The sequence below is a fragment of the Melanerpes formicivorus genome, unplaced genomic scaffold, assembly GCF_026170545.1.
Source record: "Melanerpes formicivorus ecotype bairdi unplaced genomic scaffold, bMelFor1.0.p_v2 SCAF_5, whole genome shotgun sequence".
Classification (NCBI taxonomy): domain Eukaryota; kingdom Metazoa; phylum Chordata; class Aves; order Piciformes; family Picidae; genus Melanerpes; species Melanerpes formicivorus.
In genome coordinates, this window is record NW_027142357.1 from 26,462,054 (window position 1) to 26,590,141 (window position 128,088).

The 128,088-nt window shown below is 42.5% G+C and overlaps 2 protein-coding genes across 3 annotated transcripts in view; one reads left to right on the top strand and one right to left on the bottom strand.

The window, feature by feature from the left end:
* The window catches only part of MARCHF4 (membrane associated ring-CH-type finger 4), a 110,774-nt gene extending 82,762 nt beyond the window's left edge, over positions 1-28,012 (top strand). For both annotated transcript variants that reach the window (XM_068138914.1, XM_068138913.1), the window contains 2 exons: positions 4,874-5,066; positions 26,810-28,012. In XM_068138914.1, coding sequence (XP_067995015.1) covers positions 4,874-5,066; positions 26,810-27,171 — 555 coding nt within the window. In that variant the 3' untranslated portion in view covers positions 27,172-28,012. The remainder of the gene's footprint in view (positions 1-4,873; positions 5,067-26,809) is intronic.
* Positions 28,013-62,780: 34,768 nt separating this feature from the next.
* On the bottom strand, positions 62,781-120,486 carry XRCC5 (X-ray repair cross complementing 5). The gene is made up of 21 exons (XM_068138915.1): positions 120,423-120,486; positions 117,902-118,015; positions 117,189-117,372; positions 116,051-116,099; positions 113,901-114,023; positions 109,827-110,009; positions 105,381-105,495; positions 103,602-103,740; positions 101,940-102,052; positions 98,234-98,296; positions 97,459-97,596; positions 95,992-96,082; positions 94,727-94,860; positions 89,164-89,360; positions 84,987-85,080; positions 83,388-83,457; positions 73,060-73,169; positions 72,471-72,567; positions 70,235-70,302; positions 65,117-65,188; positions 62,781-64,328 (listed from the first exon to the last, which is right to left on the bottom strand). Exons 1-21 carry the CDS (start codon positions 120,432-120,434, stop codon positions 64,314-64,316), a joined length of 2,181 nt encoding a protein of 726 aa, XP_067995016.1. The 5' UTR covers positions 120,435-120,486; the 3' UTR covers positions 62,781-64,313.
* Positions 120,487-128,088: the final 7,602 nt, after the last annotated feature.

The window sequence follows — 128,088 nt, forward strand, 5'->3', positions numbered from 1 at the left end:
AGAAAAGAAAAGAAAAGAAAAGAAAAGAAAAGAAAAAAGAAAAGAAAAGAAAAGAAAAGAAAAGAGAAGAAAAGAAAAGAAAAGAAAAGAAAAGAAAAGAAAAGAAAAGAAAAGAAAAGAAAAGAAAAGAAAAGAAAAGAAAAGAAAAGAAAAGAAAAGAAAAGAAAAGAAAAGAAAAGAAAAGAAAAGAAAAGAAAAGAAAAGAAAAGAAAAGAAAAGAAAAGAAAAAAGAAAAGAAGGAAAGGAAAGGAAAGGAAATGGTCCACTCCAACCTTCAAGGAGAAACTTCTGCTTGGTTGTGATGCTGGGTCTGAAAATTAAATTGCTGACTAGCACAGCTGAGGATGTTAATGGTGCCTACTAAGGGGACGTGTCAGATACGGCAATAAAAATAAACTGAGCTGTCTGAGGCAGGCGTGATGGAGCTCTCAAAGGAGTGTAGGAAGGCTTTCCCAGCAAGCAAGTCTTCTTTGCAAGCTGCTGCAGTAAGACATAGGTATCTTCTGCAGGCAAATATCTGCCTTGGATCTGCTCATTGCTGGGGCTTGGGAACCTTTGGAGACTGCTGGTGTCAAAGAAAGGGAGATAGAGATCAGGCCTTAAATACTGTAGTAATGACATTATTAATGTGTGTTACATTAGCAGCGGGAGCTTTCACTCACAAGCCTCCGAGCAGAAGCGCTGAAGCAAACATGGAAATGGGCTTATCCCAAGTACAGCTCACAGGGTGTGAAACAGTGCAAGAAAACAAGAGGGACATGACTGGCAGGTACTGGTCCCAGCTTGGCCCCTGGCTAAGGTAATTACAAATGTCAGGCCTCATCTCCAAAGGAACCCTTTCTGAGGCATCTGGGCTGCAGAACTTTGGTATTTCGGGAAAATGGGGAAACTCTGAGAAGAAACCACTGCAAGAGAGTGTGGTGTTCTGTATGTGCACATCTGGGTGGTGTGCCAGAGAGCTCAGCCTAGAGGGATGGTAGCAGAGAGCAGACAGACAGCTCCTGAGTGAGTGAGGACATTCTTTCAGAATGGTCTGGAGGGACAGAGCCCTTTTTCCAGCACAAGTGGAAAGCCATCACAGAGAGCTGCTTATGCATGATCTGAAGCTATTGTAAGCCTGGAGCGCACAAAAGGGGCCTTTAAAGCTTTCTGGTACTGCCAAGTCCTTAGTGCTGCCCTGTTCGGCACTGGCAGAATGTCTGTAGAGTTTTCTACCTGCTTAAAGGTCACATTCCTGACTGACAGCCTGGGTGGTGGCAGTTGTTAAAGGTGCGCTTCAGTACAGCTCAGCGGTTATCTGGGACTCAACAGCCATTATCAAGTGAGGAAAGAAGGGCTCAGTTTTAGGTCTCCCCCTGCAAGGTGGGGTTGCTTGACACTGTAACCTTGCTAGAGCTTGAACATTTGAGCTGGAGATGTGGAGGGAGGGGGGGTGACATCTGCAGCCAGGCATTTACACCAGGAGCCTTGGGTGTTTTAGATGTGCTGCTGGTAAATGGAGTCTGCAGCACTGCTGAGACCTTTCTTTGTAACTCTACTGGTGACCCAAGGACAATAGGGTCACACACCAAATCCCTGGTCTGCTGGTCATAATGATGGTGGAGAGGGGTTAGGAAAGTCCTCTTAGAAAATTATCTTCTGAGGGCTGTTATGAAATCCGTGAGGCACACTCCTTTGCTTGAGGTGGGCTTCCAAGACTGTCAGTGCAGGAATGCATCAGGCCCAGCTCTTGCAGATGAAATTCATTAGCATGTTCCACCTCTGAACAGCTCTTTGGCCCTTCTGTCTGTGCTCTCACTGGATAACACACTTTATCCTCTGTTTCATCTCTTTTCTGCTCTTTGTGCAAACCTCATACCCCAAGATGTGTAGCAAAATTAAATTAAAAGATGAAAAAATAGTGGTTCCAGTTATTGGTGGCTCAGGCTACATGTGGGACACTAAATTGCAGTTCTTAGGGTTGCCAGAGAGGAAATACAACATTTATTACTTACTTTTTTTTTTCTTTTCTGGAAAATATTAAATTTTTCTGCAAGCTGGTTATTTTCCCCCGTGTTCAGCTATGACCCATTTACCTCCTTGCCAGAGGGTAATCACACCCCAGTGCCACCTCCTGAACAGAGTCAGGACTGCTGCTGTGTGTGTCACTGTCACTTAGTGGCAGATGCCAGGGGAGAATCTCCTACCCCCTGGCACAGCTGACAGACTCCAGCCTCTTCATTATCACTGCAGTGAAATTCCTGGCAGCTACTGCCAGCTGAACAGCATCAGGCAGTGTCCCTGCCTGTGTCCCAGCCTCTCTGTTCCCAACCAAAGGGAGCAGGGTCTGGAGCTTTCACCCAGGTGTAACTTCTGTAAGCCCTGAACCCTCTCCCCTTTGACAGTATATTTAGTGTTGTACCTAGACCTCCCTGCCTCTGCAAAGCAGTGGTGCTGGTGCTACGTGGCTTCTAATTGTAGAAAACAGCCCCTTCTCCGTTCTTTGTCTTTAATTGCTACCTTGGAACAACCTGTTGCCTCCACAGGCCTTGCAGTGTGCCAGACAGATGGTGAAGAGCCTGCCCATTACCTCCTCTTGAGAAAGAAATGATGCAGAATGATTTGGCTGGCACAGGCACACACGGGTCAGGGTGAGGGCCCTGCAGTAAAACCTGCAGGGCTGTGCACTGGGCTCCGCGCACTCACCTACCCTCTGTGTTTGCCAGAGTCACTGGAAGGGGAGATAAGGTCTGGGGAAAGCTGCAAGGGTGAAAGTGCAACCCCATGCACGTACCCAAACCCCCTGCCCACCACATGCCCAAATTTGGGGTCGATGGGTACTGGGTAGTGTTTGCTTTGTCTTACATCAGAAGAGGATTTACACAGCTGTGCATCTCCTGTGGACTCTACCACCCCTGCATCAGCCTTGCCACATTCCAACTGCCACCACCAACCTTCCAAACATAAGAGGAGGGATGTTCACTACCTCTGCTTCTTCATGGCACAGAGGCCATTTGTGTGGCCCAGTTTGGTGAGACATGGAGCAGGTTGGGCTATGGCAGAGTGAGAACAGGCTGTTGCAGAAGTCACTGAGTATCCCTAGTGCTCAAGGTCTGCCTTTGGCTGGGCCACCTGCTGGAGTGAATGGCAGGAAGGGGTCTAGGGTAGACTGAGCCCAGGGAGAAGATCTGAGGGAGCTGACCCCAGGCCTGCTTCAGCAGGGAACATGCTTGCTCTCTGCTCAGCAGCTTTATGGCTGTCTACTCTATGGCCAATCATAAAATGACCTGGTACCACTTTCCTCACTGATGCTGCACATCCCGGACATACGATTTGAGGGCTCACTACCCCTGCAGGGTGTAAGCCAAGAAGCAAGGCTGGCAGAGGCAGGCACTTCAGCTCACCTCTGAGCTAAGCCAGGCAATCTCCTTCCAGCTGCAACCCACAGACCTCAGCCTCAGGCTGATGCGCTTGTCTGTTCCTCTCCAAAGTCAGCCCTTGGCAGGGATCAGTCAGGGGTTTGCTCATTAGACTGATAACAATGCCATGCATGCCTATACCAACACAAGTCACTTGTTGTCTTTCTTGACCTTTGGTCAGGGTTCAAAGTCTTCTCTACCTCCCCAAAACCACTGATAACTCCTAGCTGTCCTGGGTATTAAAGAGGGGCCCAAAACCTGAATTGCCTTCTTGCCATGCAGAATGATGAGGCTTGATGGATGACCCTGCTATCTCAGGGTATGTTTTACAAACCTACAGGGTGCTGAGGCCTCACCAGAGATGACACTTCACAGGGACACTAAATTGGGCTGAATCCAAGCTAAATATTTTCAATTTCTCTGAATCCTCTATACCTGCAGGAGGTTGAAGTCCACCTTTATTTATTCTTCTGCCAATCCCACTGGGATTTCAAGGGCACGTATTTCACAGCTAAAGGTGGCCTATATACTTGGATGCCAGGAGACAATGTCTCTTCCCAGCCACCCAGCCTGGTGGTTTGGGTTTTTCTCTCTTTGATTTCTGATTTGCAGGAAGGGCTACAGACCATGTCCCCAAGTCTTGTTAAGGACAGCAGTTTCTCTTCTTGATTTTAACAGGGCAGTTCTCTTAGCAGTGTAAATCTGAGTGGGGAGGTTTTGTGCTGGATGACAGAAAGGAGTCCGGGTTTAGGATATTTATACTGTAGCTTATACAAAGCTGTTTGACACAGTGAATGGATTTGGGGGAGTCATTTCTATTTTTTCTGCTTCTGAGGAAGAAGCATTGACGTTTACCTTGGAACACAGCCTGGATGTGTCATCGTCTAAAAGCAGGATGTCCTGACCACAGCAACTTGTGTTGTTTGTAACAAGTTTTGTGGGATGTGCATCGTCACTGAGAGATCCTACCTAGTGCTGTGATCCTGTCAGATCTCAAAAAGTGGCACAGAGCCAGCTAATGGGAGGCCTCCAAAGGAAAGCTTGGCTCTCTGAGATACTTTGTCTCATGGTAGTAGGATGCCCTGGCCAAGGAAGCGGCTTAGCCTCTATTTGAAGTAGCAACTGCATGTCCTGGTTTGTGATGGCACCTACTGCCATGGAGGGTGTTACTTTTGGTGTCTTGCTCCCAGTCCTCCCTCTCTGAGGTCTTTGTGCTTTCCTGGTGAGATGCAGGATTCTTCTTCATTGCCTCTCCAGCAACGATGTCAGGAAACATGAGGCTATGCACGGTTGAACAACAGCCATGCTCCACCCCAGATGTTGACCAGGTAAAAGCATCTACGTTCATAGGTACTCTTTGAGGTCTCCAAAACCACCACAATGATGTAAAACAGCAATGTGCCCCAAGTAACTAACCTCTTCTCTTTTTCCTTCCTCTCTCCCTTGTCCCCTCTCCTTATTGCCTCCCCTTGCAGTGGCAGGCCATCTCTCTGACAGTCATTGAGAAGGTTCAGATAGCAGCAGCAATCCTGGGTTCCCTCTTCCTCATCGCCAGTATCTCGTGGCTCATCTGGTCGACCTTCAGTCCTTCAGCCAAATGGCAGCGCCAGGACCTGCTCTTCCAGATCTGCTATGGAATGTACGGCTTCATGGACATTGTCTGTATAGGTGGGTGATTGTATCTTATGGCTCTGCAGAGGTCACTTGCCCTCTCACCTGTGGAGAGGAGTGGGAGAGAGCATGGAGAGCCAGCTGGTATAGCTCAGCTCAAGTTGAACCTCCCTGGCTTTTCTTCCTCTTTGCTTTTGTGGCACCTTTTTCACAGTCCTATGCTCATCTGGGCAGCCACAGAGCGTTTCCTTGGCTGGGCTTGCAGAGGAACCTGCAGAAACCCCAGAGAGAGACAAACCTCTCTTCAGAGCAATAAGACGGAGAGGAGTGTGAGGCTTTTGAGAAACTCCATCCTTTCTGGTACTGCTAATTGTGGAATTGTCCCATGGTGGGGTATGGCAGAGTTGCTCCACATGCAACTCCTTGGCTCTCCATCCCAGTCTCTATGCTAGGCAGGGGTGGTTGCCCCTTCTTTGACCTACCCTTGTGCTGCAAGTCCCAACCAGCCCAAATCATGGCCCAGGCTAAGGTCCTTGTCAGGTTGCTGTTATAGAGCAGCTCTGAGGATAAAGCTTCCCCACACTGAACAAGCCCAGACAGTAAAGTGTATGCTGGCAGCCTGTCCTCAGCAGGGTCTCGCTAAGAGCTGTAGCCCCAGTGCAGGTCAGCAGGATGGGGGCAGAAGTACTCATCCACCATGCCATTGAAAGAGAGATGGTTACCAAAACTGTCCAGTGAACCCCAGCCATACCCAAACGTAGTTCTGAGCAGCATCCACCTAAGTACAGGCCACCAGACAATATCAGTTCAAGTGACCCTACCAAGAAGCAAAGAGGGTCCCAGTGACCTCTTCATGTCTGGGTCTTTCCATCATTAGTGTAAAGGCAGAAGGAGCCTCCCAGGAGCTCAGTGGGCTGAGGCAATCCTCTTGACTTAGTGGATGTGTTTGTGTAGATGGAGCTACTCCAAAGGAAAGGAGCACAGCCTTCAGTTTAGCCCTCAGGAGAAGCAGGACAGACTATATCACAGAGCAGCAGTTGGTAAAACTGGGGAACAGAAGTAAAACAAATCCAGCAGCAAAGACAGGGATCTGGACTGCATACCCTGATTCCATGCTCAAATGGCTCTTGGCTTCAGCATCCTTCCAGCACAGGACTTGGGCCTCCTGCTACTGTGCTGACAAGACAGGCACTTGGTCTGTAGAGATCATCCTGCTCCTTCATAAGATACTGGGGGAGCTACTACATTTCTTCAGCAACAAAGGGTGGGAAAGGAGGTGAGAGACAGGTGGCACGCAGATGTTGATACAATATCCACTGAGGACATCCTCTTGCTGGCAGAATTGAGAGTGAAAAAAAAATCATCCCTACGGTACATGTGGTATGAGTTTATGTTGCCTTGCTGGCAGAGGACAGAACTGGAGAACCCTGGCCTGGACAGATGTCAGTAACATGATTAACTGGCTTTGCTAAACCTTCAAGAGCTGAGGGTAACTGATTAGCTCATCTGTCAATGGCAGCTAAATCCTCCCACACAGCAGAGAACAAACCACACCAGCCATGAACTGAAGGGGAACTGGGCAGACAGATCCAGCTTTCAGGTTCTTTGTTTCTTTCTGAGTAATTTGTTTAAGGGCCTGGCCTCTATTCCTCTTTTCCACCTTCTGTGAGAGGGAAAAAGTCTCTTTGCATCTCCACTGATGACACCATTAAGCTTAATGTCCTTATGATTTTTTCCAGCCAAAGAACAAGCAGGAATACTTCAGAGTCATGGCTTAGTGCAGCCCATTGTCTCATGGTCCTCCCTGCACAGCTGGCAGTCTTGGTGTGCCAAGTGTGCTGGCTTTCCCACAAATTCAAAGGCGAGTGCAAGCATTACAGATGCAGTGAGTGAACATGTCTTTGTGTGGCTTCTCTTGCCCAGCACCTCAGAGACTACTCAGAGATGGTGCCAGTTGTGCTGTGTGGAGCATGTCTGCTTGTGCTACCAGGCAGCCCATCCATGCTTGACCAGGAGAGATGGTGTTCTGGACCACATGAGCTTTTGTATACATTTCTCTAGCAAAGGTCATATATGCCTGCAGCCAGCCACACTCCAGCATGCTTGTGTTGTGCATCAATACCCTTTGCAATCCCAGATGCTGCTCCTTCTAGGTCTGCCATGGAGGGAAAGGAGCTCTCACCAGTGCCAGCTGCTATGTGGTGTTCATTCTCCTCTCGGCCTCCTGCTCCACTTCTTTCTCTGCCCGGTTTGAGCGTAGTGGCAAACAAGGGCTTCACAGAAAGCTGTGACTCTGGTTGTCCATGCCCATGTTTCCAGCCCTGATGATTTCAGGGGGCTGCACTAGCACTAGCCAAAAGGCTGGTCTGTCCTGTGGAGAGACCAGGCCAGCTCAAGCCAGCAGAAGGAGCTGATCAAATGGAACTCTGCAACTGGTTTTAGCATTATAGCTTTGCTCTGCTGTGATGGATGCAGTGATGCCAGCTGCATAGAAGACTCACAGTGAGTTTCTCACTGTGGAATAGCTATTGTCCCTCTCTTTATCCTTCCCCCAAACCTTGCAGCCTCATACAGGGTCTTTGATCACACCTGGGCAAAGCTGGGTCCAGAGATTCAGAGTTCTGCTCCTGACTGACAACATGGCCCAAGGTTCTTGTTACTCCTTGCTGGGCTTTAACTCCACTTCTGTAAGTCCAGGATAAAACCTCTCGTGGATAATTGCAGTCACAACAGTTCTGGAAATGCCAGAGTGCTATCTGTGCATTTTGGTGTCTGTCCCTCTACAGCCCAGCCCTTTTCCCCTTTTGCTTCCCAGCCTGGGGGTGGGTAGAAAAGATTTAGGAACTAAGAAATGCTCAGCGATGGGGAAAGAGCAGGGCACTAAGTGCACTCAGTCCTACCACACTTGTTCTTTTCAGCTCCTTTTGGTAACAGGCTGGGCAGCCTTAGCTGTAGGTGCTACACTAATTGTATGAATTCTATTTGTTCCCCAGTTTGATCCCAAGTTTTGCTTTTACTGGCAGAGGAGCAGAGGTTTGAAAGACAAGGTATGAACTCAAAAGTGGATGCGCTGAAGCAGAGCTCCTCTGTAGTTTGTTTCAGTTCCCATTTGATTGTCCATGGATGTCTCATGTTCATTGAGTAACCATTTGTCCAGGAGGCCAGTTTACACAACCTGTCGCTGCACAGGCTCAACAGGACATTTCCTCTGGCACTGCAGAGTCTCAAAGCTGGAGAAGACACCAAACCTGCAGAGATCCTGACTACTGTCAAACAGGGAATACATGCCTAGTCAGCAACTGCCCAGATGTTTTGTGTGATCTCCTCTCTATTAAGTCATTACAGGATTTAGGTAGCAATTCCCCAAGACAATTTGCATGGCAATTTGCATGGGCAACCCCACAGCAGCACCAGTCTTTTTTCAGGTGGAGTCAAAGGTGAGGGCATGAGTGCTCACTTGCACATATAGCTCCCTAAGCACAAGTCATTTAGTTGTTGTTATCTTTGCTTGAGTGCTATTTGAGCTGAAATAGTCAGATCACCTTCAAGCTGAGCTCTCAAAATACAACTGTTAATTCAGAGAGTGGTGCATCAAAATCCAGAGGTCTTGGGTTTGACGTTCAGCCACACACAATCAGCCACTCATTCGCATTCACTCACTAGTTTTCCTTTGACTTTGCAATATCCTAGCATACTCCACCAAAACACAGTTGTAAGAAACAGACATTATTTGCTACCTCTTTGCCCACTGTAGAAACAAAACCATAACCAAAGTAAAATGGATTTGCTCCTCATGACCAGTAGGACAGATGGTATGGCCCCAGGTACCAGAAGCCATGTCCATCTGGGAAAGAAGCACAAGATGGTCTTTCAACATTATTCTCCCCCTTTCTCTCAGACATCCAGCAGGAGAGCAGGAAGCGCAGGAGAGAATTGCTTGGAATTTGTGGGAGTCTCCAGTACTGGGGTTTTTTTAAAGAACCTGTTAGAAAACATGTGTCAAGAATGGGTTGCAAAGAGATGATCCCAGTTTGTGAAGGAGGAACAGACTAAATGCTTCTTGATATCCAGCCAGCCTCAACGTCTTTGATTGTGATCTCTCCCTCTTTCATGTGTGCTATCTCTGGTCATGTCTGTAGGAGAGACACGAGAGTTGGATTAAACTGGAAACTGGTAATAGTGCCAGCTTAGGTGTTGCTCTGCTGTGAAGCCATCTACAACAAAGGCATTTGAGATGAGCAACGAGGAAGTGAAGGGAGAGTGAGATGGGGACTGTTCGTTTGATGAACTGCCCTCTCCGTGGGTCAATGAGAGGTAAATCCAGAGAGCTGGCATAGAGAGGGATTAGCAGAAATGTGGATATTGAACTGCAGAGATAAATGGAGTGAGCTTTCATAGGCCTGAGTTAGGGAGAGTAGCAGCTTAGAGTTAGGCTGTAAATCCTGAGAGATACCTGCCTGTTAATTAAGTGACAGTCCTTGGAGGGGGAAGGAGGGGTTTGCCTCTTTCTCTGTCAAGGTGCAATTAGGGAAAGTCAGTGTTTGTAGATTAAGGTGTCATTTGAGGTCAGGAGGACAGGAAACCAGCTCCTGTTAAACAAGGAGGAACTCTGCCAGATAATGAGAGCACGTCACATTCTAGGCTCAGGCATCACCAGATCAGCTCCAAGGGAGAAGCACATCTTAGGAACGCCATTACCAGGTTGCGTGTGCATGGCTGTCACTGTTCTGGTTTGTGTGTGCTGTCCTGCTCATGCTCACACAGAAGCATCCCTGGGGTTGGCACAATGCAGGGTTTATCCCCAGCAATGCAAAAGCAATCCGATCTGTCTCTCCTTGGATCACAGTCAGGTGATCCATGCTTTGTCCATGCCCACCCAGTCCTTGATCTCTGACTCACCCTGCCTTGGTGCTGACAACCACACTCTTTCGCAAGCACTAAATCCTCATGATCTTTGAAGCTTTCCTTGGCAGCCTGTCCCAGAGGGTATTTGCCTTCAAAACAGTAGCTGCACTGCAGTGCAATAGCACAAGAGACAGGCGAAGCAGGACCATTCATCCTGCCAACGATTTTTGTTGGCACACCATGGCGATCCATTACAGATCAGGAAGCGTGTGCCCACTGTTTTTAATCCTAGCTGCCAGCAAGAATAATCAAAAGCATCCAGTATGTCTGATGGCATCTCAGCACAACCGTAGGTAATAACCTAAGAAATCAATAGCCAATTAAAAATAATCCACAGCATTTGATCTTTCATAGTGCAATGGGAGCAGTAATTAATGGAGCTTCCTTGAGACAGTCACAATTCAAACTTCCTGCCAAGACTAATGTGGTTTTAAGTGAGCTTTGCTTCCTAGAGGAAATTCCAGGCTGAGGTAGTCTCAGGGTGGTTTCTAGCCAGGTCATTTGGGCCCTCAGCATTCAAAGGATTTAGGAGTCCCAATAAAATCAAGAGAAACTGAGAAATGAAGTATCTTCAGGGTATTCATTCGTATTGATCTCGTTCTCAAAAGGAAAGCAGATGTTTTGATTCACATTTTTGTAGTGTCTGAAGGTACAAAGAAGGAAGAATTGCTACAGCAGTAGGGAATCAATCCTGAGGAAGCACTAAACCCATGTCTTGGCTTGATTACATCCTAAAAACACAGCACAAGGTAAAGTAGTGCAGCAAATGTCTTCAGAGGAGAAACCTGAGACCAGCCCAGGCAGAAACCATTCATGGTTTAACATACCTGGAAGAGACTTATGAGAGTATGCAGAAGTCTTCCATGCTCTCCAGCTTAATGCAGTACTTACCATGCTGTTCATGCACTTCTTGCCCAGTTTGCCTGAAAACTGCAGCTACCAGGATGTAGCTACCAGGAGGAGTGAACAGAGCCATCTCCTATCATCAGAGCAGGCATCTGAGATAAAGTCAGGCAGCCAGTTCACTGTTTTTGCACTTTGAATCCTGGTTTATATATATTCAGCCACAGTGTGTGTGCTTGAAAGATCCCCAAGCAAATTGATTTATCAGATGTAAAGTGGGGTGTGGAGACAGAAACATTGCCCGCAGGGTATTTCATGGAACTCCCCATCCATCTGGGCAGGGACCACCCCTGAAGGCAGTCACTGAGGGCCCTGCACCTGGTCCAGCAGCACAAGAAGCAGCAATGCACAGCTGATCTGCCGACTAACTCCTTGGCCACTATCCAGGAATAGCGGATGCTTGGCAAAGCCAAGACATGCCACCTTTCCATTCCTGAAAGCCAGGACCTATTTTTATCTAATGCTGCATTGATTATTCAGTAAGAGAGCAGAGTGGGGCAGCCGGCGTGCGTGCATGCATGCTGCTGTCACCAGCAGGCATTTCTGCAGAGGCTCAGCGTGCACCTACTGAACTCCAGTGCGGCTCTGGCAGCTCTCCACAGAACAAGCACATCACTGCTGAACAAAGAGCCGTAGGGTTTGGAACTGGCTCTGAACCCCCACCCTCTTTGCAGGGAGGGAGCTTGGCTTCCAGCATGCAGACCAGCATCCAGCCTTTCACATGTGTCCTTTCAACACCACACCCATCTCCATGAAGTTTACCACTGTTTCTACAGTGCTCCAGAGATGTATTTTGTCAGGAATTAGCATATGGTGCTCTCTGCTCCAGTGGATCAGTGTGCTTAGCATTTAATGAGGGCAACATAATTAACATTTTCTGAGGAAGAGAATAAATCCTTTTGCCTTGTGAGCTGCATCTTGAGATTCTGGGGGTGATACATTATCATCAGGCTGATGCTTCCCTGCCGCTAAACCTCATGGTGGAATAAAGTGCCTGGTGTCCCTGGATTTAGCTCTCATCCATGTGCAGAGGCAGAAGCACTCACCTACCTGTCACAGCTTCTACACTATGGCAGGAGATTCCCCTGTAGGCAGCTGGTAGGAGCTCCCGCACCAGCTGCGCAAATTGTGCTATCTAGTAAAGGATGGGAAAAGTCCTTGGCTCTGTGCCAGGCTCTGTTTTTCCAACTGACTTCTGTAGGATCACTCCTCCTACTACACGCTCCATCCCCACAGACACACTGCTCCTGGAGGTGAGAGGTTGTTGTCCATGGCATGTTGCTGTGGCTTATAGCTAAAGAAGTCAACTTCATCGTCAAAGACAAGGCTGCAGGGGCATCATCCCCCATGCATAGTGGATGAGGCTGCTTGTGGTGTGTTCCCAACCAGAAGCAACAGTGAGAAGAGAGGCAGCAGGGAGGTTGGAGTAGATGATCTCTAAGGTCCCTTCCAACTTACGCCGTTCTGTGATTGTATGATTAACAGGAATCCAGGCAGAGGCAGCTTCTTAAAGTAGTGACTAATCAGTTCTTCTCCTGGAGGGATGGCTGCCTACCAACAGAGCCATCTTTCAGACCCAGATATAACAGTCTGTAAGCAAGAATACTGCAAGCAGGCCCATGGGCTAAGTTGCTGAACTTAAGTTGCTTAACTTATTCTGCCTTAAAATTACTTCCCAGGGCAGCACTTTTCTTCCTGAACCAAGACCCACTGATAGTGACCACAGCGCGGTTTCCTCTGCCCCATGGCACAGCTGTTTTCACAATACCCATACAACCATGCAGTGTTTAGCAGAAGTTGTTCAGTAAGATTAAATAACACCCAAGAATCCTGTGCCCAGTAGTCCAGCCAACACTTGACCTTCTGAGAAGAGGTCCAGCCAGCAAATAAACCCACAGCAATGATATTCAATCAGGGCCAGTGTGGAGAGGGCAGTCATCACTACCTGCTAAATGCAGAGAAGCCTGAAGAGCCAAAGGTCCAGGCTTTTACTATGCCAAGTGGGACAAATCACTCTGTTCAGCCATGGCCACGTGAGAGATCACTCTGTGTCCTACAAAGCTTTTCTCCAGACCTTTGCTACAGGCCTAGGCACTCACAGTTCCTTCCACTGCTTGTGTTCTCATCAGTTCAGCAATGATGGATCCCATATGAACTCTTACTGTCCCTTTAGCTTGCATCAGCATTCATTCAGATGGGTTTCATAGTCCCTAAAGGACTTCAGCTGCAGTGGAAGAAAATTGCATAGCCAGAGCAGGAAGACAAAAGTTTTGGCCTCCCAGAGATCCTAGCTAGTAACAGATGAGGAATGATGGATGCTTGTCTTCTTGACTCCTACTGCTTGCTTTAATTTTAAAGAGAGCCTCTGTGTGAGAGATAAGGACCTTTGCAGAGGAGAAGATGGGGTGGAGCAAGTGAGAGGGTGGAGCAGGTGAGAGGCTGCAGCACCCAAGGTGGAATGCTCCTGGAAATCTCACAGAAATCCCAGGGTCTGCAATGAAAGATTTTGCCATGGCTGTGGAGGCAGCCAAACACAGACTGCACCATGGTGTGTCCTGGGGACACATATCCTGACAAAAAGCTGACCAGAGATCACCATGAGTGCTTTCTGTGCCAAATCCATAGGATGTCTCCCTATATGCCAGAAGGGAAAGATGCCCACATCTTGTTCCAACAAGGAAGCAGAAGCAATCACAATGCACATGCTGACCTGCAACCTCAGAGGCACTCCCAGGTACATTAATTTAGCCTATGTGCCCAACGTTACCCTGGGAGACACTCTGCTAAGGGTGATCTTTACTCACCTTTATATTTCTCCTAACTGGTACCCATTTCTCCTTGTGGAAGAGCCTGAAGCAGTCTGGAGAGATCAGGCTCAGACAGGATCTGCATCCCCCAGAAACTGAAAAACTGTGAACTGTTCCTTTTTTTTTGTCTTACAGAATTTCATTTGCTAATAAAAGCAGAGAGGGAGGCACTAGTTCTACCTTCAATGAGCAAATGTCATGTTTTGATCATTATTGAACAAAGCATTTTGATTTAGCATTTAGAGATGACTGCTCATGCTGAGTATTTAAAATTCAGTGTCAGAACTGGTGTACAACAGTTTTAAAAATCCAAGTCCAAATGAAGCATTCTCACCTGTCTGAAATATCTGTTCTTCCAGGCTGGGGGACAGCGTGACTTTTTCAAGTCTCACTCCAGATTTCCAAGCCCTACACAAACAGTGCTGTTGCCTGGCTTTGCCTTTAAAGAAATGTCCCAGGAATGACTGAGAATGTTTTGGTCAAAAGTATCATTAGCTGTAGGATAGAAAGGTTCAGAACCTAGACCTGAAGGGCTGACTGCTGTGGTGCAAGTGTAGTAAATTGGAAGCCACGTGGCTTTTCTCCTCACCATGAGTATCCACCTCTGTGGACTTCTGTCAGAGAATGTCTGGAAACAGGGACCCAGAGACCAGGCTGTTCATTTGGCCAGTGCTCTGTTAAATATAATCTGAAATTATCTTCTTCTCCCTTTTAAAAACCTAGGAGTATCTGTCATGCACACTATGAGTGTCTTTGATCTCTCATGCACAGAGGTCTATCAAGATAAGAAGTGCAGCTCTCATGTCTGTTTAAAATATTTTTGGAGGGGGCAGAAATACCAGTGTAATCCTAGCTACAAACCAAAGAGGTGAAACTTTAAGAAAGCAAGGGGGTATATGGTTAATGCCTTCAAGCCCTACTCTGTTTATACTGTCACAGTGATGGGTAGATTCACAAGTGGGGAATGATGCTGGAGATGTATGATTCAAAAGCAAGCCTGTTCTGCTGGTGGAGCTACAGTCTTTATTTATTTGCTTTTTCCAGGAAGAGTCTCATTTATTGCTGCCTGCATAGCTAGAGACTGCCCTTTAATCCTCTGCTTTATCATGCACTGTGAATTAAATACCACAGCAATACAAGAGCCCTTAAGGGCACAACATCCATTTTGTTGTAGCTGTCCAAAGCCAGCTAAGTTTTACAGGGGGCGGGGGGGTGTGTGTGTGTGTGTGTGTGTGGTGTTTATGGTTATCTGTTGCCTGAGTGAGGATTTCTCTGGTTTTATTTTACCTATTTTTGCTGTTATTTCTTGTTTTGTTGGTTTTTTTTTCACCCCAAATTTGAGGCAGAGCATAAAAGGGCTGGGCAGGATAAAGTTGTAGTGGTTGGTTAGTGGTTGGTAGCTCCTATGTTTACAGCTGAAAATACTGTGGCACTTCCAGGGCAGTGGTGTAGCTGTGTGTGGCTTGCAGATTCAGCTCAGGAATTCCACCACAGGTGCCATCTCACAGACAGCTGATACAGTTTTCCTATGGCAAACAAACCACGTGAAAGGGCTGAGTGAAATGGAAATTCCTGTCCTATCAGCTTCGTAATTTTGCCAGTCCTTCCTTGCTTGAGGCCTTACCAGCTTAGTCTACAAGGCTCAGTCTGTGCTGCAGAGAAACAGGAGGGCGGGCAGAGGACATGAATGAGGATGGCTGCCCTGGGATAAAATGTAGCACCTCACAGAGGAGCTGGCATCTTCCTGGCAGCCATGAAAGCTCCCTCAGTGTTTCTACAGCATAGTGCCCTGAGATCCTATCTGCTCCCCAAGCCTAACAACAGGAAATTCTATTTGTCCTCTCAATTCACCCCACTGGATAAAATGTTACTCATTCCTCAGCTACAGATGCCATGTACGTGGAGTGGCCTGCTCCTGCTTCTGAGAGGAATCCCACAGTACCCTGTGCACAAAGGAATCACTGTGACATAATTGTGTTACATGAACTTACAACGTGCTGCAGTGTCACAACTAGGAAACAGTCTCTCACCGTATAGCTCAGCAGCGCCCTGTAGAATCAGAGTGCTGACTGCCAGTTGTCATGCCAAGCCCTCCCATCAGTAATAAAAGAGCTGCCTCTCTTGCCTGCCTCCCTACGCTCAGCCTCAGTGTGGCAGGAGGTGAGATCTGCTATGATCACTTGCCTAGTGGAACAGCAACTGTGAGGACCCTCTGAGATCCTGGTGTGCTGGATTCATCTCCCATCTAGCAGGGCTCTTGCTGTGTCTGGGGGTGGGTGTTAATGGCTGCAGAGAGCTTGGGGTATAGTGTAACCACCCGTCCAGATGGGACCTCCTGCTCCTGTTGCTCTGCCAGATGGAGCAGAGGAGGCAAGGAAGAAGGGTTCTCACTGCTTTTGTGGGGAGTCCTGGCCCACCTGAGGCTGAGGAAGCTTTAAGGCAGAGCCATCCTTGAACCCTGGCTTGCACAAGAGAAGACAAGCCATAATAAACACAAAGTTTGCTGGTTAACCAGCAGTTGAAGGCTTGGGGCCAGCCTGTTTGAGCTGTTAATGACCCAATGTGGAAGAGTCCAAAGACAACTGGGAGAGCTTTTCTGTGTATGCTGGTGAGAGGTCTGCCCAGGCCATGGAGGTCTCACCCTTTGAGGGCTGTGAACTGAGGAGGCCCAAGCATGGCATATACATTGCTGCGAGAGCTGCCTGCCAGTGGAGCCCTATTGAAGCAAATGCACTTAAAGGGTGATGGGCAGAAGGAGTACTTTGTCTTCCCCAGACCCATGGGCTTCACCATGACATGTGTCAACAGCACTCAGCAGGGTTCAGCCATGCAGCCATCCCAGGTCTGCCAAGCCAAAACAGTGTCCAGATTTGTACTTATTTAGTCTCTTCTTTAGATATTTTTATAAATAAATAAATAATTATGGAGAATGATTCATAAGAAAATGCCTGATTGTAATCAGCTAATTATTTTTCCATATGCAAAGCATCCCTTCAAGCTCTAATGGTTACAAATAGATTTTCAGTTCATGTTGTATTGTGATTTGATGCTGGACATTTCTCAGCTTGCACACCTCCTTGTGGAGTTCCAGGATTGTTCAGAAGAGACTTTTGCTAGATGCCTTATGGACTGGAAACATCCTGCTCACTGATCCACTGTCTTGGAACAACCAGAAATGGCTAAAAGACAGTAGCAGAGGTCTCAAGTTATCCGTTACCTGGACTTCTGTGTGCAAGATAGATTGTCCATTAAGCTCTTGAAACATTTTGGGGACAAAATGTACGTTTTGAAAAGCAGAGGTAGCAGTTATGAAGGAGGCTGTACTTCCTATTTCATTTTGTCTGAAGGCAAAGAATCCCTGAAAATCTGTATCTAGCAGTAGTTTGTATGAGAAGTGACTGTGCGATGAAAGCATTCCCGAGTTGAAGAAAAGTGTGATGTGAGGATAATGGACTCTAGAAATGCAGCAGCCTCGGGGGACCAGAGCAGGGAGTGTCTCTTGGGAAGGGAATCTGAAGGATAAAAGAGCTGTGAACAGCTCGAGGCTGCCAAAAGGAATGATACTAAAGGCGCAACAGCAAACTGTGCCTGTGCAGGGGAAGACTCAGAAGCGTGGGAAGAGAACACTGAGGCTGCATCAGAAGCTCTTTGAGGACCGAAATCAGAAGCTGCAATCACACAAGAGGCAGAAAGAAGAGGCTGAAAATAATGAAAATTCTCTAGAAATCAGACAGGCATGGGGAGCTGTCAGAGCTGAACTCCAGGATGACCATACAGAGATAATAAAAGGCCACAAGAAATGGGCCATAAGCATATTTACAGTAAGAAGCACAAGGCATGTCTAAGAGCCCAAATAACATTTGATACAAAAGGGCCAAAGAGTTAAATGTTGCCTTCATTTCAGTCCTCCAACCTTAACTAATTTTAATGAGGAGAAAGGAGCCCAGGGCAGAATCGGCAAAGAACAGACTCAAAAAGATTCAAACGAGTTATCTGTGTCCTTGTTAGCATGTCCTAATGAACTTCAGAGGAAGCTGCAGGAGCAGTCTCTGACCCATGAACATTTCATCATCAGGAACTTGGGGAGGATGCAGGAGGTGCCAGGCACCTCCTGGGGAAATGTAAGCAGATTGCCCAGCTTTGAATATAATCTCTGTCATTAAAGAAGGTAGGAACTGAGGATCAAGAAAATGAAGGGCAGATCAGCTTAACTGGGGCATAGAAAGATATAGAATAGAATAGAATAAACCAGGTTGGAAGAGACCTTCAAGATCATCACATCCAACCTATCACCCAACACCACCCAATCAACTAACCCATGTAACCAAGCACCCTGTCAAGTCTCCTCCTGAACATCTCCAGTGACGGCGACTCCACCACCTCCCCGGGCAGCCCATTCCAATGGGCAATCACTCTCTCCGTGTAAAACTTCCTCCTGACCTCCAGCCTGAACCTCCCCTGGTGCAGCCTGAGACTGTGTCCTCTTGTTCTGGTGCTGGCTGCCTGGGAGAAGAGACCAACCTCTGCCTGTTTACAGCCCCCCTTCAGGTAGTTGTAGAGAGCAATAAGGTCACCCCTGAGTCTCCTTCTCTCCAGGCTAAGCAGCCCCAGCTCCCTCAGTCTCTCCTCAGAGGGCTTGTGTTCCAAACCCCTCACCAACTTCGTTGCCCTTCTCTGGACTCGTTCCAGCAAGTCAACATCCTTCCTAAACTGAGGGGCCCAGAACTGGACACAGTACTGGAGGTGTGGCCTAACCAGTGCAGTGTACAGGGGCAGAATGACCTCCCTGCTCCTGCTGGCCATACTGTTCTTAATGCAGGCCAGGATGCCATTGGCCCTCTTGGCTGCCTGGGCACACTGCAGGCTCATGTTCATCCTACCATCAACCAGCACCCCCAGGTCCCTCTCTGCCTGGCTGCTCTCCAGCCACTCTGACCCCAGCCTGTAGCACTGCATGGGGTTGTTGTGGCCAATGTGCAGAACCCGGCACTTGGATGTGTTAAATCTCATGCCATTGGACTCTGCCCATCTGTCCAGCCTGTCGAGGTCTCTCTGCAAAGCCTCTCTACCCTCTAGCAGATCAACTCCTGTCCCCAGCTTGGTGTCATCAGCAAATTTACTGATGATAGACTCAATGCCCTCATCCAGATCATCAATAAAGATGTTAAAGAGGATGGGGCCCAGCACTGATCCCTGGGGGACTCCACTACTGACTGGCCGCCAGCTGGATGTGGCACCATTCACCACCACTCTCTGGGTTCGGCCATCCAGCCAGTTCCTAACCCAGCTCAGAGTGCTGCTGTCCAAGCCATGGGCTGACAGCTTGGCCAGGAGTTTGCTATGGGGAACGGTGTCAAAGGCCTTGCTGAGGTCCAGGTAAACTACATCCACAGGCCTCCCCACATCCACCAGGCGGGTCACCTGATCATAGAAGGAGATCAGGTTGGTCAGGCAGGACCTGCCCTTCCTAAATCCATGCTGGCTAGGCCTGATCCCTTGGCCATCCTCTAAGTGCTGTGTTAATGCACTCAGGATGACCTGTTCCATGATCTTGCCTGGCACTGAGGTCAGGCTGACAGGCCTGTAATTGCCTGGCTCATCCAACTGGCCCTTCTTATGGATGGGCACCACGTTGGCCAGCTTCCAGTCCTCTGGGACCTCGCCAGTGAGCCAGGACTGCTGAAAAATGATGGAGAGCGGCTTGGCCAGCTCCTCTGACAGCTCCCTCAGCACCCTAGGATGGATCCCATCTGGTCCCATGGACTTGTGGGGATCCAGGCAGCTGAGCAGATCACCAACTACCCCATTTTGGAACAGTGGAAAACTATGCTGCTCCCTGGCTCCTTCTGCCAGCTCTGAAGGCCAGCTGTCTGGAAGACATTCTGTCCTGCTAGTAAAAATTGAGGCAAAGAAGGTGTTAAGTATCTCTGCCTTTTCCTCATCCCTTATCACAACATTCCCCTCCGTGTCCACCAAGGAGTGGAGGTTGTCTCTGCCCTTCCTCTTGCTATTAATGTATTTATAGAAGGACTTTTTGTTGTCCTTCACAGCAGAGGCCAGACTAAGCTCCAATTGATGAGCATGGCACTATAACCATATCTATTTCAGGAGGGTAGTTATCCTGGTGGCTAAGGAGAAAGGAGTTTGATGTGCCATGACTTGGGCAGTGCTTTTGGTACTTTGCCTTATGCTTCTCCTAAACAAACTAGAGAGCCGTGGTCTAGATTAAATAGCTGTAACTCAGGGGTACCATGGAAAATCTGCTACCTCAGTGCCCTGGAAACACATTTCAAGTAGGGCTGTTTTGGGCTCTGCTCTCTTCAATATTTTTATGAATGGCTGAGATAATGAAACAGGAAGTGCTGTTATAAAATTCACAGATGACGCCAAACTTGGAAGGGCTGCAAATGCTGTGGAGGATCTGTTGATCATTTGAAATGATCTTGGCAAATTGAAGCAATCAACAAGGTGGAATTGAATAAAGAGATTTCTCCTTCCAAAAGAGAAATCAAAATCCCCAAACACAAACTGGACCAGGCAGTCATACCTTTGAAGCCAGCGATACTGTGACATACTGGTTTATTTCATCAGGGTATCAAAAGCAAAGTGAGGTGTGCAGTGCTGATTCTGCACCTCTCTGCTCTGGGGACTGCACTCTCCTGGATGGAAAAAGAGGGATGAAATGAAGATGCTCTGGAAATGATGAACGGGAGTGAGGAGAGGGAGAGCATTACCACATTCCCCACTGGGTCAACTCTGGTATTCAAATCTCCTTCCTCAAATGAGTCAAAGTGCAGAGTCCTAGTGGTGCCACAGCATAATTTTCAATTATGAATCTACATCTCCCCACTCCCTGGTTCAATCTCTTCCCGATTTCCTGCAGGAAAAGATGTCCCCCTGGGTCTCTTTTCCTGGTTTATCATCAGGGACTATCTTATGTCATGGATGAGGTATAAACCACAAATAACTGCACTGAGAAGCAGTATGGGTTGGAAGGGTTCAGAGGGAGCTTGGTGACTCATGTCCTGTGTACTGTGAGATACATGCAAAGTTGGTGTGAGACAGAGATTCACGGTTACTTCTAAAGTGCTTTTTGGAATGGAGTGATCTAATGGGGACTGTGAGAATTTGGGAAGTGGTGGGGCAGCCTAATAAGTGAATGCAGTGCAAAAGTCAGTACATTCTGCTGTACTACTCTAGAAACCTATGATTAGGGAACATAAATGAGCCAAAAGAGACTATCTGTGGCTAGGTATCACTCCTACAGTGTGCAGAGCTCATGAAGGAAACATCACTCTCCTGGCTTTGTTTGTACACCCTTCCTTGTACTTTTGGCCACTGCTACAGACAGGATTTTAAAAGAGACAGGCCCTTGTCTGAACCACTTTTCTGCACTTAGGTTGAGAAGGGGGCCTACAAGAAGGCTGGGGAGGGACTTCTCAGGATATCAGGTAGTGATAGGACTAGGGGGAATGGAATGAAGCTGGAGGTGGGGAGATTCAGGCTGGATTTGAAGAGGAAGTTCTTCACCATGAGAGTGGTGAAGCCCTGGAATGGGTTGTCCAGGGAGGTGGTTGGGGCACTGTCCCTGGAGGTGTTTAAGCCCAGGCTGGATGAGGCTCTGGCCAGCCTGATCTAGTGTGGGGTGTCCCTGCCCATGGCAGGGGGGTTGGAACTGGATGATCCTTGTGGTCCCTTCCAACCCTGAATGATACTATGATACTAGAAAAAAGCAGATGATGATGAAGTATATAGGATGGGATTAAGGCAAAGAGATAAGTGAGGGTTGAACTGCTGGAGCTTTGGAAACAAAAGTGAGGGAATTTGAGATTGTCACACCAAAAAAAAAAAAAAAGAAAAAAAAATCACAGAAAGGAAAGAAAGATTTGTGTGTGCAATGATGTCCGTGGATAGAAAGCCCAGCAGTGAAAGAGTTAGCTCCCAGAAGGCTTGGTTTACCTTGGCCTGAGCCACCGCTACTGTACATGCAAACATTAAACTTTGATCATAGCTGCCATAACCTTCCTCTGACACCCAGCAATGAAAGCAGCAGAAACAGGCTAAAGCATGGCAGCTGTCTGGCTGAGGTGAAAATGCATTTGGAAAGGAAACCAAAGGAGGGAATTGTTGCAGAAGGTGGAAACAAAACAAGCAGCTCAGGTGGCAGGACAGGCAGGGTTTTATGAGAAACAGGACAGAGTAAATGGCTGGAATGGACTGTGATTTGTTTCCTCCTGTAGATAATATGAGTGTCAGCACAAAGGTGATGTACCACTCACTGTCAGTGGAAGCCTTGTTTTGGAGGCATCTTTATTGGCAAACAGGAGAAACAGTTCCTTCCCCCCACATTTACTGTCTCTTTCAAGAAAACTCATGGCAAATGTGGGAATTAGAAGGAGATTAATTAGAGGATGAAAGTCCTGGTGAAAAGATCACTTAGTGGCAGAGGATGATAATGTGCAGAAGGTAACTGCTTGTAATTTCTGGGAAACTGCTGCTCCAAAGTTGCCTCAAACTGGAGGCTCAAAACCACTCTTTCCCCAGAGTCAGCAATTCTCAGCTGGCTCTCCCAAATGCTGTGGGCATGTGCTGATTGGGTAGGCAGCTGCACTAACACAACTCTTGTCTAGCTAACCTGTATTGATGTTTCTCACCTCTTCTTTTAAATCCAGTCTAGAACCAGGATCTGTGCTCTTTTGGGCTTGGTCATTTGCTTAAGAGCAGTGGTTAGGTGCTGGGTACTGTCTCATGTGTAATAAATTAAAGGAAGCATAAGAAACCACCATAAGGAATGTGTACAGCTTTGGTATAGCCTATTGCCAAGGCACTGTTGTGTTTGCCTGTGCTGCCAACCACAAAATAGCTTCTCAGCTCTGGGAAGTAATCCTTGCACACAGGGTAGTCACTAGTTCATTCTGCCTGGACTCTAAAGAGCTCTACAGGGCTGACCATGATCTGACCCTCTCTCTGCATGGATTCAATAATAAAGCCACAAGAGAAAGAGCAAAAAGGCTAATATATGGAGAGAGTGAGCATAATGAGAACAGATCAATATGGTTTCCTGCACTTACTGTTCCAGGTTCAGCCTGTGTTAATTCATGGCACTGCATTGGGGTAGCTCTACCTACCATGTTAGTTCATGTCTTGTGCCGCACAACCACATCAATGTGGCAAAGCAACCAGAGGCATTAGAGAGTTTGGGTTTTTTTTAGACTTTGCTGTCTGTCTCCAGCTCCAGATCCATCTGGGAAATCTTGTCATGACATAAGCCAGTGTAAGGTGAAATGTCTAAGAATATAAGAATGGCCAAGGCTTCCTCTGGCCACCTGCCTTGTTCCCCTTGATGGCCACAAACAAGCATAAGACTTAAATATGAACAAGACAAAAGTATATTGTAATTCCCCTGAATACTTCTTCCAGCATTCAACAACTTTCAGGTCAAAGAATTTCTTCTGATGCTGGTCCAGCCAGGTCTTTACGTGAGAAAACGGGAATGAGAACAGCACATCTTCAGTGCCCACTTTTCACAGGACTTTCATTTCACTAACAATACAAACAAGGAGTTTCATGGACCAGACAATCATCTGGACCCACATGTTCTGCATGATGCAGAGATTTTAATTCTGTAGAGGATGGTTTTCACAGAGGATCTGTTGAGAATAGATTCTATGAAGTAGCAGAGGGTGAGATAAACTTGTGAGGAGTAGAAAAGAACCTGGCCACTACCAGAATCCATCTGAGATTCTTGTGCGGACATTTCTGTGTTGAAAAGAGTTCAAACCAACCTGCTGTCTTCTCCACATACACAGGATTTGGCTTAGGGAATAATTGCACCTAGCTGGACACTTCTACTTGACTACAGCTCTTCTTGAAGGATTTCCCACTCAAGTCTGGCCTTTAATTGGAAAGTTTCACCTCTGTAAACAAGAATGATCCTCAGGAGAGGCGTGCTTCTGGAAGGGGATGCACAGAACTGAATATAGCAATTGCAATCATAATTTATCTCAGGCAGACAAAATTTGTTTTGATGGGAGCATTAAGCATCCTGGTGCTTGATATAAACTGATGGATTCTTGCTTACTCTTGGCATTTACTCTTGCAAATGAATCACTGCTACTTCTGCCTCCCTGCCCACCCCTCCACTTGGTTCCCTTTTAATTTTACAGCTTCCTGAACCTGACACTGGGAAATCGATAAGCAATTTAGAGCCCAGTAAATACAGATGAAAACAAGTTATTTTGTACTTTTATAAATATTTGGAAACCAAAATTATCTAAGAAAACAGGTGCTCAGTTGACTCAGCAACCCATCCATCAGCATCACACAGTTAATTGCATAAGATCATAAACATTTATAATTAGAAGGCAAACAAACAAGAATTTCGTAAACAGCCCTCTTGAATCAGGCTGCACATTAAATATTTGCGATAAGGTAATTAAGAATAGATTTACAATCCTGGCTTAGTGTTTAATACTTCAGAGAATAGATTTGATACTGTGGAGAATGTTCTACAGCCAAGGAGAAAACATTTGATTTCAGCTCCTTTATCTGAGGCTTAAAGCGGTCTCAGAGAAACATTGGCTCTGTCACTGATCAGAGTAGAATTTCATTCATTGCAGACCACATAGCTCATTTAAATATATGTCTAATGTCCCTTCTCATGGCCTGATCCACTTCAGGCCTGCTTCAAAGCTCTTCATCCTTGGCTGTATCTGCAGGCTTTCACTAAGTCCTGTTTTTTATGCTTGATTCCTTGATCGGAAGATGCCAGAATTCTCAATTGTGATCCAAAACAGGGAGGAAAAAAAACCAAACCATTTTTCCATTATGACATCACAGTGTTTGGTTATGAAAAGCTGGCATCACTACAGAATTACAGCTGCTCATAGTGGTCTATGAGAATCAGAGGGAAGAATTCTCACAGAATCATAGAATACATCTGGCTAGAAGAGACCTCAAAGATCATCCAGTTCACTGAAGGGTCAAAACTAAGCCATGTCCCTAAGCGCCAGGTCACATACTGTAGTGCCCAATACCATTCCTTGTCCCAAAGCAGCCATATCTGCATACTTGAACTATCCAGTGTAATTACTTCTGCAGCCAGTAAGCAAGCTCAGCACCCCATTACAATGAATATGAGAGTCCCCTTGAAGCTAATCTGTGATCAAGTCCTCAGGGCTTCTAGTTATGCTTAAAACTAGAGAGGGCAGAAGCTCAATCTGTACTGGAGCTGAGTGTTTAAACTCTGTAAAATCAGATGCATATCCTAAGAAACCAGGTGGCTGCATCCCATCAGTGAGTAATGGGGAGATCAACCCTGTAGGTAGGATGACCTTGAGATATTTAAAGGTTTGATATAGCACAGGTTTAACTCCAGTAATTATCTGCCATCAGAAACTAGAACAGTCTGAAAAAGGCGGGTGGAGGGTAAAGCTGTAGCATTTGATTAAGCAGGGACAGCCATAAACCTCTTCTATTGTATGGTGACCGTCATCTCTCCACACTGCTGTTTGAGGTGACCTCCTCATTTAGGCATAATACTGCTTCTTATTTCTTGTGGGCCTTTTGTTCTTTGCTCTTAAATTTATGTGCTTGTAACGGGCAGGCAAGAGAGTGGCTCTTCCTGGAAATGTTTCTGAAAATCTTGATCCTGGCCAAGAACAATGAGAAGCCATCCATGTGCTAACTCACCCAGTCCTACCTGCTGGTCTGGCATCAGCCACATGGATCATAAAGACCCTTTCCTAACACACAGACTGCTGCAAAACAAGGAGACTCAGAGCCCACTCACTCTGCATAAATACCAGTCCTAGCAGTGCTTTTTGGTTTTATTACAGCATGTCAGGTAAGGCAGTCTATGTGAGATGTTGCAGCTTCCTCCAGCCTCAGTGGAGAACAACAATATAGCATTGCAATCACTGCTGTACCTGGTGCTTTCAAAGGGTTTCACCAGACCTTGGCAGCCTGAATAATAACAGAGCTTAATAGTTGAGCACTGTCATAATCTATATAACTTTAAACATTATTTAACCCTTCAAACCTCTTGAAAGGGTGGAGAGGATGAGAGAGACCACTGGGAAGTCAGCTAAGAGCTGGGTGGAAGGAGCTGAGCTCCTCCCTGTCTTTGAAATGCAGAGGCCATTTCAAGTCATGTATCCTACAGCCCAGTGCCATCCCCTAGACATCAGCTGTGGTATGTGCAGATGCATAGCAGGACAGATGCGTTACTGCATGCTCAGCATACACACAGTGCAAGCTGATCTGCCCTCTCTTCCAAGTGTGTTGTTTCCCCACTTGGAAGCTAGCAACGATGTACCATGAGGTACCTGCTCTGCAGATGAGCAAAACTCTGCCTAGGATGACAAACCATTTACAGGTCTAGACAGACCCTTTTTTCCCTTGATTGCAGCCACTGGTCTCCATGGAAAAAAACTAGAAATGGGCAGATTCAGATTGGATTGGATGTTAGGAAGAAGTTCTTCACCATGAGGGTGGTGAGACACTGGAACAGGTTGCCCAGGGAGGTGGTAGAAGCCTCATCCTTGGAGGCTTTTAAGGCCAGGATGGATGTGACTCTGAGCAGCCTGATCTAGTGTGAGGTGTCTCTGCCTATGGCAGGGGGGCTGGAACTAGATGATCCTTGAGGTCCCTTCCAACCCTAACAATTCTATGATTCTATGTGCGTGTCTGCTCTGCTGGTGTGTGTGTGTGCGGAGAGCCTTGCCTGTGCACACACACACAAATGACGCTGGTGCAGCAGACGTCACCAGAGTGTCAGATGCAGTGACACCCCCTCCAAAGAAGGCACACCGTTAGCTGGGTGAATCATACCCATGCAGTACGTAAAACCAGCCAGGTCACTGATCAGCCCTCAGGCGTTCATTGGTAAACATACAGTGGTTTGCTGTCAGAGCATAACTCACCCTACTGCATTTATGATCTGTGTATCAATTGCTGAGATAAAGCTGTAATCCTTTTAATTTGGGGGAAAAGGGATCCAGCAGAGCAGGAGCACCGGTGCTCTGCTGATCAGTAATTAAAACCTGTGATTTATCCTTGAGTAAACACTGCCTGTGCAGAGCTGAGCTAACCAGCAAGCTGGAGGCGGGATGCTGGGGTAGGTTTATGGTTCTTCCTAGAGTTTTGTTTCTCTTTCATGTTTATTTGTGTCCCCCTCCCCTGCAGGTCTAATAATACATGAAGGGCCTTCGGTTTACCGGATTTTTAAACGGTGGCAGGCGGTCAATCAGCAGTGGAAAGTGCTGAACTATGACAAAACAAAGGACATGGAGGAACAAAAAACAGGGACCAGGACAAATCAGCGCCCATCCTCCCAAACCACACACTCGTCCTCCACTGGTGGTACAGCCACTAACTCCGCTCCAGCCGACAGCGGGGCACGGGCTGCCGGCCATGCCACAGGCACCCTCTCTGACCACCACTGTGCTTATACCATCCTGCATATACTCAGCCACCTGAGGCCTCACGAACAGAGTCGCCAGTCTAGTAGTAACAGAGAGCTCGTCATGAGGGTCACGACGGTCTGAGCCGAGGAATTCAGGAGGCCTTAACACAAAGAAGAGGAGACAAAGAACTCATAAAGCAGAGGAGCATGGTGTGCCTTTTTCTTTCTCTTTCCTTTTCTTTCCTTTTTTTTTTTTTTGGGTTTTTTTGGTTGTTTTTCCTTTCCTTCTCTCCTTTTCTTTTTTGGTAACTGCACAAGATATAAGAGGCGGCACCTGGCCAGCTGAGGAAAAAAAAAGCAGGTGGAGGGAGAGCTGCACACTCATGCTAAAGAGGTTAATGTTTTCCAGCCAGTTTAAAAGAAAAAAAAAAAAAAACAAGAAAGAAAGAAAAAAAAAAAAGAAAAAAAAAACACAAGAAAAACGTTAAAAAAAACAACCAACAACAACACAAATCACAAAAATACCAACAAAACAAGTGCAATACAGACTACAAACTGAGTAGGCAGAGTTGTGGGGAAGCAGAGGAACAGACGGTTTAGCATGTCTTACAAATCCTATTACCTGGAATAGGTAATGCTCTGTACACACCCCTGTACACACACGCACACAAACACACACACACACACACACAGAGTGTGAGATTTATAAAAACAAGGAATGGAATGAAATTTTGGGAGTATTTTGTTTTCCAGACTGTGATTAACCAGGGCTAGGAGTTGTTTTGTTTCATGAGTCACTCTGGAGCCTTGTTCGATTTACTGTAGGATACCTGAAGTGAAATGGCTGACGATTTTTCGGTATTGATTTACAGAAAGAGAGATTGAATCATCTCCCACTAAGAAACTCAAACAAAATCCAGGCATACCCAAATTTCACCAAAAATCCTGGTTTTTTTCATAATGTTCCTGACAAGGGGTTTGTGAGGGTGGAGTTTTGTGGGGGGGGAGCGGGAGGGGGGAGGGTGCTCCATGACCTTTATTTGACATATAGGCATTTTTGGCAAATTTTGTACAAGTGCCCCGCAGGTGTTTCAAGCACAAGTATTGGTGTGATTTATGCCTCCATAACTCCAAATCCAGCATCCAGATCTCACCAGTCACACAGACCATTTTCCATGCAGACATTCCAGGTTAATTTCATTCCATTTACCTCTCATCACAAGGAGCCAACCCATCGTGGTGGGTTTCTGCTTCCTTGCAGATTCAGACACTCATGCATTGGAGATGTACATTCCTTTTTTTTTCCCTTCAGTGTCTGTATCCCTGCTGCTCAGTTTGCAACAGTCTCACTCAGTCTTGTAGGCTGAGCCTTTCACATCCAGTATGTTAGTTTATTACAGAGTCTATTCCATTCAATCATTTAGGAGGGAGTTAGTCTGAAGAGGGAGCACAGTTGCTGATCGAATATGTAATACTTGTAATAAGTCTCCTTCTCTGGGATATATCCTCAAAGGTACCAGTTGCTCTTCAGGAACATTCTCTTTCAGTGCACAATGGCTGAATCATTTGTGGATATTAAAGGGACACTGTCAAGTACTTTTTAAATAGTTTTTAGGGTTTGGGCTTTTTTTACTCTCCATTGTTTGTAATATTCTCTTACAAGCTTGAAAATAAAATTTCTTTCCCTACCGATTTTGTCCTTTTCCATTTGGGCACGTATCGTTCTCTCCACTTAACCACCATCTTTTCACCACCCTCATCCTTCTGCTCCCCGTCTTTCTTCAGTGACAGGAGGAAATCCATGTTGCTGATCTGCTAACTGTCCTTGCTCTATGGAGGGTATGTCCCAGCTCTGCAGGGTTGAGCTATTTTTGCTAGTACAACTGCATAAAGGTAGAGTTAAGAGCAGGAACCCTAAAAATATGGAGATTAGCTAATTGAGGAGAAACAGCTCAGAAATCCCAAAACAATGAACCTGTAGTGATCCAGGCTGAACCCCATTCCCCCCGCAAACTGAGAGAAGGACTTCAGCCAAACTGCACCCATTTAGAAGCAGTGCTGAGCAACACTGCACAATGGCTGTGTCCAGCTGCCCTCTGTCATCCTACCAGCAACTCTTGCAGCTTCTATTGGAGACATTGCAAAGGAGCTCTCAACTTCTTTGGCAGCTAGGCCATCACAGGTCAGGCGTTACTGGACAAGAGGTGTCAAACTTCAACCCCTGGGTTTGAACAGCTGTTCTGCAGTGTTGAAGATGGAGGTTAGCATCTTAAGACAGGTTGTGTTTTTCACCTCAATTACTTGACAGTGTCCCTTTGAATATCAGAATGCAACAGAACAGGTACTTCCCTGGCAGAGAACAGGTGAGGTGAAATATCAGCCAGAAAAAAAAAAGAAAAGCTGATGTGAAACAGCATGGTGTGTCTGAGGCCACTGTACCTTTGTCTGACCAACCTTATTATCTACCAAAGAGTGCTTTTGGCAGAGGGGAGGGAAGGGATATTGGTGGGTGGGGGGATAGGGACACAGCAATTCCAATCATCTCTAAAAACAGCTGCCCCCAGAATGAAGGTGTTGTAATGAATGGTCTCTGGAAGAGCTGCTTCTGATCCACAGTAGCAAAAAAACAGGCCAAAGCAAGCAAACACAGCGGCCTCTCACCCCCCATGCCTGTTCTGGAAGCTGTCCTCATTCCAAGAGATGAGGAAATACGGTGGTTTTGGGAAGAGGAAAGCATACACAGATGAAGTGACTACTGTCAGACATGGTGGTGTTTCCCTCTCTGCCCTCTGCTTATTTAATATGAAGAGGTCAAATTCCTTTAATTTGGCTAGCAGCTAAAATTTCATGAGGTCAGAAGCACAACTGAAAGAGTGGTGTGATCTAGTACTCAGAGCACACAGGACTCTGCATACTCTCACTCCAGCTCTGCCACCGACTCTGTAGCCTTGGGCTGTTTGGCTCAGTCCCCCCTCCACACAAAAAGGGGGAATAACAATACGTACCTACCTCACAGGGGTGTTGTGAGAATCCACGTTGGTAAAGCTTGTTGAAGCGCTGAGTCTACCATCGGTAGTCACGAAGCGTGTGGTGGGGGTGAGCAGCGCTGCCCTTTTGCTGGTTACAGTCTGAACCACTCAGCGGGAGTCCCGTCAGCCCTCTCCTGCTTGGAGATCCTCCTTGATCTGAAGCAGAGGGTGTAATCCAAGTGCCCTCTCCTCCGTTGCATGACATTTTAAGCGGCTGTGAGGTGCAGGGTAGTGACAGACCTGAAGTCCTACTTGACCAGGGATTTGCTACAACGTTTTCTATATCTGTGGGGTTTTGTTGGTTTGGTTTTTCCATATATTGTGCTTAGAAATAAACTTTCCACTTAGGGCTGGCGGTTCGGGGTCTCTTCTGTTGCATGGCAATGTATACAAGTCTTACTGTCTGTCTTACTGTGCAAATGATCCCACAGCCCGATTCCAGAGATGGGTATGGTCTGAGCCTTTTCACAGTGGCGTTAGACTCTAAAGCCTGTCTAGACTGTTTAATATTTAAACAACACTATGAACTTGTCAATTGTATGTGTTCTGTGCAATACAAAGCATGTCATTAGCTGGCTTGATGGGAAGAGGGATTAAAGGAAGGTCAAAACTTGTTCAAAGAGCTTCGTGTATGTGCCAGCATGGAGCTGAAGGGCTGCCACCAGCAAAGCAAACTCGGGGAAGCCACTGGAAACTGTTTTCAGAACAGTTTACTCCAGGACAAGGTACTTCTGAGTGTATGAACTTCTAGGCTGCCAGCCTGAGAGAACAAGTGCAAATTTAGTGTGGAGAGTGGAGTTTTGGGTTCTCTTTTTGTTTCCTCCCCAAAGTATTGATGGCACAAACACTGACGAGGGTCTCTTGCTTCCATAGCACAGTTCTTTCGTCTCCCTTGTGCCATCCCCTTTGTGCTACTATGCAGGACTTTAATAGGTGCGAATGGAGACAGTACGCTCCCGAGACATGTAAAATATGTTGTGTGTCGGAGGCTTCTGGCAAACAGAAAAGATGGGGCAGAGAGAATGCATCTCTTTCCCCCACAGCTCTTCTCTAGACTTGTCTACTGGGTTCCTGGGGAGACATTCTCTGTACTTTTTCAAAGCAGTCAGATCAGCTTCCAGTGATGAACAAAGCTTGCAGAGTTTGGCAGCTCTTTCTCCCAGTGGAGAAAATTACAGGTCCTATCACTGTGGAGATCCCTGAATTCTTGGGCTTTATGATCCTCCAACACTCTTTGAGGGTGGTCAGCATGGAGGACTGTGTTCAGCCATGAGAAATAGTGTGTGTGTGTTCCTGCTCATTCTTGTGATTTCTGCTAGTCCTCTGATTTTCTATCCAGTTTGACAGGTCTTTCTGGTGATGCTCTTCTGGTTATGCTTCTCAGATGTGTTTTTGCTCTATGTCAGTTGCCAATGCTATTCTTGCCTACTGAAATATCAGTGCTGGCCTCCAACTTCCACAGCTCTTCCATTCTTGCCATCCAGTCTCTTGGTAAATACCTGCTGACAAGTTCAGATCCTCTTCCTCTGTGCCTGCAGTGGGCCAAGAACATGCACTAATCTAAGGCTCATCAGAGAACACAGGAACCATTAAGAGCCTACCAGTAGTCAGACTCTACCCCCATTATTCAGTTCTCTTTGATAGGTATACACTTTGCCAGCCTCAGTGCCTGCTGTCAACTGGTTGCCACATCACCCCCCCCCTACGCCCCCACCCCCACCCCCACCCCCACCCCCACCCCGCTAATGCTAGCAAAACTCAGACACCATCTGACACTTTGTTTCCAGTTTCAAATGTCTGCTTTTCAAGTAAATCAGGTGTGTTCCCTGTTGCAGTTTCCCAAGCAACATTCTGAAGAGGTCCATGTCTTACCATCATGGGCAACCCAAGGAAAGACTAAGTCAGCAACATAGGCTGGAGTCAAGAGAGGTGTTAGGTGTCCACTATGGTTTTACTTGGGAAAATAGGAAAATCCCACTCCTGTCTGCCTCGTCCCTGACTTTTTTCTCAAAGCCATTGTATCTGGCAGCAGAAAAACATCAGAGCTAGTACCTGCAGATGCAGGACAGTTCTGAAGACCATCCCCTGCCCACATGTGGTGGTCAGTCATTCAAGTATCTTATCTTGGTTTTCCTCAAGAGAAAAAAAATATATTATTTTGACTAAGCAAAGTACTGCTGCCCTTCAGTGTAGGAGGTGCCTGCATCATTAGCACTTCCAAACTGTGGGTCATCCACCAGGACTCCTGCACATCTTGTGAGAACAGATGGCCAGAGACCTATTCCTTCCTCTTACTACTATATGTCAATCAACCACTTGGAGGGAAATAATCAACAGTCCAATTGCCTTAGTGACTGCTGCCTGAGTATCCTAACATCCCCTCCACTGTCACCTCACTTGTGACTACTTCATCCTGAGATAACAGATGCCTCATCCCCTCTGCTGTCGCTTGAGTTCAGCCCTGAAGATCTTTTGAGCAGATAGACACAGATTTTCTCACAGAGTAGTTTTAGAGTTTTCTACATCCTTCATGTATCCAGACAGGCAAATTCATTTCATTGATAGACAATGACATATTTTAATCTTGAGAGGAGAAACAAGTGTAGGAGCTTATTGCATTGACCTCTTCTTCCTTGTTGAAAGATACAGAGCAAAAACATCAACTGGTTTCCATACAACAGCAATGAGCTGATGGCTCTAGAAATAACTCCCTGAGTAATGAAAGTCTGACATGTTGCAGTTACTGCAGACAGTCTTTGATCCTACATCTATCATGCTGGATACAATGAGAACAGAACTTGACACTTCTGTGTTGTTTACACAAACATCAAAAACTATCTTAGTTCATTATTCAAATTACCTCTAGGTCACTGGGTGAATGTCTTCTTTGATGAAAGAATGGTATTTTCTTATCCAGAATTGGAATTGTGAGATAAAGTCTATGTAGACATGCACACATATATTTATAGATGTTATCCTGAAAACATAAGGAAGAAATCAAAACAAAACAAAACAAAACACCCCAACCCCTCAAACAAACCTGAAAGAATAATCAACTGTATCGAGTAAGTCTTAACAGAAGCTAAGGAGATGCTCTGTGGCAAGTATGACTTCAGACAAAGAGAAGACAGAATCAGAAAATGCTTTTATGTGACCTCTGGCCTGTCTCTGATTTATGCTCATTATTGTATAATATTTAATTAATGAAGAAGGATGTGGAAAACAGATGCTCAGCTCCAGCAGTGGGAAACAGACTGAAGACCCCTCAAATTTACCTGAGCCATATTCAAACTAGCACAGCAATGCAAAAGCACAAACACCTGCCATCACAACTGTTTGAGAAGAGATGGATTGCTGAACAGGGACAAGGACTCAGAGAAATTCTTTTCCAAGTCACACTTGACAGTATTTTCCCCAGTTTCTTTACTTCCTATTATTAACCCTTCTATTTCCCAAGCATCTTAGGGAACAAACAAGCAAGTAAAAAAGCCTCAAAACTCAAAAGAAAATAAAAACAGGATTTAAAGAATTAAGGAACAGTAGAGAAGAGATACTAAGGGAAGATGGTACTTTATGTATTATGCATCAAGATGTACTTTTCCAAACACAAGCAGGACGTCACATTCAGTTCCCTGCTTGCTCAAAGAAAGTCGGTGTGATTGAGTCTGCTCATACCCAAGGAGCCTTTCTACTGCATGGCCTTCTACAGGGAACCACAGCTTCCCCCTGCATGGGATAACCAGCATCAGGCAGAGATATTTTACCTCCATTTACACCTCTCTATGGCAGGATGACCACTTGGTGTTAGGAGGTTGTTAGCGAGTGACTGTTGGGCAGTGGAAGCGTCTTATCCGTTTCTATAATGTTGTATATCAACAATCAGAGGAATTGCACATGTCCAGTGTGCCTCTGTAGGTGTCTGTCTTATTCTTACATGATTCAAGCTTGTGACAGAGCTACTCTGGTCTTTGTTCTTCACTACAGGACAGCTTTCCTTTAAAATCCATCCTGCCACACTTCTCTGGGAGTTTTCCCACTGCACATTACAGCAGTTCATTTTAGTCCTCTTTCTTAGAAGGACTGATATCTAACCTACCTGATCTTTCCCAGCTAGAGAGGCAAAAATTTATGTTCTCAGAACAGCTGATCTCAGTACTTATGTTCTTGTGAGAATAATCTCGTAAGAGAATAATCTCATATTCCTCCTCCCCTTTCACTCACTACTCCATAACCTTTGCTTTCCCTTGGAAAGGGGTTATTCATTGCTACCAAATGGTACAGCATTTCCCTGAGATGGGAGTGTGGACAGCCCTTCTACTCTTTGCTAACAGGCACACAAACCTTCCTCCCATCCCTCTAGACTGGTGCAGCCAGCAGAACCCTTTTTCATGGAATTTAGCTTCTTGATCCAGAAGAGCAAATGCTTTCAAGCATCTCCTTCACTGCTGTCAAGCTGTGGGATAATGGCATGGGGAATTTTTTTTTCTTAGCCTCAGGGTAAATAGAGAGGATGATGTATCTGAGCCAAGAACACAGTGAGGACAAAGTACGTGCATTTTAGTTGCTGGCAAAACTGAGTGAGGTCTGCCTGGATGACAGAGGAGCAAGAATCATTGTCAGATTTATACAGCAGAAAATTGAAATAGCCTTGTCCTCCATGTTTTTAGCTCACACACATCACCTCTCCATTATAAACAGACCCTCTGTAGGCAATGCAGGCCCAGGCTTGGGGAGGAAATTTTCCTCATTCCAAAAGCACAACCAGCCCATAGCTATGCATCAACCCCTTCAGGACTTTTGCCCTAGAGAGGCTGAGAATAAGAAAGGAGGCAGCTAGCCGGGATTGCAAGAACAATTCCCTGGATCTTCATGCCCTGGGGGCAGAGTGCCCAGCAGGTTAATTCTGCATCTCCTAACACAAGTTCCCTTTGAAATCAGAAGCAAGGACTATGGTCTGATCCTTGACTACTACTGGGTCTGGCCAGTACAGGAAGCTGTGTCTCAGCATGGATCCCCAAGGTCTGTTGGTAGAGTCCCAAGTTAGGCCTGGAAGAATTTACTGTGTTCACTGAGGGATGTGATGAGTCAAGGGTGTGTCTGTGCAGAAATACTCTCTTTGAAACTTCTGCAGTGATGTCTGTAGGGTTGGGAGGGGGGTTGGTTTTGTTCAGGTCAGGAAGCACAGGGAAGGGAAGGCTGCAATGTAAGAAACAGCCACAAGGGAGGGGTTGACTAAGAGGAATGACCATGTCAACTGTGTTACTGTCCCATCATTCTCCTGAACCCAGAATGGAAACTTCCAAGTGCTCTTCATGAGCTTACGTTTATTAGAAAACTATTCCTGGGTGTTCAAGGTTGTTTTCTAATGAAAATATACATAATAAAAAAAGCAAATGAATGACTCTTGTTAATCTTTTCATCTCCTCAACCTGTAACATACACACACACACAGAGTGAAACTTACCTCCTTCCTTCTCTGTTTACTGACATTCCTAGTCAATAAAATCTCTTTCTTTCTGGTCCCAGTCCACACAAAGTTTTCATCTTCTTCCTACACATCAGAGATCAAGACTGCACATAAGGGATTTGAACAAAATGCCATGGCTTAGCATGCACAGCACAGTGTGTTAGCACTTTGACTTGTCATTGGTTTATGGCATTAAACAACAAAAAATTTACCAAACATCACTGTAAAGTTCATGTGTAGTGCCTTCCCTATGTGCAGGAAAGGGAAACCAGGGCAAGTACAGGCAAACACTGAAATACGCTACTAGTCTCATACTACCCACTCTGGTGTGCCAGGTCCTTCCCCAAAAAAACACAGCATAGTGTTTGACAATAGACATCTTCCATCTAAGTAGTACTGGAGTCAGGCCTCACTCCAGTGCTTTATTATCTACAAATTGCTGGGTAGACTTCAGGACACAAGGAATGGTCAGAGAAAGTATGCACAGAGAAAGCGAGGATGATGGAAGCAATCGTCAATGTCATGGTAGGAAGGGGTCGGTAAACAGCTAGGCTAGATCCACGGCTCTTCTCCTGAATGCTGAGCACAGGACAACAAGCTGTATCCCAGGACATCTTTTGAGGCTACCTGCTGTTTCTGTAGTGCCCACTGAATGCACAGGGCGTCCCTTCTAAAGGTACCCAGAAGCCCAGTGCAACCAGCTGCACAGCCTTCCTGTCTCAGGAGGAAAGCAGGGGCAGTGTTTCACCAACCAAACATAGTGTTCATCAAAGATCACCACAAGAAGTCCTAAGAACTGTTCTTCTGCCAGTGTGACAGAACTTTCCCATGCTTCCATGCTTGAATGTGTGAAGATCCTGCCCCAAAGAGACAGAAAGAATCTCTTCTTCACCCTTCCACTGGAAACCAGGTAAGTCCTTTCCTTCTCTCTCTCTTTTTTAACCTTTCTCTTTGTTGTTTTGTTTGTTTGGGTTTTGTGGGTTAGTTTTGATTGGTTGGTTTGAGTTTTGTTTGGTTTAGTTTTTAATACAGGTCCATTCCAATAAGTCTGTTGAAATACACAGAGAGACAGAAAAGGAGAAGGGAACAAATGGAAAAAGAAATGGGCAGGACAGGAAGCTGTTAAGGAACAGATGTACTAATCAGAAAGGGAGGACAAAAAACCCAAGGGGATAGGATACTACAGTGGGAGCAAGAGTTGGGGGAAGAAGATAGGGAGCAGGGATAGGACTGGCAGAGAGAAGGGAGAGGTGTGATGTGAAGAGACTAATCCAGCTATTGATTACTGCAGCATAACACTGATGGTTTGGAGAAAAGAGGGCAAGAAAAACCCTAGAGAATATTTAGGGAAGGGAGGAAGGAGTCATAAAACACTGGCAGATGGACTTGAGAGTTCAGGACCAAAAGTGGGTCTTTCATGGACTGCAGCCTGACAGACAGCCCTCTTGTTAGTTTATATCTCTTGATTGATAAAAAGCTGCATCATCCAGTCTAGATGAACACAAATGACTGCAGACATCATCTTACTTGTAATTCAATTATTCTTGCCAAAACACATTACTCCTAATTCAAGGCAGTCTCCCAGGGCTTGATTGATTCTGTGCACACAGTTACATTACTGAAAAATGTAACTTGCCCTGCACCTGCACAGACACACAGTAATTTCCTAGACCAGCCAGTGAGGGCTCTGCTGAATTGCAGCAGCTCTAACAGTGTGGCCTTTTCCAGCTTAGTGCATTTCAAGAGAAAGAGGGTGCTGAAATGCTGGATTGCCCTGGAGAGAAAGGTGGTTTTCTGTAAAACAAGGAGGTTTGAGTGATACTGCACCCTGGATTTCCTCATGCACAGACAGAAATGTTGCCAAAACACTGGGATCTGAGCTCAAGCTGCAAAACTCCAGCAGAACTGGAGTGGAATAAAAATAAAAAACCACAGTCTTGAGACTAAAAAGCATTTCAGGCAAGGTGGAGGCAGGAAGTTTTAACCACTGGGAATGTGAAGCTATTTTGATTTAGAAACGGGTGACATTTTCAAAAGCTAACCTACAATAAATGTAGCTATATCTGTATGGGGAATATATTTACTTTTGTCTTAAAGATTGAAAAAAAAACCAAATCTGGTTTGAGAATTTCAAGCAGTGAACAAGTGTCTCCCACCCAGAAGTGAAGAAATGTCTTCCATCCAGAAGCTGCCAGCCATTTCCAGAAGCAATACACCAGCTGTCCGTCCACTCAATGGCCAGAGGATGCCAGTCCCTGAAGAAGAAGGCTAACAGCTGTCTGCAATTACACTGATAAAATTCCTGATGTAATATAAGTGTAGCAGACAAACAGTTTGTTACTTCTGAATGGGATCACCTAGAAACCTGATGTAAATCTGACTGTGGACTTTTCAGCAGACTTTTCCTCAGGCTTGAGTGGATGAATGGAATGGAATGGAATGGAATGGAATGGAATGGAATGGAATGGAATGGAATGGAATGGGAATGGAATGGGAATGGACCAGACCAGGTTGGAAGAGACCCTTGAGATCATTGCATCCAACCCATCATCCAACACCATCTAATCAACTAAACCATGGCACCAAGCACCCCATCAAGTCTTCTCCTAGACACCCCCAGTGATGGTGACTCCACCACCTCCCCAGGCAGCCCATTCCAATGGGCAGTCAGTCTCTCTATGAAGAATTTCTTCCTAACCCCAGCTCCCTCAGCCTCTCCTCATAGGGCTTGTGCTCCAACCCCTCACCAGCTTTGTTGCCCTTCTCTGGATATGTTCCAGCAAGTCAACATCTTTCCTAAACTGAGGGGCCCAGAACTGGACACAGTACTCAAGGATTGGGAATGTGCTCTTGGAACATTTCATGCTGCCAGCTCCTCCGTACTCACACCTTCTTCTTTTACAGTCCTGAAGCAAAAGTGAGTGGATCATCTCTGCAAGGTCAACTGAGTCAGTCTGACTGCAGGATTTGCAAAAATCACTATTTTCACCACCAAGAAAACATCAGCCAGTGAATTAACAGCCATTATTCTTAAAGCTTTATCTCTGGAACAAAGTTTGTGTCGATCCACAGGTGTACATCCAGTCATGCTTATGAACGTAAGACATCACTCAAACCGTGAAGGGCATGCACAAAGTTAGAGCAAGGCAAGCCCAGGGATGTGCACCAGCTCTGCTGTGGTGACTCCTAACATAACAGTCTTATTGCCTAAGAACCTGGCATCAGCCAAAGTGGAAATGTAGTTAGTTACCTTGCATCTGCAGGCAAAAAGAGCCTGTTCACAGGTGGTTATGGCAGATTAGCTGAAATACGCTCATGACCAAGACAGGTTACTCATACATCTGTAAACAAGGCCTAACATCCCCCAAAACAGCCAACAATAGCCTCGTGCATCTAGGCAAGACACAGTCAGAGCTGCACATCTTACAAATAATAAGTAAAGTGTTATCCTCCCTCTCATTTTGAATTTAGCTAGGAGCAACAAGAGCTGATTACCTAATGCAAACAGGGCCCTAGTTATTTAATGCACTAAATAACAACAAACATCTGTAAAACTCCCTTATTTTACATACTTTTTAAATACCCACAGACTTCTCCAATTTGTGAATGCTGTGACGTTTATTATATCACTGAAGCCTTATTGAATTTTGGTGCAGTCTCAGGTCAGAGCATAAGGGATCACTTTCAAGGCTACAAGCAGAGTAAAGGGAGGCTAAATCCTTTCGCTAGGTTCCCACTTTCACTTGCACTCCATGTGTTTGTCCTTTCCATTTGGACAAGGTTTCATGGTGGTGAAAGATGCCAGATCTGGAGTTGTTTCTGTTCACAGCACATAGAATGACCCTGGAAGCTACATCTGTCCTCAAACTCCAGTAACAACCTCTATGAGTTAAGCAGTGCTTATGGCCATATATTTCAATCTGCCTTTGTATGTATTTAATGTAGGCATCTACAGCTCACCCAACTTCATACAACTAAAGGCCACTTGTCAAACTGTAAGCTGCCTTAGTGATGATCAGAGAAAATCAGGTCCCTCCTAGGAATTATTCATCCCAATTGTATTCAGCACCAAACTGCCTACGCAGTTGTCTAGTATGATTTGAAATGCTTGACTGGCCTCCAGTGTCTCAATTTTAAACTGACACCCATTTCTAAAGTTAGGAAAAATTCACCCACCCCTCTTTTGAACATATTGGGTAGCCAGCAGGCAAATCTGTTCTCTCTCCCCTGGCTTTATTAATCAGAGGAAGTCAGGCTGCCCAGGCTAAACATAAGCTGTGTTTCCTGAAACACTGGTTTCTTCACTCATCTCACTGGAAAAGGGAGAAGGAACCTAAGGAATTTGTGAGGTTCTCCTACCATCCACAGCCAGAGTGAGACTCCAACTACCAAACATATTAGCCCTGCAGTTATTTGTTCTAATGGTCTACAGCCTGTTCCATCTATTGCTTGTGACCTGTCTCCTGTTGTCAAGTTTTGTTCTGAACTTGCAAAAAAGAAGAAGTAATTCAGTGTGTTCAACTCATATTTTTGAAGTGGAATTGCAAAAGAATGCTGTTAAACTTCTCCTAAATGTAAAAAAAACCCACCCAAACAAACACAAAATTTCTGGCAAATTTAGGGCCCTCAAAATTACTGCTACCTCCCAAAAAGTCATACTTGAGTTTCTGAACTCGAAGTGGAAACCCAGCATTTTAAAACAGCAAACTCTGCAAGACTTTCAAAGAAGCCTGCCAAAAAGCTGCTCTCTAAATGGCAAAGCAGCTAGTCCTGTGACTGTCACCATTTGTGACTCGTGATACTGCAGAGAGCTCTCATCATTACAGCACATCTTTTATCAGAAGTATCCTTCAGAGCTTGGGGAATTGTTTGTTTTCTTGTTTAAAGACTGAAGCAGGCAGCAAAAAAAAACTTATGAGAAAACAGAAAAGGAAAGGTAGAGAGCGGCTGAGTACCACGCAGAATGCAGTACAGCTACCACAGTCAGCAAACAGGCCTGATGCAAAGCACTGCCCTGTGCGAAAGGGCAGCCCCTGGATTAGAAATCATCCCAAAAAATGTTTAACAAAGGTATTTCCTTGATTGTCAAGAAGCAGCATACAGGGGTGTATTGAGGCTTTAAAGCACCTTTGCAATGTTGAAGGGGATCAGGCACTAAACAAGCCAAAGCTGTTAGTGCCCACCATATTTTCCAAAGTAACAGACCTATGAAAGGGAATCATGCATGACCTCACATAACAAGCAACTGATGTTTTACAGGGAGACACGGCTTGGACTGCCTTTCTCAGCTACCCAAAGAGCAGTGCCAGACAAATCCTATCACTTGACTTGCAGCTGGTCTCAGTCTTCCCTTCTGGAAAGCCAAGACTTGCTATTCTTCTGCAGAGAAGGGGAAGATTTCACTGGCTTCCTATCAACACTCCATCCCCACCAGCAAGAGGGCCAGTGGGCCTGAGGTCACAAGCACTGGTAGCTATGGTGGGATCATCCCTATACTTCATATGGACACCACCAAAGAGGGGCAGCAATCTTGTTCCTTGTCCTGGGCTTGATTTGATCAAATGTATTACACCAAAACTATAGCCCAGGAAGCATTTGAAACATCCACAGTACATTTGTAAGCACACTGGTTCTGAGCATGTGTTGAAGAATCCCATTACTTTAGCTTTTCAGAAAATACCAAAAAAGCCACTGTTGTGTTTGGCATCTGTCTCCACATTTCTTTTCTCTGGGCTTGTGGTCATGATGGCATTTTCTGCTGCTACTGAGATGCATGAGATTACGCAACTGTCTAGCATTTTGATTTAATCAGCTAGGGGGGAAAAAATGTTCCAAATTCTATTAATAACTGGCAGCCAGCTCCCTCCTTCCCTCCCTCCCCAAATTCCCACAGAAGGAGGATCACAGACAGATCCCTGAAAGCATGAACTAGCAGTCTGACTGGATCAATAACATCCATGGAGCCAGAGATTTACAGCGAGTTCTGGGTAATTAATCTGCTAGGGAAAGACAATCTTAATTAAGAAAAGCTAAGCTATTCTTTTCCCAAACCTGATTAATAAAGCCCCAGTATTGGTCTGGCTGAGGATTTTGGTTTAAATTTTAATGGATTTTGTGTTCCTACCAAATGCTTTGAAAGCAGCTGTGCAGGCAGTAGTAGTCTTCGAGCAGAAGTCAGAGATGCAAACTCTTCAATTTGTCTTCTTGACTCCACATAAAAGGTGAATGATCTCATTGTTTAGGATGGCCTTTGTGCTGGGGAGAAGCACTGGCTTCACAGCTTGGATGGGCAGTACCATGGACAGGTTGCCTACATCTTCACATAAAGGGGCTCCAATTGAGGTAAGACTGGTACCCTCCCTTCCCTTCTCAAGAAGAGAAATCAGTACAGAAAACTTTTACTTTCACATCCCTTTCAGACAACCCTGGAAATATAATTTGGAAGCAAAGGCAACTTGCCAGCACTCACATTAGGCTGCAAACAGCCAGTTGGATATGAACAGTTGTGCAGATCACTCCAAAGTTCCTGAAGGATCTGTTGTCCCATGATGGTCATAAGTCCTCCTAGGCATCGCATCAAGATTTAGAAGGAGCATTGGGTATATTTCAGACATGGGATCTAAGTTCTTTCTTTTGCTGCTCTGGTTCTACTTCAAATTCCTCACTCTGTGCATGATTAAGTATCTATGGCAACACCTATCCCAGTATGCTCAGTGTGCTCACCACCTTTCTCCAGTGCTGACTGCAATTGGTACAGACTCTGCCAAGTTCAAACTCCTATTCCTCAAGGCAAAAAAGACTAAAGGGTGGCTACATCCAAACCATTGCTTCTGAACCTTGTTGACTCTTGAACCATGCTGCATACTCTCATGCAGACAGCCTGGGCCAAAAAACATGTCGAAAACCATGTTAACAACTTACCAAGACAACTTCAATACCTGGAAGAGTGTTTCCTGGGCATCCATTCATGATGGAGGACACTGTCTCAAGTCTCTTTGCTGGGCATATCCAGAAAGACCCAAGAAACTCCCAACAAAGTGGTACTATTTGCCAGCAAGTACTTGGTCAGCTGCAAGCAAAAGCCTTCTGAAGCAATTTTCACATCTGGTTTTGAGAGCCCAAGAAGGTGTGTTTTTTTCATTTCCCTGAGATAAGAAGACTGTTTTGGTCTGCAAAACATGTGACAGTTGATCACATTTCTGTCTTGACACAGGAGCCAGGAGACCAGGCAGTTCAGGACAGAATGTTTCTGGAGGCACTGGATGAGTCACAAAGAAATTCCAAAGACTTTCAAAGGAAACTTTAATCTCACCAGCCCTGCTCATCTTTGCAGGTCAAACTCCACTCACCTGTCTAAAGCCCAGGAAGGTGTACATATTAAATGGGGGGGGAGGGGGAGGAGGGGAAGCATTTTCCCTAGTGGTAAACTGGATAAAGGGTAATTGTGACAAAGGCTGATGAAAGTCATTGAACTCCTGCTGTGGGGACAGCGTGATGGTAGCTACATTAAATATATCCTATATAAACCACCACAGAGCAAGAGAATGTGATAATGAATGAGTTAATTACACCAGCATTTGAGCCTTACAGTACCCATCTGCTGCTTTGATTAATTAAAACTCTGATGGACAATAATGAGGCCCTTCTCAGGTCTGAAAGCAATTAATTGCCAAAGTTCTCAATAAACCTTACAGCATTGCTGACTGAACTGGCAGAAGAGACCACTTCGAACAGCCCCAGAGTTTGAAATACCCCCAACATGATCTTTTGATATCACACTGAGAGATGAGACCTAACAAATTTAACTGCTTGTTTAACCTCCTTCTCTCTCCCCTTTCTTTCCACTACCTCATAAGAAGGGAGAGTCTCAGTAAAGGACTTTGTCCAAGGACTTGCCCTTTGTCCAAACTCTCTGAGCTGTAATGAATGGGCTAATTTATTTGCTCTTGAATGTCTGTTCTCTTTGGACCACTTATAAACAGACTTGACAAAATGGATTTGGGGAAAAACAATGGGAAGCTGAACTCTTCCACTGCTTTCTCTGTTCATCATCCAAAGAATGTCAAAAAGCAACAGAAGTTACCCATAATGTGCTGGCAAATCAAACCCTGCCATGGGGTAGATCAAGGAAAGACTCTGAAAAACCAGAGACCATGAGGGTCAGAAGAGAAGGCAGGGCAGGAGGAACAGAAGACAAAGATGATCAAAGGACTTTCAACTGTGAGAAATCCTAGACTACAGAACTGCTTTCCAAGGTAAGCAAAAGGGAAAAGTCCTAGTGCACAACCATTTAAGAGCAAAAGCAGTTGTTAATGTAGTGCAGCATAAAATGGCCACAGCCAGCAGAGATGGGGGGGATTAGTGGTTTTCACTTTCTGCCCTCTGTCTACATTGAACATCAGTCTTGCAAACTAAGCCCAGCAGAGACACAATGGGATTTTGAGGAAACACCATGAAAGACCACTTTCTTTTGCAGCACACAGGACTAGAGAACACCAGACCATCTTCAAAGCCAGTGCAGCTCAAACATGTAGTTTGGAGATCTTGCACTACAAGGTGCTGATTTTTCAGAGAGCTGGGAGGGAGGGGGGGGTGGGGGGGTGGGAAAAGCCTTTCCTTCCATTTTTATCCTACTTATGCATTGTTAAGCAGCTCTTGCATTTCACCTTGAACAATTACGATGGGGGAACTAAAGCTTCTTCACACTACCGATCCAAGACAATGATTAATAACAATTATCAGCGGTGATTAGTTAATATGACCATAATACAACAATCCCACTGCCTGCCAGTCAGTTGCAGGCATCAGCACATTGAAGCATGACAGCTGCTCTCATTAAACACTGCATGGCTCCGGAGGACAAGGGGAGAATCCTCTTTGCAGTAGCAGCTTCAGCTGAGTATGAGGCAGGCTGCAACTTCCTATGCTGGAATGGGGAGGGAAACTGAGTTTAGACAGATTGAAGTCAGTACAGAGACCATTGCTCTATAATCATATTAGAGAGGGGGGCAGTTATATCCTGGGTGCATGGCTCTTGCTTAGTGCTGGGTCTTTAGTTTAGTCATTGAAAAGAACCATGTATGAGAGGGTAAAACAGGGGTAAGTAAATAGAGGACAAAAGGGCTTTCTTACAGGGCTTCTGTTCCAGGAGCTAGCTCTTCAAGTCTTGTAAAAGGGTTCACTATGGAAAGGCACTTTCCACATGCAAGTATAGTAAACAATTTTCCAGTTACAGAAGAGGAAACCAGTCAAGGAAAGAAATGGACCTGAAAGAGGTGGTAGGAGGGCACTTTTCCAACAGATGATGTGCCCATTTGGAAATATTAAGAACTCTTTGTCTCCATCTAAACAAAGGACGCTGAGAGACAGATGCCACACACATACCTAGATTTCCCAGGAGAAGAATGGATGAGAAATTAGAACAGACCAGATGTTCAAGAATTAACGTTTTTGAAGAGTAACTGAAACACACAAGGAGCTGTTATTGCTCAGGTGAACTCCAGCTGCCTCAACGTATATCGATATCACACAGTACAGAAGCATGCAGATGTGCCCATGGCATCCCCCCAACCAAAAAAAAACCAAACAACAAAAACAAGCCTATTAGGTCACAGTATCACAGTATCACAGTATAACTAAGGTTGGAAATGACCTCAAGGATCATCGAGTCCAACCTATCAACACGGACCCCATGACTAGACCATGGCACCAAGTGCCACGTCCAATCCCCTCTTGAATGCCTCCAGGGATGGTGACTCAACCACCTCCCTGGGCAACCTGTTCCAATGACGAATGACTCGCTCAGTGGAGAACTTCCTCCTCACCTCAAATCTAAACCTCCCCTGGTGCAGCTTGAGACTGTGTCCCCTTCTTATGGTGCTGGTTGCCTGGGAGAAGAGACCAACCCCTTCCTGGCTACAACCACCTTTCAGGTAGTTGTAGAGGGCAATGAGGTCTCCCCTGAGCCTCCTCTTCTCCAGGCTAAACAACCCCAGCTCCCTCAGCCTCTCCTCATAGGGCTTGTGTTCAAGGCCTCTCACCAGCCTTGTTGCCCTTCTCTGGACACGCTCAAATGTTTCAATGTCCTTCTTAAACTGAGGAGCCCAGAATTGGACACAGTACTCAAGGTGCAGTCATGCAGGTATCTCTTCAGAGCACCATGCTCCCCCAAGCCCAAAGAATCAGAGGAAGCCAATGTTCTCCCAGTGCATTTTAAGCCATCTTCAGGAGGCAGATAGTGCAGAATGTCTCTGCAGATCAGTTGATGTGACAGATACATACAGACATGTGCATCCACTGTGGAGTGAAGCCATCACTCAGCCCAATATTTGGGTCAGATATTCTGACTCCACCTGCAACTCAACTAAAGGAGACTCAAACAGAGGGAAAAGGACAGGGTGGGAGGGTTAAGCTTTTTCATGTTTTTGCTTTCTGTCCCTTCCAAGTATCATACAATTAACTCATCTTACTCTTCAAAAAGTCCTTTCCCTGTTACCCAGCCCCCAAAGACTGCACTCTCCAAAGGGAGGGGTTTTTTGTCCTAGTTTCAGGTTTAAGCCCATTTCACATATTGGCTTTTAATGTTAAAGCCATAGCTCCCTCCAAAAGATCAGGTTAGAAGAAACAACTTTTTAACACATCATTAAAACCTTCCATCATACTGCAACAAGAACTATCATTCCAAGCTCCCTGCAGTATTTGGCCATTGCAATGCAAGACAGGGATGTAGGTATTACTTCAGCTTCAAACGTCTTTCTTACCACTCTCAGTTCAAGGCAAGCTTCAATGCTATTTTTATCCACTGTATAGATCAGGTGCTACAGAAGTGCTTGATGTAACCTGCCACACTGCAAAATAAGTGTCGCATTGAATTAACAATTCTCCTCTGCACTTCTGCCCTGTTCCACCACAGACAGGCATGTAGTAGAAGTGTAATCCAAAGAAAAAGCCCATAGCACTTTCTAACTCCTATTTTATAAAACAACTTATACTTACACGGCATTATTGCCGTGGGCAATCAAGTGGAGCACTAACAAGACTGGCATATTCTCAGTTCTCACTGTCAGGATAGTCTCTTCTTTGTACCTTTGGAAGCTGTGAGGAAGAGGGGAAAACAAAACCAACTCTTCTCTGATCTTGTGTAGTCATTGAGTGCAGCTGTCATATTTCTGTCACAGACCAATGCATGTGGATATTGAGAACCAGAACAACAGACTGGCTGGAAAGTAGCCCTGAGGAGAGAGACTTGGGGGTGCTGGTGGACAAAAAGCTCAACATGAGCTCTCAGTGTGCACTTGCAGCCCACAAAGCCAATCAGATCCTGGGCTGCATCAGGAGAAGTGTGGCCAGCAGGTCGAGGGAGGTGATCCTCCCCCTCTACTCAGCCCTGGTGAGACCCCACCTGGAGTACTGTGTCCAGTTCTGGAGCCCCTATTACAAGAGGGATGTGGAGGTGCTGGAACGTGTCCAGAGAAGGGCCACAAGGATGATCAGAGGGCTGGAGCACCTCTCCTATGAGGACAGACTGAAGGAGTTGGGGCTGTTCAGTCTGGAGAAGAGAAGGCTCCGAGGTGACCTCATTGTGGCCTTCCAGTATCTGAAGGGGGCCTACAGGAAGGCTGGGGAAGGACTTCTCAGGATCTCAGGTAGTGATAGGACTAGGGGGAATGGAATGAAGCTGGAGGTGGGGAGATTCAGGCTAGATGTGAGGAGGAGGTTCTTCACCATGAGAGTGGTGAGACCCTGGAATGGGTTGTCCAGGGAGGTGGTCGAGGCCCCGTCCCTGGAGGTGTTTAAGCCCAGGCTGGATGAGGCTCTGGCCAGGCTGATCTAGTGTGGGGTGTCCCTGCCCATGGCAGGGGGGTTGGAACTAGATGATCCTTGTGGTCCCTTCCAACCCTGAATGATACTATGATACTATGAATCTCTCTCTGCTGAAGTTAATGAAACTGTATGAGTATGCAGGCCAGCAAAAGCAAAATCAAAATGAAACACACCACTCCCACCATTTTGATGCACAGATGATGTTTCAAAGTATTCATGTGTCTGGATTTGAGCATTCAGGTTGGTCCGGTACAGCTGATAAGAACTCAGTTTAAAACACAAAAGCACCACCTAGGTTTGAAGGATTTAGAGCTAATAGTTTTGATTCAGGCTCAATTCTGACTTGAACTGATTTTCTCCTCATCCATTTACATGGTACCTCTTTTAATATCTTCCTCTCCAACAAAATTATTACACTTTTCTCATGCCTCTCCATCTCACTTACTTAACACTGCATTTTCACAGCTCTTTCACAGATGACCTCTGAGCCAACATAGAAAGGGGAAAAAGGGCTGTTCAGGAAAGTGTCAAAGATATGTTGAATCTACCAAAGGGCTTGAGAACTAACCAGTAAGCTGCTCTCCCATAAAGGAGCCCTGAAAGGAGGAGAAACCTCTGACTAGACTCAAAATCCCTCTTGCACAAAAAGTGAACAAAGTGAAGGATGCATTATCAACAACAGAATAGTTCCTATGCTGAACAGTACTGAAAATTGCAGTTAAAGTCCTGCTCAACACTCTGCTCAAACAATATACCAGAGCCAGTTCCCTTAGAGGCTGAGGGAGAACTCTCAGCAATATTAAAAGTAGATTCCAGAAGCCCTAATCACAAATATCACCAATTAAATACCTTCACATAAAATATGGCTGCTAGCACACGTATCTTCAGTCTGTTCTGATTTGCTAGGCAGATACCAACTCCAATGACACATTGTCTTCCTTATGAAGCCAAGCTGCAGAAGACAGCAGAGCACATGAACAGCCTCTTGCATTGAAATACTTGTGTCTGGAAGACTCTTGCAAGCCTCTTGCAAGCTCCCACAGAATTAAGCATAAACAGATTATCAGATTATTTTGTTTTGGAAATGTTATTTTAGACATTGTAAAAAGCAAGCAAGGCAACACAGTCCTAGTTGAAAGGGAGTATGTTTGTTCCCTTTGGAATGAGGATTACAGGCACAAGACAGCAATCCCCTACACACTGGGCTGCAGCAGTTACTTAGGAGAAGCTGCTGAGTGAAATGCCCTGAGCAGAAAGCAGCATGGGCTTTCTGTACCGCTTGCTTTTTAATTGCTGCATCTTTCCTGGCATAAAAGGGCCATGCATATGTTGGCTTCTGCTAACACAGTAATCCACTTAAGATGCTTTACAAAGCATCAGTGAACCTACCTTGAACAAAAGCAAGACACTTTGTCCAGCATGAGGGAAAAGTTACTCTTTCCCCGAGTTCAAAGGCTTAGGTTAGTCTCAGTCAATCCATGCCAGTGAAGGGGACAAAAGTATTGCTCTGTCTTACACAAGAGAGCTGAGGCAAGAGAAACTACTTAGCACCTCCCCTTCTCCTTCTTCCACACTAGCGTGCACACAAAAGTTTGTTCAATCATGGACTTCTACCTTCAGAAGCAACAACTTGATCGTTTGTTCTGACTTATCCCACATTCCTTAGCTTCTTTGACTAATCATCAATTACCCAGAAATCTCTGTGTAGCACTGATCTAAAGGCTGAAGGACATGAGAAAATCCTTCCATTTTTCTGAGTATTTTCACCTAAACTGTCATAGCAGAAAACCAGGATTGCCACCACTGCTAACATATAATCATGCAATCTGGAGCAAATCACTTTTAACTACAGATTACAACCACAAAATCAGTGCAAAAAGCTTTCTACCAGTCCACCAAAGTGCAGTGATGGCGTCACAAGAAACATAGTGCTATTAAAAGTAGATTGTCTAGGGTTAAAGCACTGTCTGCAAAGTGAATTGCTACAGACAAGCGCATGTGCTTCAGATAAAAACGTCTCTGGCTATGAAAACTGTGTCTCACAGTCGCATCCTGTATTTGCAGCAGCAACAAGAAGAGCTGGTACAAAATTTGGGTTGTATTAGGCTCAATAAGATTAGACTGGAGAGTTATTGAAGGCTGGATTTTGACAGATGACAGGACAACACTAGTCTCACATTTTGAACCCACAGAGAGGCATTCTGCTACCAAGAGTATCAAGGGTATTTTTTGAGTCATTCAGAATCTGCCTTGTAGCGTGCCTTATCATGGGCTTATGCAGCCCCCCATGCTGTCTGTACCTTTCCTCCCACCCTGCAGTGCAGGTGAAGTCTGGATTTTTGCATCATTTGTACTCCTGCAGGGATAAGATTTTTCCAATTGCCCCTTTTGGCTGCTTTCCACTGAAAAACCAGCACTGAAAGGCATTTGCTGGTAGAGAAAAGCCCAGTGCTTAACACCATGACCCCAGAATACAGCATTCCAGAGGTGGGATGACTGCTTGTCTTCTATAATCTAAATAGACCTTAAAAAGCCCCTTGGGACTTTCGTTGCCACATTTGGTGTTAGGCCAGGTATGACACTGGACCAGTGGCTCACAGGAAGATGCCAACAATGTTACTTCTTCACTGGCTTTGACATGCCCACCTCAGTGGTGCAGAGCCAGTCCACAAAGGTCTGTGGCAGGGATGTGACTTCTCTTTGCTAGTTTAAGAGCCCTACCTGAAGGCTGCACCTTCCTTCCCCTAATGGGCACAGCTAGAGTAACAGTTGCACAGGGTGTCCCTGCTGGTGCCTAAACCTGAACTTTAGAGATCCTTAGCTGTTGCTTGCACCACTGAGCTGCACACAAGCCAACTTGGTGCCACAATTAAGAAGAGTCTTAATAGTGTTTTCTTAGGATACCAGCTCACCACCTCTCTCATTGCTTGATCAACCAAGCACAGGTGCTCTCTTAGCTGCACTACACAAATTCAGACACAGCTGCTTCCAGGCAATGCAGTGACCCCAAAAGGCTCAGTGCCATGGGCTCAGCTCAGTGCCATCTTTTTTGCAGAGCAGGTAGAGCCAGCATCAGATGAGATGGCTGGAGCTTTTTGTTGCTTTAGGATCGAGATGGGTGATGCTCTTTCCTTCCTCCTGCTGATCTACAGATCAATATGAACCTCTTTATTCATCTAATTAGAGCTGCAGGGGGCTCATTGTGGCTCAGATACATTTGTCTCCCTGTGATGTTAATACAATCAGGCACAAAGATCACTTCATTAAAAGACCATCTATGCTTGATCTTATTTGAGCTATAAAAACCACTCCTTTGTCACACAAACTGTATGGCAAAAAGTGCAAAGCTGAGCGACTCACTTTTGCTCAGGGAGCAGAGTTCAGCTCCAAAGACAGCTGGACAAGGTGCTGTCACCGAGTAAATACAGCACTTCCATCGTGATTCAAGATGAAGCTGTAGGTACCACACTCCAAGCCCCAGTTAGCTTTCTGCACAGGTCAGCCAGTATCTTCACACTATTCTAACTCTTGTCTAGGACACTGGTGCCTACCTTTGCTGGAGCTGGTGGGACAGGAATGTAAGCATTCTTCAAAGACAGTCAACAGAAGTGACTGAACTAGCTGGGCTGGCTTTGCAAAGCAGTGAGCTAGGTTGCACCTCATACACCCTTCATACCACAGAGCTGCTGGCAGGAAGGACAAGCCTCCAAAAAAAGCAAGAGTCTCTTAACAAAGTAGCAGCTGCAGATTTCAACAACCTCAGCTGACTTCTGGATCGACAATCTTTCCTGCTATATAGGAGTCATCTGCTGTATAGATAAATAGGCACTCTGCAGTTAGGTATGGGGTAAAAATGAGGAGTACACTGAATGTAAAGTGCAGAGTACCTGTGCCAGAACCAAGAACAGAATAAGCTCTCCTGTACTGTGAAATTATAGCCTTTTTCTGAAGTCCACCTTCTCCACCTTCATACTACATATCTCTCCTGAAATGCAGAATGCAGGGTTTGTTTATAATGCAGTCAGACAGACACTGTCCTCAGAGAAAAGCAGCTTTCTAGATGGTGGCCTAGAGGGGACGTTGTCAGCAAAGGAGGCTGAGAATATCTCTGCAAATGCAGCTCTAGATTGGTACTTAGTAGTTGCCTGACAGATGTAGCTTCAAGGTGGTTGCTCAGTAAATATTACACTTCAACAAAAGAGCACATCTTCAGCAGTAAAGACAAATATTCAAGATTAACAGCCAAAAGGAATTATGTAAAGGAAGGACTTGAATTTAAGACTCCCATATTGCTAGAAAATACTTTAGCCTCTTGACTAGGACAGACAATAAGGGGGTAAGGGAACAGCACTACCAACCTGTCTCCACTAGACTTTTTTCAGGTCTAATCTATTTTCACCAACATCATCTGAGGACACCTACCCTCAGGCCTGTGAGTGAAAAACATTTTCTTTGTTAACTCTTCAAGGAAAGCAATGCAGCCTTGGGACATTTGAGTGAACACGCAGAATATGCAGGCAGAGCACAGCCTTTGCTGCTGTGTCCCTGCCGAAAACGGACATCTTCAAAATCCTCCACAGAAATAGTCTTGCCTTGTCAACATCTATATTTCTACCAGCAGTGACCCATCTGTGTGGATATTGCCTCTCCACACTATAAATCACTCACCTGAAAAATAGGACCAACACTTCATGTTCTTTTGAAAACCTCAGGATGAAAGTAAGCTATTACAGCACTTTCTGTGCCACTGAGTTGATAAACTCATGAATTCCTGAAATCCTTTTAGCAGATTCTTACTGGGGGGAAAAAAAAATAATTAAAAAAATAATCTGTACATGTTAGAAATTCAGCAGCACAGGAAAACCTGGATCCTTCATTCGTCTTGCCTAGAAATGTCTGAAAATTAGCTAAACACATATGCTTAACACCAGCAGTGATCACACAGCAGCACCGAAATGCAAGTTCTCACCTGATCGGCCACGATGACATTCTGGAACTACTGATCACACAAAAATTCAGAGAGAAATAATTATGGGTTACCAGTTTGGCACCGGCCTCTGAATGCAGGTATTAGTTGTACAGCAGGAACAAGATGAAAAACTATAATGGAGCACCTCGGCGCCAAAGACGACAAATTTGCAAGTGGTTTACCACACAGCACTGGACAAATAGGTATGACTCCAAAGAATGGTGGTTTGAAGCCACTTCGTACATACAATTACACAGAATAAACCAGGTTGGAAGAGACCTTCAAGATCATCACGTCCAACCCATCAACCAATCCAACCCACCTAAACAACTAAACCATGGCACCAAGCACCCCAGCAAGTCTCCTCCTGAAAACCTCCAATGACGGCAACTCCACCTCCCCAGGCAGCCCATTCCAATGGGCAATCACTCTCTCTGTGTAGAACTTCTTCCTAACATCCAACCTAAACCTCCCCTGGTGCAGCCTGAGACTGTGTCCTCTTGTTCTGGTACTGGTTGCCTGGGAGAAGAGACCAACATCCGCCTGTCTACAACTTCTCTTCAGGTAGTTGTAGAGAGCAATAAGGTCACCCCTGAGTCTCCTCTTCTCCAGGCTAAGCAACCCCAGCTCACTCAGTACCTTTCTAGAGAGGTGAATTTTGAAAAGCCATTGTCAGAAGGATTTGAGGTGTCTCACTTAAGCCCCCAGGAGCTGGAATCAAATGGCAAATTCCTGCAGCCAGTGGGTTTGCCTCCCAGATCTGAAAGTGTAGCAGACAGCACTGAAAGTAAGAGCTGAGGATGAAGCACAGAAGCAAAAGAGACTGGAGGGAGCAGTCATATGATTGAAGTCAGAAACAACAAAAGAAGCAAAAGTAAGTGAGACAAGCTGGAGAGCCACCCAAACTCCCATAGCTAAGCTCAGAGGTGCTTTGCAGGCAGCGTACATTGTACATGAAGGAGGCAGGGAAACACACTTACAAGGCACCATTCACAGAAAGAGAAAGAAAAAGTTACAGTACATGGATGTGGGGTCTTCTCCACAGAAACCACCATCTTTGCTTCCTGCTGACTAGCAAGGTGGTGACAGTGACAGTGTGAGTCTCCATACACTCAGCCTACAACAGTTCATAAACCAGTCATTGCTTCCTATCCCAAAGTACAATTAGCAGATGTCTGCATTGTCAAATGCACATGGAAAAGCAGTGTGGTAGCAAGTTGTACAAGGTAATGACCATTGCAGGTGCTTTGCAGACCCACAGTAACAGTAAGAGAGGAAGGAGAAGACATCACAAATTCAGCACACAGAGCCAAGTCACATCTCTCCCAACCCACCTCTGCTAGTTCACAGTGATGGCATTTCCTTGTCTCTTCACATTAAAACACTAAAGTCTGGAGCTGCTTAAATACCAACTGGCAAAGCCACTGTCAGTCAAGACTGTCTCCTTTAAAATCTCACAGAGAAGTACCACGCAGTTGCAGGGACTGCTTGTTTGTCTCTTCCATGCACAAGACGCAAAGTACGTGAACACATTTTGTGCCCAAAGGCCTGCTGAGCTTGAGATAAGCGAGGCTGTATCTCCGAGCTCTGATAGCAGATATGAAAGATGTATTTCCTCCCACAGAATTAACTGTCAGCAGGCCAGCAAATGAGCCTCTTAATGATCTCAGGGCACCAGTAAAATAAAAATCCTCCACTCAGCCTATGGCACCTCACAAACTACTCATTGGTTCTTTCATAGAATGGTTTGGGTTGAAGGGACCTCTAGGATCTTCTAGTTCAATGCCCCTGCAGTGAGCAGGGACACCCTCCACTAGATCAGGTTGCCCAGAGCCTTGTTGAACTTCACTTTGAATATCTCCAGGGATGGGGCCTCAACTACCTCCCTGGGCAGACTGTTCCAGTGTTCCAGTACCCTCACGGTAAAGAACCTGTTCCTAACATCCAATCTGAATTTACTCTTCTCTAGTTTAAAACCATTGCCCTTATCCTATTGCTAACAGACCTTTGTAAACAGTGCCTCTCCAGCCTTCTTGTAGGCCCCCTTCAGGTGCTGGTCTCCCCCAGAGCCTTCTCTTCTCCAGGCTGAACAACCCCACCTCCCTCAGCCTGTCCTCACAGCAGAGATGTTCCAGCCCTGGATCATTTTTGTGGCACTCCTCTGGACCAGCTCCATCAGGCCCATGTCCTTATGTTGACAGCCTGCAAAGAAAGGGAGAAGGGTACAGCCCATCTATTGCATGGTTTTGAAATTAATTTGGGGGACATCATTGTTTCTGTTCTGTGCTGTTACGGAACTGTAGGCTTGCATGGAAATATCTGTCACATGCACACATGCTTTCACATGTCCAGGGACATTAACCACTATAGAGGCAACCTTTCCTTAAGGAAATGAATAAACTGAGAATCTGACTCTGAATCACCAAAAGATTCTCACCCTGTTGAACTCAGAAAAAAACCCAACTGCACAGGGAGAGAAGGCTGTTTGTATCAGCATTCTGACAAACCTTTTTCAATGTTACTGAGGTTTGCTGTAGGTGCAGCTTCCCAGGATGACTGCAAAGGCAGGCAGGCAGGGCAGCCGCACTAGTGGCAGCAGGCCATCAGCACCATGCTACAGGATTCCTCAGCCCTGATAACCTCAGCATGGATCCCCACACCCATACCCTTGATACAGACAGGCCAGATGCACCTTTTAAGGTTTCTATAGCAATGTGTGCAGAAGTGATAAACTTGCTTTCAATTAGCTAACTGAATAAATGCAAGAGAATGGAGCTGTCTGGTCAGAAAGCGTGATTTCTTATGAAAGCCTGATGTACTAGAGAAATTGGGTAGCTCTGTGTTGTGACTTTTTTCTTTGCAAAATGCTCTCAGTAAGCAATGCAAGCCTGGGTAACCATTGTTAAAAGCATCCCATTAAGGGACTGTAGCTCTAGGACACAAGGGTGTTATCAAACAGCTGAGGTGCATTAATACAGGCTGGTTTATACATGACAAATACTGACAAGCTCGATGCATAGCAGCTACAAGAACTCACTATTACCAAGCAGCATTTTGAGCTGATGACACACAGCTAAATACTGAAAGCCATGCAAAGTCTGAGAAAGAGCATTTTCTTTTCTGCAGTACTGTGTTCCTCAGGGCCTGTGTGTCCACTTAAATGAATCCTAAGGGAAAGTTCTTGTTGATATAATCTGTTCACTTCTCATAGCAAATATTTTGCCCTCATCTATTCAATTTCCTCCTCCCTTGCCTTGAAGCAGTATTTTTTCAGCTTATGTCTGATCCCAAATTATGTGTATTAGTTTTGAGCTACTTTTCCCTTCTCCTTTCTCAGTTCCCTTGAAGTCTTTAATTTGTGCAGGGAGCAATTTGTGCTCCACAGACATGGCTGACTTGTTTGGTACCCCAAAAAACCCCAAATGAGTGTAGAGGGACAGCATTCACTGCTGTCACACAAGCTTCTCTGCACCCTGCAGAGAGTCTTTTGTATCTGAGCAACTGAGCTGCCAATTCCAGGCATACCTGGTGATTCTGTGCAAGTATTCTCTGTGCAGTCATCACTAATGAGAATAAAACTGATGCTGACCAAGATAACTATGGTGCCCTAAGGACATCAGCTTCCACCCCATCAGCCTGTTTTGGACCATCTCTGAAAGCACACAGTTAACCTTCAGAGACTTCAGGAAATCTTTGCACAATGGAGACTACAGACATGGGTAAATTATCTACAGATGCATTTGCTTTCCTAAGATTTGGAAAGTGGGGTTGATTCTCTAAAGCCAAACAAAATACAGAATTGCACCCCCACAATTCTGGTCATTTTGCACCTCTCAAGGGAATCATAGAAGCTTATTATTTCAGTTTCACTCATCCTGTGGTTTTTGTACCAGTCTCAAACTATTTGCATCCTGGCCTAGAGCCATTTTCAAGACCAGATACTAGCAATCTAAAGTTCAGATCCCATCACATGGAAGCTCCTGCATAAAAATGTCAGCAGTTAAGAAAAGGAAACAGTTTGCCTCGAGGACCTAACATTACTTCTCCATGTAGCTGGGATTTACTGTTCAATTCTCTCTACTCTACAGTGAATTTGTGAAACCTCCTGTAGCTCTTCTGTGAAGAACTAGATTCTGCAGAGTAATCTTCTCTTCAAGAATATACAGCTGTCCAGAAGGTGAAGCCTTCCAGTACATTCTCACTCTACAACATGTACACAACGATTTGGTTCCTTTCATTTCCAGTGGTCCCCTTGGGTATGTATTGCTCTTGTTGTGTTTCAAGTTAGTGTCCTGTTGTAGGAAAAGGTCATTCCTGCATGTTTTTTTCTCATGTTTGTCCTTTTTCACATGCTGTGTCTCACTGCAGCTCCTACATCTGAGTCATCATCAGCTTTGCGTTAATGGGGATTATACAGAATCTCATGTGTAAACCTTAAGCTCTGAGTCATTCAAATGCTAAAGCCTCTACTGCTCCCATCTCCTGAGGACTGCAGAGAAATCTCTCCCAGACATGCTACTACCCAAATACATATTGTCGTGCTGGGCTAACCTTATTCCTTCTATAGCGATTTTTTTTTCACTGCTGCCTGAAGGGAACTTTGTGACCATTTGCATTTTTAAATAGGTCAGTGTGTGTGTGTCTGGGAGAACAGTAAGTAAATGTTCATTATGTAAAACAGCTTCCCCCCGCCCCAGATTGTGAAAGAGAGATAGAAAGGCTGTTCTTTCCAATAATAAGATTTGAAACCTCATGTTTCACCTCCTTGCCTTTCAAAGTCATTAAGTGGAACAACTGATTGTCCGTTTCTCCAGAATACCTCAGTCTTTATCTGTTTAATGTTTGCCTCTCACATATTCCTGCTGCCTGTGAAACACTTAATGGAATTCCCACTGTTCCACTTCTCCTTAAGACTAATGATTGTGTTCTCCTCATGTCCCAGGGAGCACCACAATAACTTGCTTTTTGTCTTCATTTGCTCCCCTCCCCCAAAATATTTTGCCATAAAACTTTTGCGTTTATATACCTTCTCTATATGAAATCTTGTCCATCCAGAGACCCTCAAAAGTCTTTCAATTGCCTTCTCTGTGAGACACCATGAGTAAACAACTTTCCCTAGTTGCAAAGGGAGGACAATCAAGAGGCAGAGAGTTTGTGTAAGTGGCCCCAAATGAGCCTTCAGCAGAGCTAGGAATAGAACCCTACTGCTGCTGCCCTCCACTAGCTGAGGCAGAAGATTAGTTCTCTTACTTTCTAATTAAATAAGACAATGAAAAATTTTCAGTGAAGCTACAAATGACATAGCCTGTTTTCGTATCTCTGTCTCTTCAAGACATTTCTGCAGTAAATAGAAGCCTCTAAAGGTAATGCTACTGTCTGTAAAGCACAACCAACACCAGATGAACAATGGCTTAATAAGCTACAGAACACGCTGATAGTTCTGGTACTTCAAGTGGTAGACATAAGGCAGAAGCAAGTTCATTAAACATATGCAATTTCCACATCTCCAAAAGTGCTTTCCTCCTGAATCCCCTTTGTCTCTTTCTTCCTCAGAGAAGAAAACCAATATAACTGCTGGGTGATGTTATCTTTGATAAATTCCCCCAGAAGAGAACGGAATGAATCAGCAAGTTTAGCTGATTGAGGGAATGTTAGTCAAAGGTGGACGATACTCAGCAGAGTTTTGTGGAAAGGTGGATTGATATTGATTATGCGGTGCTCTTCCTGGAGAGCACACAACTTTCTAAACCTTAGGGCCAAACTCAAACAGAATCAGAGATCAGAGAATATATATCTGGTTGGAAGAGACCTCCAAGATCATCCAGTGCAACCTATGGAGACACAATGTCTGGTAATTACTGAAAGTTCACAAGGAGTAAGGGTGACAAACCTACAAGTCACTAAACAAATGTCTATTACTTCTTATCATACCTTTGCTGAGGCAATTTTTATCTTCTGTAGGCTAAGAAGTGACACTCCCTCAACATGCAGGAAGGCTGAGGGCTAGAAAATGAAATTCACATGGGATTCATGAACAGTGTTAAGGGACAATTGGGAAAAGCTGTTGGTCAGCTTTCTTACCCATTCAGACTGGGGCTTTCCACGTTGACCTGCTTGGGACCAAAGAAAAAAAATATTTTCCTTCTCTCCCCCTCTTTTGTAGTAAGTAAAGAGTCCCTAAACATTCTATTATAGCTGCTATAACTCTTGTGAAAAGCCAACACGGTACAGGGGCTATACAGCATTTCTTCACATTCATCATTTGACGACTCACATTAGCAGGCTGGAGAAGGAATTCTTGCACATCCAAGCCATATAAAACTCCAACAATCAGATACTACAGCTATTTTACCCTACTTTACCTATCATTATGTCTGATCCACATGCTTCAGGCAAAAATATCTGCACCACAGTTGGTCTCCTCAGAGTTTTGTGCTCCCTTTATGCATTGTCTCAGACAGCAGATAGAAAATGTTTCTAGTTATACCCTACATTGGAGGTATTTCTGTTTTCTGCTAATATCTTGAAAGCTGCAAGATTCACTCCATTCTGGAGGAAAAGGAAATTACAGTTATTACTGCCTATTATTGCACATCAAAATAGGAAGAAAGGATGAGACAGGGTTGGAACTCTGTAAAAATGAGGGAGAAAAACAATCCTTTGGTTTGATACATTGAAAACAACATAAAATGCATTTCTCCAGTCAATCTACCAGTTCCACCTCAGACTTTAACTCACAGGAGTCCAAAAAGCTGACCTAGCACATGGAGCAGGGGCCTAAGAGTTAGTACACCAGTAAATACATGTACTATCAAATTTAAGTACCTTTTAGTGCTGTGAAAGAATTCATTATTTGATTAACAAACAAACAAAAAGTACTCTAAGTACTTCAGGCTGGGGGTAAATGAGGTGCTTTTGATGGTCAGTAGCTGAGAATCACAGAATAATGTATCTGGTTAAAAGAGACCTTCAAGATCATCTAGTCCAACCTTTGACCCAGCACTACAAGGTCAAAAACAAATCATGTCCCTAAGTGCCAGGTCCACACATGTCTAAACACCTTCAGGGATGGTGACTCCATCACGGCCCTGGGCAGACCATTCCAACATTTGATAACCTTTTCAGTGAAGGAGTCTTTCCTAATATCCAGCCTAAGCCTCCCCTGGCACAGCCTGTAACCATCTACTATAGTCCTGTTGCTTGCCACCAGGGAGAAGAGGCTGTAATGTTAAAGCAGAAGAAGGAACAGGGTATATTTCACTGTCTTTGTGATACTGTCTTCACAAAGTTATTGGGAAGAGGCAAAAGAATAAATTCTGTGCAACTGCAATCACTAAAGTGCAGAGAGAAAGTCAGATGAGTGAAGGGCCTATTTTAAGGCACTATGTCTGGTCTGTTTGAACTAGGGGAAGGGACTTGCTCTTGTTTAGTTCTTTTATTTTCATAAACATAAGTACTATCCAAAACAGTAGAAGAGAAGGGTGCATATTAGAGATGCACACTAACCTTTCCACTTAGCAAAACTTTCTGCATGGAAAAATATGGTCAAACATTAAGTTAAGCTAAGCTATGTTGAAATGTTTTCCAAGTAATTTTCCCGTGCAGTAAAGAATATCTCTGCTGCTATGCCAAATCTTTATGCAGAGTTCAATGAGTTTTTTCTTCCTCTGGGAAAAGTGAGAGAGGCTAAAAATCTATTTGAGTTCTTCAATATCAGATTATGATAGTGTTACAAAAGAAAACTTCACCTATTTTGGTTTCCTTTCTTTTCCTTAGTGTGTGCTAGTCTTCTCCTTTTAAATTTTCAGGTCCAAGAAGTACAAGAAAAGAAAAGTCCAAATTGGTGCAGAGCTTCTCCCAAAGCTACCCTCAAAACTGCAAAAATATGCTATATACATAAACTCCATGCCTTAGAAAGAGAAGTAACCTCTTGCAGAAATCAATGTTGTTCTTTTCTATATAGTATTTCTTTGAAGAACTTAGAGCCCTGGGTGGACATCCAGTCTCCTGCTAGTACTGGGAACACAGTGGGTTTGGTTTGGGCTTTTTATATATATATTAAATAATCTTTGTAACATGCATCTCAAAAGAGGGATGAGAAAACCTGAGAGGTTTTCCACGTGATACTTGTTATTGCTGCCACACACTGTGCTCCATTATGCGCCTCTAGTACCAGGAGAATGAAGACAGAAAGGAAAAGCTGAAAATGTGGTGGAAATAAGTTTTCCGCTGTCACAAAGCAACAGCTGAAGTTAACTGCTTGTATCACTGGGGGTGGAGAGGAGGTGTGAAACAGAACAAAAGCAACACTGTTTCTTACAAGCACAACAATAATCTACCAGTGTGTTTGCCAGTTTAACAAAATGCAAGCCAAAACTCTTCCTCTTTACAGATTACCCCAACCCAGGTGAGACCACAAGGGAATTGCTCACACCTCAAATCTTCTGACTTGTGGTAGTGGCCAGCAACTTTGCTCTAAGAGCAGGATCTGCTATGTTAAGCAACATGCAAACACAGAATATAAAGCCGGACCTGTCTGCAGAATTTGCAGCCTACAGAACTTCTCCAGTCTTCCACAGATGACTGTGAATTTCCTTTGTCATAGTTCCAAAGACCCTACCCAACACCAAACAGACAATTCTGCCAAAACCACAATATCAGGAAACTTAGCAAGAAAAAAAGTCTGCCCTGGCAACTAAGAGACCACAGTGCAGCAGAACAGATCTTGCACTAAGTGTTTTGGTGGTGTGTGTCACACTTTCACACCACATCTCTGTTCTGACAGAAGCTAATCTAGTATCAGAGATGACAAGTCTTTATGTAACATTTGGAAGTTAACTTCCACTACTTCTGTGACATTTTCACAACTGTCTGAGAGCACAAACTGGGTTTCTGAATACAAAAACGAATGAGACAAGACTTAAGAACTGCATTAGAGAGTCAACAGAACCCACTGCTCAGTGACGGAGCAGCCAACTTCATTAGCAGCACTGATACAGCCTGGTTATTTACAGATTCTCAGTGCATTGTTACTGAAGAGCCTCATTCTTCCCCTATGGTTCCACAAAACACTCCAGTTTCTGTGGAGTATTCAGTTTCATGCTACAGCCCCAGCTTCCTCCCATATTAATTACATTTCCTGGTGTAATACTTCTGGATACTTTTCACCGCCCAAAGCCCAAATATCTTTTCCAGTCCCTATTCATCTTCTGAGGAAGAGAGTGAAAAGGACCTACAAACTAGGTAACATCTGATAAGCCAGAGCAGGGTAAATTTAGGTTAGACATAAGAAAAAAGTTCTTTACATTGAGAGTGGTGAAATACTGAAACAGGTAGCCCAGAAATGTGATTGAGGCCCCACCCCTGGAGACATTCAAAGTCAAACATCATGGGTCCCTGAGCAACCTGATCTAGTTGGAGATGTCCCTGCTAGCTCCAGGGGAATTGGACAAGATGACCTTGGAGGGTCCCTTCCAACTCAATGCCTTCTGTGATTCTGTGCGTGATACTGATGATTTACATGATGATGAGCTTGCTGGCTGGTACTCTCAGCTGCCAGGCCAGCTAAAGAGGGGAAAAAATGCTGAATTCTTCCTCGCCCTTGCGGCATTAAACTTGAATAAAAAAAGCTTTAAAAGAGAATACTGAAAGCACTGCCCCTCCATCAAAGCTGACTGATACCACCCAAGGAGTTAAAGAGATATCAAGAGCAGCAGATTAAGAGAAAGATGCAGACAATAATCATAAGCTTTGATCTCCCAGCAAATGAGGTGAACTAACATTACTGTCCCATACTATTAGCATCTAAAGAGCCTTCCAGAGAGTCAATCCTTCCAGAAGAAAATGATAATAATTATCAGTAACACTTAAAATCATAGACATCATCTTTTCTTTTCCTAGACACTTCCATAATTTCTCTGGCTATGAAATACAGGACAAGGTATGTTCTGCTGCTTTTGAAGTGGACAGCTTACTGCTCTAGTGCTTCTGAAGACACACTCCCCTCTTCAGTACCATGCAGCAATCATCACAATGAGCCTAAATGTGCTGTACAGGTAATAAGAACTATGAAATGATACTCCATGAAATAAATATTTATTGCTTTACAGAACAATAAAGATGTGGTCAACTAGTTCAAAAGCCCCAATCCTTATTTTGCTTGCAAACTAATTTTATATCCTGTCTGGTCATGACCAAGACTTCCCATCACATCTGCAAAATAGTAGAAGTTACAGTATCACCAAGGTTGGAAGAGACCTCAAAGATCATCTAGTCCAACCTGTCACCACCGACCTCATAAAGAGCAGAATAAATAATTACAGCCAGCTTCTGTAGAGGGATTTTGATATTCAGTGTTTTCACTGTATGCCCAGAAAAAGTGGCTTTTGATAGCCTCTCTTTGGTACTGCATAGGTAGTCAATCATTTGATTTTAGCAAATGTAGTTCTGAAGAAGACAACAGCAAATCTTAAAGAGCATTTTATTAGTCAAACAAATTAATAAAAATGTAAAGAACTCCATCCCAGTCAGTATTACACTCTATAAATTTGCCTTAAAAGGCATACAAGACAATGGACTGACCAAGTATTTCTTATAAACAGTTGAGAAAAATATCTTCTAGTGACAAAATTCTATGGAGGTCTGGAACAGTCATTTGCTATCTGCCATATGCATTTGAGAAAATATTTCAAAGTCTGCATGGAGTCAGTCAGCATAGAACATAGGGGGAGCAGGTCACTGTGTAGGGAGGTAGGGGCAAAAACCAATTGCTGTTTCCCACACTGTTGTTCAATGTAAAGTGCAGATATTCCAAAATATTTTTTTAATGCAGCTCAATTTTTTTTTCCTCTTTGATGACCTTAATGCCATTTTGTGCATGATGCATTTGTAATAATGAAATAACAGCTTTTAAAGGAATTAATCCTTGTAACTAAAAAGTACCTGTGAAGGGGTCATTAATGTCTCTCCAGATCTGTGTTTGAATTTGAGTACCTCTTTCTAAGCAGCAACTATTTTGGATTGTTCTGTGTAGATACTACTCCATTTTAGTTCGCAGTGTTAACTACTACTCTCTATCACAGGTCTCAGTGTATGGCTTTCATGGATTCTCCTGCTCTGTGTTAGGAGTTATCTGCAACGTATGAAATGGAGATGTAACTGATTCATCCGTGCTTTTAGCATGAGTAGTATCTACAGTAACCATGTTAATTAAAAGTCTCAAAACCATTAGAAACCCCAGCAGCTGAAACACGAAAATGTATAACAGAAAGGGACAGAGACTGCTGAGGTGATGTTAAGCTAACAGGACAGAGAACCTGCAGTAGTACCGAAGTGACCACAATTGCAGATTTGGGTACAAAATCAGCCATTTTGGTGGCAAAATCAGCACACTTGGCTTTGCTGCATGTTTTAGATGCTGTTGGGTATTTCAAGGTATTATTTTGTGACTCTTGGTCCTATATTTTTTTTTTCTATAAGCCTTTGTGTTGGTTTGTAATAGGAAAAAAATGAAAACAGAGACTTTTTCCCTTCTATAACAATAATGCCATGGAGTTACCTTCACTAAAGATCCACCATCACCTGGCAACCTCAACTTGACACTCCTGTCTCCCTTCCCAAGCAATTTTACACAAATTTTAGGTGCCAGCACAGCTTCTCATTACATTTAGTAGTGTTTAGCTGAAAGCAATACCAAGAATAAGCTAGATTCAGTGTGCTAACGGGGAAAAAACAAAAGGAGGAAAAAAAGGGGGGGGGGGGGAAGGGGAAGAGATGCCTTAAAGGTATCATTGTTTCACAAATGCTTCAAATGATTACAATTTGAAAAGCCAGATGACATTTAAACCAACTGGAAATATCTTCTGGACTTCTGCTCTCATTTGCAAAAATAAAGATGGATCTACTGTCTTCTCATTAGTATCCTGTTTTGTGCCATATCTCACAAGCAGGCCTCCTCCTCCGAAATTTTGCTTGTATAGTCACCATACATTGCCCGGTCACATCATGTCCAGCTGCAAATAGAAGAAAGATTGGGAAGAGGAAGCACTGAATTCAAGTTATGCCTTACGTGTGTTTGCATTTGTTATTTCTTACATGTTGCTCAGATAAAAAGCAAATTCAGAAATCCTTATCATGCAGCACAAATCCTTAAAACTTAATACTAAGCTGCTTTAAAGCACAAAACCAAACCTGAAATCTCATCTTCACATCATTGTATGAGCAATTCATAGATTCTAAACAGCACAGTCCAACAGCAGAAATCTGCCAACAACTGAAGCCTCTTTAAAACTGCCTATGCCATTAGCTTAAGCCTTGGAGACAAATTTGTAATGAATCAGCCTGTAAAAAACCGGCTAAGGTATTTATTAAAAGACCTCCATAAATCCTTAAATTTCATCAAGCATACACAGAGAAGGTTAATTAAGAAGATTAAAAGATCTTTTAAAAATCATTTTCGGTTTCAAACCCACATAAACAGCTGCTCCAGATCTACAAGCTTTGTTAAATGCTAAATTATTACAATTTGCTATCAAATGAGCAGCCCCACTTTTGAAACAGACTAGAGGACACAATTAACCTATGTAATCACCCATGTTACTCTGTAACATAGTGTCTACCGTCATGGAATAACACACCACTTTATGTTTCACAATAGCAAATAAGTCATTCCATGTGGCTCTTTTCTAACTCAATGATTTGTTTTCAAAGTGATGTGCTTTAAAAAGCACTTGCTCTCTCTCACTGAACCTTTCAATTGCAGTTTAATTTGAAAGCCACATCTTGTCTTTATGGTACTCACCAAATCATCCACATCACCACCTTCATCTGTGGGAGGAAGGGTTTCATTTTCCTTTTCTTTCAGAGCCAAGAACTGAAAATACAAATGTATTTATATAATACTGACAAAACTCAAACCCTTCATGTTAAATTAACAGAATGCATATCAAATCAAGTCCACCTATAATTAAAAATTATGAAGGAAATTTATTCTGGTTTCCACCCTCAAAAATCCCCTTAAATGACAGGAAAATTCCTAAGACTTGCTTTCAAAGGATTTTATGGTGATCTGTGTTGAAAAACAGACAAAAAGGTATGTTTCTTCAGAGATAAGATGGTTAAGCTGTGGAAGATCCTGTAAGAAGGATTCTGCAAATATTAGTTCCTGGTCTCATGAGGAAGTGGTTCATAGAAGAGGAATCTTACAAAATGTACTGTCCTTAGAAACAACCTAAAGCATAGGAAGTACTTGAGACCTTAGTGGCTGGAGCCTGGGCACTTTTCCCTACCCATCCGCTGTCATCCACCATCAAACGTGGGATTCTGGGCTAGATGGAAATTCTGTCCATGACAGTAAGAAAGACAACTTTAAAAGTAATATTGTGTGCAGCTAGAGTGCCAAAGGACAGCAACAACCCCCCCCAACCAATATGAACACATATGCCAGCTGATCAATGGCTTGTTTGGCAACATTTCCTAAGTATGACATTCAAGTTCTGTGTGGAACTTAGAAGTTCTCCATTGAATTCAATCAATATTTAACAAATATATGAATTTAAAAGACAACACTCAAACATGCAATATGATTACAATGCCAGTATTGAAAAATAGAAAATTCATTATGTGAAATTCTGCTGTTGCAGCTGCTGATAAAACTCAGCACATGCACTTGAAGCATGGCATCCATAAACAGAAGTTAAAGGTAAATTGCTCAGCTACTACAACAACTGAAATCAAACACAGGAGTACAACCACCTCTGAATTATTCTGTTACTAGCCTAACATACTGAGAAAAATAAAAGCTAGGAAAAAACAAATACTTAAGTATCCAGGCATCTAAAAGTGTTAGTTATTGGTCTCTTTACCAAAATCCTTACTGTAAAATAACAAATTTTCTTTTTCTTACTAAAATGCACCAGATAAGTACTACAGAGCCAGGAACAACCTTGCCCCAGATGGCTGTGAAAAGCCGAGGAGGAAGAAAAGCCACGTTCCGTGACTTTGAGTTCCATCCTTAATTCAGAAACAACTTTGCTATAACTCTAGATGATGAAAGAGAACAACTAGTTAGAAGATAACCACATTAAGCAAGCTATAAGTAACTGCTTAGAGTTTATGCCACTTTCCTGCAAACAGCTGGCTCCTGTCTTTACTCTTTACCTGAGGACTACAACTGTAACAGCCACTAAGGTGGTGTAAAAGGTCATGGGATCACTATTAGAGCACTTCCAGTCTTGTCTAGGGCAATAATGACAGCTTTAGACAAGGGGTAAAACACTGAGAAGTTAGTTGCCAGATACCAATCTCAGAGTGAAAAGCAAATACATAGCTTTTGGTTAACATCAAGGACAGAGGATGAAGACAACCTCTACCTACTCATCTCACTACCTAAAGGTTGGGCCTTTCTTGCATCCTCAATAGCAGCATCCAAGTGAATGTAGAAAGCTTACTCCACAGACAACATAAATGTTTTAACATGCTGAGTTCAACTTTTTGTATAGATTAGAAAAGGAGAAAAAAAAGCAAAATAGAAGGTGACAGAGCCAGAAGGAATTTAAATTTCAAGATGCCAGTGTCTCTCTATCTTTACTGCTGGAAAGAGTTCCCAGTCTAGTAGTAACATAAGCCACATAGTATGAAACTAAAAGCTAATGACAATGTCAGCTCTGAAAGGCTTTTTGTGTCAGATCACATTTCATTTTACACAGTTAATTAAGAGTCAAATGGTATATCTGAAAGTAGCACACTTTTCAGTTTTCAAAATTAGCTTTCCCACACTAGATTAGGTAAAGCAAGCTAAAAGCCAAAGAAATGAATGATGAAGATTTGTAATAAATTGAAAACCTGAAGTTTCCATCAAATGCTGAACATCCAAAGGGTTTTTTTTTCCCTTAAAAAAAAATCTATTTTACATTTATGCAAAAGAAAATTACACATAATAGTTGTGCTGAAATCCATTATCTTCCCCAAAGCAACCAGAAAAAGCACTTGACATTTCTGCTCTTTCAACCTATCATCCTTGTGCTCTAGTAAGAGCATCTCCACTATTACAGAAAAAAACTTCTTCTGAAAACCATTTTTCTCAGAGACAGAGAAATAACCTAGCTCAATAAAAGAGATATTCTTTTTGTATTAGCTTTCTATTAAGTGGCCTTGTAAGTCTTCCTTTCTTCTTCAAACAGCAACCCTAGGAAAGTGAAAGCTTCTATCCCTTAGTCCTGAAACTACTATCACCTTGCAATCTGCACATCAGAGAAAAGGCCTTTGTGTCACATAGGAGCACACCGGCAGCTGGTCCCTTGACTTACACACTTGGCATGTGACCAGCTACACAGGTGAAGTAAACTTGCATCTTACTCTGTTGCATGATAGTTTTAAAACTGCATGCTAATCCTATAGTGTAGGGTACCACATTCAGTACAGAAAACAAATGAACCACTTTTGCATTCTACTATAGACTTAGGGAAATACTGGCTTTGTACCACAGGGGAAACTTGGGGCAGGGTTTAACTGTATCAAGAAGGACTAGTTTTTAGTTCAGCTCTGTAATCCCATAACAAAAATTTCTGTCTCTGTAGATCTTACTCCATGAATACAGAGTCATCCAGCTTCTTAAGTATGAAGTCATATGAACCCTTCACAGAAAATGGCAAATTAGGGTACTGGTTTTACACCTGGAGAATGTGTGGGGAAGTAGTTATGTAATGAGTAAGTGGGATTGCCAGCTGCCTAGTTAGCAAAGGTTTACTACCTCATTTATACTGGAAGTTAAAGTAATGCCATGTGAGACAACTGTGTTGCAGAGCTGGTATCATGCAATCTCTTCTTTTCCCCTATTTTAAAGGAAAATGATGACTGTTTTAGGACCTTCAATCACATGAAAAATTTCCTGTACTGTATTACCTCATTGACTGTAGGATGAAAATACAGAGATGTAATTTTGAGGTCAGTCTATAAAAGCTTTGCTCCAGCTCAGCCTGGGAGCTCTGGGATCTGTGCTGCATTCCCATACAGGCACAGTATTTTTCAGCCACCACAAGCTCACAGTTAAGACAGTATGCTCTAAGGGCTTTGCAGGTAGCAGAGACTTCCTTTAGGAACAGTGGCTATACCACACAGCATTAATACATTCTGAGCATCAAGAGTAGTTTCAAACTACAAATTAAAGTTCTCAGGAAAAACATTGTCTTAAGAAGTTTCCAAGTAAATTCATAGCGTCTGGAATATATAACAAAACCTGATACTCCTTAAAACCACCACTGGGGTAATAGGTTGCTCTATACAATTGTGTGGAAAAAAAGCCCCCATTGTGTTCCATCATCTGTACTCTGCACATGTGTTTAGCTTTCTGGACTCATAGTATGTTAGCTTTTCATTTTCCATGACATTTCTTCACCTTGAGGTAAATAGTTACAGATCAAAAAACCCTCATTAATTCACTCATGGAGAATCTACTTCTATGCCTTCTGGTTATTGCTAATGTAAGGCGTGGAAGTTGCAAAAAATCAATGTGGCATCTTTTAGAAAAGCTGCTTGTCTGCAAAGTAGTTATTTTAGCCATGGGTTTACCTTCAGGAGGCTGTAATACAATGACCTTCTTTCTTCTAAACTATTTAAAATCATGGATAGCAGCCTGATGCAAGAATGCCTGTCTTATCTTCTCCACACAAAAACAATTTTTGACAACAACCCTCAATTCTGCTCTCCTTCAAAAAGAAGGCACCATTCTGCTTGTTAGTATTTACTCCATTGTAACTGTGGCATCCTTCATTCATCAATGCTGTTGCTCAAGTATTATATTTCATTATATATTATTGGAATGGGCTGTCCAGGGAGGTGGTGGAGTCACCATCCCTGGAGATGTTCAAGAGGGGATTGAACGTGGCACATGGTCTAGTCATGAGGTCTGTGGTGACAGAGACAAAGGTGGGGACAAGACCCTCACCAGCCAAGATACCACACAGAGGAGCTCAGCCCCAGTAAGGAGGCCCAGCCAGCACCCATGGATGTTATCAGAGGAGTCATCAGTTCTCTTCCTACCTAACCGGGGGGCCACCAGGCCCCCCGGCCTTTGTTGTCACCACCACCATCACCCAGTGTGCACCATGGGGACTCACCAGTGATGAGAGGAGGATCCCTCAGCCCAGATGGGCTCAGCTTAGGGATTCTGCCTCTCCTGGGGGGGATTAAAAGGGGAGTGGGTGGGGAGGGCCAAGTGGCCACACCTGGGGTGGGAGGAGACTCCAACAGAGCCCAGGTGCTCTGGGATTTGAAGGGAAAATTGGGTGGGTGAGGGACTTTTAGGGTGTCAGGTAATGACAGGACTAGGGGGAATGGAAAAAAAATAGAAATGGGTAGATTCAGATTGGATGTTAGGAAGAAGTTCTTCACCATCAGGGTGGTGAGACACTGGAACAGGTTGCCCTGGGAGGTGGTGGAGTCCCCAGCACTGGAGGTGCTTGAAAAAGTATTAGATGTGGCCCTTGAAGCCATGGTTTAGTCATCATGAGGTGTTGGGTATTACGTAATAGGTTGCACTTGATGATCTCAGGTCTTTTCCAACCTGGTTGATTCTATGATAAATAGCCTATTGCTGTTTCACTATATCAAGTTCCTATTCTTTGTAGAGGATATTTTCAAGGTAATGATGTCAATATATGCTACTTAGAATCACAGAATCGTAGAATCAACCAGGTTAGAAAAGACTTCAGAGTTACTAAAGCAAAATGCTGTGGTACACGTTAGGGGAATTATTTTTGCTCTGAACTGGGGCAATTTTGAGTGCATAGCAGAAGACCACTCTTCTTCCTTCAAATGGATCCTGATTTCATTCACCTGAAGATTTATCCACGTAAGAAAGAATCTTCTGTTGCACAGTAAGGGCCCTATACAAATAGATGCTCATTAAAAACAATGATACCTTTTCTGCCTCTTCACTAGTCACGGAACTTTCCTCTGCTTCATCTTTAGTGATCAAAGAAATTCTGTCTAAAAAAAATCAGAGATATAAAAATATCATTAGAAGGCTTCCCAAAACTGCACTTAATGTTAGAAATGAAAAGTCTTCCAAATTCCAACTTCTGAATGTCATCATCAACAGCAAAAATGAAAAAAAAAAATAAAATAGAATTGCTCAAAGGAAAATGTGCCCTGCATAAATGAGTCAACTCTGATACAAACTGTGATATAAAAATAAATTAATGAGCATATTCATAAGATTGTGGAAGTATCCGTTTAGGAAACTGCTAATATTATGACAATCAAACTAATGAGACATTGAAATCACAGCTCACAGATGAAATGCTGACAATCTATCAGAAATTACACTTTTAGCCATTTGCAGCATGCTCTTAGGGCCTTAGAAAAATTAACTCCTCACATTCAAACACTTGTACTACGATTACTTACAGACTGACTGCTAATGTGCTGGCCCTGCTCCTACTTGCTCCTTAGCTGTGCTAGCACTACCATCCTGTGCAGTGACCCCTCCCTTCAAAAGAACTGTGAAAAAAGAAATAAATAACATCTTTCTACCCTCATAGTTTTTGCAGTCTAGCTCACCACTTGGCTACACACATGCTTGAGCCTGAATAAAGAAGCTGTAGGTAAGAGCAAAGAAAGTAGACTCATAAAGCAGTAGCCCAAGTGTGATGCCACCTTAATCTGCCCATAGAATTGTGCAGCAGAGTTTCATGAGAATTTCTCCATGTCCAATGCATGCCACATTTGGTACAAAAGAGGAGATGTGGCAAGAAGCAGAGAAAATAGTTTCTGCTTTTGGTAGCAACAAGCTAAAAGCTATTTCAGCTATCTAGTGAAAGCAGCTAGATTATGCATAAAACACCATGATCTCATCTTCTCACAACAAGATAATCTATTCTTCACAGAGTGATTGCCCATTGGAATGTGCTGCCCAGGGAAGTGGTGGAGTCACCATCATTGGAGGTGTTTAGGAGGAGAATTGATAAGGTGCTTGGTTGCATGGTTTAGTTGATTAGGTGGTGTTGGGTGATAGGTTGGACACAATGATCTTGAAGGTCTCTTCCAACCTGGCCTATTCTATTCTATTCTATTCTATTCTATTCTATTCTATTCTATTCTATTCTATTCTATTCTATTCTATTCCATTCCATTCCATTCCATTCCATTCCATTCCATTCCATTCTAAATTTGTACAAAAATATTATCCCTGTACTCTTTTTTTTTTCTTGATAATATGCTCCAGTTTGTCAGAAACTCTGGTTTGTACCAACTGAAAAATATTCCAGCATGGCTTTGCAAAATCCAGCTTGTTGCCTTCTTTTTTTCAAATGTCTTCATAGAAGGCATCCTACAACACCGTCAGATAGAATATGCTGTCAGTGTTGTCTTGTGCTGTTGTTTTGGGTTGCTAATATAATTCCCATCTTGTCTTTTGTAAAAGTTGGACAGAGTTCATCACTTCAAAAGGTTCTATACAAAAGCGAATGATTGCATTATACAGCATGCACCCTTACAAGAAGCAGCTGGGCATTTAACAGATTTTCTTAGCACTGGCTCAAATTAAAAACAAGAGTATGACATAAAAGCTTTCTTTTAGTTCCCCATGTTTTGTGTTTGTGAAAACGTTCCTTTATTTATCACTTGTGTAGTCTCTGAACGTCTTTTAGAATCACATGGCCTTGTATCTCCCTGTTTAATCAGAGATAGGTGTCACATCACCACATATTCTGTCCTTCAGGCTGCTTAAACACAAAATGATCAGTGACATGTTTTAATGCTATCGATGGCTTTTTTGAAGCTTAATGTGGAAGATTCTTTTCATATCTTCACTGCATGTTTTTTTCCCACTTATTTTCAAATTCATCTGAAATCGTGTTTTCCTCCTTCCCCTGTAACATTTAATTTCTTCTCCCTTCTTCCACAATTAGTTTACCATTTCAATAACACTTGGCAATGCATTATAAATACTGCTGATATGTAAGTATTCGTGCAAAAAAGGAAGCTGCAATGTGAAAGATATTTTTTAAACAGGCTGAAGGAATGAACCCTATTAAAATGCTTGTCTGGTGTTACTTGAAGCATCCAATTGCTAACAAAGTTCCTCTTACATAATGGATAATACAATTTGAATTTTAATTGCTTTTCATTTTCATTTTATTTTATTGCCATCCTACCTTGTATCATGATCTCCCAGAAATCAGCTAAGGCTTTATCTTCCACCTTGGATTTCAGGGCCTGCATAAAATCATTAAAGCACTGCACCTTGGAGAGCTGAAAAAAAAAAACACCACCAATGATAAACAAGAAATGTTACAAATACTAAACGCCACTGCAAACTCAATTCTTCATGGAGTTACCTAGCATGGTGAAGTCACTACAGATTTGGGGGTTTATTTTGGGTTCTAAAGAGAGGTGAGCCATAAACCTTGTCTGTCAGAAAGTCTCAAAGACTTTCTTGTAACTGGTCTTATTGAAGAAGAAATATGTAGGATTGCTTCCTTTTCTTTTATGAGCATCAGGCCATAGACCTTCTGTTTTCATGTTTAAAAAACCCAAACAAGTGAATAATACAGAAGCAGCTAGTTCCTATCCCAATAAAGAAATACAAAATGCAAATATATTTCTAAGCAAAGAGCATAAGAGATTTGCATCTATGACTCAATTCTTTTTCCTGTAGCAATTAATTATAAAGTTTCTAGTATAGCAAGTAGGTCCATCATATCTTTAGTCAGGAAGAGATGAGTTTTCACATATTAACATTACCTTCATTGCCTCCTCTCTGAAAACTCTGATACAATTGATGCCTTTCATGTAGTACTGTGAACCTTTATTTCCAAGGAACTGATCAATGCGGTTTATCAGCTGCTGACTTACTGAAAGGCAAAGAGAAATGAGTCAAAGAATGCACACTTTCAAGGCAAAAAATATTTTCCCTTTACATCTCTCTCTTACTATTCCACAGGCATCTAAAGAGTTAATCTCACCCATACTGGAGCTCACCCAGCCTGGAGAAGAGGAGACTCGGGGGTGACCTTATTACTCTCTACAACTACCTGAAGGGAGGTTGTAGACAGGCGGATGTTGGTCTATTCTCCCTGGCAGACAGCACCAGAACAAGAGGACACAGTCTCAAGCTGTGCCAGGGGAGGTTTAGGTTGGATGTTAGGAAGAAATTCTATACAGATAGAGTGAGTGCCCATTGGAACGGGCTGCCTGGGGAGGTGGTGGAGTCACCATCATTGGAGGTGTTCAGGAGGAGACTTGATAGGGTGCTTGGTGCCATGGGTTAGTTGTTTAGGTGGGTTGGATTGGTTGATGGGTTGGACGCGATGATCTTGAAGGTCTTTTCCAACCTGGTTTATTCTATTCAGGTTATTCAATAACCTGGTCTATTCTATTCTATTCTATTCTATTCTATTCTATTCTATTCTATTCTATTCTATTCTATTCTATTCTATTCTATTCTATTCTATTCTATTGCCTCAAACTACTCAAGTTTATAGCTGATATCTCAGCTACTGGCAATTACATCCAACTCTGAAAAAATCAGATGTACTAGCAAGTAAACCAAGCACAGGCAAGGCAAAAAGATTTTTCCTGGAAAGACAAGTAAAAAAAAGCACTGGCATAGCTTGCTTGAGAGAAAGTAAAATGAAAAAATTTGGATCTTGAAATTGAGGGATGTTATGCTCTACAACACAGATATATTAGAATAGAATAGACCAGACCAGGTTGGAAGAAACTTTCAAGATCATTGCATCCAACCCATCATCCCCATAACATTCTTTGAAATACATGCATACTTCAATAAAAGCCTTAAATTTACAGTGAAGGTGTAATAATGTCAAAACAACCTCTGTAGAGTCGTTGCAGTTAAAACCCTACCTTGTTGTTACTGACATTTGAACTTGTCTCTACGCAGGTAGTTTAAGGAGTTTTCACTGGGGCAGTGCTGTTTATGATAACGGGCATAAGCACAGTTCATAAACTGTGCATGCCTGACAAAGAGAGGCAAACAATGAGACCTGCATCAACAAGAAGAGAAACATAGGTTTCATCCTCACTGTTGAGCTCCTAAAAGTAGGTAGCTGTAAAACATTACAAAGGTAACAAGTGAAAGAGTCAGAGGTCTGCAAGCCCAACTACATTCTGCTGGATTTTACGTTTGTTTTTTTCTTTACAGGTAAAGAATTGTTCAATTTTACAGACACCTCAGCCTGGGAAAAGAAGACTGTGAGAAGGGTACAATAGTGATCTATAAAGTCAGAAGCACTGTGAAAAGGGAGTGACAAACCACTGCCTCTCTCAAAATAAGAGCAAAGAGTTGGGTTAAGAACAAATGAAAGCACCTCTTCAAACAAAAAAACAAACCTCTCTAACGCTGGGTACCGTGAGATGCTAGAGGTTGCAACACCTTTAAAAAACAACAACAAAAAACCCAAATGAACAAAAAGCCTTGAACAAATTATTCAATTTTTTTAAAAGAGAAACGCTATCAAGGGAAATTAAAAGATGATGTTGTTGTTGAGAAAGAGAATGCAGGAAAGCATTCTGGACAAGTCAGAGCATCTGTTCTTGTTCTGTTAAAGACAGGTTAGGGAACTGGCAGGACCTTTAGCCTAACCTATAGCCCTTCTTATGTTCAGATGTTATCAGCACACCTCCCTTCAAGTATTCCAGCCATGGAAACATCAACAAAGAAAATAATCTGCTAGTGATGGAAGAGACAAGGATAAGTAAACACAGTGAGAAGTAGGTATCATTTAAATATTGTATTCTGCTCACTGTAAGCATAGACAGTGCTGGCTGTTACATTTTTATGAAATGCCTAACTGAGCTGAATCTGAAGGACAGTATCTATGACAAGAGTGAAACAAGACATGTTTGGTATTCTCCCATGTTATGGGTTTAAGACCATAGAGATAAAAAGTCCTCCAGGGACTAGATAGTCCAGGGGGCAGAAAGGGATTCCACAGTCAGTTCTTTTTCTTTCCTCCCGTGTCTCCTGACGTGGCAGCTTATTTCTTGTGGTTCATGGGAGAGTGCAGGCTTACTGAGGCCTTCTGCAGCTTTCTTGGCAAGCTGAATGTCTTGCTATGTAATTTTGGCTTATTGTGGGGGGGCATTGAAGCCTGGTAGGCCTGTCCTGTAGAGGGGGAGTTTGGCCTGCTCCTGGGCCAGCCGAGGCTGAGGAGGTTGGGCAGGGGGGGGAAGTTTTGACCTAGTATTGAGGTCCAGGTGGAGAACTGAGCTTAATTTGTGTATATATTCCTTTTCCCTGAATACCTGTTGTATTTCTGTGTGTATACATATATATATTTGTAAATAGCATTCATATTTAACCTCCAGTTCTGTGAGAGTGTTTTATTTTACTCCCTTTGGGGTAAAATACCTCTCTGTCCTTTTGTCATGGCCAGCTCACAACTCAAAACAAGGACATCCCACTGGCTTTTGACTACGCAGTTTCCAGAAGAGAAGGTGGATAATGGTTCTGTCCAACAGTGTGCTAAAGTGACTACTTCCCCAGGTGATCAGCTCACTCTCTTTATTTCGCCAGTAGCTGACAAACTAAACGGAAGTTTCACTACTTAAGCTCCCCAAGTTAAGTCAGTCCATTTTCTTCCATGGCTAACAATTTTCTCATTAAATGTTCTAATTTCTTACAAACTGCACTAATAAAAGCAAGTCCTGCTGGTGTTTTCAGTGGTGGTGGTGGTGGCTTTTTAAAATGCTGCCTTTGCATTGATGTATTAAATTAAAACCCCAGGCATTATGAGGGTGCAGTAGAAGTCTTTACTGTCAGAATGGTTCCAGAATATTGTTTGACTTTATCAGACCCTACTTCTTCTTTTGCATTTAATTGTTTTTTAATTCCTTTCCATTCGATTGCACTAGCTGGCACCAGAAGAAAAGACTTTTACTTGCTATTAACTGTGAGCTGCTGCCTTGTGAAGTATGTTGTTAAGAAGAGAAAAACCCAACCCTTGCAATATTTTACTGGGCACTGAAAGACCATAATATACGCAGGAAACAGGTTACATCACAACAATATTTTAAGTCAGATTGTTCTAGTATCTTGAAACAGCTCGGCTAAAGTAGAGTCTGTCCACTGCATCTCCCTTAAATGATAGGCCAAGTGAATGATGAGCCAGCAGTGTGCCCAGGTGGCCAAGAGGGCCAATGGCATCCTGGCCTGCATTAGGAATAGTGTGGCCAGCAGGAGCAAGGAAGTCATTGTGCCCCTGTACTCTGCTTTGGTTAGGCCACACCTTGAGTACTGTGTCCAGTTCTGGGCCCCTCAGTTTAAGAAGGACATCGAAACACTTGAACGTGTCCAGAGAAGGGCAACAAGGCTGGGGAGAGGCCTTGAACACAAGCCCTATGAGGAGAGGCTGAGGGAGCTGGGATTGTTTAGTCTGGAGAAGAGGAGGCTCAGGGGTGACCTTATTGCCCTCTACAACTACCTGAAAGGCGGTTGTAGCCGGGAAGGGGTCAGTCTCTTCTCCCAGGCAACTAGCACCAGAACAAGGGGACACAGTCTCAAGATGCACCAGGGGACATTTAGACTCGAGGTGAGGAGGAAGTTCTTCACTGAGCGAGTCATTCGTCATTGGAACGGGCTGCCCAGGGAGGTGGTGGAGTCACTATCCCTGGAGGCATTCAAGAGGGGATTGGACGTGGCACTTGGTGCCATGGTCTAGTCATGGGGTCTATGTTGATAGGTTGGACTCGATGATCCTCAAGGTCCTTTCCAACCTAAGTTATACTGTGATATTGTGATACTGTGATCAATCTAAAATAGATTAGACTACCAAACTCCTTCACGGGACTGAAGTTAATAACAGAGATAGCAAATAGGGATTACAAGCACAAGTTTTCTGAGGTGGACTCCCTTCCTTTACCTATTTAGGTCTGAGAACTTTGTTGATTTCCTGCTGCCTATCATCTGGGTTTCCATTAGTGTGAATCTTTGGGTTTGGGTGCTGCAAAAAATACATCTTTTTATTTGAGAAAGGCAGGTTCTGCATGAAGCTATTAAACTAAGCTGTGAATATCAGCATTAACTTTGATGTGCTCCAGACAAATCTCATGCACTGGTGTTTTGAAGAGCAGGTGCTTGTTACAAACTGACAGCCATTTCAGGCCACTACGGTGTAGTAACTTTTATTTCTTCTCTCCCAGCTTCCCTCATCCCTCACACACACATTTATAGAAGTAAACTAATGAACTTCTGTATTTTGCATAAACTGGCATTCCAGCAGTCACAACCAGCATGATCTGCAGAACATCCCAAGAAATTTTAATCTTCTGCTTCCTCCTTCCACTACATCTGATTGGTTAGATAACAAACATACCAATTAAAGGCTGAAGAACTACAGGCAGTAAATAAACAAATAAATCTTTGAACAGAAGACCTTTTTTGTTCTAACAGAATTTAATCCCTTCCTCCCTAGCGTTCAGACACATTCCCTACTCAAAAATACATTCACTGTAATTTCTTGTGAAGTATGCCATGAACAATTACATTCACTTGTTATGTCTGAATAGTTACAGTACCACGGTGTAGTTATATTTTCATGTTTGTTCATTTCAGTCCTTTGTCTTGATTACTATGCCAACCACACGGCAGGATAGTAACAAACAAGGCTGTATTATAGTCAATAAGTTCAGTTCCCTGGGGAATTTTTCCCCTCCCTAAAGTATCAATCAGTTTTTAAAAGATATGTTCTTTCTGTAGACCGAAATCTCCTGTTACAGCCAATTGTTTGATTTATCCACTGGTGGTTGTAATGATTTGCATTCATGGCCAGAGCTTAACATAAGAGTCACTAACAAATCAGTTAAACCGCCTGATAATTAAAGTACTGCTTTGTAAGTATCATCTTTTTGTAACTGAAGAGATTCTAAACCGAAAACTGTCCTCATTTTTAAAGACTTCCTTTAAGGCAAGAAATAAGGATTTTAAGATTAAGAGCTGTTGAACTATTCCCGTGCCTTATGAGGTGCTGCTCAGTTTTGGAATCATGTCTCTAAATGGTCTATGCACATGGATGAGAATGTCTGATGGACATACAGCCCAAATCCCTGCTCAAATCAGGGTTTCTACTGATCAGGTTGCTCACTGCTTCACAGACTTGACTTCTGAGTAGCTCCAAAGCTGGAAAGTATCCAAGTCCTCTGGCCCTCTCTTTCTGTGTCTGACTACCCTCATTGTGATTGTATTATTTTTTTACTCCTAACACCTAATTCAAATTCTGTTTGTTGCAACTCAGAGCTTTGCATCTCACCCAATTGCTATGCCCTTCAAAGATGAATCTGGCTTCATCTTCTCTGTGAAGCAGACACAGAAAACTTCAAAGTGATTTTATATACTCAAGTATTTGGTTTGCAAATACTCTTCTAATGATTGAATAATTTTCATCAAACCAGTCATTGGCCTACCTAGCATTAGAGCATGAATAGTCTCTGAAACATATAAAAACACCCAGTCAGATAAAAATGCAGATGAACTGCAAAGGCATATGCCAACAAAACGCTGTGATAAAATATCATCCTTGTTGCATTGATTTAATAAAGTCTCACTGCAAATCTCTTACACACGATTCTTTTATGACACAATTCTTTTATGCATACAAAGCATCCAGTGCAAACCCTGTGTTTTACATTTTATTCAAGAAGCTATCTACAAGCCACAGCAAAAGTGTGACACCTCAGGCACAAACAGAGTATTGGCTGAAATCTACACATGTAAATACTTTTATTTTCCTAGAAATTCCTAGGAATAAAAATATCAACAAACTTGCTTTAAATATAAAAATAAAGAGTTTGGTACAATTTGTCTCTGGGTATTGTTTCTTAGGTCCATAAACTGTACAGTTGTCATCGTAGATTTCTCTCTTTGCTGACAACCACTAAAAAAAAGTGCTGTCAACTGCAGGACCTGAGATATCCTGTTCTCAGACAGAAGTCCTGTACAATGCAATAAAATCTGGCCTTTGAACTCACATAGAAAATTTATAAACCAAAAAACCAAGCAAACAAACAGCCCATGTATGGGTCAATATCAGTTTGGGTTTTTTTTTGCTCCCCATTAAGACATCTTATATTCTACATAAGCCTATGAAAATACAATGCAGCGTATCAGACACTTTCTGCTCTCCAGAAATGCAGACATGGATGTAAATAGTCCAACAGGATGAACTGGTAGTCATGTGGCTACTCCTTTCACATTACAATGATGGCAAGCACTCACTGCATTTGAGAATCTTCTTTGCAGAGCCACAGAAATGAAGAAACTCATTGTACAGCCTTGGGAGTAACAATTAGATTCTGCTCAGGCAAACTAATCTATGCTATTTGCATTCATTGACAAAAATGTCAGAAGCTGTTATCAGAAGACTGCTCTTTGTGATGACTGTGCACTTGCAACCTGCTCAAAATAAGACTTGCATAAAATGACACCTCTTTGGGCAGGAATGCAAATAAAAAGTAAAGCTATCTGGAGGGGAAGGACAATACTAGTTACATGAGCAATCAACATTAACCAGTAAATTGACACAACTCATCACATAAATCATTAATTTGGTCCCTACTGTAATAACCTACATTGATGTCAACTAAAACCAAAGTTAAATACTGTTTTAGAAGGTGAGCTGCCAGTCTCAGAAAACCTATCCCTATGACCCTTACCAATTTAAAACTCTTAGATTTTCTAAAAATATGATCAATTAGTGACTCAGTTCTCCCTAACAGTGAACACATCATTTCTTCTGCTCTGGTCTTCTGTGGGATGCAGCATCTCTACAACTACCTGAAGGGAGGCTGTAGCCAGGTGGGAGTTGGTCTCTTCTCCCAGGCAACCAGCACCAGAACAAGAAGACACAGTCTCAAGCTGTGCCAGGGGAGGTTTAGGCTGGATGTTAGGAAATTCTTCCCAGAAAGAGTGATTGGTCATTGGAATGGGCTGCCCAGGGAGGTGGTAGAGTCACCATCACTGGAGATGTTTAGGAAGAGACTGGATGAGGCACTTGGTGCCATGGTTTAGTTGATTAGATGGTGTTGGGTGATAGGTTGGACTCAATGATCTCAAAGGTCTTGTCCAACCTGGTTAATTCTATTCTATTCTATTAGACACAGGCTGTCTACATTACCGTTAGATGACTTCTATGAATGACACAAACCCTGATCATCAGATCCCAGCCAGGCCACTGCAAGAGATGCACTAAATTTCCATGATTGGGACGTTAGAAACCTAAAAATTCCCCTTGCCATACTTGGGTTTTGATAACCATCATTTTGGTGAGAGACTTGCTGTGGACTGAAGATGTGTGCCATTAACCTGTAGCTTAATTAAAAAGCCACTGTATTGTCAGTGATTAAAGTATAATACTTCCTTTTGCTGCAACTTCTCTATACACTAAAAAAAAACAACCAAATCCCCAATCTCACAGTTGAAATGCTTTCTCCTCCCTGTGGAGGAACTTTGTTTCTATTTTGTTTCAGAATGAGAACATAGGCTCTATTTAGTTTGGAAGACCACACTGGATGCTCTTTATATACAAGAATGAAGCAATGCATGACACAAACTAGTTCTCCTGTCTGCATCCTGATGCATAAAATGTTTGTGTTCGTGGGTTAGGTTATTTTCTTCCAATAAACTATTTGAATGCCACATATTATCTTTTCCTGCTAAGAGATTTTACATTTCCCATACATTCTAGCAGAGGGGGGAAAAAAAAGAAGTTTCAGCATTAAACAGGATACAAAATTATGCCAACAAAGAACCCCCTTAGAACCACTGAATAGTTTTAAGGTAGAATTTGCTACTTACATAACCAGAATGCAGTACAGCAAGCAAGCCATTAAAAACATGCCCATAATGTTTTATATATTAAGCTACCTAAAAGGCTCCAAAGCAGAAAAAGAATTATGCAGAAGGACAAAGTCAAAAAAAAAAAAAAAAAGGCAGAACATATTTTTATTTATAGTGGTTTCTATCTCTCCTTTAGATCGGTGCCTACATTCTGCTACATCTTAGAACTACAGAGCAGATCACATAGAAAAGAAAAGCGCTCAAAATTTCACAAGCCGTCCAAACATACTGCAGTTATCCCCAGCACAGCTAACCAGTGGGCATATTTAAGTGCTCTGTAGTTAAATCATCCTCAAGGTTAATCACTATACTTATTTGTGCCTTAAAGCTTTTCTACATGACAGAATTAATTGCTGTAACAAAGCAGTCAACTGTTTCACAGTTTCTGATTCTAAGATGTTGTACAATGCCTTTTTTTACTGCATCTTCGTGTATCTGAGATTTGAGAACACAATCAGAAATATTTTTTCAATGGACAATACTCTTCTGGAACTAAGGTGAAATCCATGTAGAAAGCTGGCTAGCTGCTTTATAAATCTGGAAATTCTGGAGAGAATTAGCTCTGTAGGCTTTAACAGCCTGCATGAAAAATCAATACACTACTCAAGCTATGTCCAAAAAGACCATAGGCTTTGTTGAAACATCTAGCAGCTCCCTTCAGCACCTCTGCAAATCTTTTTCACTGGTAAGAAATGCTACGTTAGTGGCTATTCAGCAGATGAGGTTTATGTTGACACAACCTTCAAATCAGCCTTTAAAAGCTAAAAAACACCAACTCCATCTTGTGCAGTCTTTTTAATATACCTTTGGATTACATATATCTCTGTACAGCTATTCCAGTAGGGAATTACCATTCAAACACAATGACAACTCCATTATATTTTTCAGACAGGGAATGCAAGACAGTGGTTGATCCGTGCTTTGTCTTCTTTGTCATTTCTGCATCAAAACCCTGTCTTGCTGTACACTGAGAATATATTAAGTGCATATATGCAAATATATACAGAAGCTCCTCTCATCTTTAAGTCACATGCTACCTGTTCAATACACCCTAAATTCACCTGTGCTTTCTTCTGCTCTCAACAGGCAGTAAGATTTAAATCCCAGGCATCAGATTCTTAGTTTTTCATAGACTGCAGAATGCATTTCTCACACTGTGTGGCCAACAGCCCTCCACTTTAAGCCAGAAAGATCCCATGAAGCCAGATAAGAAGTGGATGAACTGTCTTGTTCAAATAGGGTAAGTACCAAGGGAGTTTCTGTTAGAAACACCTGAGCTGTTTAGATGCCTCAGTGTAGCTGCCTAATGCCTTCTGTGCCAGGCTGCACCCATCCTGGGAGGGGGAGGATTGCGAGAGCCCTGCTCTCCCTGGGGATTAAGGAAACCTGATCCAGGTGGATTTGGTTCCTTCCCCTCTGCCCCCCGGAGGGGTCCCCTGGGGTCTAAGTTAGACTGTTCCACTCCCCCTTCCTGTCCAGCAAGACTATAAAGGGGAGGTTATGGTGACCATTTTATTTCTTTTGCTTCTGTCTCACCTGTGCAAAAGGACCAAGAGCCATTGCTGGCTTCCTGGTTCTGCCACGTGGTCTTCCTGCCACATCCACATTTCTCCAAAGGGCAGCAATCAGCATACATCAGGGGAAATACAAGGCCAGCCAAACTTGGTTTTGAATATTTTCCTATTCATCCTTGTTCCTTACCCTTGTGAACCCTTCCTGTTATAGTTATTTATATATGTGTGTATATATATATATTGTTTAAAGAAAAAAAATTTACTTCTCTAATTCCAAACTAACTGCAAATTATTTCTTGGTAGATTTACCTCCTCCCCTTCTTCCTTGCTCCTCTTTTTTTCCTTTTTCTTTCCTTTTTTCCCCCCTATTCTTTCCTTTTCTTTCTTTTTTTTTTCCTATCAGGAAAAAGGAAGGGGGAGGAGGAGTTCTCAGTTGCCACCACCTGAACTCTTAAATTCCAGTTAAGGCTCAAACCACAACACCTTCTTAGACAAACATGGGCAACTGAGACTTTCCAATGGCAAAAGCAGGTACTGACATGGGAATTATGAGTGACACTATTCTTTGCTGAGTGGCAGTAGAAGCTAAGCAGCAAATGCCAGAGCACCTCAGCATTAGAAACTTTTGCTTACAGAAGGGGATTGCTTTTACTGAACCCTGAAGATGCTAATAAATATAAATCAGAGAGATAAAAGTAATTTACCATCTTTGAAGTCACCGTTTTTCTGCCTCACCAGAATTCGGAAATCTTCTGCTGGGTTAACACTGCCAACCTATAAAAGGTCCAGAAATTACACAGTTGTCTGCCAATATCCATCTCCTTCTTCTTGCAAGGCAACAAGAATATTTCCATTTCTGTTTATTTTCATATGGAAACAGAAGCTCTACATTTCTTTGCATACGGACTCATAAAATGCAAGTCTTTCCAAGTGTGTTAGAATGCAGTACTCCTAGCAAAGCTTACTTATAAAATAAGCAAGAGGGACACACACTGCTATAAGGCAACCATGTTCTCTGGGGTGTAGAAGTCAGAAGCACAGTAATTCAGTTCAGCTTTGAGACTTTCTGGAGCACAGACCTCTTACTAATCTTGGTAAATGCTTAATAAGGAGTGGGAGCACACAGGCATGTGGGTACAGAATCATTGGTTTGTCCCTCCAATAGGAAGCTCAAAATTAAAAGCTTTCAATCAATTCATCTACCCTTTTTGTGCTAGTTTGGTATCTTAAAGCCTAACCTCTAAATTGGCACACAAGTGCAGAAACCTTACAATGGAGCTAAACATAGGTCAAATAGGTGAGGTTTAGGCTGGATGCTAGGAAGAAATTTGACACAGAGAGAGTGATTGTCCATTGGAATGGGCTGCCTGGGGAGGTGGTGGAGTCATTGGAGGTGTTTAGGAGGAGACTTGATGGGGTGCTTGGTTGCATGGTTTAGTTGATTAGGTGGGTTGGATAATAGGTTGGACACAATGATCTCAAAGGTCTCTTCCAACCTGGTTTATTGTCTTCTATTCTAAATACTTCAGAAAAAAATAATTACATTGCTTAAAATTCCTCTCAGGAATAAAAATTCTCCTAATTTGACATTTTTATGATTTCTTGACTAAATAGTTCATAGATCTTTCAATAAGATTGCTTGGTCTCTTTTCTTTGGTTGGGTTTTTTTTTTTAATTTTAAACCTGGCAGTCTCACTTTTCAGGAAATGTCAGTCATGCATTTTAAAAATCAGCCCTAAAGCACAGCACATTTGAAAACTCTTCTTCCTGTAATATGGAAAAACCACATGAAGGAAGGTGCACGGTTAGAATAATGGTTTCATCTACCTGCACATACAACATCTTGGAATGAAGTTAGCTGTAGCAGCAAGATAAAGCAGTATTTGTGATTTAGGACCAATGCAGCGTAGACCTCTACAATCACAGCAATACTGTTGATACAGAGGGAATTTCTACATTGCAGATGATATGAAAGAAAGCAAGAACAAAACTCAACCACTGAGCCCCAACTCTGAGATTCCCTATTCTTCAGATCCTCAGGCGTGCCCTTTACAGCTCTAGACAACAGTGGAAGATTTTATCCTAAGACATACAAGGCTGATGGAAACTTGTGCCAACCTATGCCAACCTATGAGAAAGGTGCCTTTACAATGTCTTGCAGAGAGTCTCCAATCTACAAGTAGAAAGCATTTCAGTCATGTTTTAGCTAGAAACTCTCATTTAATCAGGAATTCTGTATTTTCACTATAATACACAAAGAAATAAATCTTCTCCCTTAACCATATTTGTAAAAGCATGCTTACAGAGGTAACGTTGCCTTCAGCAAGTTTTATGATGCTAAAGCTACCATCTTCATCTTCAATTTTTGGTTTCTTAGGGTTAGGTTCTTCTTCACTGCTGCAAATGAGAAGGACAAAAATAGATATAAACACTTAGAGTAAACTGCCCTTGCTCCTAAGCAGGGAGTGAGTAAATTAACAAACTATACACCGAACAAAAATTCATTATATAACTGTTCCAAAATTAACCCTAAACCAAGGCTGCACAACGCAGACAGTAGAAACAGAGATCAAACTTTATCTTAGCATAAAACAAAGGCATCAGTTGTTGAAAATGTAAGATTATTTATGCTTCTTGCAGGTGTGAATTTTCCTACCCTTCTCAATGCAGAATATCTCAAATCATTTTGTTTGGAACCTGTAAATTGAGTTAACCTTGACCATTTACAGTATATAACTTGCAATATACTACAGAACATTTGGTATTCTCAACAAATTTGTTCTAAACATGGGAAGGCAATTCAAACTTAACACTTAAGTAAGAAATCAATTTACTCTTCAAAAATTACCTGCTAGCTCCTGTCTTGGAATTGATAGCTACTACAAACCTGTTTGGGGCTTTTGAGTCTAATGACCTACATTCCCCATCAGCACACAAGAGCTTTATAAAATTCCACTTACAGCAGTTCAAACCTGATAGACAAACCCCAGTCAAGTAGATATGAACACTCTTAGGAGAAGCCTATTTGTTATTTTTAAAATGCCAATTGTGATTTTAGGCTACTTTCCTGCTTTGTTCTCACAGGTAACATATACCAAGGTGTACACTCAAACTAGGAACATCTAATGTGCCACTTTAAAGCACACCTTGGCCACAGAAGAAAATGCAGGTAACCACAAAAAGGGAAGAAAATCAGACAGAGTGTTCTGCACCACTTAATGTGACAGGCCACTGACAGATAAGAATCGATTTCAGTTTAAGAATGATTGAAAGCTGCTCAGTGATCTAAATGGCAGTATTTATGTTCAAGGAATCCCCAAAGAAAGTAAGGAGTTTTTCTACTACTGCAGTGAAAAGAAGGAACTTCCAAAGATTCTGGTACAGGTGCCACTTTGCATTCTACAAGGTTAGAATTGACTTCTAAAATTGCATTGCATGATATGAAGGCAATCAACTATTAGAAAAAAATTGCACAGACCTTGCATAGCACACTCTCACCCTACTAAACAATCAAGTGTCTATCCCACTTTGTTTCAGGAGCCTTCTCTGTCCTTTACTTAATTTTGACACTATTAAAATGAAATCTCTTCTCCTCAGCACCTCCTGTCATCCAACATAACCTTACTTATCACTCTACAAGGAATGATGACTCTGGTTATGCCTCAGGACAAGGAGAGGACACCTTGCTTCATTCTCAACTTTTGTTGATTATTCTGGCTGACCTTGAACAAGTTAGCTACCACCAGGCAGTTCAGTACTTCTACTTGAAGCAAGTTCTTGCACAGTGACATAGTTTGATGAAAGGTGCAAGTATTTTTCCCCAAGGGTGTTTAGCAATCAATTGCAGTGTCTTGCCATCTTCTTCCTCCTGCGTTATTTTTATTCAAAATGCTTTGGGATTGGAGGATGGAAAAGAACATAAACGATGCTGCTGCATTTAACTGCCTAGGATCAAATCTATAGCTGTCATTAACCAGTGCAGTACAGCAGAAACTAATCAATCCATACCCATTTATGCCAGCCCAGGATCTGACATTTAGAATCTATTACTGGTAGGGCACTGATTAGCAGTGTTTCTGAACTGTGAAATGTGTGACTACTATTTGAGAAAAATTAATAAAATATAAGATTAATTTAAAACACTCACTTCTGCATTTATGCAGAAGCCTCTCTTGTACTGCAAAGCTGAATGAGGTAACAGCCTCTCCAAAGCCAGCCTAAGAAGGAAAAAGTGAAATGCTTTCTACTTTACCGGATTTTTTTAAAACTACAGAGAGCTTTGCAAAAGTGAAACAAATGAATGCTGAACAATGAAATCTGTATTAAGATATCATGCCTGTATTTCTTGTCCCTTAATCCCATTAGACCTTAAAAACTAAGCACAGATTAATCTGGTCAGTATAATGATAAGAGACACAAAGCAGTTTTAGAAAACAGAAATAATGGTCAAGAGAGCCTCCAGCCAACTTTAGTGCACTTTATCAAGTGATTTAACTGTATTATGCAGCTTTTCCCCAAGCACAGAACAAAACCACAGTTAACACTTCTATTGTAGTACTGACAATACTACTGCTCACATTTATTATAGCAAGACCATTTCTCTTCTCCCAAGCAGCCAGTATCAGAATAATAGGACACAGTCTCAGGCTGCGCCAGGGGAGGTTTAGGTTGGATGTTAGGAAGAAGTTCTATACAGAGAGAGTGATTGCCCATTGGAATGGGCTGCCTGGGGAGGTGGTGGAGTCACCATCATTGGAGGTGTTCAGGAGGAGACTTGATGGGGTGCTTGGTGCCATGGGTTAGTTGTTTAGGTGGGTTGCATTGGCTGATGGGTTGGACGCGATGATCTTGAAGGTCTCTTCCAACCTGGTTTATTATTATTATTAATTTTTTTACAACTTTAAAAAAATCCTATTACCATTTTCTCTTCTTTTTATAATTGCCTGCACCCTTTTGCCTCCCTTACAGACTAATTTTTTAGATAATTTTACTGCCATACATCAATTTCTATCGCAACTATTTTTATAGCTGCTTTCATCACTCCTTTAAAAGAAGCTGTTTTTTAAATAAAACAGCTTTCCTTCTTGCTTGGCAAACTGATGCCTTTGGGGTGAAAAGTTTTTAAGCAACTACCAGTAATGGGTCACTGGTTTGGTTTAAATTCTTCCCTCCAGCTTGTCTGAACCCATTTTTTTTTCCTTTTTTTGTTCTTAAACTGGTTCTATCACTTTTAAAAATACACATAAAAAATGAGTGCTATGTATACACACAGAGAAACAAAGAAACTGGGGCACAGAGCAAGGACAAGAGAATGTAGTTAGTATGAATTCACAGATACAGCAAGGCAAGACAGGCAGGCACAACAATGAACAAATAAAAAACAAGGTGTTTTCCAGTCCGTACACAGAAACACAATTACTCCAGAGCAGTAACGTCAGAAGTCCTGTGTCATGTCATCCCAGAGATAAAATGCTGAAGAGGCCCTAGCCAACCAAAGGTAACGGATATATGACAGCTCAGTTAAGCAAAGCCTCCAAATGGCTCAGAGGTCTTGTTCCTAGTGCTGAAAGGACTTGCTAAAATTCACAAAAGGGAGGGAGAGAAGGACCTAACTGAGCACTCTTCAACATCCCAGGGGACCCACTAGTTTTATTATAGACATTCAATAAATTAAGCTTTAAGAAGCTGATTTTCTTTGAGTGAATGGAGTTGGCTGGGGTGATGGTACCAATGCAGTGGCAATTAAGCATTTATTTTTCTTATCTGTAGCACAAATAAAGCAAACATAGCATAGGCATTAGCAAAACAAAACAATCTTATAATTTCTTCAGACAATAGATGTTCCTGGAAGAGTCCAGAACAGTTTGATTTTACAAGACATCCAAATTTATTGCACAGCAGATAATAATGAAGCTGCAGAACCTAAATCAAGCTTGCTGAGAAGGAAGACTCATCTTCACAGCTAATTTAAAGCTTTGCAGCATTTATTCTCAGATAAATTAGATCCTCTGTTGTTCTTTTTTGAGCTATTTTTTAACTACCAGTAGGACAGTTTGATAAACCAGGAGACGGTAAGCAATGCCTCAGGTTGCCCAGAGAGGATGTGCAGTCTCCATCCCCAGATGAAGCACTGAGTTACCTGTTCAAATTTTGTATGTGGCTCTGCCTTGAGGAGCAGGTTGAACAAGAAACCTCCTGAGGTCACTTCCAACCTGATGGGTTATGTGATTCTGTGACAACAGACACATGAGGAAGCTACAGAATGGTTCCTTATGTGGCATGGCCCACAACAGCAAGACCACCCCTATTCACAAAATACTCCAGACATACTGTAGTACCACAATACTCTCCACTCATCAGCATTTCTTCACTATGTAATTCACTGATCTTATGCTCAAAAGACTGAGCCTGCTTCATCCAACAAAAACAATTTGAAGTGTAAAAAAAAAGTTTCAGTAATAATCCATAATACCAACTTACTTTTCTTTGAAGATGTCTTGAGCAGTCTTCTCTTCTTTTTTCTTGCCAACTTCCTTTAGGGGGAAAAGTGCTTTTACTTTTTCGAGAGGAGCCTGACACCTTTGTTTTACCACACAGGGCATCTCCAGCATCTCTAAAAGGTGCTCTTCAACTGGTGGCAGTGGCTCACTGGGGTGAAAAGCCTTATGCTGCAAACACTGCAAGAAGCAATTTCAGCAAAGAAAAGACTTCTAGTTAATGTGCTTCCAATATAATGTCTGCATGCCTGACTTCATATGGTACATGCAATGCATCTTCCACATTAAAGAAACTACCTTCATATTGCTGACAAATATTCCTCCTGACAAGTGCATTGGAAGTCCTATGATCAGCTGTTTAAGGAGATTAACAATTACATTAAACAAGAATACTCATGCAGATGAGCGTTCCCACACTCACTGGAATGAGTTCTATGAAAATTATTAGGAAAGTCACAGGAATGAAACACTCATCTGCAGGTATTCAGCCTTTTAACTTCTCTTTACCTTTACAATGCAGTTCTATTATAAAACAGTCACATGGTAGAGATTTCTATACATTCCAAAATTAGGCAATGAGATATATACCTCATCCATGTATCCCAGTTATTTTTCCCTTAAAGAAAATACTTCTTCTTGATCAATAAAACTCAGTATGCATACAAAAGAGATTTTTATCACTTTAAGAGCAAATGGGAAAGAGAAGTCAAATGTGTACACATGAGGCACAGAATATAGGTGTGTTTGCAAATTAGCTTTGAAAAGAGTGAGGGAATGAAGGGGCCTGACATGTACATCAACACTGGAACAGACGGTAGGAGACAGAGAAGAAAGCTCTTTCACCCAAGTGTAGCGGTAGTGCAAACAGTCATAGAGCCAAGCAGAGGGAGAGAGATGAGGTTAATGAGGCAGGCTACAGAAATTTCATTGAGAATTTTAAAAACTAAGTAGGTTATTTCTTAAATTCTGTGAAGTGTGCGACAGCAGTCGAGATGTGTATGTGCATACACATGCAGATACCAGTGCACGTACACATGCCAATTGGACTGGATGAATTCGACACAAGCATGAAGGTAACTACTCAGTAAACTAGGAATACAGCTGAGATTTGCTCTCTTGTTAGCTGTCAGACATAACATTAATTAAAAAAAAACAAAAAAGGCAAGCAAACAAAGCCCTCTATTCATGCTGAAAAGATGTCAATAACAAAAATCCAGACCATATGCTACATGTCAATACTGATGTGCTTTCATGCTGCCATTAAGTTTCCAATCCATATTAGCGCATACTTTCAAAAGGAGGCAGTCATACAAGGCTATTGGTTTGGAAACACTTGTAATGATTTAACACATAATTATTTTGAAAGAGAATAAAAATGTTGCTGGAAGCTGCAGTAATGGCCCTTGTGTTACAAAAAAAAAACAACAGCAAAAAACCAAACCAACACCCAAGCAATATTAAAACATTAGGGAACTGAATTAAACTCACAAAGCAAAAAAAACTATGTCCCCTGTTCTGAATGTGGTTTTCAGGCTTTTGCATCTGAAATCTGTAAGTGTTCAGATACAAGAGCTGAGCAGACCAAGTAGCCACAGCCTCTACTTGTTTTTGTTTTCATAGATGACAATGTCTGAAACCCAACATGGCAAGTACCACCAAAAACTCAGGTGATAAATGGAGATGAAGTTTAAGAGATTTAACTTGGGAGTTTCTAATCACAAATAGTCCCCCTTTTAGACTTGCTCCCTCTTCTTTCTGTGCCCCAGCAAGAACCACTCCTATCTTCAATGGCTAGAATACAACTCACATTGTCATTGGCTTCCAGACTTACCCTTCTATTCTGGCAAGTTGTCAGAAAACTAACAAAATTAGGAAGAGCAAAGAGAAGACAGTACATTTCCAGCCTAGAGATATAGCCAGCTTTCAGGAACAGAGGTCACACTAAGATACAGGTCAATGGATGTAATTAAGTGGGCTTTTCACATTATTAATTCCATAAGCAACAACATAAATAGATGAATGGACAGCACTTTACTGGAAGAATGCATCCTGCCTTCTTTCTTTCCAGAAAGTATCTAGGAACATTTTTGTAAGAATGTTGTGGGTTTTTTTATATAGATATATATATTTATATAAATCCTACAGGAACCTGATAATATTTGAAGATTTAGATCAAGGGAGACAGCTACAGACATCTACAAGACAAGCACCTAGTCTATACCAGTCTAGTCTATACCATTCACCTACTCACTCTGCACAACCCCAATTGTCATGTGCTCATGACCTCTGAAACAATTACTTTCCCAAGGTTTCTATTTTATGGATTATAGGCTAGACGTGGACAAGTCAGTTTACAGTAGCTAGTGAGCTTTGGGGTGGTTAAACCATTGTGAACTGAATCCCAACACAAGGATCTTATGAGGTCAGTTCACACCTAGTCTGTGACAATTTTAAAATGACCTTCCAACAGATCCATTACATTCAACAACAGACAATTTGCTGTCAAAAGTCCTTGCAGGCTTCCATGAGTGATCTGTCCCCACGCTACTCTGCTTTTTTGAAAGAACATAATCACACAGTCCAACCACTTATAAATGAGCTCAGTTCTAAGGTTGCTTACACATGGTCTAACAAGAACCATTATAACATACTCAGGTGCAGACTCTGCTGCTGGATCCCATGAACTATGTGATGCTTCAAGTCACCACCTCCACAAACCTTCCTCTCAGGTGTCCGTCAGTACAAAGCAATCATTGCTAAGCCAGTTCTTTATCCGGCTACCAAATAAAATGCACTGTATTTCCCAAATGTCTTATGTGCTTCAAATCCCTGTATTTAAGAAGAACAACTTAAACCAATTACACTGGAAGTCTGCTACCACAAAACCTATGGAAATCAACTGGTTTTTCTGGAAGCCAGATATAAAAGTTGAAACTTTGGATATAGGACATTCTTCATCTTCCACTCCAGCAAGCATTAGTAATTCCTTTCCACCCACTCTGTCATTTCCTGATGCCTGCAACTACTTCCAGAGATATAATTTAGCTTGATGTTTCTGTTTAAATTCTGGCTCTTGTCACTTATCATTCCAAGTATCTTCATGAGGCAACAGAGCAAGGAATTGAAGGAGGAGTTCATTCTTTCCTTCAGAGTTATTTCTTCAGACCACTTACAGGTCCAGTTCAGCCCAATCAATTTACTTACTACATTCAAAAGATTATATATAATTTGTCTTTGTAGTTCTTCAGGAACAAGCAATAACATCTGGCCTAAGACCAAAATATTAAGAATCTGGAACATGTTGGCAGCAAAGGAGAGAACAATCTTTCTTCATCTTGCACAGATTAATAGCTGTTTTGAAACCAGTGGAAAAAACAAAACAAAACAAAGGGGCTGTGCATGGCCAAAAGAAAGCACTAAAAGGACTGGTAATTTAGGGCTTCATAAAAGTGGAAGTGCTATGGACAGGAACTGTAAACTATCTACTACACTGAAACACTCAATATATACTTTTTGCACTAGTAGTGTTCACCCTTAAGAAAAACCTTATTATTCTCTAAGGAAACTGGTGAATTACACAGTTACTCTCTTCTAGCAGCACTTGAGTCAATTGCTGGGACAACACCATCATACTGTTTCAGAAGACAAATGGCACACCTAAAGCAGGATCTTTCATTGACAGGCAATATCCACTGAACCAAAAGAATGCAAAATTGTATCCAGCAATAGAACAGAGGAAATTCTATCCCCTAGGTTGTTTAAAAGCAATGCCATATTGGTTTTGTAGTACTCGAGCTTTACAATCCTTCCTAAAATACAGTCGATCCACTTCAAGCTCTTATCCAGAAATAAGCTTCTATTGACCAAATCTTGCAGTAAGTTACACACAGTCTAGTCAATATGACTGGCAGAATATGAATGAGGTATTGAGCTCTTTGGGTGTCAGTCAGAGTAGGATTTGAAGACAGAGGGCTTACATGTATTCCTGAAACATACACATGATCCCCAGGTCCTTTGGTTCTTTAGACAATACTGTCTAAAGACTACTACTCTCACCCCTGTACTCAGCATTGGTTAGGCCACACCTTGAGTACTGTGTCCAGTTCTGGGCCCCTCAGTTTAAGAAGGACATCAAAACACTTGAGCATGTCCAGAGAAGGGCAACAAGGCTGGTGAGAGGCCTTGAACACAAGCCCTATGAGGAGAGGCTGAGGGAGCTGGGATTGTTTAGCCTGGAGAAGAGGAGGCTCAGGGGAGACCTCATTGCCCTCTACAACTACCTGAGGGGTGGCTGTAGCCAGGAAGGGGTTGGTCTCTTCTCCCAGGCAACCAGCACCAGAACAAGGGGACACAGTCTCAAGCTGCACCAGGGGAGGTTTAGACTCGAGGTGAGGAGAAAGTTCTTCACCGAGCGAGTTGTTCGTCATTGGAATGGGCTGCCCAGGGAGGTGGTTGAGTCACCATCCCTGGAGGTGTTCAAGAGGGGATTAGACGTGGCACTTGGTGCTGTGGTCTAGTCATAGGGTCTATGTTGATAGGTTGGACTTGATGATCCTCGAGGTCTCTTCCAACCTTAGTTATACTGTGATACTGTGAGGTAGCATGGCTTTCAGAAGCTAGGGTAAGTTTTCTTAATTTTAGAAAAGCATCTTCTTCTTACCTGTAATCTGAAAAAAAATTAACTTGGAATTGTTGAGATACGATGAACATGGTCGCTATAACAGCATTTTTTAGACAATTTTCAGAGTGGAGTCGTGCACTCAATGTTATCTCCATGGCTCTATACACAATACAATTCTCTGTACAGCACAATTTATGCAGCTGCATACACTGCGACATGAGTTTCCTTATTTTTGAATTTGCCATGTCATTTTTTTTTTTGAACATCTGAATTCCAATGTATAATTAAGTCTCTCATCCTCACAGTTGCAATGAAAATCTTCATGATATAAAAGGAATGTAAATCAAAATGCAGACAGCTTGAGACAATAACTGCAGGATGTGTGAACTGTTCTGCTCGCCCATAAAATACATCAGCTCGGATACCCAAATGGAATATTTTAAATGTCAGCATTTACTACTGATGAAGTTCACCTCAGACTGATCTGTTTTGGAATGACTGTAAGGTGCAATGATGCACAGAAATATGACTCTGCTCAAGATTTGAAGGGACACAGAGCGAGAAGCTGAAGAGACCCTTATTTTTCAGTCAATTTCTCTCTTTACCCAGAAGCTGAAGGCTGCGTCTATGTCTACACCATGATTGCCGCAATAGCGTTGAGATACCTAAGCAAGTTTTAACTTGTCTAGTCTAGGTTTCTATAAATATCACTGATGCTGTTGCAGGCATCTCAGCACAAGTGTAATTTCCCTTGATTCCTGGAAACTGGAAATGTCAATAATTAAATCTCTGTCAGGGACAATATAGACACCACCATACTGAAATGCAAAGGAATTTATATTCCTGTCTTCACAATCTAGATCACAAACCTGAGAAAGAGAAAAGGGTGAAAAGTCTTTCAAAAACACCATATAGTTCACCTCACCTGATATAACCTCTGAAAATGGGGGTTTGGGATTTTGCTGGGCTTAAATAGGTCCTCGTAAGTCTCTCCATCATCGTCTTCACAAATCAAATTCATAGAATCAATCAAAGAGTCCACAGCAGACAACTGATCCGCTAAGGCAGCAATCACATACACACACAAAAAAAATCACTTGCAGATGGCTGCATTTCTTGATACAGTTTATAAATGAAGAATCACTTCACAATGTGAGATTTTGACCAAGTCATTACATGCCAAAGAATACACTGCAGATATAGGTATGCCAATAAAGAATGTGGATAATGGACACAGTAATAAGCCCCCTGTTTTATTTAAGGACTACAGTGTAAACATAAAGCCTTTTTTCCCTTCTTCCCCAAGACCTCAATTACTGCTGCCTTTCTGCTTCCATTTTTCTTCTTTTTCAAGATGTTTTTATTTGCAACAGACTGTTTATTGGCCACTTAGAAAACAAGAACAGTTGGTTTGCAAAACTAAAAAGCATAATATAAATTTTTAAAGTTAGAATTGCAAATGAAGACAGTGCACAATAGTCAGCTATTGCTTTGGCAAGTTTTAGATTTGGTCTCAATCTGCTGCTTACAGACAAGCAAATACAAACTCTTGCAGAAACAGCCCTCTATGCTTTATAAACCCTGACACGCGGAGGACCATTCAGTGAATCTCACAACAAATTAAAGAAGTGGGAGTGGATTTTGAACTACATCTGGTTGTGCTTATTGCTGTGCAAAATTCTCAGGATGGCAAGTCAAGCTTTGTATGGCTGCATGTTTTACAGCTCTCCGAAGACGCTCTCCAGCTGAATCTTGACACCAGTTAAGAGCATGTTTTAAAAAAACAACACACTAGGAAAAAATACAGCCTCTGCCTTTGTACATCATATGAACAGGCCATACTGCAACAGACTACAGGACCAGCTTTGTATAAATCTCAGGACTAAACCTCAGACCTCTACCACAGAGATCCTTTGAGACTAATAATCCCACCACCCAAGCCTTATAGCATTTAACAGGACAGTATAAAAAAAGAAACCACATGAAAACCTCAGGTCTGCTCAGCCTACAACTAAGCAGGTAAAGTTTTGACAAAGGCTTTACACTCAAGACCACAAAGGGCGGGAGTTTTTTCCTCAAACCAAAATAATAGAATATTTGACTTTCCAATGAAAACATGTTAACTGAGAGTGTTTAAAAGGGAGGCAAGTACATTACTTTACTCAGCTGCCCAGCAAAGGACTATCTTACCTGTAGGAATGCATTTTTTATTGTTTTTCAAGGATGAAAATATATACTGTCTTAAGTCTTCCATGTAGGGTAGCTGCACGTAGATGAGACACTGGGCAAAATGAAGGAAGAAACAGCTGAGACAGAAGAAAAAAATCTAAAGCATCTCAGAGTGCCTTATTGGGGCAATATAAATGTATGAAAAAATCATATATGTAATATCTGTGCATATCAAAATACTTAAATGAAATATTTACAGAGCAACACAGTTTTAAGCAGAATAAAACACAGCACTATTATATTATATGGCAATGGTGACACTCCCATTTTAATGTGGGTGGAATAAAGAGCTCCCAGATCACATGACCCCTTTTGCTTGTGCAGCGTTCCAAGCAGAGAAACTTTAAATAACTCAAATATTGGTGCTTTAGGAAGTTTTATCATAGCTTGCTTTGTTTCAAAGTCCAAAGCTGGTTTTGTTTTTTTTAATATCCTCAGCCCAGGTAATTTCCTTACTCAAGTACCTCCTCAAGTCTATACCATCCTACATAATTCCTTTCAATCCTTTATGCTTATACCCTGCAAAAGTCTGAAGATCGCTATGTCCACCTCCACCTTTGTCATTGCTTCATCATGCTACGCATATTTAGCTCTTTCAATAGTCTCTTACAAGTAAGATCAGTGCAAACATATGCTGCAAACATTCTGACTCTGCTGCTTCTGGATCACAGAATTTTAAAAGAGATTATTTCTAATACAATTCTGCTGTGTACAGAACTTTCTCTTTTCTAGTTTGTTGGGTTTTTTTCCCCCCAAGAAAGAGACTTCATTTTCTTCTCTGTTTCTTTAAAATAACCTTTTCAAGTAAACAACCACCCAAATTTGAACATCAGCTTTAAATGCTCTGAGCTCCTCCCCTCAGTTCCAGTTGACCTGGAAACCTAATGACAACTGCACATGCTTGAAATGCCAAGCCAACAATCAAATTCAGATTTTGTACTACCAGGCAACCTGGAGATTAATCTGCACTTTAAAAAAATGAAAGGGAGTCTAGTGCAGCTTTGGATGGTTCACGGAGACATAGGCGGTAACACGGCAAGAAAACAGTGGTAAATCATTACATAACTGTGATTGCACTGTTTATGGGCACCAGAAAACTTTCCAGGATAACAAAATGAAATGATTAATATGTTATGGAAATAAAAATCAGAACTATTTAAATCTGTAATATACAGGACACTAACAGAAGCATATGGCATTATTTTTCCATGTGCCTCTTAAAACGATGTGTTTTCTTAAAACTATTTATTACCTTCCTCTCCTAAGACTTAGTACTATTTCCTAAAAGCACTCTGAAAAGTCACATTGGTTTCTTCTGGTGTTACACAACACTGCAAATTCATATGGTTCAAATACAGTTTGTTAATTAGTATTTGTAGAATAGGAATATGGAGGCTCTCTGCAGTAAGGTAAGAGTACAACATTTACCTCATATGTATCCTTAATGCATGGAAAAGCAGCTCCAACTTGTGGGTTGCATCTTCTATCATAAGCATAACGTACTATAGCTACCATATTCAACTCATCCAATGCATGGACAAGGGCAGAAAAAGCAACTGCTGCATTCTGAAAAAGAAAATGCCTAGAGAGTCATGCAAGTTCTCATTAGTCTGCTGCAATACATCTTTCACAGTGAATTCAACAGCATTCATTCAGTCAAGACTAGTTCCCATTTCAGCTATAACTTCTACATGTGCATTTTTCATGTTCAATAAAAGAAACAGCAGAAAGGTCAAATCTCATTGTGACAGTGGATCCATTGAAAGCTGAGCAAACTTTAAATCTAGCACGCCCCACCTTTTCAACTAGGTGTGTGGAGCTCTCAGAAGTACTACAGGAGAGAGATAAAGGGAGGGAAGTCAGACCATTAAAAGAAACTCTCTAATATTTAAAAAAATGCTGAGGTCTGTTTTAAATAACACAGTGACAGGGGACGCTTGCTCTGCATGAGAATGGACTAAAGCATCAGTTCCCCATGCCCTTGCACAAACATAATATTTACCAGTTTCTCATTATTCATGAGATAAGGTATTAATTTTGGGTTTAATCCAACTTCTTTTCACCCTAATGGGCAATGCAGGAAGCTGCATTAAATGTATTTGTTTTATTAACACAGAAAGAGAGGACAATCTCTAACACCCTACTATTCTTTTTTTTGTTCCACAGCAGAACATTTTCAGCATCAAACTTCAGTTCACATTACCTCATCATCTTTCGCTGCAAAGACCTTCAGAGCTTGGTTACCCATGTAGTAATGTCTCTGGATCTACAGATGCAAATAGTCAAGAGTTAGCTTGATCTAAAGAAAAGGTCACTAATGCAACTGGATCAGTTAAATTATGAAAGAACTAACATATTCCTCAAGTGAGAAGCCAGAAAAATGAATTACTGTGCACAGATGTTACAGCCCTGTATACGTTTCATATGTCCATTCATTACTCAATATGGATGTTCAGCCATTCAGCAGGATATTCTCATACCTTCCTATTCATGTGCAGAAATGAAAAGACTACAGTACTTGCAGCTGTTATTAGTCTGAATAATGCAAATTAGTCTGCACTAATGCAAAACTCAGTGTAGAAAACCATAGTACTTAACAAAGGACCTAAACCTAACTGACATCACATCTATGCTAATAAATTTTCCTAGCAGATACATCAAAAAGGAGATGAAAAAAAGTCACATCCTTAATTAATAAACCTAATTCAACAGCCACTTGAAGTATATACAGCTGCACTGGCAAAGAAGCACTCCTATTTATGAACATGGTTGAACTAAATTAAAATAGAGTTTCATATATGGGTACTGCTGGAGCAGCTGGAGATACAGAGGCTGCGAGACACACCCTGAGAAACACTGCAATAGTGGAAAATCCATCACAAAGACTGCACACTGCCATGAACACTGTTTAAAATGACCTTTCTTTGGTAAAGAAAAATCCCTTCAAATTACACCTGGAGTTTCATTATTTAACAAATTACCATAACGCTGTTCAAGTCAGTGACAACTTCCACCAGTGCAGATCTGTTTAATGTATTACAGCCCAATTCTTCAACACAGATTATTCTACCTACAATTATTCTTTGCTGTTCGGTCTTTAAAAGCTCGGGACATTTTATGTTCAGAATAGTATAAATAACCAGACATCAGTATCACTACATCTTTTTTTTGTTTGGGGGGAAAAAAAAAGGTCCCTTTGTAATATTTTCAAGTATTCTTTCTTGGTTTACATGGCATTGCTTATAAATTAAAAATCAAAGTTTAAGCGGCCTCTGATCTTCTTTCCTGAGGGATGTGAATAACTCAGAAAAATAATATAAGGTGGTTCTATTCCTTATTTAATTATGTATTTGGAGCTGTTCCAGTTTCTCTAGTTAATAATAAATTACCTTTTCTCCAAAGTTTCAAAAAGAAACAATTTAATATAAAACATACATTTGAATAATGTCAGTATTATCATTCCAAACAATACAATTCAGAAGCCAAGAATAAGGAAAGCATGGGTCAAAACTTTCTTATGTCACTATCTCTGCAGTGTAATTTTAATCTTGCAATCACACCTGAATAACTTTATTCCACTGAGGTCTCTGCAACTATTATAGGATATAATTACAGAATCAAGGTTGGAAGAGACCTCAAAGATCATCAAGTCCAACCTGTCACTACAGACTTCGTGACTAAACCATGGCACCAAGTGCCACGTCCAATCCCCTCTTGAACACCTCCAGGGATGGTGACTCCACCACCTCCCTGGGCAGCCCATTCCAAAGGCTAACAACTCTCTCTGTGAAGAACTTTCTCCTCACCTCGAGCCTAAATTTCCCCTGGCGTAGCTTGAGACTGTGTCCTCTTGTTCTGGTTCTTGTACTCACACTCCTAGTTAAAGGATCAGAGTACGCTTTAAGTTATAATTCCTATTGGTTCGGAATCTGGACAAGAAGGACATCATAAAAATGATCAAATGCAATAAATGTTTTGTGCATTGACAAGAATATAAAACCAATTTGTTAATTCTTTGAGGCATATTTATATGAACCAAAAATATTCCTACAATTAATTCTATTTCTACAATTATTGCCTATGTATCTGAAGGTATTACCATGCTATCTGACCAATGGGGGGGGGGGGGGATAAAAAAGAATCTGGCTGAAATAATAGCTCTCTTAGAGGAGCATGATTCTTCCCATCTGTTATTGAAAACAGAAACTAAGACTTCAAGGCAAAAAAAAGGAGGCCAGCCTCCAGCTGAAGAAAATGCTGTGTATGGTGAAATACATCTTACAGAACTAAATGAAGACAGTAAAGTTCAACTGTAGGAAGATGACAAGATGAAAAGATGCCAGAAATTGTCTCATTGAAACACTGGGTTCCAACATAACACAACATTTACTAGATCCAGTTTCTGGTACAGGATTTACAGTCCCTGACATCTCTCTGCCCTGGCCAGTTTAAGGCATGTAAACTCAAGCACAACATTTCTTCAATTAATCACTTTCCATGCACAAGCTCCTGTGCCACTTAACAACTTTAAGCTCTGAATATCCTCAAGGAGCAACCAGGTTACAGTTTCCTGTGCTACTTAACAACTTTAAGCTCTGAATGTCCTCAAGGAGCAACCAGGTTACAGTTTCCATTTAGGCTGGCTTCTCATTTCAATAAATCAACATAACTTCCTGGCTTCTCAGTTAATAATATACTTTGGACCATTGCACGGCAGTAGTCTAAGGGCACTAGCAACATGAAAGAGTCTCTGTGCCTCCTTTACTGTAAAGTGAAAATATGTTTAGTTACATCCATTCAGGAGTAAGCTTCCACAGATACTTCCTATAATCATCTTTCCTTCCTCATAAAGGTAGTGATTCGTTACCCTTCAGCAAGGGCACTATTTTGTTCAGGCAGCAAGACATTTCAAAGAAGAGCAGGAGGGCTAAGAACTCTTAGAACAGGAGGCACAGATCTGCCTGGTGATTTCCTTTCAGTTTTGAGTGGGGAAGGCGACTGGGTGAAGGGAACTCCAAGAAAGTTTCAGTCATCCTGTGCAATATCCCAGAGAAGAGTGGGAGCAGCTTGACATTTCTACCAATTACTGGGACTCATATCTCTGTCCTTCTCCTCACGTTATCATCTGCTGTTTTATTAATCCATTGCCAAAGTCTTTCCTATGCTTAAGTCCTGGATTTTCTGCAGGAAATCAACCTATGCTAGTCAGCTTTTATGAAGGTATTTGCCTAATATTAAGTTTCTTAAAACTTCCAGAGAAAACAAATGGCAACATTAATACTACAAGTACAGGGAAGAGCATACAAACACTACGAACCTCACTGCAATATGGAAGCTTTTTGAATTATCTCCATTTAAGTTCCATGAAGTCTTCACTACATTTCATTTTTTGTTAAAGTAGAAACAAGAAACAGGTAGTAGTTCATACACTAATCCTTATGGAAAAGAGAATGAAGGCAATCAGTTCTCAGGCTTTCCTTAATATTTCTCTAATGTGGAGGGAGAGGCTTCTGTTAAACAGAAACACTTATGGCTGGACAAGATCCAAAAAGGCTTCTGCATGACATGAACAGAAGAGAGATCACCTTGTGCTGCCAATCTGGCATTACCATTCAAATTCATGAGATGAAGAGACTATAACACTTCTGTCTACACTTTGTGCAGATCTGAATTCAGTGGCTCTGGCTTCACTTGAGGGCACAATGCCCACATTTATGAGGTTCTCTCCTTCCCAAGGCAACACACTGTTGTATATGTACTAGAATCAGTAAGTAAGTTGCCCTTATTACCTGACAGCAGATGCCCCATTCCCAGTACTGGCACCTAGTACACCACCTCAACTTTAATGAATTCCAGATGAAATCCACTGTCATGAAACCAGGATGAACAGCAAGAAGTTTAGTAACTACCTGAGAGGATCTGCTGAATCCCAAAACAGAAAAACATTTTGCTTCTGTTTTGTATTTCATTTGCTCTTCATCTTCCTTGGAAAAAGGAACTATATCACTCCCATAGCGAAACCCTAAAGAACAAGAGCAGAGCATCTGGTAAGCATATGGGCCTACAATTCTAGCACTGAAATTAGCTCCCTGAATATTTTAGCAATCCTTGCATGCCCCACAGCTACACTCCACGCACACTCATCAAATTCTTTCCCTGTTAACAGAAACCCCACACTCCACAGACACATTTTGTACTTCAGGAACAGCAGTTGCACTCCTCGTGCACTCTTTTTGTAACACAGATACCCTTGTAGACAGCAGAAAAGAAAATACGGGAACTGAACATCTTGCCCAACAAAGTTATACTCATAGAATAGATTTAAGCATATCAGACTAAATCTCAGCAAGTAAGACTGGAACACTCCCTGCAAACATAATTAAAAAAACCCAAATATATCACAAATCATGGAAATGACACCAGAAGGGATCCAGAGAACAAAAATCTGTTGCCAGTGGAAGTGAGATACGCCCTCAGACACGAAGTAAAACCAAAACACTCTTGTATGCAGAAGTGGTCTTTCCATATATTTCTGTTTTACTTCCCATGCCTGACATTACAGGGATATCTCCATAAAACAGGAAGCTGTTTCTCAGACTTATCATCTGTTCCAACTGCTTATTCTCCCACCTCAAACTCTAGTTATCTTCCCTGAAACATCATCACTTTATTATACTGTCACAGACTATGGATGATATCCTCATGTGCAAAGCAAACGGAAAGAACGGGGGTAGATCTCTGTATGAAAAACCTACACGCAGATACATTTTCCTGGAAACAGGCAGAATGAAAGAAATTAAATACAGGTGCTTCAAATGCAAAATATTGTCTGATTACAACATTTCTCTGAAGTCCATGAGGCATCAGCATCTATTTAACTGTTAGAAATACAACGTCACTGATAGAGAAATTTTTGTTCACACTGAACTGTTCAGCACTTCTTGTTGTTAGAATTCCACATCCAATGACCAATTTAGGCAGTTAGGATATCCATAAAGAATGGCCATAAATGTGTTAAAATATATGCACTATAAAAAGCAGATTTTTTTTTTTAACTAAAAGTTTTGAAGTTATAAAACAAAGAGACTAATAGCTTTCAAGTACCACTTCTGCTTCAAGAAACAAAAGACCTCACACTGTCATTGGGACTGTGTCATCTTCCCAGTTGCAGAATATCTGGAACAGTTGTTTATCCAGAAGAAGCAGTGTTATGAAAGGATTCTTGTTACCAATACAACTGAAGATTTGAGAACAGAATGGAGATAGCAGCACTACAGAACTGAGGTAAAGCCTTCCACAGACTACAGGAAACTGCAGGAAACTGCAGTGACTTCTAAGGTCCACCTGGTGGTATTATTATTAGTAGTATTACTGGCAAACTCAAGAACTTTTAAAATACATGAAGACAGGAAGTCTCACGTAGCAGTCTCTATGTTCCCTCAGCTTAAAGGGTTTACATTCTAAGATCATAGCTAGGCTTCAAAATAGAAAACTAAAAGGCACTTAGGTGATTTAAGAGTACAAGCCATTATCTTTGGTTTGTCTTCTGGGTGCACATAATAAAGTCATACCTTGAATCGTATCATCTTTTGGAACCTCTGTCTCGTCATCATCATTCAAGCAGTAAACAGTTTCTTTTTGCACATCATCTTTTCTGTGGGTTTTAGCATCCACAACTGTCCAAATCTTTTTCAACTTCTCTTCTGTGACCTTTATATCAGAATTCAAAGAAAAGGAGCATTTAACATTTCAGCAGGATCCTGAGTGCTTACCAGAACATGTGAAAATTTCTTAGACTAAGCCCTGCATCATTTTGCCAATGAAGCACTAATAATGACAGCCCCAAATATGCACCCTTATTACCACAGTGCTTTCAACACACTGTTTCATCTGTATGAGACCTAAAACCTGAATGAGAAGAGAAGAGAAGAGAAGAGAAGAGAAGAGAAGAGAAGAGAAGAGAAGAGAAGAGAAGAGAAGAGAAGAGAAGAGAAGAGAAGAGAAGAGAAGAGAAGAGAAGAGAAGAGAAGAGAAGAGAAGAGAAGAGAAGAGAAGAGAAGAGAAGAGAAGAGAAGAGAAGAGAAGAGAAGAGAAGAGAAGAGAAGAGAAGAGAAGAGGTGAGGTTGAAATTACATCATATTGACTACATACTTGTCTTGGTTATTCATTAAAGTCACAGGCTAAGTCACAGAACTGGAAGAGGCAAGAAAGAAAAAATGACTGTTTCCCAACTACAGGGAAAGGAAAATGCTTTCTTTTCTAAGTAAAACTGATGGTATACTCAGTGAATGAGAATTAAAAGGGAGAACAGGGCAGAAAACAGAAATGACAGAAGAGATTACATCAGCTGATACCACAAATCTATTCCTAACTCTGATCCAACTGCTGTATGACCTAGGGCTAGTCACTTGGTTCATGTTGCTTACTCTCCCAAGCTTAATTTGTTTTGTGTGCGAACACTTTTGGGAAGGGACTGTTACTGCGTGTACAGGTCTGGCACAATATCCTAATTTGAAAAAATAACACAACAAAAAACCAAAACCCCAACCAACAACAGAAAGCTGGCAGCAGAGAAGGCTACTATGCCTGTTTTTCAAAACTCAGATGTATTTCAACTTCCTAATATACCTTAGTGAAACCTTAGAATATTGGCCAGACTCTTAGTCTTGGGTTTAAATAACAAACCAATTAACCTCCATTTCATCAGTTCCATCAGTGCTGCCATGCTATACAGTTCAGCTCAGTAACTGGAATTTTGCTTATTTTCTGTGTTTTAAATGCACTTACTTCTTCCTAGCACTGAATAAAAGACACATACAAATTGAATGAGAAATGGACTGTGCACAAGCACTACCAAACAGTATAAACAAGCTGAAAAAAACCCATCTTTTTTCCAAGTCTGAAATAACAATAGATGCAATTCAAAACAATAGCTGGCAAAACACTTACACCCATTTTACATACACATGTCCACAATTCCTCTCACACTTAGGGCTTAAGAAGTATGTACCTGAAGTCTCACTGAGCTGCAGACATATACACTCACGCTGAATGGAAAGCTTCACACAACCACAGCATTCTTAATCAGGTTTTGTCAACTTCAGTATCATTAAGTGTCACAGTGTAGATAGCAATTACTTCTATTTTTGTACATTGTGAATTTTAGTTCTTCGACATATGTGTACAATATGGTGAAGATAGAGTTGCTGTGGGAACCACAGTTTCAGATGTACTGGCTTCTATGCACATAAAATCTCTACCAAACCAACATCCAAAGTGATTACAGCTTATTTTCTTAGCTTTAAGGGAAAAACATGCAGCTGCACCTAGCTTGCTGCCAAAATACTCACTGATTTGTAGGCAACAATCCTTATGGACAAATTAGAACCAATAGTGAGCTGGCAGGGCCAAGGCATAGGTCTTCTTTCTATTTTCTTAAACATTGAAAGACGCTCTAGGCTCTCTCTAAATGAAGAAAACAGAAGCCAGCTCCAGTGAACTGTAATAAAACACCACAGACAATACACCCTCTTCAAGGACATGCAGGAGCCCAATTGTTTCATCTTAAGACTACATAAAGAATTATAAAATAAACTGTACCAATTAACTTGCCAGAGATCGAAATAAGAAATGAAGAATAAGGAAAAAAAAGAGGTGGTACACAGCAAATTAGTCCCATCTCGAGTCCTCGTGATGGTGTAACATTAGAGCTTAAAGACAGTATGTTAAGGTCCTGTAATGAAACTACACAACTGCTTATTAAGCATTTTACATTTATGTATGCCCACCCAATTAAAGCATGCAGTTAGTCCAACGATCTACATTAGAAGAGGCTCTCTAAGTGGTAAAATGTTTCCTGCAGTGGAGGTGAAGAACTAAAGGATTCTATTTCAATTAACAGGATTTTGTTTGTGTGGCAATTAATTTTTGACACTTTTTTTTTTTTGTTTAAATAAGGCACTAATTAAGTCATTTTGGGGCTTTCTGTTAGACTGAAACAAGTTACCTTGAATGTTTTTAGCCTAAAGGGCGTATATAGAAATTATTCATAAAGCACAACAACAACAAAAAAAAAGAACTGCAATGATTTTATGCTAAGAAAGTGTTGAGTTAACCACACAGCTTTAAGGAATGGAGTCAAAAAATTCAAAAATGACAGTGGAAGTAACTTATATGACTGTGAAATCAAACAGGCCTGCACCACACAGCAGTTTTCAACTAATCCAAACTGTATTGCCTACTTTCCTGTAAAATCCCAATGCTGAGAAAGCATTCAGAAAGCTTTTTTTATTGCATGATGAAGACAAAACAATAGAATAGAATAAACCTTTATTAGAATAAACCAAACCAGGTTGGAAGAGACCTTCAAGATCATCGTGTCCAACCCATCAACCAATCCAACCCACCCAAACAGCTAACCCATGGCACCAAGTACCCCATCAAGTCTCCTCCTGAACACCTCCAATGACGGCGACTCCACCACCTCCCCGGGCAACCCATTCCATAGCGCAATCACACTTTCTGTATAGAACTTCTTCCTAACATCCAACCTGAACCTCCCCTGGCACAGCCTGAGACTGTGTCCTCTTGTTCTGGTACTGGGTGCCTGGGAGAAGAGACCATCATCTGCCTGTCTACAACCTCCCTTCAGGTAGTCGTAGAGAGTGATAAGGTCACCCCTGAGTCTCCTCTTCTCCAGGCTGAGCAACCCCAGCTCCCTCAGTCTTTCCTCATAGGGAAATGTTGACCTCACCTTTCTCACATGATGATAAACCCCCAAATCTACTTCTCTCCTGATTAGTTTAAAGCACTTGCCTGGCAGAAATTAAGATCAACTCCTAAAAACCTTAGCACAAAATTCTACTTGGTATTCTACTTCTCAAGTTTCTTAAGGTGAGTAGGGTTTTTAAAACAAATTCTAACAGAAGCATAATGAAAGGAGAAAATGCACTGGGATTTTTATACTAAGATAAAGACCACATTTCTTTTCTTCTTCCTTAGGGAAAGGAAGGGAGAAAAATGTATTTTTTTTTTCTGGCAATAGGGACATCAATATAGGATTTTTAAAAACAACTTAGTACACCATTAAAAGCACTGCAACACAGTCACTCAAGGATGAACATGAAAAATCAAATACCAAACATCAAATGCCTAAAAATTACCTTTAAACTTCATCTATTAGCTCTACCCTTTAATTTCTTCTATTTGCAGAAGAAAAATGCTTCTTGTTATCAAAGCAGTCAATAAAACCCTAGCAGCTGCACATTTCAACTTGTGTTTCAAAAATCTCTCTCTTCACCTCTGCTCTTGAAACCCCTCCCCCAAAATCCAGAGGCAGCTGAAATACCTCTTTGTCTGATAGTCAGCCCATCAAACACTGAAAAAAAAAAACCCTAAAATTTTCTCACTTACTTTTCAGGCATGGCTAATTAATTTTCACATGAGTTGAAATATTTTTGCCATCAGGGATACTGAATATAGCCAAACAGAGAGAGTATCTGCCCTGGTAAATTATCATGACAGATTTGCAAGGCTTTTCTTAAAGGCTTGATAAGCAACTTAACTGCATATAAAACCTCACATATTCTTAAGCAACTTTGAAGCTTTACACTATTAGCCAAATGCCTATTCATCTAAAGATTTTTGGATTTCCCCTGAAAGCATAGCACAGGCAGCTTACACAGTAGTGAGAGCCTATGATTAAAAAAGTTCTATAAAGAAGGGGCCAAGCCACACAGTAGCTTCATGAATGCAGAAGGAAAGGAAAAATAGGCCCAGAAAGATACTGCTTCTTTGTGCAGTCTTTTGATGCAATGACAAAGCCTGCTATTTTCTAGCGACAAAGACTGCCCTGTTGACTAGTATGAAATACATACACAGAGGTTCATGTTTCTTCACTAATCCACACTAATGTTCAAGTAATAGTTTTACTGGCTGTTGAGGTGCAAAGCAAACGAGTTGGACATCTGAGATGACAGTTTCAAAAGAAACCTCACAAATAAAATGATGAGTAGCAGTGTAGAAATCAACAGGTACCACCCTCATGTAAAAATTACCCTTGATAGAATCACAGAATCAATAAGGTTGGAAAAGACCTCAAAGATCATCAAGTCCAACCTGTCACCACAGACCTCATGACTACTAAACCATGGCACCAAGTGCCATGTCCAATCCCCTCTTGAGCACCTCCAGGGACAGTGACTCCACCACCTCCCTGGGCAGCCCATTCCAACAGCTAACAACTTTCTCTGTGAAGAACTTTCTCCACACCTTGAGCCTAAACTTCCCCTGGTGCAGCTTGAGACTGTGTCCTATTGCTCTGGTGCTGATTGCCTGGGAGAAGAGACCAATCCCTCCCGGCTACAACCTCCCTTCAGGTAGTTGTAGACAGCAGTAAGGTCTCCTCTGAGCCTCCTCTTCTCCAGGCTAAACAATCCCAGCTCCCTCAGCCTCTCCTCGTATGGCTTGTGCTCAAGGCCTCTCACCAGCCTTGTTGCCCTTCTCTGGACACATTCAAGAGTCTGAATGTCCTTCTTAAATTGAGGGGCCCAGAACTGGACATAGAACTCAAGGTGTGCCCTAACCAGTGCCGAGTACAGGGGCAGAATGACTTCCCTGCTCCTGCTCGTGATAATCACATTACAGCTACGGTCTACTAAGATTCCTGAAAAATACCTTGTCTAGAAGATCACACTTCGTAATTGTAGAATACACCTACTAAGACAATAAAAATCAGACTTCTATAAGGCACATAGATGCATTTTGCTTGTTATCCCAACTGAGACAACATCTCTGTGGAATAGTCTTGGATATATAAACAATGATTAAGGGAGTGGAACATCTCCGTTATGAGGAAAGGCTGAGGGAGCTGGGTCTCTTTAGCTTGGAGAACAGACTGAGGGGTAACCTCATTAATGTTTATAAATATGTGAAGGAGGGTGAGTGTCAGGAGGACTAAGCCAGACTCTTCCCAGTCAGGTCCAATGACAGGACAAGGGGCAACAGGTATAAACTGCATAAGAGATTAACTGTGAACACAAGGAAAAATGTTTTCACTGTGAGGGTGACAGAACACTGGAATGGGCTGCCCAGCGATGATGTAGAGTCTCCTTCACTGGAGACATTCAAAACCCACCTGGATGTGTTCCCGAGTGACCTGCTCTAGGTGGTCCTGCTCTAGCAGGGAGGTTGGACTGGATGATCTTTCGAGGTCCCTTCCAACCCCTAATGTTCTGTGATACCATTAGCTGCATTTTTCATTGGGGAAACATGAAGTGAAAAAACATCTTTCAATGCTTGCATTAGGCATGCTGTTAAAAGCGTATGTTGTTTGGCATAATAGAACAGTAGTCTGCACTTAACAGGCAGGATTCAAGAAACGTTGATAAACAAGCAAGCTAAAAGAGGTCTGTGACCAAGGAACAAAGCCTGCTGTTAAATGCAAATGCTCTGCCTGCACTACAGCACAGATTCCAACTCTTTCCCAAACATGGTTTTGAAATCTTATTCATAGAAACATTCCCTCCAAAATCCACTAAAGAGGAAGAAAAAGGGTGGTTTTTTTTCTTTAATAGAGATTTAGAAATCAATTTTCAACTGAAAACTGTAAGATTTTTCTACCTATTCTAAAGCCACTGAGAAGTTGTTTTAAAGGCACTGAGTGTTCAGTAAGCCATAAAATTCACTGATTTCAGTGAAACAAAAGCTAAGTGACTGATTACTTAATTAATTTACTTTCTAATTTCTTCCCCAAAAGATGAAATTTACAGTATGGCAGAGAGGATTAGCCAGTTTACCTGAAAGTGTAAATTTCTTCCAGCCCTCCTTCTTCATCCAAAGTATGCATCAGTTTCCTCACCATGCCAATGCCTGCCTTCTGTTCCTCAGTTAAACCCTTTCTTGGAAAAGAGTTCCTGTGCACATGAGAATGTCTGCTGGGACTTGTATCTCCATCATCAACTTCCACTGGAAATGGCAGACTAAAAGCACAAACAGAAGCAGTTAACTTGACCTTCTTCCTTATTAAAACAGCAGAACAAAAATTGTATCTAGCTGCAGTTAGATGCAGAAAGAGCCACATGGCTCACAAAGCACATGTATTATGGCATGTCTAGTTGGCACTGGTAACATCTTGACCAGAGCTGGGTATCATGTCAATAGAGGAATGTGTCTGCATACAAGAAGGGATGAAGGAGTAAACACCACACTGATTAGAAAACAGCATCTATGAAAAAAAGTTTGAACAAATTAAAGCCTGGAGAGAATAGAGTCAGAAGGCAAGACAGTCTTAAATATAAAAAGCTGTTGCAGACTGGAAGGAAGCAACCAGTTCTTTGTATTTAGCCTGCACTCACATCACATCATGGAGTCAGGTCAGATATTTGAAAACCTCATAAAGGCATTTCAAACCATAACCTGTAGAATCAATTGTCTGAGGAGATAGAAGACTTTCCATCATTGGAAATCTTGACAGAAAGATTAGAGAAAACACTGTTCAGCAATGACATACAACCAACCCAGTCTGAAGCAGAGGACCACTCTAGACACCTTGCTAAAGGCCTTCCAGGCCCATGATTATGTCTCGGCTCCAAATGCCAGCAAACAGAACTTCCTCTGCGCTGGGGCTATTAGGTATTTCTGGAATCAATGCAACTCTCTAGATTTTAATAGCTTACAACACTAGGTGAATTTCTGAATGAAGATGACACATTTTCCTGCACTGCAAGAGTCAGATTAAAAGCGTTAGCCAGGGGTTGTGGATAAAATGACTTTGCTGCTCCTCAAAAATGAAACAGCTAACTACACATAACCACAGAAAAGAGAGATGGGTAAGATCCCCCACTCTGTGCCCCTGACAATGCCTGCACATTTCTCAAATCTTTCATCTAATGCAATTTTGAATGAACCACATGATACCTTTTTACCACATTTCCACAAAGGAAAAAAAAAAATCAGCACTGCATTATGTTTTCCAAAAAGCAGCCTACCTTACTTTCACCTCATTACTCCTCACTAAACTTATCTGTGGATCCACATAAGCAGAATTAACAATACGCACAACATACAGCAGAATGAAAGATCAAGCTTCAGCAAAAGGCTTGATACCTTTTAAAGAAGCAGCATCCACTGACAAACAGAATTAACTACATCCTAAAGCTGTTACCAGAGTGAAAAAAAAAAGCTTCAAACCTCTGATAAATGAAAGATTACTTTCATTATACAGGGCTTAGAAACGCCTGTGGTGAGAACTGCATAATACCCAAAGCTGCACAGTGCTCAGCATGTGCCTGGGACTTGAAAACACTGAGGAGAACCAACTATCTGCCAAAAGTTACAACTTAATCAATAAGCAGGGCATAAGAGATGGAAGCGTGGGTCATAACAAAAGGAGAAGATTTAGCAAGAAAATATTTGAATGCCATATCCTGAGTGTTACACATCTCTACATGTATTTCTCAAAGCACTGCTTGTGCTCATGTGACTGAGAGACGGCGTGCATCTTCAGCTAAAGCTCCAACAGCAACATTGCCCTTCTGCTCCCATTACCCACGGGGCTTTTCCTTTGCCACCTTCCAGACAAAGGAAATGTAAAAATGTATCAGAAATCTCAGAGAATAAAGCTGCAATTTTAACTTGTGCTGGTGGCATCTGTGCCAGTCTGTACAGCAAACTACAGGTACAGAGACAAGGTAGCAGGGGCTAAACAGCAGGTCTCTGAAGGAAGTAACTCGGGCTGGCAGCACGTACTGAGGCTCATGGTGCTGTGTCTCCACTGCCTCCAGTGACAACAATGGCTCAAATAAGCTAGAAAGGGAACATCAAGGCATGCTGCAAGGATGCCTGTGCAGGCACAGCCTGAGAACAGTCTGACATTTTTACATTCAACCTCTCCCAAGCACAGACAAAGACTGGTAGTTTTTTTCTGGAGGATCACCCCACGACTTGTAGTCATGCTTCCCTACCTCTGTTATCTTGCAGATGGATCCACAAATGGCTTTAACAAATTTATCAAGTTCACAACATTGCTCCTTACACAATGTTGTATCTAGGTGAAAGTAAAAATGAAAATGGCTAGAAGTAAAGCTGTCTCGTTAACTTTCTGCTGTGAAATTATTTGTTACAAAGCAGCAAACACTAACTTTCACCCAAAGTTTTGCCTTTAAAGAAACTATTAGAAGGCCTATAGATTCCTGTGTTACTATCATGTGCAACAACTAATACAGATTGATCTCTCAGATCAATGGCTACCCTGTACCAAGACAATTAATGGATTCCTGTCACAACGCTTAAGACATGCTTCCATTTTCCACTTCCACTAACCAAGCCCATCACTATGAATACAACCCTTCTCTTCAGATTTGCCTTTCCACTGACACCAGTCAGGCTATAAACATCTACAGCACTACCTTATTACTTTTTCCCAATGACTCCCTTACCTAAAAGGATCTAGGCTGCTGCTGTGACAAAACCACTGCTTCTGAGGCTATTCATGGCTCATTGTTTCCCAGTTCTCTGCTTACACAGATCTCATCTCCCATTTTAGACTCTGGCTGTAAGCTGTAAGCTCAACTGGAGAAGCCATCACCTTAATGAGTATTTCCCATTACTCAATCAAGGGAACTTGGTTCCTAACTGGAATTCATGGCACGTGAACCACAAGATCATGAGAACACAGGATGCTAGGGCTTGGAAGGGACCTTCAGAGATCATCCAGTCCAACCCCTGTGCCAGAGAAGGACCATAGAATCTCATGCAGGTCACACAGGAATGCATCCAGATGGGTCTTGAAAGTCCCCAGAGGAGACTCCATAACCTCTCTGGGGAGCCCATTCCAGCACTCTGTGACCCTCACAGTGAAGAAGAACCTCCAGAGTCTTAGCCCATGGGATTCCTACAAGTGTATCTCTGAAGAGTACAAAGTTAGCCCTGGGGAAGTCCAGGGGTGTAATCCTACTTATAGCCCTGCTTCTACCCTGTATAATACTAAACTCCACCATATCATGATTACTGTCACCAAGGCTGTTCCCAACCTTAGTGTCCCCAAACAGTCCTTCTCTGTTAGTTAATACAAGGTCCAGCAATGCACCTCTCCTTGTTGGCTCCTCCACTACCTGCATCAAGAAGTTATCAACACACTGCGAGAGCCTTTTGGACTGGATGTGCCTAGTGGTGTGGGCTTTCCAGCAAAGACCAGGGTGATTGAAGTCACCCATGAGTACCAAGGAGTGTGTACTAGAGGCTGCCTCCAGTTGACTGTAGAAGGCCTCATCAACATCTTCCACTTGATTTGGTGGTCCATAGTAGACACCCACAACAGTTCCTCCTCCCTTTCCACATCTCTTAATTCTTACCCACAAGCTTTCAACTTGTTCTACCTCCCGCCCTGGGTAGAACTCAACGCATTCCAGCTGCTCTCACACACACAGAACACCACCACTGCCTTGCCTTGTTTGTCTATATTTCCTGAACAGTACATAGCCATCCAAGACAATGCTCCAATCGTGGGAGCTGTCCCACCATGTTTCAGTCATTCCAGTTATATCATAGTCATGCAGCCTAACACAGATCTCCAACTCCTCCTGCTTATTCCCTGTGCATTGGTATAGAAGCATTTCAGAGAGGGAGTTAATCCATTAGTTTTCACTCTTGCTGTTTGCCCACACCTGGCCACCTCCATGGCCACCAACCTACCAGTGAGCCCTGCATGTGCTGATGTATATTTGACAGAAGTACTTACAACAATCATATTACATACTGGTGCACCTCTACAGAAAAACTCACCAGCTCCTTCAAGATTATTATTAAGAAAAAAGTACTAATTTCTCTCTTTTAAACATGGCATAGTGTATAACAGCCACTTCCATACTTACAAGAACTGAAGTGAAATTCCTGTTTTCTTCAAGTTAGCAATAATAATTTCCAACTGATCCTCACTGGCAGGACTCTTAAGGTCTGTAAACACTTCAATGTGTCTCTTCTCATATTTCTTTCCTCTTAAAATACAAAAAGAACATTTACATATATAGGATATATTTCCTGTAAGGCCTTTTTCTAATTCTTTCTTCACAAAATTGAGGCTTTAACAAAGTAACAGACATGTGAAAAGGCAAAAAAAAGGCAAAGTTACCTACTTAGGTGAAACTGTTCTATCACTGCTCATATTACTTACAGTACATTTTTATCTTTATATATGCCCTCTGCTCAATCCTACCCTCTAAAACTGAGGACTCTAGGCCTGTGACTGTTTATTCACTAACTGCAAGAATTCTGCCAATTTTCATCAATGTAAATAAAATACTAATTAAATATGTTACACTGGATATTTCCTTTGCAGCTGTAAGTCTGTCCATGTGAAAATGGAAAGTGCATATTAGACTACTGTTGCTGGTGGATGTGGGTATGCTGAATCAGGAGATTCATTGCATACGATGGACTTTAAAGCCCACCTAAAACAGTAAGAGGTAGTAAAGACCAACAATAGAAGGTGTTGTGAGATATAAAACTCTGATAAACTGGCATTGTTTTAATCTGGATATTCAAACATAAGGGATATTTTATTGAGTTTTTATTTGACAGTTTTTACTTAACTGAAGGTAAAATCCCCATCACAGTGTTTGATGGATACAAGCAACTTACCCACGAGATAACACCAGCAGTTGCTCAATAGGTATTCAAGCTTACACTGCCACAAGCACAGTGATTTTAATTCACAACTCAGTTTTTACTGTTAAACTGAAACAGCTTTCCTTGTGGGTTAGACTTTATTCATAAAATCACAAATTGCATCACTAAGTCTAGTCCTCTGCATTCACAATTAGATCATACCATCTTTTTAGCAACATGTTCAATCTCTGTTTTGAGGGAAAGTTACCTTCCTGTCCCTGAGTCACCAGTTCACAGAGCATTAGAAACAGTCACACTTCCAGTCTAAGTACATTCATCAACAACTTGGTAACACTTGTGCCAACACTTTCTTTCAGCTAAAACATGTTTCATTCCTACTGCATGTTTATCTCCCACAGCTTGTATATTTACAAACAGCCAGCTCATCTCCAGCAGCCTTTAATTTGCTAGGCTGTACAAACTCACCTTTCTTGTTCTGTTTTCTTTTTAATTTGTAAGATATAATGTCATCCCTTATAAATTTGGTAGCTCTTTTCTGTACGTTTTAACTGTTGTGGTTTCAGCTGGGCAGCTTACTTTTTAGTGCTCGAATACTGCTGTGTTTTGGATTCTGTATGAGAAGAAAGCTGATGGGATATTGATGCTTTCAGTTGTTGCTGATGAATCAAGGATTTTCCATCTCTCCATCCTTTGTTAGTGTGCAGGAGCACAAGAGGCTGGAGAAACAGCATGGACAGGGCAGCTGACCTGAACTAGCCAAAGGGATGTTCCATGTTCAATATATAAACTGGGTATAACTATCCAGGAGGGGCACATCACTGCTCAGGCATAGGAGGCAAGCATATGCATTGGGCATCACTTGTTCTTTCTTCATGTTTCATTTCTCTCTCTTTCTCTTTTTATTGCATTACTTTTCACTGCAATTACTGCTATAATATTTTTTATTATTATTACATTTTATTTTAGTTATCAAACTATTACCTCAGCTCCTGAGTTGTTAGTTGTTTGGTGGTTATTTTTAATTCTCTTCCCCATCCCACTGGGAGTAGGGACGTAGCTGTGTGGTGCTTAATTGCTGTCTGGGGTTACACCACAACATTAGCACCTGAGTTCATGTTTTTTGTGCCTTGTATAATGGCATCCATATTCCCGTGAATCTACTGCAAAGTCCCAGTTGCATCAGAAAGCTTTGGGATTGTCTGGAGAAGCTAGATGTCTCTTTCACAGGGACAGCCTCCTGCAGTGCATTTGTTTTTAATGTTTGTTTGTGTTTAGTTTAGTTGTCTAAAAAATAAATAAATCTGTATTTATACAATAATGGAAATGTAATAATGACAAGAAATCACATCAGCTCCAAAATGCAAGATCAGAATTCTGAAAATGGTTATATACTTACATTGTTTGCTTCTGAAGCAAGTCCATACACACAATAATTGCATCCAGAACTAAGCATATTTAAGAAAAATCTCATTTAGAGCATAAATCTTGTAAAAAAAAAATGTTTCTCCTATGACAATCTCCTGCATTTTAGTTAACAAGCAAACTGTTTTTCAAGACAAGTACTCTTCAAACATCTACTATACAAGAGCTTCCTACATAACTTGTCTGTTTTGTGATCTTCCCCCTTCCTCATTTATCTGATGGAACAGTAAAAAGACAGCTCCAGGGTCCAATCTTTTAACCATCAACAAGGAGTCTCAAATCCAATGAAGGAGCAATCTTAATGCCTACAACATTACTTTGAATCCACAAATAAAATTTACTTGCATTTTCAATACAAGATAGAATTTTTGCAATGAAAGTTTTCTTTCAAAATATCTGCATCTGCCAATCTCTTACAAAGTAGGAACATGACTGCTTCTGCTGAGATACAGCTGACTGGCTGCATGCTTCTCTGAAACAGCTCTTGACAGGCTGAATAGAGCTGACAACAACCATTTTATGGCCAGAAAGTGGGAAGACAGCATAGGAAGTTGAACAGTATGTAAAGGAAACACACAAAGGGAGATTATATAGATTGCCACATTTACATCTCTTCACATTATGCAGCTAACAGAACACATTCAAATATGAACAGCCGCAAGTAATAACGGCAACGTTAGAAATACTTCACACAGAAATCAACCTGATAAACCTCTATTCTGCTTTGTCTGACTTCCAGCACTTCTGCTGACATATTTTGTAAATATCATTTTTATTTGACGAAGAAAGCATAAACCAAATCCTGGAACACTATTTTTGAAAGCAGATGCCTTATTTGAGGCCTAAAATTATACTATTGCTCTTTGTTCTCTTCAATTAACAGAACACTTCATAAATGCAAAGATTCCCTATGATGAAGATTCCATCTGCTGGCCTGAAAGAATGTCTAAAAGCAGCTAATATGCTTTTGAACAAACTTTCAACCACAAATTATCTCAACTCTGATAGCATTTACAACTGTGGAAGTAAATGTGAGCCCGTTTCACAATGCTAAGTTCCTATCTCCTATGTATCTGAATCAGTGGAAGAAGCGCACTACAATAGAAGGATACAGTCTGCTTGTTCAGAGCCTGGTTTAATCATATCTTGAATGTCTTCCAGCAGATCAAAATCTGGTAGCATTAGTGACCTATGTACAGTAATGTTTTCGTACTGATTCTCACTGGCAAGGTCATTCCTAGTACCATCAGTACCAAACAAAACCACAGCAACCTCATCTTTGCTCTCAGCAAAAACCTGGAAATAGAAAAAATACAGGACAGGTGTAAAACCACAGGTAGAGTCACACCTGCCAGGTTAGGCAGAGTCCAGCAAGGTCAGCTGATTTTGCAACATCGAGTACAGTAGATTTACTTGTTCAGTGCTACCCTACCAAAATGCAATCTTGCAGAGTTCATTAGTTTAGATATAATTACATCAACAGGCTGACATGATGATATCTGGAATAAACCAAAACCAGCTCACTCAGTCCGTGAAATGAGTCTTCTGTGTGGTACATCTTAAGAATGCTGAAACAGTTTAGAGAAAGTGAAGAGTATTTGGTTTCCCTGAAAGTTTCCAATGGCCTGAAGAGTGACCAATCCAACTGCCACATCTCATCCACAACAGTACGGGTGAAACAAAGAGTACTGTTACTCCTGCATGAAAACATCCTAATTCTCACTCCTCATTTATTTCAACTGTTAGTAAATGAGAAATCTTTTTCACAGATATTACTGCTTCCTCTCCCTTTTTAACAGTTTACCATATGTGAAGTCACACATACCTGTCGCTGCACGAACTTTGTCATAATCTTCTTGGCTTGTTCAAGTGAAGATTCCTCACCAGGAGCAGAACTGCTCATTGTGCAGCCTACATCCAGGCACAGCACTACAGCCACCTAGAAAGGAAAGGAATTACTGAACAAGAATGAAAAAGGCCAGTCACCTTGCTTTAAAATACAAAATACATCCAGTTCTCTAAGAAGTGAAGCTGCCCAAAGGACATGGGCAACAAATCAGAAGACTGTCAAGTGACATGAGATGCATAGTCTGCTCCTGCAAAGCAAAGGGGATGAACAAAGGGGAAGAGAAGATGCTGATCTAAGTTCTTTTGCATACAGTTGTGCAAATAACTCCAAGCACCTTTTTAAATATCAGCCAGAAGAATCTGACTCTCTTTTGTCACCCAAATAGGTAACTTTTAATATCCATTTTAAAAGAGTAATTTGCCCAGAATAGCTGCCTAAGGCTCTGTATTAGCAGCTGTCTGTTTTCTTGTCCTTCTCCTTTTCCAAGAACATACTGTGCACCTACCCTATCACCTTAACAAGAACTGATGTAACTCCCCCCATCCTCCCAGGACAGGACAAGAAGAACGAAGGCTGAGCAACAAAGCTTAACAAGACATCAGCAAAATATACTCAGGTTCAGCACTCTATTCCTCACGGCTTTCACTGTTGTCTTGCCTGGGAGTCAGGAATTAATGTCCCTGAGTCAACTACTTCTGCAGAAGCTTAGAGTGGAGCAGAAGCAGTAGCCAAGGCTGTACTAGATTCTCAAAAAATCCTTGTTACTGCTCACCTGCCTGCCTGAGGAATTATTCCACCAGAATCAGCAACTGCAGACCCTTGGCTTATTGCTGTCTTGCCTCAAGACACACAATGGCTGACAGCTGAATTAATCCTGCTGTCCAAAACAGGCAAAATGCTGTTCACAGCTGGCAAGACGACAGCAAAGAAACCAAGTAAGTACATGAGTGAGTACCTGCTGTTTTGCTTAAGAAAAAATGATCAAATGTCAAGTCCTAACAGGCTCTTTTGGAAGGCTGCAAACTGAAGCCTGGTGCCTACTCAGGTATGTGGAAATTTCCTTCAGGAAGAGGGCAGATCTCTCTTTTCATAGAATAGAATCATAGAATTGTTTTGGTTGGAAAAGACCTCTAAGATCACCGAGTCCAACCATGAGCCTAGCACCAGCAGAGCCATTAAACCGCATCCCAAACTGCCATGTCCACACATTCCTTGAACACCTCTATGGACACTGACTCCACCATCTCCCTGGGCAATCTATTCCAGTGCCTGACCACTCTTTCTGTAAAGAAGTGTTTCCTAATATCTAATCTAAACCTCCCCTGGGGCTGTTTCCTCTCCTCCTGTCACTTGATACTAGAGTGAAGAGACCTACAGCATTCAAGGTGTCAAGTACAGGGGCACAATCACTGCCCTACTCCTGCTGGCCACACTATGCCTGATACAGGCCAGGATGCTGTTCACTGCCTTAGCCACCTGAGCACACTGCTGGCTCATGTTCAGAAAGCTGTCAACCAATACTGCCAGGTCTTTTTCTAAAAGCCAGGCAACTTTCCAGCCACTCTGCCCCAAGCCTGTAGCATTGCATGGGGTTGCTGTGACCCAGGTGAAAGGCCCAGCACTTGGTTTTGTTAAATCACAGAATCACCAAGGTTGGAAGAGACCTCAAAGATCATCAAGTCCAACCTGTCACCACAGACCTCATGACTAAACCATGGCACCAAGTGCCATGTCCAATCCCCTCTTGAACACCTCCAGGGATGGTGACTCCACCACCTCCCTGGGCAGCACATTCCAATGGCTAACAACTCTCTCAATGAAGAAATCCAAGAAGACATCCAAGAAGAAATCCAGACAAACAAACTGTATTTTTAACATGGTAAAAACATTTCTACTAATAATTTAGCAAGGGCAACTGCAATTACTACTAAGGCATCTGCACCGCGCTCAAAGCCACCGCTGCTTCCGAGAGAACGGTATTAAAGTCCCTTTGAATCAGCAACAGCTCGAAGATCGTCGCAGGGAGAAGTGACTCAGTATCAGAGCAGCCGTGGCTATTGTGCCGTTCCCTGCTCACATCGAAGTTAGCCCTCATAAGGCGCCCGAGCCGGTTTCACCCCAGGCTGACTGCGGTACAGCGCAGCCGCCCAAAGGCAGCAAAGGCAACGCCCTCAGGCGAGCTGGGCGGACCAGACGCATTTGGCTCGCAGACGGCGCTGCCGGAACACCCCCCGAGGCGCCGCCAGAAGCCCCCCACAGCCAGCACGGGGTGGCGCAAACAAGCGCCTGCCTAGGGCCAAAGCTGACACAGCGCTCGCATTACACACAGGCAAAGGCGCCTCCGGCTCGCAGAGGCGGGACCCATGGGCACTGACTCAAGCGCTCAGCCGCGGCCGGGCCCGAGCAGGCAGCATCCCCTCGTGGCGCCCGACCCCTGAGGAAGCGTGCGGGTTGCCCAAGGGTTGTCAGGATAGTGGAAGCCCTCTTCTCCTCTCACCTTGCGCGCCATCTCGCTGTTTCCGGGATGCGGTGCGCCGGGCTCCTCCGATTCCTTCCCCGACAGGAACGAGCGGCGGCGCTTCGCGTTCCGCGGCAGTGGCAGCGCCGCCCAGCGGCGGGCAGGGGCGCAGGCAGCACCGAGACAAAGGGAGAACGAGGAGGCGGTGGGAGGTCTGTCCTGCTCCCGCCGTGTCCCCAGCCTCCGGCCGCAGGGCGGGCACGTTCCCCCAGCCCGTCTCCACGACGGTGGAGTGAGGTGATACGGTCTCAGCCGTGGCCTGGAGTTGGACTGAAACTGGTGCGGGTCAATCCGCAGGGGGTGTCTGGGTCACGTATGGGTGTGAGGGAAGGGAAATGTGAGGTACTGTCCTCATCTTTCTTCTGGAGTCACCCCCAACCTCCTCATCCCCCTTCAAAGTGTCACATCTAGCAGGCGTGACTATATCTGCGATTTTGGCAGTAGAATGAGCAGTGCATAGCCTAAGACAAGCCTGGTTTGAGGGGCCTGGATATCCCTGAGATCAGGCAGTGGCAAGCCTCCGGGGCCAAGACGCACTCCTGTGCTCGCTTTCCCCTGAGCACCAACTGATCCATCACATCTGACACCCACCCCACAAGTCTGGTCCACCTTCCAGCCTCCACCTCACAGCGGCTGGACGCCCCGCAGGAGAGAGTCTGCTGAGGGAGCAGCCATTCATTCCCCTTTGCCTCTAGGACAGGGCTTTGGGCTGGATGGAAGCATCTGGTAAGTTGCGTTCTGCCCACGGATCAGCAGCGGGACAGGATTATTTCATTATTAATACAACACTAGTGTTCTCACAGGTTTAACAACAGAGAGAAATTCTGAATCGAATTACATTCAAGCTGTTGGATGAAAGTAAAACCTGCTGATTTTTAAAAGTCCAAGTATAAAAGATGCTGTGTTGTGTATAACTTGGCATCAGCAGAGATGTATAGAGAATCTTCAATATTTCATCACATATATTGAGTATTTCATGTTCTGCATTATCTTTCCTGTATCTTTTGAGAATATCATTAACCATGTTCTTTCTACTCTTAATGTATCTAAAATCCCACATTATTATTCGTAGTTATTCTCAAAACAGAGTGCAAAGCGATGATACTAGTGTAGCTACAAAAGAGTAAATCTCTCATGAACCCTTCAAAAACCTTGCACCAGAAGAATGACCCTGCAAGCAGAGTGATGTCTGAAGACAAAAATCCCCTTTCTCTCCTTCCTACACCGCCATGCTTTGGGAATGTTGGTAATTGAGGGATTATGTCTTCAAAGCACTTTGCATGTCAAATTAACAGAGCAGCTTGGTATTATAACAAATATTTTATGGGAAACCTGTAGACAAAAAAAAGTCAGCAACTGCAACAGGAAGCTGTGCATTGTCTTACTGAATGCCTCTAAGATTTCAGATTAATCTGCCACGGCAATCAGATCTGCTTGCTATTATTATTCCTGGGTGTTATCTTAGTTCCTAGGAGTGTTTGGCACAGACCAAATGCCACCTCTTGGGCTAGCAATCAGACAATCCTCCCAGCCTGATGGATTTCCAGTGTAGCTTGCAGTATAGGCGTATGACAAGGGATGTGCACACACGCACAGAGGAAGAGCAGAGAAACAAGAATTGATCAACTTCTTCAACGAAGGCTTTTCATACACTAGCAGAAAGGCATTTTGCCAGGCATCATAATAAATTAACACTGTATTTTTATGACAGGGTTGGGAAGTACACCCCCATCCCTGATTGCTGGCACAGTATATTGACACAAAAACTTTCATAGTGCTCTCTGAATCCTAGATGTGACATAAAAGCTGAATCCCAGGCTTTTGTCAAAACTCTCATAGCTAAAGCTGTAATTGTAAACACTAATTGAAGAAAACTAATTTTCATATTAATTAGGAACCTCTGCTTTGCAGGAAGGTTGTGGAGGGTAGAACTAAGGACACCTATAACCATGAAACTCCATGTGTAATATTCCTATACATTAACTCTCGGTCTAGCATAAATAGAGTTTTACACTGTTCTTGACAAAATTCATGAACAATAAACACAAGCATCTCCCATTTGCACTTTTGTGCTGTCAGATTCCCTCAAAGCTGTTTCCACCATTCAAAGGAAAACTGAGTCATCATTTCTGAAACAAACTCATCCTCATTTCCTTTTCCTTTGCAAGTCTGCACAGAGCTCCCATATAGGTAGTCATCATGTCTGACTAATCAAATCTATGTGGGGGCACTGGGGTTTTGTCAGCCTGGATTAAGACTTGAAGATTGTTTGTAAACACTTGCCAAAGGATTAACTGGCCATTTCCATTTTACAGAATGTCAGTCTCTGGGTATAAATAATAAATATTTGACATCTTGGAGGACTTGATATCCAGGGTGATCAGCTGTCATCTCATTTGCAACTAAGTGACTCCTCAGTTCCAGTGCAGGTCTCGCTCATTCCTCTGCTTACTCCTTTTCTGGTTACTTTTCTCCTCCTCAGAAAACTAAGCCTGGATTAAATAAACATATTCTTGGTGAAAGTAGCAGTGAGGGGCCTGCCTTGTGTTTAGTTTCCCTCAACGCCTTTACAATGGCTTCCCTGCTTTGTTACAAGGAGGAATATATTATCCAGAGAGTTGCAGCTGGAACTTGGCTGCTAATGAGCAAATATGGATGTCTTCAATGTAAAAGTAGAAAAAGGACTTGGCCTTTCTTCCTCAAAGCAATTGCCCATGGACACTGGGTAAACATTTAGTGGAAAGAAGCAAACCATAGCCATCTGGGGTCTAGCCCAACAGTTTTATTAAAATAGATCCATGAAGCAGAACTTCCCACAAAAGAAGTTACTTTGCAGTCAATGCCTGTTCTTTGCATAGATTCATACATAGAAGTGGGCAGTAAACTGCAAACTAAGGAATTATGAACTGAATTTCCTACAGAGAGAAACAAAGCAGGACAAGGACACTCTGACACCAATCAGATTTGTATTTCTACCAGTACAAGCTTGGCAGTAAGCTGAAAGATGAAGTAGACAGGAAATTGGCACCCAAAGCAAATGAGAGCTTAGAAGCACATCTGTTAGCATCTTCCTGCATTGGGCTTCATGAGGTGTGCACAGTTGTCTTTTCTCAAGAGGTCTTTCCAAACACCTGCTTGCAAGTGCATGCCAAAACCGCAGTGCAGACCAACACTAGTTTTCAGCGTGTCTGCTTTGTGATTCCTGGTGGTTCTTCACAAGAGATGCAAGCCTAACACACTGTCTATGCATAGTTTCTTCTATGGAATACACCCGCAGGGAAAAGATCTCTAACACCGGGTTTACTCTTTAGAGAAATACCAGTCCGTAACTCTGAGGATCAGCTGCGAGTCTACAGGGCTTGTCCTCGGCCATCTATGGCTCACGGACACTTGGCACATTACGAAACCATGCCTCTGATAAACTGAAAAATAATTTAGAAAAAAATCCTTCTGGAGATTTAACAGTTCCCATCTGTTGGTCTACCTGCTCTGTCCATTTCCAGTTTAGTTTGTGCAATGAAAGAAAATGAGTCTGCTAGGGAACGTAAGGAAATTACTGTGCTAGGAAAATTAGAAAGCTAAATAGGAAGGATTATACTACATCATCCAGTAGAGTATATCTTCCTTACCATAGTAAGGAGAGGTAATGAGTTGTAAGAGTGTATTAAAAGTAGATATTATGTTTGTAATCTCGCCCATATTTGCAAGAAAAATCATTAGTGGTCCTGAGATTGCTTTAGCCAATTTTATATTTGCCTTGGAGAAAGTCACCTGGCTTGGCTGATATGAAAACATCTCCACTGTATAAGTACACTGATTTTTCCTGGTTTATCTCAAACCACTTTTTGCTGCTGTTAATTGTTTTGCTGCCTGATTGCAGGTAACCTTTCTAAGCAGACAGTGTTGCACACCTGTCAGTTATTTAATTAGGTCACAAGGCAGAAGTAAGTGCTGCGAGTCCAAAGGTTTCAATGGGGCTAAAACCCATGTAGCTGTCCAGAAGAGCCTGCATAATGTAACTTCATTTTATTCCTTTAATGTGACTGGTGAAGTGGTGAAACCCTGGAATGGGTTGTCCAGGGAGGTGGTCTAGGCCCCATCCCTGGAGGTGTTTAAGACCAGGCTGGATGAGGCTCTGGCCAGACTGATCTAGTGTGGGGTGTCCCTGCCCATGGCAGGGGGGTTGGAACTGGATGATCCTTGTGGTCCCTTCCAACCCTAAATGATACTATGACTTTCTGCAAGAAGTTAAGAGAATGTTAAAGTTTCATAAGTGCAGTTCCAAAATGTGAGGAAATTCAGTTAAATTTTCTCATGCAGCCTTAACCAAGTACTCTGTGTCTGTGTATTATGATACAGCTTCCACTACAGGTGCAGGTACTTTTTTTGTCCTGCAATGTCATAGTCTCTTTCAATAAATACTGGGATAAATTAAGGGCTATGCACTAAAGGAGTGATAAGGCTCTTGCCTCATTTGTTACAAAAATTGGGAGACACAGTGTGAAGGAAGAAATTCATATAATTATGGTAACTGATTGACACTTTAAGAATTAAATTCCCTGGGTTTGTTCAGCAGGTTGCCTGTGTTCTGACTTGCAAATCTTGTGAACCCAAATCTCTCACCAGTAAGCACTGGTTATATAAGTCACATTGTTTCTTAGTGCTCAGTTTGAAATACAGTCTGATCTGTGTAAGTGCTGAGCACTCACAGGTGATCATGAAATGAGCTTCACTTTCAATACTGTATATGCCTTGTTATGCTAAATGTTCTTTAAAAATCACCTGCAAGGCATCTCAGAAGGACTGTGGGAGTTAATGGTCATTTTTTGCCTTTTTTAGTCCTTGGACTTGAATTGCCACAGGTAAGTTTATCAGCATTTATGGCACATGCTATTGCAAAACTCGAAGTATGTGAAGTAACTTACATATTACAGTGATGTGTTATTGAGTGATTGCTCTGCACGATCTGTGCAAATGGATTTTGGCCACACTTGAAACATAAGGGCAAAATAAAATGCTAGTTTGGCTTCTCATTAAATGCTTTTATGCTCCCCACGATATAAACCTGGCACACCTAAGAAAGGTGCATGAGGTCCTGTGATTGAAGATTGCTTCACATTGCTTACCTATAGAGAACAGGGAAGGAGGGATTAATGGTATATGAATGTATTAAAAAATGGCATGATGTAATTTCTTTGTATTATCCATTGCACTTTCACGGTATGTAGACTCCCTTGGATGCATTTCTAAAGCAGGGAAAAAAAAACACTGCAGTGGTCTTTTTTTCCACGTTTTTCAATTCAGCCACTAGAGGGCAACACGATCCCAGTCACCTAGGCAGAGGACGCGCTGAAACCTGCGGAATTGGGTAGCACGCCCAGCAAGCACCAGCAAACTGCTGAGAGATTTCTGCGTAAAGGGATCGCGGAAATTAGACATATATATATATATATATATACACACACACACTTTTACACTGCACTTTTTTGGGAGGTAGATTTTTAAATCTCATCTGGCATCCAAGGTCTGTTCATCTGGGTTCCTGCTTGAGGTGATGTTTTCACGAGTTCTAAATCGGTGGATTGGCCAAAGGATTTCTGAAGGAGGTGATGCGAGGGCCACTCAGCCTCATATCATGAGAGGTGAAATATTTCCCACTGCTAAATAACAGAAAACCTCACACATGTTTCTATTCTTGAAATAACTTTGGCAGACGTTCATAGAACCACAGAATTGTTAGGGTTGGAAGGAACCTCAAGGATCATCTAGTTCCAACCCCCCTGCCTTGGGCAGGGACCCCTCACACTAGATCATTTCCTGGATTCATTGTTAAGTCCATTACAACAGGTTTACATAATATATTTTAGTGGTCTGTCAGTGGTGTTAAGTCTGATTGTCTTTAAAATTTATGGAAATACTTTGGCTGAGTTGAACTCCAGAGCAGCTGGAGAAGACCAGAGAGTCCATGTCAGATACACTTACTTTAGGGAAAGCAACAGCCCAGCAAAGACGTATCGAAGTGTTTGGAAAAAGCTGAAGTCAGTGGGTTTGTTTGGAAGAGGCAATAAACATAAAGCAGATGCCAATAAAATGAAACAGCATCTTAAAACCAGCATCTTAGAAACTGGGGGAAGATGCAGGCTGTGTTACAGGATATAGCAAAACAACATTCTGCCCAGAAGTCTTATGTTGGCTGTTACTGTTTGAGATTGGATTACCACAGAAGCAAAATCTCATCTGTCTTGTTCCTCGCATGCTCTTTGTTCCACAGTCTTTCTCTCTTTCTCACCTCTCTTTGTGCAGTAAGTCTTTGTTTGCAGCCATTAGCAATCCAGCTGTGCTTCCAGCATCTCTGCAAAGCACTCTGATGCAGCGGGATTGTTCCAGGCAAGCTAGCTTGGATAAGTCACTGTGTGAAGCATTTGCTTTGTTGATGCACAAGGATAAGCCTTTAGTATCCTCTCCGTTTCATCCTCCCCCACCAGCATCATGCGCGTATGCACGCACGCACACCCCGGCTAGTGTTCCCATTTCAGCTTCACAGCGCAGGATTTGTTCCTTACCCAGCCAACCAGCCTCTGGGAGGAGACAGGAAGAGTCTTCAGCTGCCTGAACAAGGCTCTTTCTCAGCTGGAAGAGAGCATCCCATTTTAAATCTCTATTTGATTGTCTGGAAGCAGACTGAAATCAGTCTGAAAGGGTGGAAATTTGGATCTTTAGAGAAATATCAGCCTTAATGCATTTTAAAAAGGGAGCACTGCAACGTGGAGGATGGGGCATCATGTTTTAAAGCTTTTAATTTTTGTGAGTTCCCAGTTTGTACAGCTCTGGGGAACAAAGCAGCAGTGTGAGTGAGAGAGCTGCTATTTGAGAGGAGAGAAGAAGGGATTAAGTTTGGGGGTAATATCTGTGAATTGGTGCTAGCCCATGACACTAGCAGATATGTGGCATGTCAGATGTAGAAGCAGGGAAAGAATTATTTCACATTTTCCTTGTCAGTTATTTGTTGCAAGGATTCCCTCGAGGGAAGAGAGCCATCAAGATGACAACTGCTGATTCCTGAGGGTTTTCCATACTCAACAAGGCAGACATTCAAACTTTGTACATTATACAGACATACACATTTTTTACATTATAACTTTTCATTGAAATAATTGGCAAATTTAGCTGTCAAAAGAGGCTTGATTCTAGGGTGGAATGGGAGCCTCAGAGCAATCCTGCTGTAACTGTGGGGCTGGCAAAAGTCACCACCACCAGGTAAGACTTTTGCCTTAGAGACTGTTCAGTGTTAGAGCTCACATTGTAGAGGAGTCAGTGTTGTTATGCACTTTGATTTGCTAAAGGTAGCTCTGCCAGCAGGTATTTGGTGAGAACTGAGATGTCATTTAGCAATGGTTCTACATGTGCCCTGGTATGACACTGCTTTACTCTATTAAATATTTCACTTTTTTTAGTTTAACTACATGCAAGTACTAGGAATTATTTCTGCTTATTTCTTCAGTCACAGAATAGTGAACTATTCAATCTATTCAATCTATTCAATAGATTCATGAAGGCTAAGATTGCTTGTGCTTATTAATGCCGCATGCAACTTTTAACATGGTTGAAGTAGTAAGAGAAATCTCCAGTACAGTGGAAGGATATT

What these genes read in the sequence shown, in the direction of transcription:
- XRCC5 (XM_068138915.1), bottom strand. An exon ending in GATTCAGCAGATCCTCTCAG is followed by an intron (nt 98,297 to 101,939) that starts GTAGTTACTAAA and finishes TTGCATCTGTAG; the next exon opens with ATCCAGAGACATTACTACAT. An exon ending in GCATTAAGGATACATATGAG is followed by an intron (nt 96,083 to 97,458) that starts GTAAATGTTGTA and finishes CATTTTGCCCAG; the next exon opens with TGTCTCATCTACGTGCAGCT.